Source organism: Drosophila virilis, chromosome X, assembly GCF_030788295.1.
Source record: "Drosophila virilis strain 15010-1051.87 chromosome X, Dvir_AGI_RSII-ME, whole genome shotgun sequence".
In the NCBI taxonomy this organism is placed as follows: Eukaryota; Metazoa; Arthropoda; class Insecta; order Diptera; family Drosophilidae; genus Drosophila; species Drosophila virilis.
Window position 1 is genome coordinate 28,247,567 of NC_091543.1, and position 144,179 is coordinate 28,391,745.

A 144,179-nucleotide genomic window follows, 5' to 3' on the forward strand; every position below is an offset into this window, starting at 1 on the left:
TTGTTGTTGTTGTTGATGTTTGTGCTTGTGTGTTTTATTTACCGTTATCAGCGCGGGCGTAATGACGCCATAAGAAGGCCGAAATACAACAACAAAAATAGGGGCAGCCCACAATATTAGGCAACAACACTTGAGCTGTACGTGTGCGCCCGCATAATTAATAGGCATTTAATTTGCATTTAAGCGCTGCTTATGAAAATCAATGGCAGCAACCCGCAGGAAACGCTCGTGCCGTTGTCCTTGCCAGAGACTTTACTTTTGTCTGAGCTGTCCAAGTCATAAACACGCGCCCAAATATATACATATGTTTATAGCGATGCGCAAAACAATTTGCATTTACATTCATAATTTGCATTTTCGCAACTTTTTTTTCTTCTCATTTCCTTGGGAGTATGTAAGCTTTTTCAGTTGATATCGTTGATATGTATATTTGGTTAACTGTACTTTTAAATCAATCGATCTATCGAAATTTTAGTCGAACTCTGATCAATTTTCTCTACATTTTATTGAAAATAATTGCTTCCAACATATAATTGAAGCCTTGATGCGTACATAAAAATGCACGTGTGAACGTGGCATATGATAAAACTGTGCCACAAAATGCCCTTCAATTAATGTTATTAACCCATTTCTGCCCACTTAAATTGCTACATTTCCTTGAAAAATTTGTGTCAATTTGCTGAATATTGGCAACATGCGGATAAGTGCAAATCGTTTATCAGCAAAGTAGTACGTGGCTTTTGCCGAATGGCATGTGCTGCATTGTGCGAGAAATTTCAAGAAAATGCAACACAAGCCAATGCTGCAGCTCTGCTTCTTGTTCCCTTGGCCCCCTACCAAGACGAGCTTTGTGAAATGTTCAGCGCTTAAATTTGATGTGTATATACTATATAGGACCATAGCTATAGTTATTAAAATCAGTTATTTGGAAACTTGGCGTGTGGAATGCCTAAAGTTGAACATTCTGGATAAGTGTATAAGATACGAGCGATGTTTGTAGCTCTTATTAACTGCGAGATGTGCTCTGAAGCCCTTATTTAAACTTTGATTCCTATCGATTTCATAGAAACAGATTGAGTTATCGATGATTCGATATAATGTTGATCAAAATTCACTGTCTCTAGCTCTTATCGGTGTGCTTGTGCGAACGGTTAGAGCTGCGTACATGGCTCGACTGTTAATGCTGACCAAGCGCATACATATGTATGTATATGTATGTATATGTATGTACATATGTATATGTATATGCCTTGCGGCGCATTTGACAAAAACTTATAATGCCCTTTTTACACATAAAAAATGAAATGTTATCACAAATCCTTTTTAAGGGACCCCAGGCGAAAGACATATGTATGTACATATATTTCTCGTGGATACCATGTGGATCGTAAGTGGCAATATGCCTATGCAAGAAATGCAGCGAGAGCCCAGGCGGCCGCCGTTCATCGCCCGCAGCGCATTGCAGTTAACCCCGAAAAGAAAGAACAAAAAAAAAAAAACAATGAAGCAAATGGCATCAGCAGTTACAGCAGTCACACAGGCAACACACACACACACACAGACACAGGCGCACACACACTTTGCATGTTGGGTGCTCCATTTAGAGGCTGTTTGGCTGAGTGCCTGCCAAAAAATCAGTCAACTGCATGCAGCAGTTGAGCAAATCGCGTGCCGTACATTTTGGTCCCCTCCCACACAGCGCCCCTGCGGCCCACTGACAGATCTTTTGCTCTGGTGCAGCTGCACTGGCACATGTTGCTTGATGGTTGGGGGGGGGAGGGGAAAGGGCGTGCACGAATGTCTGCCCCACAAATTGACTGTGGCTGAGAGTTGAGCGCTTGGCTTTGTGGCATTTGGATGATTTCTGCCTATTCGCAATTCCCCTACCCCCTTCCCCAACCATTTTGTCGGCCTTAATCGCGTGTTTGCTGCACATTTTAACGCTCGTTGTCGGCTTCGTCGTCGTCGTCGTTGCCGTTCTTCTTCTTGTTGTTGTCGTCGTCGCCGCTGTCGCTGGTTTCCAAAGCAACGCAACACGAAATGAAATGCAAAGCAAACAAAAAAAAAAAAAATATTAAAAAAAATGACTGTGGTAATTGGTTGAGGCTGTGGAGGGGCGAGTGCAGATTACACGGCGGGCGGCGGGCGGCTGTCGCCGTGTCGAGGTTAGGGTGAACGTGCGTTCGCAAATTGCGTTGATTTTGACTGCGCTGCTGCTGCTGCTGCTGCTGTTGCTGCTGCTGCAATGGATGTGACCAATGAGTGGGCGCTAGCATTGCATATTAAGCATGAGTATGTGTGTGTGTGTGTGCGTGTGCGTGTGCACGCAAAATGGCACCATTTTGACATTGAGCGCATTTCAATAAGAAAACAGGCTCATTTTGTGTATTTTATGTTATTATTATTATATTCATTTATTTTATATATATATTTTGAACATACTTTAAATTTTAATTTAAATATTGGCATAACCGCATTGCCTGAATTTAAAATATGTATAAATGTTTTTAATTTTAATTCCTATATTGCAAACTATTTTGTCTTATCCATCTTATCTGATCAGCTCAATTAATGTTTTAGTCCTATACTTAACCCACACTATCTTAAATCATATATTCCCATTTTTCTTTTATTTGTTTACCAACGTATCGAATTCTTACATCCCAATTTTATTTCACAAAGTGACTTTGAAGTCGATCCTTGGAAAGGCTGTAATCAAAGCTCTCCGCCCGCTTTATGCTACTCATGCATTTTTCTGAAATGAAGAACCTTTAAAATAAGCCTGAAGCCGAAGATAAAACTTCTCGTATTCATTTGGAAATTAATTTTCACAAAAATCATTGAAAAGGTTTTGAAATAACAAGAGTTGCAAGCAATTGTTATCCGCGCTTATTCCACACTTGCTGGCGGAACTTGCCAAAAGTCAGTCTTACACATAAAGTAAATATTTCCGCTTGGTGAGGAATCAGTCAGTCATTCAGTCAGTTAGTCAATCAGTTAGTTATTCAGTCATTCAGTCGTTCAGTCAGTCAGCTAGTCAGTTAGTGAGTCAGTCAGTCAATTAGTCAGTCAGTCAGTCAGTTAGTCAGTCAGTCAGTTAGTCAGTCAGTTAGTCAGTCAGTTTGTCAGTCAGTTAATCAGTCAGTTGGCAGCCTTTCAGTCAGTCAGTCAGTTAGGCAGTCAATCAGTTAGTTATTCAGTCATTCGGTCTTTCAGTCAATCAGCTAGTCAGTTAGTGAGTCAGTCAGTTAGTCAGTCAATTAGTCAGTCAGTCAGTCAGTTAATCAGTCAGTTGGCAGCCTTTCAGTCAGTCAGTCAGTTAGTCAGTCAATCAGTTAGTTATTCAGTCATTCGGTCTTTCAGTCAATCAGCTAGTCAGTTAGTGAGTCAGTCAGTTAGTCAGTCAATTAGTCAGTCAGTCAGTTAGTGAGTCAGTCAGTTAATCATTCAGCCTCTTAGTTAGTCTGTCAGTCAGTCAACCAATCAGTCAGTCAGCCAGTCAGTCATTCAGGCAATCAATCAGTGAGGAAAAACAGTTATATATAGATCGATGATGTACTGTAAATATGTAACATTAATTCATGGCCATTGCCAAAAGCCGGCTACAATTTAAAATAAACAACGCAGTTTTAACGCATGAATGGATTTCAATTTGTACACACAAATACACACGCCCACACGCGCAGACACGCCCACACACCGACACAGTCACAGACACGGACACAGACACAGACACGGACACAGACACACGCAAATGTCGGCATAGAAATAAGCGATCTCATATACACAAGTACTTGAATATTATGCGTAATTACAATGACGCTGGCAATGGCATAATTAGCCTTGTTATATTTACTATGGACTTGATTGTTGTTGCTGTTGTTGTTGTTGTTGTTGTTGTCGATGGTTCGCCCAACTGTCAACACGTAAGCGACAGCCGCAGCAAGGATATCAGGAGAGCGCAGGCGGCGGCAACACGCGCAGCTCATAAACCAAATTTATGTACATTTACACCCCGACCAATCCCCTCGCCCTAACTGAACCGGCCTGCGCCTGCCTTAACAACAACAGCAACAACAACAAAGCGAGAAAACGGAAAAGTTGAATAATGTAAGGTTATGTTAATACGTGTATACGATAAGAGCGCGGCATGTACAGTTTGCTTGGGTAGGTAAGGGGGCGGGGGGGTGTTGCGGGGCGACATTTCAGGTGTACATTACACACTCACCCGCCATTGGCTGCCAGTTAGAGGTCAACCTGTGCTCGCAACCTGCAATCGCCCACCTGCCCGCACGCACGCACTCAGTGGGGGGGTGAGGGAGGGGGGGGGGGTGTGAAATGGAAAGTGCAACCGCCCAAAGGTAAAAGTAACTTGACAAAAAAAGATATATCGGTTAGTTTGCAGCCATAAATTGACATAAATGAGATGAAATAAATTTAAATTTAAGGTTAGGACTTTAGCTGGAATATAAATATTTGGAAAAGTTTGAGAATAATCTCTTAACAATATGGGAAAAGCTGTTTTTCAATACTTGCTGATTGACTAAGTAATTGGCTAATTAAATGGATTGATGATTGACAGACTGAATGGCTGATTGATCAGCGTGTCAGAAAAATTGCTGGCAAAGGCTTTTTAACATTTTTAATAATACTAAATATTTAAGTATATCGAACTGGTAGCTCGGATAGAATTCGAGCTGTTTTAAGTTATTTAAATGGATTCCCGACAGATTCCAATAGGTTTCCAGCTGATTTCAATTAGTTTCAAATGCGTATAAGAATGCACGTGGACTTCAAATAGGATTCCAACTGAATTTCATAGTTTTCAATGGACTCCAATTAGATTCAATAGCTGACAGGAATTTACACGGGCTCCGATTAATGTGTTTCGAATAAGTTCTCATTCGTTTCAATTGCATACAGAGATTTAGATAGGGTCCTTTAGGATGACAAGAGATTTCCGATAGCTGTCGATCCCAATGGATTCTAATAGGATTCCAATTCGTTTGCATAGTTTCAAATAAGTATTTATTAATTCCCATCGCTTACTTTGGAATGGGAATTAGGATGGTGACCCAAAGGATTCAAAGTGGACTGCAATGAGCTTTAAATAGTTTTAATTATGTACCCATAGAAATTTAGACAGAAAGCCGATCTATTCCAATAGGTTTTCAGTTGAGTTGCCAAATTTCTAATGGGTTTTAATTAGTTTCAGTTAATCAAATGAATTTAAAGTTCCATACAATAGAATTTCCATGGATTCCACTTGATTTGAATGGCTTCCATTGCGCTCGACTAATCCAGAGCTCAACTGGTGTCCAATAAGTTTCCAATGGGATTAAATTGGTTTCAATAGATTCGACAGTGCTGCCAGTCGCATCGGTTGCCTCTGGTTGTCAGTCAATCTAATATGATTCCAATTGGTTTCAAACGGTTTCAATCGGTTGCGCAGCACTTCACATTTTCCAATGTGCTTCAAAGTGTTCCAATTGAATTAATCCCATATTCGGTTGCAAGTCCAGCTCTTGATAGGTTATTGTCCCAAAAAATGTTAGTGAGTTCTTTGTGGTAAAATATTTGTGCCTTAAACATTTAACATTTGCGTATATTTAGTTTTCTGGGCCGCCTTTTAATACAAAATCTCTTTTGCTTGGCAACAACACTTGAAGAAATAAGACTTTGGCCAAAATGTGGTTTATGTCAGCTTGACTAAACTCGATATATGGTGCTATGTGTGTGTCAGTGTGTGTGAGTGTGTGTGTGTGTGTGTGTTTGTATAGGAGTGTGAGTATGTTATTGTGTCTGTGCGAACAAAGGTGCGGAAATTTAGTCGTACTTGACAATGTGATGGACGACAGATAGCGCTGCATTCTGCATCCCCCCGCTGGGCCATTGGCAGACCAACAGCTACCCCCCACCCCCCCCGCGCCTACCCGCACTCTGTCAGAATGTCGTCATTGTTCATTCATGAAATGAGCGCCTTTTTACTTTTGCGCAACATCAGAAAAACAACAACAACCACAATGGCTACAAAATGAAATGGGTAAAACGAGAAAAAAAAAGGATGTGCTATCTTTGGCCCGCCGAAGACTGAATACCCTTGCCTAGTAGCAATAGGAGACCTTGCAGATATTCAAGGAGTATATCGAAGCTGGTAGCTGCAGAGTTTTGTGAAGATATCTTGAAAATTGAAAAACGAGAGACTAGTCTGCATAGAGAGAGAGAGAGAGAGAGAGAGGGAGAGAGAGTGAGTGAGAGCGAGAGTGTAAGAGAGAGAGAGAGAGAGCGTGAATCAGGAATATATATATTTTAACCTATGCGTTACAAATGGCATGACCACATTCGAATACCCTGTACGAGGGTATGAAAAGAGGAACAAAATGTAAAAAAAAGCGCTCAGAACGAAAGACGCGCGTGGCAAAGGAGTGCTGGATAAGTGTGTGTGTGTGTGTGTGTGTGTGTGTGCATGTGTGTGTACATATTGAAATGGGTGTGTGTGTGTGTGTGTGCGCGCGAGGACACCACGAGGACGTACGTGCGACTTTGTTGGCCCACTGAAGTTTTTGTTGTTTTGTTTGCTGCTGCTGTTGCGGCAGTGTTGCATGCTATACAGATACACAAAGACACAGACACACACAAAGACACACACATACGCAAGCACAGCAACTCTCACACATGTAAATCGACAGCACACACACACATATACAGAAGCAGACACAAGCGACACACAAGCGATTTGTGCGAGTGTTTGCCTCGTTCGCTGACATCATCCGCAGTTCCCTTTTGCTAGTCTACACACACAGACACACACACAGGCACACATACAGTGCGACAGCTCGCATTGCTCATACGCCGTGTTGCCCAGCACGCAGTGTAAGCTAATATTGTGGGTGGGGCGACAGCTGCCACAGCTACTGCTGCTGCTACTGCTGCTGCTGCTGGAGGTGGAGCTAATATAATAGTTGGTATTGTTGTTCGTCTTGCTGTTGTTGCCTCAATTGCACACTATGTGCTGCATTTAGGGATTGCTTTGTCACCTGATTTTCGATCATTTTATACAAAAAGCAAATAAATAATGCACATTGCCAGCAATTTTTTTCCAACAATACGCCTTGCCGTAACTCTATAGCCCTGTGTCCAGCTAAAAATGTGAGCTAAAAGTATATAATATATAATAGGGTAGCATTTATTTTCGTTATTGCACAGTGCGTACGCCTGACTCGATCTCACATAGACAGCTTGCACACCCAAAGTTTCTTTTACATTTTTGACGACTTGCATAGCTCGCATATGAGAAAGCTTGATACTTGAGAAGCTGCTGTACTTGCCTGTTGGCTTATCGCCCTTCTATGCGATTTTCAGGGCCATGAGTAGTATTTGTTACTTATTTGTAACACATTGCTTGGCTAACATGCTTCCGACACTCATTTTAGATTTCTCATTTTGCCCTCTACTCAATATTTCATTCCCTTTGGCTTTCTGTTTCCCTCTCTATCTATCTCTCCTTTTCTCTATATTTCTTTCACTATATCTCTTTCTCTTTAACTTTTGTTCTTACTGTGTCTCTCTCTTTCTCTATCTCATTTTATATCTCTTTCTTTCTTTCTCTCCCTTTGTCTATATATTCTGTCTCTATTTCTTTCTCTTTCTCTCGCCTGTTTTCTCCTGTTACGATTCCATTTTCTGTCTAATACCTAATATACGCCATTGCATTTGTCTCGTTTATTTAATCTTTCCCACGCATTCCTGCTTGACCTTTGATTCCCACTTATTTAAATAGCATTAAAACATGTAAACATTGCTTGAATACACAAAGCTCGTGTATTTATAAAACCCCCTCCACCCCCATCCCCCCGCCACCCTCTCTATCTAATTCTTACTCGCTGACTTGTTGGCCTTCCCATGCGATTCTCATAATAGAGTTGTGCTTAATAGCAATATTTATAGAAATGCTTTCCAATGAAAGGTTTTTATTTTTATTTTTATAATAAGCTCTTGCCCCAATCAACTGTTCCTCATAATAACGGAAAAATGAAAAAAAAAAGCAAGCGAAATGTTAAAATGCTCTAATCAATTAAGTAAGATTGCTGTTGAACGTGCCAAACATATATATTATTAAATATATATTATATTTACTCATTTCGTTGAATTCATGTGACAAACACATTTATTTCCAATAGACTTGATCCACATAAAGCTTTTATGACAGTACAGCTTAATGGCGTCTAAAGCGTTGACTTTATGACGGTTCATAGTTAATGTGCCTTATTCCTGGTATCCTAGTTACGGGTAACACGAGAAGTGTGTGTGTGGCGGGGGCAATGGTGGGTTGCTTGGTGGCTGGTGGCACAATTAACAGTTAACTGTGGCGGAGCGCGCACCTGTCTTAATTGTCCTGTGTTCCGTTGCGGTCAATTAGTCAGGAATGCATTCCAGTGGCTATCAAAAATATGTTGGTCCAAGGCTCGCCCTGGACATGAATACAATACGCAAAGAGCTGAGCTATGTGAGTGTTTCGCTGACTGGTTAGGTGGGTGGTTGGGTGGTTGGGTGGTTGGCCACCGGCAAGTGCAGTGGGCAATCGTAGTGCACGCGCACCTGACCGCCAGCCAAAAGGCAAAAGGCAAAAACTCACAAAAGTCTGAAAAGTCAGTGTGTTTGCAAAGGCAGCGAATGCCAGAAATACCTTTGCGCCCTGACGTATGCAGCACATTTGACACCATTTTCCACTTTATTTTCGCCCTTTACTTGTCTTTTATTTTTGTTTTTGCATTTGCTTTTACTTTACATTCTGACGCTCGCTACTCGCTGCCCGTGTGCGCTGGCAGGCGCTCCTTATCCTAGGCCTGTCCCAATGACCGAGTGGCGTGTGCCATGTGCCCCGTGAGCCGCGAGAGAAACTGGCACAAGCCGAAGCCGAAGCCGCCAGCCGAGCCGCCAGCCGAGCCGAGCCGCCAGCCGAACTGGTTGCCACATGCCGAGTGGCAGCAACTGAACGAAAGTCGCACTCGATGAACGCACACGCGCTGCGGCAGCTGACAGTTTCAGTGAACCACGGAGACGAACGGATTACGGGTAACAAAACAGCAGCCACTTTCAACCAAATCCGAGAAGAGAAAAATATCAAAATCAGAAAGAAAACACAAACAAAAATACAAAACAAAAAACAATCAAATCAAATAAAAAACACTAAAGAAAAACCAATTGCAAATTTCAAGTATTTGCCAAAGACAGAAGATGCCCGTTCGAAGACCGAGTCCAGAGTCAGGACCTTGCAAAACAGAGCGAAAAAGTGCCCGAAATTTGAAACAAAAAAAAAAATATGTTGGCTTTATAGGCATGCCTATATATGTTCATATATAAATATATATATATATATATATAAATATATATATATATAAATATAAATATGTATATATCTATATATATATATATATTTATATGCATAGAGCTGTGTGTGTTTTTTTAAATGTTTTTTTTTTTTTTTTTGTCTTCAGTGCGCAGGCAACAAAACGCTTTACATAAGCCCTCAAAGTTTCTTTGTTGTATGTTTTTTGTATGTTTTTTTTTTTGAAGTGTTCCACAAAAAATATAAAAAAGAGGCAGAGTCAAGGCAAGCGGAGAACGTAACGCAATATTTGCATTTTCTATATATATAACAAACATTATATACATATACATATATATGTATATATATATATATATATATTTGATATACATGTGTGCTACATGTACATAACTGAAATATATATTATTTTGTTGTTGTTTGACGCGCGTGTGTTTGTGTCAAAACGTGGCGTATACTTGATGTGGCCACAGAAGAGATTGCGTATACGCCTCGACTGTGTCTGTGCGAGTGTGTGTGTGTGTGTGTGTGTGTGTGTGTGCTAGGCAGGCTAAATGCGAATGCATAACTTGCAATTTGCTTGAAATGGCAGCGAGCAGCGTTTAAGTAGGCAACGAAAATTTTACAAAACACACACACGCATACGCATGCATGCACGCCTCCTGTCATGTGCGCGCGCGTGTGTGTGTGTGTGTGTGTGTGTATGTGTGCTTTTGAAGTGTTTTTAAAGTGTTCCTTTTTGTGTGTGCGTGTGTGTGTGTGTGCGTGCGTGCGTGTGTTTAGACTTTCGATTTTTCTGTGGCCCGTCTTCAACTTATTGTTGTTGCGTGGCTGCCTGTCTCTTTGTCCATCTGTCTGTCTGTCTGTCTGTCTGTCTGTTTGTCTGTATGTTTGTCTGTCTGTTTGTCTGTATGTATGTGTGCGTATGTATGCATATAACTGTTTCTGGCCTGTCCCTTTTTCCAAGCGCGCATATGCCCTGTATATGTAAGGCAATGCCAACAAGCAGGCCGAAGTCTGCGCTGCCTCGAAACTCAACTCAACACGGCAGAGTAGAGCGGAGCAGAACAGAACAGGGCAGAACAGCACAGTGCGGAGCGGAATGCTGGGGTGGGCTGTGGCGCGGCTCGAAGTGGAGTGGAGCGAAGCAGAACACAACACAATTCAACTTAACTCAACTCAACTCGAAAAATAGCAGCGAAAGCCGAACAGTCGCGCACGCTGCAGTATTACGAGGAATGTGCGGTTGGGGTAGGGAGATAGAGGGATAGAAGGGTAGGCAGGCAGGCAGGCAGGCAGGTCGCTGCGAGGCAAAGTCAGTCACTCAGTCAGTCAGTCAGTCAGTCAGTTAGGCTGGCAGCGCTGGCGCCTCGCTAACTGGCTAAGCCAAGGCAGCACACACACACATACACACGGAGAGGAAGAGAAAGAAAGAGAGAGAGAGAGAGTAAGAGAGAGGCAGAAACCCTACACCAGACGGCCCCTACGCCTCTGGCAACCCAACACGCGCGTGTGCCATATCGCGTTTCGTGCTGTGCGCAAAAAAGAGCCGAGCGATAAACGAAAACGACGAAAGGCGAACAGGCGCTGAAAAAGGAAAAGGAAAAGCAAAAGGCAAAGGCGCTGGCACAGGGACAGCTACAGGGACAGTTACAGGGACAGGGACAGGGACAGGGACAGGGACATAGCTGCCAGCTGAGGACGAGGGCGAGGACGTGCCTGGCTGGGCAGGCAAAATTGCCTGACTGCCTAACTGCTTCTGCATCTGCCTCTGCCTCTGCCTCTAGTTTGTCGTCGCTGTTGCCGTTGGTTCGCCTACTTTCTGTTCTCTGACAGCCAACGAATATTGTGCAACGCTTTTGAAGTTGTTTGCTTGTCTAGCGCCACAACAACAATAACAACAACAACAACAACAACCACAAAAAAGGAACCGCAACATGCGCTTGCATTAAGCGCTTTTTTGCCCGCCGCACAAAAGTATGCAACAGCAATTTTATAAATGCGCTCAGAAGCTCAACGGGTTTTGTTGCTGCATTTCAATAAATCCTAGCTCTCAACCCTGTATATGTATGCATGTCAGCTACATTATTGCATGTGCTGTGTGTGTGAGTTTTTTTTTTTTTTTTTTTTATTGGGGCGACACACTGTCGACACGCGCATATATAACATACATATACATGTATGCAGCTAAAGTCAATAAAGTTAATGACAGTTTCTGATGAGTAAATACTCGACTTTTCGCATTTGGCTGGCCCCGCAAAGTATGCGGTTGGCTTTCTTTTAACCTATTTGAAAAAACATGCTCCCTTTATATAACGACAATCGGAGTCAAAGCAATCGGGAAACCAAATGGCCGCAAATGGTTTTTTAATAAAATTGCTGCATACTTGCGGGCGCTGACGAAAAATCAAATTGTGCTTGAGAAAGCTTCAAAGCAAATTAAAGTTGAATAGAAATCAGACTCAACAGAGCCAAATCCAAGTCAGCTCTCCATCTCTCTCTCTCTCTTTCGCACCCAAGCAACAGCACAAATGTCTCTGTCTGTACAAAAGGCACAAGCAGAATTTCCCTTTTCTGTTGGCAAGTCGAACAACGTTTTTGTATATTTGTGTGTGCGTGCGTGTGTGTGTGTGTGTGTGAGTTCATTTATTTGCCAGCGACTTTTGGGCGCTTAAAAATATGTATAACCAACAACAACAACAACAACAAGGGCTCAAAGGTTACCCAGTTCGCCCGCCGCCAGCACAGTGGCTGCCATGTGCGTGTGCCCATTTCCTTCGTCTATTGTCACAAGTTGATTGTTGCTATTCAATTGGTTTTCTTGTTCAGCTGATCTGCTGCTGCTGCTGGTGATTTTGTTGCTGGCTGTGCTTAATTTACATAAGGTAAATGCGGCATAAATAAATTATTAAATACGTGCTGTGACAATGGTTTGAATGCGCACAGAATGCCCAAAAAGGACACGACACGACACAATACACTTGCTCGCACACCGGCCGCACCCGCCCGCACATACACGCAAATAGAAATGTTCGTCCATGTTTGTTGCCCAAACAAATCCCAAAATGTATGCAATAGTTTTCCGTGCCGTGTGCCATAATCACATTTCTCTTTTCCTCTGCCCCGCAAATTTCGATTTTACCAAATCGCGCGCACATTTATTGTGCATAAAATATATACACAATATATAACATATATATGCATGTATAAATGTGTGTATATATATGTATATATAAGTATATATATGTTTCGTTAATTCATTCCCGAAATTAATAAAAGTACAACTGCTTTGGGATTGTTTCACAAAACGCTTTAAGCTTAATCTAAATATTTATGTATAGTACGAAATTGTTGCTTAAGATAATCTTTCCGAACAACTTTGTTTATTACCAATAATCAATAATCAAATAATAACAAAAGGATTAGGAAATGGGAAATGGTTTTATTTAGGTGAAAGCTCTAAAAGATATTCATATTTAAATTCAGGGTACTTTTCACAGCTTAAGACAGGCAAACCGCTTAATTTCGCTATTTAGAGAAGTTCATTCGTTAGTCTAAATCCAAATTGTGTTCCCTCTAGCTCTAGAAATGTGGAATATATCGATTTTACCGATTTGCCACGCTTCCAGTGGGTACAGTCATAAAAGCTTAACACTTAATACGGCTATATATTCCAAGAAAAAATACAGACAGACGAACCACAAGACGGACATTGCACAAAGTATACTGTTTATATGTATATATGGGGGTAAAATACATAAAGTGCAGCTGTTATTTGAAAAGTCTGTTTAATTGGATATAGATTAAATTTCATATAATACATGCACATGTACACATATATGTATGTATGTGTTGTCGCTCTGGAAAACATTGCAGCTGACCAAGTGAAGTGGCCAGTTGATGGCAATGCAATTAAATGCAATGTAGAGCGGATCAGCGGGTCATAATGATTTGTGATAATAGCTGTGCTATTTTTATAGGGCATAACTTATAATGGGCCTTTGGTTGCGGCTGCCAGAATGGTTAAGGCTCAGTCAGACTGGTGCCAAATGTTTCAACTTCGACCAGTGTGGTTGTTGTTGTTGTTGCCGTTCTTCAGCTGCGGCGAGTTGCGGCGAGAGCTGGCCACCAATTTGATGACCTAAAAATAGCATAAGAAGTCAAGTCACTAAGGCATGCGGCGAACGACGTCGACGTCGACAGCGACGGCAACGGCAACGGCAAAGTAGCACAACAAAAGTTGTGTTGACAACGGGCGAATGGGCGAACGGGCTGTACAGGCTGTCTGGGGTGGGCGGTGTGCGGTGTGCGGTGTTTTGGGGGGTTTGTCTTGTGCGCCTATCAAACGAACGGCGCAGGCCACACACGAGAGCGAAGCGAGAGCGTGTATCCTGCTCTACAGCGAATTCGTTGACGCGGCAAAAAAAAAAAAAAAAAGAAATGAAGAGAAAAAAACGGCAGCGAGCAATTGCTGCAGCCTTTTTCGGTTGCGCTTACGGCAGAGCATGGCGTATGGCCGGTGGGTGGAGGGAGGAGAGACTGAGGGGTGTACACTTTGTCGTTGGGTTGACGTCTGCACAGTTAACGGCTTTTGTTAGTTTGTTGTTGGGTGTTTTGCGTTTTCGTTTTGTTGCAGCTGTGCAAAATAGAAAACAACACTTGAAAATACTTATTTGAAAAGCAGAAGTTATAAAATTTTTGCCGAGTTAAATGAATAGTGAAAGCTACTGCTGCCTCACTCTCTCTCGCTCGCTCTCTCTCTCTCTCTCTCCCTCTGTCTCGCTCTCTCTTATTTGCGCTCTGGCTTGCCCTGTAAGCATTGCTCCCTGACTTTGATTCGGTTTTTGGCTGTGGTTTTTCACGTGCGCGCGAAAGTATGCTACAATAATCTGCTTGACGCTCCAAAGTTGCATAAACATAAACAAACAGCGCTGCTCAATAGACAAATATTTTTTTTTCTGTGACTTGAATTATTAGTTTTTTTTTGTTAAAGTGATTTGTGCTATATGTGCCTCATCCATACCCCGCGTTTAACACACAAGAGTTGGTGTAATAAGCGTCGAAATCAATTCCAATAATGTTTAGAAATTAAATGCTAGCTATATATGACTAACTATCACGTCGACCACTAAACATCAACGCGAAAAGAGCAACAGCGAAACGAATTAAAATTTTTCAAAGTAACAAGAAACAACAGCAGCGCCACCGCCGCCGGCAGCAGCAGCAAGAACAACTACAATAACAACAATAAGGACAACAACAATCAATCAATCAATCGATAGCATTCACAAATCATGCAAACAAATAGAACAACAATAAGTTAAATCAACTGAAAACCAAGCCACATTAAACACAAATACCAATGCGCCGGCAATAGCGCACACTCACACGCATACAGACGCATACACTCACACACACATTCGAAGCAGGCACAAGAACGTCTCTTTTATTGTTTTTTTTTTTCTTGTGCTTCTTCTACGGCAACGTCTATGGCTACGGCTCCTGCAACGGCCGCGACTACGACAGTTAGACGCTTTTCTCCTGCCTGCCACATTCACGCACACACACACATACACAAAGCCATTTATCTACATATACATATATATTCATATTCATGTTGCTGTCGCAGGCGACACTGGCTAAAATTTTCAATTTGCAAACAGCGCTGGGAACCAACAAAAAATAAGCAAGAAATTAATATAATAATATATATAAATAAATAAAAATATTTGAAACAAACAGAATAAACAACAAAAAAGCGCGTTCGCATCGCCCAATAGAAAAGAAAACAAAAAATTAAAATAAAAGCATTAAAAACACAAAATTATTTGAAAACGCGCCGCGTCGTCGTCAGCCTGCAAATCCATTAGTGCCGCCATTTGTGTTTGTGGATGCATTTCCATGTGTAGGCTACAACAACAACATCAACAACAACCACAACAACAACAACAACAACTACAACAGCAACTGCAACACCAAAACCAGCAACAACAATAGTTAACAGCATAACTGCAGCAACATTTGTGGCAGCTTATTGCACAACAGCAACAACACAGCAGCAACAGCAGAAGCAACAACACAGCAACAACACAGCAACAACAACAACAACAACAACAATAACAGCAGCAGCAATAGCAACAGCAAAGGCACAACATCGATTGACATCGATTAACGGTAAGTGAGCGTATAAAAATGATATGTAGATTTATATATAAATAAGTATAGAGGAAGAGTTAAGTAAACTGGCGCAGCGAAGTTGCGTCTTGAAGTTGCCGCAATTTGTTGCAAGCGCAGCTAATTGCTAACCCTGATTATGTCACTAATGAGCCAAGCAATTGAAAACGCTAAGACACTTAGAAAACACTTGCTGCCACACACACATACTTCCACTCTCTTTTTGTTTCATTTCTTTTTTGCCAGTGTATGTGTGTGCGTGCGTGTGTTGGCCCACTGCACAACCTTTTGGTGGCTTTTGGAGGGCAAACTTGAGGCACAGCAGGCTGGCAACGAAAACGGGCACCACCGAGCGTCAAGTTTCGTTAAGAAACATACCAAAAAAAAAAAAAGTACACAAAAAAAAAAATAAAACAAGAAAAGTAATTGTATCTTCGAGATACAAGATTGTACAATGGCATGGGCAAGGCGGCGAGCACGGCAAGAGCGCGACATCAAGCAGGATACACAGGCGCAGGCGCTCTCTCAATGTTTCTAACCCACTCGCTCTCGCCTGCCCGCTCTCCCGTTCTTCCGCTCTGCCGTTCTGCCGCTCTCCTGCTCTCTCGCTGCCTTGTCTCAGCCTTGCTCTGACTGTTTTGTGCACATGTATATGTAGAATTCATTGACTAACAACATGCGAAAAGCGTGTGCGTGTATCTGTGTGTGTCGGTGTGTGTGTTTTTCTTTTTTTCGTTCGACTAAAGTTTATTTCTGTGTGTGTGTCTGAATTAGTTAATCAATTTGCGCAATTATTATTGTTGCACATTTGATTAATTGCGTTTAAAAATATGTAAATGCATTTTTATAGCATGCTTTTGTGCGCCGCATGTCCACGTGCATGTGTATGTGTATGTGTATGCGTGTGTGTGTTGCTGCTTGAGCTTTGTCAAGTTGCGTCCGCAGTTCAAACGCAAATTAGCTCGAGCTTTATTTGCTTTGAATTCTAATTTCAGACTATTTAAATTATGTGAATGCCGAGCATGGAATTTGTTTCATTCACACGAATACATATGTATATACATATATGTACACAAGCTCATGTAAGCTCCTGCGTGTGTATGTGTGTGTGTTTTGTATATAAAAACACGTCGAAATATCGAACTGACCTACTTTTCCGCTCAATACACACACACTCGCTTGAATTTATATATGTTTATATATATAGATGTTTATATATAAACATGTGTGTTTGTGTGTGTGTGTCCATGTTTCGCCGCTGCGACTACGCCAAAAAGGTAGCCCACACACACACACACACACACATACATATTGCCAGTGGGCAAGAGTGCTTTGACCTTAGCGCAGGCTTCTTACATAAGCCGAAAGCACAATCGAAACCGAAAACGAAATTCGAGCCCGTTCGAGTGTAATCAAAATTCCACAAGTTTTCGGATTTAGCTATTTACATATAAATATGCAGTTTACGTAATTTACGCTCAATGCTATTGAAAACTTTCTTTGGCATTTTATGCAATTTAAACAATGAGATTAAATTTATAATCCGAATCGATTGAAAGTGAGTAAAAGGCCTTACTGTTTTCGTTTTCGTGCACATGTATAATATGTAATGAGTGCAGGAAATGTCTTGAGCTCCTTCAAGTAAGGAAAATATGTATTATTTTCTTATTTTCTCCGTCTGTCTAGAAACTTGTTCTTCTAAAGCCTACGCAGAGCGAGTCTAGAATTTCCTCGATATATAAACGATAAATATCGATTTTGAGACTTGACTCTTAAGCATATTTCAGTGATTGTAAGAACTAAAGATGCCACACTTGTGTCATAGCATATATACATAGATTAGGTATATTTCACTTTAAGGATAGCTAAAAACTGCATTAAGGTCAAACTATCAACACCGAAGTTAATCAAGAGTGCATTTGCGAAGCAGCTTAGTTGCTTAGAAGGAAGTCAAACCATTTTCTTTTTAACATTTCGATTTTTTCCGTTATATTCGCTACTAAAATAAAAAGAAATAACATTTTCCTGTTGCGTTAAGAGAAAATCGTTAATATCATTAACTAATTTGTTCTATTTCGAATTGAGAATTAATGTAAAGTGCTCGTTGTTTTCGCTCTGCCTTCAAATTCGGTTTTTATTAGCAGGTTTTCCACATTCACGCATCCGAGTTTTGTTCAAAAACTTTCCTTGCCATGTATTTACAACATTTTTATAAAGCAATTCTATTTTTAAATTCCAGTTGCCCGTTTCACCAAAAATATTGGAAACATTAAACATTTTTGCTTTGTGGCTGGGTTAGCTTTAAAGGTTTTTAAATGAGAACTAAACAAGTTTTAAATTACGGTTCAGTTGGGTTGGATTTAGGTTCGGTTCAAAGTAAAAAGTGTGTATTTTATGTTCACACCGGTCCAGTTCAGAACAGGTTTGCTGCATTGGTTTGAACCACCGCCTGGTTCAATGAATTCGAAAAGCCAGGCTCGAGCTCTGAGCCGCACCGCCAGCTATTTTGTTTGGGTATACTTAGGCTTTGATTTGTTTGATTAAATTTGATTTCAACAAATAAAGTATATTTTGTTTAATCAATTTAATATTTTCTTAAATCAAAAATAATCAAAATATATCTGACCAGCAAGAAATATTCAAAAGTAGTATACTACATGTTGCTCAAATAAATGTGTCGAATAAATATACTATAAATATTCAATTTGGAAAATGATCAGCTTGCAATTCATGTTTAATGTTAAAAAGACAAAAATAGTTTTAAAATAGTTTAGGCATTTATTTATAATTTTGGAGCCCAACATTATGCGAGCAATGCACTAAGATTTATTTATTAATACGAATCGATCAGTTTTCTTGTTCACTTTTAACTAGTCATTAGTTTGGCTTCTATTAGCTTCTGTTAGTTGTTTTTTTGACTCCACTTCGGCTAAGTGAAAATAATTAAAAATAAATTCTTGAAGACAGTATTTAAATTCAAGTCAGTACTCAAATACATTTCTATGCAATAAAATGTAAATGAATATAAAAAGCATTAGGCGTGTAATTGAAGCTTGCATGTATACTCTAATTAAAGTATTTTGTGTTATATATACAATAATTACCAATAACAATTAGTTTCAGTGAGCTTTCAGAGCGAGGTCAAAGGTGGCTATGTGTGTCTAAATAATAAAAAGCAACAAACAGCAAGGCACAAATAATGGGAAGTTTTTGTGTATAGCTATGTCAAGAACCTACCAATTATATAATCAGCAGATTTAGCTTGAGAATCCAGTATTGCAAACGCCTTGTTTCGCTATCGAAGCTTTAATTTGTTGGGAATTGCAAGCGTGAAGCAGCGAAACGAAAAGCAAAGCAATCAAACTACAGTATATTTACTATGTGCATCACTCTCAATTTTAAAGTCCAGGACAATGCAAAGATAATTAACAAATATTAAAGTACACGCTTAATTGCTTGAACGGTTACGGATAAAATATCATAAGTAGAAAGGGACAACAACATATTTCTCTCTGTGTACGTCATTCAGCTGGCCAATTAGGAGCAGCGATTGTATTTATTGATTGAGAATGGTTCTTGTTGTTGTTGTAGTTTATTTTTATTTGTATTTTTGCCATTTGATTGGAATGCACTTAATGCGAATTGTCACCTTCACTAATCCAATTAGCCAACTGATTCATTGGCTTTATTCATGCGAATGGGTTCAATGTGCTCACATTGGCACGAACATTTTTATCGTATATGTGTATGTTATACACATTAAATATAAATGAATCTACTAATAATTTGTGTAATTTGCTTTTATTATATAATTACAGCATCGTGCTAAGCGGCGGGCGCTACTCGAACATGGCGCCTCGGATATAGTTGTAGCTTTAATGTAGCAGGCGACATCCATGTGCCTCATGTGAGTACTGAGCATGCATTGGCCCCAAAAGGGCAACTGAATGTGATCATAATTGTTGTATTTCTATGTGTATGCGTGTGTGCGTGTGTGCGTGTTTGACTTGAACATTTACAGGCCTTGGAAATCTAAGGCTCTCATCGTTGGCCGCATAGACAATGACAGAAGATTCCGACTCGATATCTGAGGAAGAACGCAGTTTGTTCCGTCCCTTTACCCGCGAATCATTGGTGCAAATTGAACAACGCATTGCCGCTGAGCATGAAAAGCAAAAGGAGCTGGAAAGAAAGAGAGCCGAGGGAGAGGTGGTAATTATTTCTAGCTGAATGTTGTGCTAACTAATGCTAATATATATAATGCATACGATATACGTATTATGTGGCTATTCTGTGTATCTTCTATCTGCTATCCGTATCTAATATATATATATATATATAACTATAACTGTAAACTATGACTATAACTATTGCGATCAAATGTTTCCATTTTCGATTTACGATCTTCAATTTAACATTTTACATTTTACATTTTACATTTAACATTTACAAATTAACGACAATCGACACCTGTCGATTACCGTTAAACGCTACTATGCGCTTTTGTTCGTGCTTCAACGTCTATTAAATATGTATTTTGAATAACTATCCCAAGCCCCATATATCTGTACCCATACTATAATTAATGCTCCAACTAAGTTCTTATATTACTTGCTACTAACCTACTCGTTAACCCAATGCCAAGTAAACCTCTGTTGAGTTGAGAGTTCCCCGACTTCAAAAACATTATTCCTTCTATATAGGGGTACTTTGCACCCTAAACATATTTCGGTTCTACCTACTATTTCTTCTAACTCCACCTGTGTTCTGTCTTGACAATGTTGAACCATGTTTGGATATGTTCGTACATAAGAAAAATAAACAACTCTTGCTTTCCCAATCTCCCATCAGCGTATCTACATGTGCTTCATTCAATACCCATCGATTCCTGCTGTAAACCGTGTATCATAAATCCCATCAATCTTTAACACGTGTATATATATATATATATATATATATAAATGTGTTTGTATAAATACATTCATCCATAAACTATCTACTCCCTGAAAATTATGTACCTCCATGGACCCAACCCAAATATTTGTAACTCTCTCTCTCTCTCTGTCTCTCTGTCTCTGCACACTCTTGTATCTTCTTGTATCGTCTACTTGAATCAAAACGTACAACTTTCCATACCCAGTATAATAATTGTTTTCCCTTGCTGCTTAAGAAACTTTGTATTCATTTTTCTTTTTTTTTCTTTTGTCGGTTTCAAAACTCATTATTGTACTTAGTTTCAAAATAGAAGACACTGTGTGTAACCTTCCACTTTTTTACATCCGTTTGGGTTTGTCTTGAACTTTTTTGTGCTTAGTGTTAACCATTTGATTTTGAAGTCTCTGTCGGTTATTTTCTTAATATGATTTGAACAAAATTCAAAAACAATTCAACAAAATAAATGTATTGTTCTATTATTTTTGTCGTTGTCGTATTATGTATGTATTTTTGTATCTCACAATTTCCCAATTCGTAACTATGCGTACCCAAAACCGTATTATTATCCATACTTAAGAAAAGAGAAAAGCGATTCCTGTCATAATCGTTGTACGTTTGTTTGTTTGTTTCATTGTTTTACGTATATTGAGAGTAAGAAATGTGTATTCCAACTATTGGCCTCGTAATGTGTTTTAATCGTGTATATATACTTATATTGTTATTGACTATATCGATTTGTGTACTATTCGATTATGATTTTAATATGTATGTGTATTTAATTGTGCAAATTTGTTTATTGTGTCTAAGGCAAAAAGTTGTTGAGTTCCATTTTGATTTGTTCTAAGTTTCTTGTCTTTTACGTTCACATTGAGCTCAGTTTTATGATTTCCACTTCGACTAAATAAATCACTGTCCTTGTGCTCCTGTGTGTGCGTCACACATGGTAAACTCACAAAAGCCACGATCCTTTCGTTGTGTAAATACATATACTAAAAGTTCAACCCAAGTTTTACCATTAAACACTACACCAGTTCCTGTGCCAGTACCAGTAGCAGTACCCGACCATATACCACCAGACCCATCAGCCATTGTCAATCACATACTTGTGTATTCTTGTAGCTGCGACTCATATTTAGACTATAATCGTATTTAACAATCAATCAAATTATACAATATTTACAAAAAAGAACTAATAATCAATAATAATAAATATAGCTGGTTTTATAGTGGAAAATACAAGGAAATCTTGATACACAGATAACAATACAGGCGGCCATTCAAAAGCTGCATGCTACAAAATCGACGCACAGTGTTGCATTTTGCCAGTTGTACAGCAATTTCCTTAACTAAACTCAACAGATAGCTTGCGTTGTTTAAGCGCTCTCTCTTTCTCTTTCTTCAACTCTTGCTTTCTCAACTTGTACAAAAGTAGACACTAGGAATTCCATAAGACATTTCATTACACATGTGTTCGTGTATTATTCAACAAAAAATCTCACCAATGTATACAATATCAGTTTTAAACTCAAACTCATCTCGAACTCTCTTCTGTACAACACATATGCTGTCCTCTGCGCTCTCTCTCTTTGTCTCACTTTCGATCTATTTATGTTTGTGTTTAAATGTCTCTCTCTCTCTCATTCTCACTCTGTTCTTCAATCAGTCTCTCAGCTCCAATGCAACTCTGTTGCGCTTACACAAACACACACAAAATATCAGAATATGTATAGAGCATAAATAGGAATCCATAATAAGGATATAAAAACTAAATCGAATTATTTCCAAACTTTACGTATAATATCTTGCAGAATGCTAACCGTTTCACATACATGTATATATATATATTTTTTCTATTTTTTTTTTCGTATACTTTTTCCTTTTTATTTACAACTTTTTCTCTACTTTGAATGCTCCCAACGAAACTTTTACGCGCTGCTGTCTGGAAAACGAAAATAAACCAAAAATAATATCGAATAAAAAATCATAACAATAACAAAACGCAATCAATAATAAAAAAATAAAAACTATAAACTACTTGGCGCTTGCATCTCGCTAAAATCCAACAAACATTTTCCAATTCTTTTTCCCAACTTTTACATTAATGCCCGAAAAAAAAAAAAAAAAAAAAAAACAAAATGCGAATGTCCTAAACCAAAAACCAAATCCAAATCTTCTTTCAGCCGCAATATGGTCGCAAGAAAAAACAAAAAGAAGTAAGATTTCCACAGAACTTTTAGTCTAAACACACTAAAAAAAAAAAAAACCAAAACCGAATATCGTACCTCCCTTAACTGCCAAGCACACACACTAAATGAAAAACTCCAAAAAAAATTTTCCAAAAATACAAAAGAAAAAACATGTCACAAAATAATAAAGCTTTTGATTTGTTTTGCGTTTTATTTGGAACTTTATTGCCAACATTTTGTTAGTTCTTAGCAGCATATTTTTGTGTTCTTATGTAATTGCTTCAAACTTTATTCGTATATGTATTTGTATTCGTATTCGTATTCGTATCCGTATTCGCATTCGTATTCGTATATATTGGTATGCATACTCTCTTAAATTGTATAAATCCCTGTAAAAATTAGTTAAATTTGGTGTCACACTTGCCAAGCTTCAATTATTTGTCTTATCTATACATATGTAACTATTATGTATGTATCTACTTTTGCTTTTCCAATAACTCACCTAATTGTCTACTCGTAAATATGTACTGTGTGTATATATATACTATATATATGTTTATATATAACTATATAGCCCAAAGTGCAGCTCCTTTTTGACAATGCAACTATGAATATATATATACAATTTTTCTTATCCCGCTCATATGATTTACTAAAGCTTACTTTATTTGCCATCTTACTGAAGCTATGCTAAATGCAACTCTACTCTCAATTTTGCCAAAGACAGTCTGGCAATATTTGTATATAGATCAGGTACCGCTGAGTGCGGCCAGTTTCAATTACACTATGCAACAGAGTTTTTCGTCGGTTGTGCACCCAATTTTCTGATGCTCATTTTTTTCTCATTTTTAACTATATTTCTTGCATCTTTTCTAAAAGTTGCTTTTCTTCATGCTGAAATAAATTGTAATATTTTCAGAGTCCTAAAAATTATTAAATTACAAAAGAGGCTAATAATCGCCCAAATAGTGCAATAAAAAAACATCTATTTAGGTTAACTGATCCATTGATTTATATTTATTTAAGCAATTTATTAAATTTTTGCCCAAAGTTCCACAAAGGAAATACGAATTTTTATTGCAATTTGTTACTTTGTAGCCAGAAAATTGTTGTTGCCCACACTTTGTTGCACAGTGTTGAAACTAATCAGAGCCTCAAAGCTGTGCCTAGCTGGCACTTTTATGGTTTCTTGGCAGCAGTTTACAGGCTACAGGCTCCGAGCTCCAGGCTGCGGCTTGTGCCCATTTGCTTGAGTGCTGTTAATGCGCTTATAAGCAAAAGGACTCAAAGGACTCAAGGGATTTTCAGCCAAGTGGCATCAATAGACGCATATGTCCTGGCCACATCTGTACGAGTGAGGGCTCACAATCAGTTGCAAACTTTTCGATTGTGTGAGAAAGTTCTTATGCAGCTCTAACTAAAATGTACATACTAAAGATGTGTGTGGGTGTGTCTGTTCATTTAGCCTTGTAGATTGTATTGTATTTATGTCAAGAAACATGTAAAGGAGGCTTCTACGAACCAATTAAGTATATATGTAGATGCAGAAGTGTAGCCGGGTCTGTCTGTTTCGTGAAACTTAACAACTTTTGTTGTAGGCAGTACATAATATATATAATCGGTCGAAATTTGTGTTCTAATTGAAAACATTTTATTGTTCTTCATATATATGTATATGAATTGGATCAATATCGCACTAGTATATTATGTAGGAAGAGGAACAATCGATCGATTTTCTAGTTTTCAAGAAATCTTCAACAAACTATGCCTTTATGATCATCAATATTGTTACCAGAAGGGTATTTAATTGTCGGCGTGCCGAAGAATCTTCTTGCTCCACAATTTTGTGATTTAGTCGCAGTTTTTGGTGTGTTAATTGTTGTTGTGCCAGGTGAAATATGTGTGTGCGAGTGTGTGAGCGTGTGAGCCTTAGCTTAGCTTTTTAGGGCTTAATAGTGAGTACCCTTAACACTAGCCCAGGTTCAGTTTCTTTTGACCATACTATGCAGATGTCTGAGGATTTACACGCGCGCGCAATTGCAAAATTTGTACGAAAAGAAAGAGTATACAAAATTTAGCATTGCCGCCCAGCCAAGCCAAACAACTCATTAACGGTATAATGCTCGTATTATACCATATACTATATATACCATATATAAAAATAAAAAAAAAAAGAAAAACAAAAAAAATACAAATCAAACTGCCATGACTTGTGACTCATCGTGCCAGTGCCGTGGCCGTAATGCCTGTAAGTGGGTAAATGGAACTGAGAAGTAAGTGCTCAAGTCAGCGACTATGACAACAACAACACCAACAACAACAACATTAACAACAAAAACGAGAACAACAACATTAGCCACAGCCACAGCAACAATCATAATAATTATAATATACACAAACTTCGGCATTTGAAACGAAGTTAATGCGCAGCTTTTGACCAGGTTTAATTTATATGTGTCCATACTTTTGGTATACCCTGTAAATAGGCAAGAACGAGTATGCTACTTGAGCTCAGGGAAGCTAGGAAGCAGAATCGCTGGCTCAGCACGATATTCAAAACAGTTACCTGCCTTGAAGCTTAATTTAATAAAAGAATTCGATTTTCACTTTTATATTTTCACGTTTATATTTTCATACATTTGTGAAAGTAGATATAATTAGCTGCGGGTTTTGAGTTTCTTTTCAATTCAATTTATGGTCTACAATAAGTTTGAGGTCCATTCACGAACCAGTTCGCTTCAAAATCTGTTTGCAGTCTTGATCCCAATGAATCTATTCGTCTGATCCTTATGAAAGCTGTATGGATATAGATATCTGACTATCTGCTCTATCTGCTCTGGTATATAAAATGTGTCAAATATTTATTTTGATCAACTGAAAGTATCAATGTTAATAAAGATGCAAATAAGGGGTTTGCATATGTATATTGTAATTTGTGCTCGCTAGCTATAGAGCATTAGGTAGTCGAGTAAGATAGCTTCAGGTTGATGAGTTTTTTTCTTTCCTTAAGTGCTTTAGCTGCGCATTAAGAGCAGCAATTAATCGCGTAGCATTCGAGACAGAAAGTATTTAACAGGCAATTTGATTTAAGTAGTTTTTTTTTTTAATTTGTAGCTGCTTGTTGTTATGACTACTCTGTATAAGTACACATACTTAGATCGATGCTAACATATACATACATATCTATCAAATAGACAAGTCGCCTCAATTCTGTGAGTGTATGTGTGTGCTTGTGTGTGTGTGTGAGTGTGTGTGTGTGCAGCATCTTTGGCTCTGCATGTTGCATCGTATCGTGTTTCAATATATGTACATACATATACTTAATAAAGTTAAAGCGGTTCAATAAAAGACTATGTTACGTAATTTAAATTCTTAAGCGGTTTAATTAGGAGGCTAGGTTACCTAATTAATATATAAACTGTGCTCTAATATTGCAAATTAATAGTTTCTCATTAAATGAACGGTTTTTGCCATTATGTGGCAACGCCTAATAGCTTTCATAAATATGTACGAACAAAGCTGCCAGCCTGTTTATAACTTGTGTCTATAATTTCAAAGTTAATTCAAAAAAACTGGGCTTGCCTCGACGCTCGCGGTTATTCCACATATTCAAAGGTTAATTAGCTCTACATTTCGCATATATCAGAATAAATTGTTAGCTTTTAGTTCAAATAAAAGTGTTTAGATTTAGGTAGATGTTCTCTTGGTTCTCTTGGCCAGTGCTGCCACTCACATTAAATTTGTGAATATTGAGCCAGTGTTAAGTTGGCTGCGCCTACAGCGCTATAATACCATAAATGAAGTAAAATAGTTATAGTTTCAGTCAGCATTTCAATTCCTGATTCATTTATTTTGTTTGTGCTCTAGTTTCTGGCATTGCATGCGTCATAAATTGTGTATGTTAGTCGGCAGGAACAGACGTGTCCGGTTGAAACCGCCTTATTGTCTGTCTGTCCATCTGTCAGTCTGTTTACATACATATGTATATATATATATATATATATATATATATATATATATATATATATATATATATATGTGTGTGTGTGCGTGTGTGAGGCCTGCCATGCGGCTTGCCTTTTATTAGTTTAAATATAGACTTGACTTGGCCTGTTTAAAAGGCAGCTGGCAGCAGTTCTTCCGCAGTCCCCTTAGCCATAGTCATGACTGCGACACTCGGGCTATATGGTCATGGCTCAAGCTCCTGCTTCATTCCTGGGCCCCATTCGTTGGCGCAATTGCGTCAACACACAAATACACTAACATACACTCACACACACACACACACACAATCTAATTGTCACGCCAAGCAAACAAGCAAGCAAACCAACTATTATGGAATTTTTTAAGCGCCGCTCTACTCATTGTGTTTGTGTGTGTCTATATGGCAACTCGAACAATTTCATGACGGTGACGTTCGGCTTTTTGCTTTACTTTTGCTTTTGGCATTGCATGTCCATGTCCATGTCCATGGAAAGTAAAAACTAACTACAATGCTAGTTATTTTATACATCGATACAAACTCACACACACACACACACACTCACACAAACAATGTGTGTGCGTGTATTTGTGTGTGTTTTTCCTTGAAATCGATAGACGTACGTACCATGGCCCCAGCAATAGGACACAAATATTGTCCCCCATACAATATGCATGACAGGGCAATTAAAGTTGCCCAAAGCATACAAAAATAATCATCGTCATAATAAATATGAGAAAAATCGAAAACAAAAAAGCACACGATACCGGTTTTATTATCCAAGTAATCCAAGATTTTTGTCTAAACGTTGCCATGACGTGTCCTCTGCTGAGCGTGTGTGTGTGTGTGTGTGTGTGTGTGTGTGCTTGTGTGTCTACATGTAGTTAAATGTAAAAATTCCTATAGTTAAGGCTTAGCACGTGCTTCTTTTTGATTACAGCTAACTTGCCTTGTAAATACTTACACAACACTGGTTAACCATATCAGTATTGGAACTTCTCAAGAAATCTGTCTAATTGTTGTTATGTTTGTGTGAGTGTGAATGTGTGTGTGAGTCTGTATATCAAGTAATGCATATATAAAGATTCCTAGACCCAAGCCTTAGCACGTGCACCTTTTTAATTACTATTTACCAGCTTTGTATATACCTACACAACACTAGTTAAGCCACACAGTTAAGCATGTTATTTTTAAACTTTCGCCTTCTGTTTAAATATGCTTTCAATTGTTTTCCAATATAGTTCACAATTATTTTACTATTCATTTCTGATTTCTGAATTGTATAAATAGAAGAGCTCATTTGAGATCTGTTGGAGATATTGGTTCAAGTTGATTTTGGTTTTATCTTTTGCATAACAGCCCAGCCCAAATGAGATGTATTTGCTCTGTCAAAACAATCTCTTGAAATGCCTTCACTTTTGTCAAAAATAAAATTGCATATTTAACTCTATTTTTGTACCAATTGTCACTAAATGTGCTATGCAAACTTTAAACCATTAACAAAACATTCAAAAATTTCCAAAAATTTTCAAATCGAAAATAATAATATTTCCGTTATTGTTGATGCCTTTTGATTTGTAATAGCCCACTAATTTGCCTACCTACTACTTCTTACCACTTACAACTGGTTAACATAAATGGACAAACTGTAAATTTATATGCGTATATATATATTTCTATGTATATATGTGCGATATATGTTGAATCGTGTATAACGGTTATGCTAATATTTGTGTACGCAATTCTTTGTTCTCTGTATTTGTGGAAAACGCCAAACGTCCTGAACGTACCGGGAACAACAGATCCGATATGATGACGAGGACGAGGATGAAGGTCCACAACCGGATCCTACACTTGAACAGGGTGTGCCAATACCTGTTCGATTGCAGGGCAGCTTCCCGCCGGAATTGGCCTCCACTCCTCTCGAGGATATCGATCCATACTACAGCAATATACTGGTGAGTGTGTATGCCCTCTGAAAGCCCCTTCAAATTATCGCACAAAGTTAATTAATTTTGATCTAATTGGATCTATTTACTAATCTAAACCGGTTATATTCAATCCCAATTCCTTGTGTGTATCTCGTTTTGCAGACATTCGTAGTTGTAAGCAAGGGAAAAGATATTTTTCGCTTTTCTGCATCAAAAGCAATGTGGCTGCTCGATCCATTCAATCCGATACGTCGTGTGGCCATTTACATTTTAGTGCATCCATTATTTTCGTTATTTATCATTACCACCATTCTCGTGAACTGCATATTGATGATAATGCCGACAACGCCCACGGTCGAGTCCACTGAGTAAGTACTGTCGATTAGCTAAGTAGACTAGAACTAGCGAGATGGCCCAGCATCTACAGTATGTCCGAGTATATAGTATAAACAACCAGTACATACATACTATACTATATATATCATGTATATTCGTATTACTGGGTCTTACAGTTATTTACTTGCGATATACAAAACATATTTGGGCAACCCTTAGCTACAAATCGATTTGATTTACAATTATTTATTTATATCCATTTTTTGTTGTTTATCTTTTAACTAAGTTGATACCTTAAATAATTTACATATATCTATGTATATGTAATTATATATATATTTGCTATATAATCGATATATTTATATTAAATGTAACTTTTTCGATATTGATGCAGACGTGTATTTAGGTCAAACATAAATTTCTTTCAACTATAATTTACAACCAGACAACGACCAAAAAAAAAAAAAAAAAAAAAAAAAAAAATTAATCGAACAAACAACAACAAACCAAACTAATGATAACTATAACGATAACGTTTACAATAAAAATATTAATCACATTTTGAAGCGCCTGCAAGGTTAAGAATATTTCAAGAACTGCCTAAGCAAGGAATTTGTACAAAATATAAAATTAGCAAGTTAAATGATATCGAATGCTATTCGATTAAATCAACATTGTGTAGTAGTTGAAAGCTCATTGCTATAAGCTCATTTGGCCAGCAGATCGTGCATTCGCTGCGTGTCGTGCTCAACAGCTTTTGTAAGCCGCTCAAAACCTGTTGAACGCTGGCCACCCTGTATTATATTCGATTGTACGTACATCACATCTGTTACAACAAAAAAAAAACATTTGATTTTTCGATTAATCGAATTAAAAAAAAAACAGCAGCTAAAAAAATACAAAGTTTAGACACATTTCGATGCCTCTCATTTTGTAAATTGCCGTACTCAAAACCAAAAAAAAAAAATGCATTTAGTACCTGGGCGCTCTCAACTATCGGATCGTAGTAAACTTAATCAAATACCTGTTGCCAAATATGTAAATACCAAGCATATTGTAACTAGCTATTCAACGGGCCAGCCCTCTGGTTTTGGTTTGTTCACGTTTTCGTATAACAAAATAATTAAAATTCATCAAATTCAATTCGATCACATTTTGAATACAGTAAACAATTGAATTTTTTGGTAATATCCTTGATGTAGCCTTAGTATCATAAGTAGTGCAGCAAAACTAGCAACAATATACATTAACTTTTAAGTAGCTTAAGTATGTAAGTAACGATAACAGCCCTTATACCCGTATACGCAATATATATCCCTTTGAATCGAAACCCTGAACCTTTTTTACGCATATATTTATCAGTATTATTAATAGATATGTAGCATAAAAGTCTAGTTCCATTTAATTGCGCCATATCATGCTGTTGAAGTAAATGCCTACTATGTATCGATATATTTACCGATATACTTATATGTATTCTAAACGTTCAATACTAGACCATATATATTTCGTATAATCTTATATAATTAGCGTTTAATCGAAATTCTGTATATTTTCGTTAACTATATAGTAAGAAATTGGGGTTTCTAAACGTCGTTACAGCTACAATTGATCAAATCTGCAGGCACTGCAATAAGCAACGAATTTTTAGAATTCAATAGTTTCTAGTTAAAAATAGATTTGTAATTATTAGCAAAGTACACCAAAATCTCTCGTACATATACATAGTATAAATATATATATATCGCTCTATAATATCTACGTAGTTCAAAACAAACCCGCCCCCTTAAACTCGCTCTCTCTCATTTATGTAAAGTGCTCAAACTTCAATTTAAAATTGTGTTTAGATTTTCATGGTTGTGTATAAAAGTACAATAAATACCTAGAACAGCAGTTAGATACAAATCCATATAAGAAATGTACACTCAAAAAAATTTGTCGTTCCCAATTTTAGAAAATCGTCAAAAAAAAAAAATTGTTGTAATATCCAAAAATGTTCTTGGTTTAAAAAACTTTAAATATAAATTTTTAGAAAATATTTTCTAAAATTTCGAAAACATTGGAAATCTGGAAACAAAATTTTGTTGAGTGTATGCTTCACTGTACGAAGTACATGTATTGTTAGCGGTAATTGTAAATAGCTCATGTACTCTCGTAATATCGTAAGTAGCGCAAAAAAAAAAAAAAAAAAAATGAAAAAAGAAGAAAACGAGCAAAATGCTTAAAAGCGCAAGAAGCGATTAAAGAAGCAATCAAAAGTGAAAAGAGTTACGTCATTTTTTTAGCTGATATCAAAAGTTTTGTCGCAGATTTGGTATCAGAATTGAGTACCCTAACAAATAGCCGTGCGTGCACTTACAAATATGTACGTGTGTGTGTGAGGGTGTGGGTGTGGGTGTGGATGTGTGCGTGTGTGGGTGAGTGGAAGTGCCACTTGAACTTGGAACGTATAAGAGACGCTGCTGCAATTGCAACTCAGCTCCGACTCGGCTCGGCTCCATCTTCATCTCCGGCTGCGTCTCCGTCTTCATTTCCGTTTCCGTTTCGGGCCAAGTTTTCTGGTTGTTCGTGGACAACGGCGGCTGCGCTTAGCCCAAAACGGAATAGTTGCTGCCGCATAGTTTGAGTCACGCACCCACACACATTTACACAAAAGAGAGATTGAGTGTGAGTAAGAGAATAGAAAGAGCGAGGAAGAGATAGAAAGAGCGAGAGAGAGAGAGAGAGAGAGCGCGTGTAAGCCTTGTCTCTGTGCCTATCTAAGCAGTTGGCAGCCGCATCTATGTGGGTCGCCTGCTGAGCTGTGGCTGCACTTGTGGGCGCCCAGAAAGACATAATACCTGCAATTAAAACGCAACTCAAGTGTCCTTCGCAGGCATTGGGGCCTAGGTCAAACGCATGCTCAGCCCACAGACCAGAGACTTTGAACTAGTTGCAGCTGTAGGCGGGTCAGACGGGGGCAGGCTGGGCGGACTGTCAGGGCAGTCAGGGCAGTCAGGGCAGCTGGACGCCTGACTGTCTGTCCGCCAGTCACTTGCAAGCCGATTTAAATCTGTCAAATGACTAACCAAGACATAGAGAGACCCACACAGCTGCCTCAGCTGGAATTCAGGCCGAAGGTCGGCATATTGATCTGAACGCCCACATCACAGCAGCTGTAGCAAATGCAGCAGCAGCAGCAGCCGCATTAGCATCTGCAACTGCATCTAGCACTTATTAACAATTATTGACATTGACAATTGTCGTCTGTCTATCTGCATCTCAACTGCTTGTTATTCACAATTGCGGCCGCCCTTTGATCTGCCAAATAGATTTCCAGACAATTTGTCTGCCTTTAATGCACACTTATTATAGTTCAAAATGTGGGGAGTCGCAACGGGTTCTATTTAATTAAGCACAAGCTCAATGCAAAGCAGGGTTAAGCTAAAATTAAGTTATAATTATAAGCATAAATAAGTCAGGGCTATTAACCTAATAATGTTCAGAGCTCAGCGATACTCTCAATTAATATAGCGCAGCAGAAATCTATTTTTATTTTTATAAATAGTATACTTGTATTTTACTTTATTAACTACAATACCCCTGCAGCGAAATTTGCACCCAGAGAGGGCATCGATTAATTTGAATTTGTCTGCTTTAATGTATAGTTTGCGTAAGATTACCGTAAGCACCAATCGATTGTGCTTTAAATATTCTTTTCAACGCGGTTTATAAATTAACAATAGCAATTTTAATAAACAACTGTTTCAAAGATCCCATACAGATTCTTGCATTAATTAAAGAAAAAAAAAAAAACAGTTGGCAAAATTAATCGATAAATAATCGAAAGCTTTTCAGCTCAAATAACTGCCAGGGTATTTGATATTCGGCATGCCGTTTATAGATTACGTTTCTTGATTCTTAAAATAATAAATTGTAAAGCTGTGAGGACCCAAAAGCAGACCGCAAGTGTACTTAAGATACTCGTACTTTACGATATACATTTTATTTGACTAGCCATGATAAAAAATAAAAAAAAAAATTAAAAAAAAAAGGAGATGAAGAAACGAAAAACAAATTGCATTCGAAATTCAATTCGTTTTTAGGGTGATATTCACCGGAATCTACACATTTGAATCAGCTGTTAAAGTGATGGCACGAGGTTTCATTTTATGCCCGTTTACGTATCTTAGAGATGCATGGAATTGGCTGGACTTCGTAGTAATAGCTTTAGCGTGAGTTATATTATTAACTATTTATCAATTTACTAATTTATCAATGTCAATCAAAATGCTCACATAACATAACTCTCACACATATATATCATAATGCCATACTATATCCATCTATGTCCGTATATGTACCATATCTTTTCTCGTTTCTCGTTTCTCGATTATCGATTATCGATTATCGCTTATCGTTTTTGGTTTTCACTTCTGAGTTCGTATCGTATCGTATTGTATCGTAATCGCCTTTTATTCTATGCTAAATTAACTGTTATACACGCCAGTTAATTATCATCCAGCCAGTCATTAAAGTTTTTCTACATTTTGATTTTGATTTTGCCTTTTTGTTAGCCATTTACTAAATACAAATGTAGTTAATACATATTGTATGTTAATTAACTAGCAGCCCACAAAAAAAAATATATATATATGTATATGTATTAAAAAACAAACAACAAATTCACTGAATACGGTTAATATTCAAATTTTCTGTTTAATTATGCAAATTAGACATTTTTATTGCGAACTATTTACAAATTTCTTCGGAAATGGAAATGAAAATTGGATGTGTATCTGTGTGGGTGTGTGCGTGTGTGCGTAATTGCTATGCATTAGCCACGGCTGGTTGGGCATTTAATTTAATAAATATATTTATTTTCTATTTAATCAACGAATATCGTGGCACAAAAACGGGCGCTAAATTGCACTTTTAATTTAAATTGCCCGCAAACACACACACACACGCACAAACGCACACACACACATGCACACACACACGCACACAAGTAACATGACATGTCACGACAACAACAACAACAAGAGCAACAAAAACAATATCAGCAACCACAGCATTAACAATAATAACACATATGGCAAAGGTAGCTGCTAAAATTACACATACGCCATGTGAGCCGTGGCGCAGCAGTTAAGAGCGAGCGTTTTTTTTTTATTGATTTCTTTTGTGCTGTTACTAATGCCGTGCCCTACACAAACACACACACACACACACACACACACAGAGTTGGCTTTGCTATGATTATTTGCCATACCAGTTAACACACACACATACACACACACTCGCACACTTACACAGAACGAGCGAGTCATAAACTAATTTTTGGCTTTTTTATTTGCTCCTGCAAGATATTATTATTTCTTTTTCTGTTTATTTTTTCTCCTCTCTTTTGTTTTCGTTTCGTGACAGTTTCGTTTCATTGCTTTTTGCTCCAATTTAACCATTTATTGGGCGCCCTCTGTCCGTGCTCTGGGTTGAGCTGCAGAGGGCCTCGAGGGCTTCGAGGTTGCCGTAACGCGTGGCCGGGCTATTCGTGCAGCGCATTTCGCTGGCGCCGCACAGACGCGCAGCCTTGGACACCCCTCCCCACCTGCTCTGCTCGCCCTCGTCAGCCCGCCTAACCGCACATGTGGCGCACACGACTTACTCCTCGCCAAGTTTAAAGCGCGCTTTTAGGCGCCGCCACACTCCGCAACAAAATTTAAGGCAAAAGAGAAGGCAAATCATTTAGCTGGTGAAAAGCAACGGCCAGAATTTTCGTTCTCGACTCGTTTTTAAACAATTCTTTAGGTTTTGCGTCCGAATCGAACTAAAAACTCCTGAATTAAGTTGAGCTAATACTTAATTTCAGAAAAGCTTTAAATGCCCGCGGCATAGGAATAAAAACTCTTGAAAAAGTCATTTCAAATAATTGTACTTAAATCAAGCCTTTAAAGGTCCACGTAAAATTTACAAATTCTTCAAACTTGGCTTGATTGGGGGGGATTGCAAAAGGGAAAGGGAAATATAGATAAATTTAATCTTGTTTCCAGCTCAAACTGAGATTAAATTGGGTCCACTTTTATAGCTAGGCTGATTTAATTTAGTTAGTTTTAAATTTATTTTATTTCGTTCTTAGGATGAGTTCGATTGGGCTTAAAAACGAAAGAAACCAGTTGCATAAGAGTTGTTTTCTGCTTAAAAATTAGAATTGAAACATGAATCTACGGCTTGAGTCAAGTATAATCGGTATTACTTGATTTTATTTGATTTAAGCTGAAAGTTCTTGACTTTTTCTGGCACTTGGATAATATAAGTATGGCATACAAACATATTTTTGCCGGGTAAACAGTTTAGAGGCCGGGCCAATTAGTAGCCAATTTACACGCCATGTGCTTGCTTATGTAAAGGCGGGAGAGTGTGTGTGCAACCTGTATTTATATGCGTTCAAATCGATAAATATTCATGAAAAATAAATGAAAGGTTGCTCTGGCTGCAGAAGTAACATGAAATTCCCAAAGGATGACAGCATACAGCACGACAAGGCAAACAACTCAAGCAAATGGACATTACCAGGCCACACCGATACGTGGGCGTGTGTGTGTGTGGGTGTGGGTGTGTGTGTGTGTGACAGCTATTTTCATGGTACGCTTGTGTGCATGCATAAATATTTTTATAGCAACACAGACACATTGAAACACAACAGCAGGAGCTGCACCTGCCCCAGGTGTAACCTGAACTTAGCTCTCCACAGCTTGTGGCACATTCCCGTAATGAATCATTAACTTGAGGGGCTGTGCTAGAGTAGTGGGGAGGTGTGTGGGGGGTGTGCGGGGCGGTTTGGCGGGTGTTCACTAACTGGCCAAACCCATTTGTAACATACACTTTCATTCGCATACTAAATTTCAGCTTTCTCTCTAATGCATACACATTCCAATTCATTTTCACTGACATATCTTTTCCTATTTTTCTTCTTTGAGTTTTTCCTTTGGCTCAAATTACAAACCTAATCGCGCTGTTTAAGACAAATATGAGAACATACACGCACACACACACGCACACACACACATGAAACACGCTAATTATACATCTGTAATTATTAACGACTGCAAACATAATCGTACCAATCTATTTTTACATAATTAGATCGATAGTATTAAATTTGTAATTACCAATACTTAATGACATTTCATGTGTATGTATATTTGCTTCTGTCATCGTTAATATTAACAACAACAACATCAAAAACAACTATTACAACATTTGCCGACTGCAACAACAACAACAACAACAACAACTACAACAACAACAACAACAATGACCTTTACTTGGATCCGACACAGTTATGTGACCATGGGTATAGATTTAGGTAATCTTGCTGCCCTGAGAACGTTTAGGGTGCTACGTGCGCTAAAAACCGTAGCCATTGTTCCAGGTATGAACATAGCTTTGAATTAAAAAAAAAAAAACAATAACTTTTATAGTGTTATAATGTTATACAAAACCATTTAGCCAAGAACTGTTATATATAAAAAAAAAATAATATTAATACTCAAAAATTGATAATTGATCTTCATAAATAATAAAACCCATTTATAGGCCTGAAAACCATTGTCGGCGCTGTCATTGAGTCGGTGAAAAATCTGCGCGATGTGATAATTTTAACAATGTTCTCGCTGTCAGTGTTCGCCCTGATGGGCCTCCAGATCTACATGGGCGTACTGACACAGAAATGCATTAAGAAATTCCCGCTTGATGGTTCCTGGGGCAATTTGACCGATGAGAACTGGGACTATCATAATCGGAATAGCTCCAATTGGTATTCCGAGGATGATGGTATATCGTTTCCATTATGTGGCAACATCTCCGGCGCTGGGTGAGTAGATAGCTTCGCGATGCGACTTATCGACTTATCGATTTTCACCTATCGATTGCATATCGATTGCAGTCAATGCGATGACGACTATGTGTGTCTGCAGGGGTTTGGACCGAATCCCAATTATGGTTACACCAGTTTCGATTCATTCGGTTGGGCATTTCTGTCCGCTTTCCGACTGATGACCCAGGACTTTTGGGAGGACCTATATCAGCTGGTTCTCCGTGCCGCTGGACCCTGGCACATGCTGTTCTTTATAGTCATCATCTTCCTAGGTTCATTCTATCTTGTGAATTTGATTTTGGCCATTGTTGCCATGTCATATGACGAATTGCAAAAGAAGGCCGAAGAAGAAGAGGCTGCCGAAGAGGAGGCGATACGTGTAAGTAGAAGCCCAGTAGAGCACAGTAATCGCCCAATGGACAAACAACCACATTAAAGCCACCTCAAACGAAATGGTAGATAATTTCAATCTCAATTACCAGTGAGCTGAATTGATCATTGAAAATATCTATTATACAACAAGAGTTGCTTTTTTCTTTTGTATATGTATGTATAAAGTCAAACTGTCTCTCGCTCTCTCTCTCTCTCGCTCTCTATATATGTTATATATATATGTATATCAACAATTTCAATCAATCAATCGTACATCATAATGTATGACCACACTTTAGTGCATCTCTCGAATGTACATACAGAGTGTACAATTGTGTAGCTGTAAAAAGAACACCTATCCACCAATGCATATATATATCTGTAATGCTCAGCTAAATATTTATCTATCAACACATACATATGTATTGCTTTCCGAATTCCAGTAATATATATAAATATATATAATCGTAACGTACTTATTTACCAACTACTTGCATAGTTATATACATATATATGGTTTTAATTATTATTTGATTTTTTTCTGGTTTGTGTTTGAATATCTTTGATCTCTCTCGTGTAAAGCAAGTAAAATACTTCAACTTATTGATATGTCATGCCACAGATCTATGCCAAACTGGCAATATAACTATTCTCTGTTCAACCGTGTACATCTCTTTTATATATGTATCAATATATATATATATATATATATATCAATATAACTCAATATCAAATTCTTATTGTTTGTCAGTATTTTATTAAAAACGCACTCTTTTTGTTTTAAAATAATGCAAAATTGCAAACACTTGAAAGTAAAAAGCAATAAACAAAAGAAAAAATCAAGTGCAATTACTTAGAAGTAACATATAAACATAAACAACAACATTTATAAAAAAAAAAAAAACGAAAAAAAGAAAACTAAAATTCCCCACCAAAGTCCAATCCCAACCAAAAGTAATGTTCCAAACCACAGCACAGCACTTAATATTATTATACTTTTAATTTTATATATGTAATATATATATGCTAACATATATATGTAGAACTTGTCTTCTGTTTGTCAACCACACAAATCCCAATTAAACTCAAATCCCAAATAACCCAATCGCATGTACCATATACCATATAGCATATGGCATATAGCATATGTATAGCATATAGCATATACGATGTGCCGATGCCAATTCGCGCCCCTTTCCAGATCAGCAAACAAAATTCTTTGTGCATATATCATTATAGGAGGCAGAGGAGGCGGCCGCTGCGAAGGCGGCTAAGCTGGAGGAGCGCGCCAATGCGCATGCACAGGCCGCCGCCGATGCCGCTGCCGCCGAAGAGGCGGCACTGCATCCCGAAATGGCCAAGAGTCCAACGTATTCGTGTATCAGTTACGAGCTATTCGTTGGCGGTGAAAAGGGCAACGATGACAACAACAAGGAGAAGATGTCCATTCGTAGCGTCGAAGTGGAGTCGGAGTCGGTGAGCGTTATACAAAGACAACCAGCACCTACCACAGCACACCAAGCTACCAAAGTTCGTAAAGTGAGCACGGTAAGTATTCCGAGCGCAATAATTTTCTTTGACTTATCCTTTTTGACTTATCTCTTTGGTTTTTCGTTGTCTGTTGTTGTCTTTTATTCGTTCTCGTTATTTATTGTACTTGTTTTTGGGAAATATACTTATATATGCTCTTCTCTATATTAAAATATATTCTTAACGAACTTCTGTTTGGTTTATCGATTTCGATTTCCATTTCGATTACTATTTCAAATTCGATTTCGGTTTCGGTTTCGATTACTATTTCGATTTCGATTTTCTCATAAGCAGCTATACGGCCGGTCTACGTACATCGTTTATCGTTTTAGTATTAGTTGCAATCAGTTTGGTATGCGTGATTTTCTATGATTTCTGTTGTGTTCATAATATTTTCAAAATTAGCGATTATCGATTTTGATTGCCTTGATTACCATCTATCATTGTCCTCTGATGCCAGAAGCTGTGCAAATATATTGCCAGCTTTTTTTCTTCTCTACTCGTTCTACGTTCAACTCGTTAATCATGACGCCTTGCACTCGTCCTGAGATTCGAGCGAGTAAATGTTTCGACTGCGTCGTCGAGTATAGCGTTCGCTGCTTTTCTGCTCTTGCAGCTACGAGTTACGTTTTGTGCCGAGCTCAAAGATTGCCACTCATTATACTCGCTCAAGGCTGCTGCCGCTACTCGCTGCGCGAGTAACGAGTACTTATTTTGCAGTTACTGTAACGATTACATTACATTCACCTTTGTTGTTTGTGCGTTTTGGTTTACAAATTGTCACTGTTCAGTTTTGTTGTTGGAACGATCCTCTATATCGTGCTTAAGTATATATACATATATATAATAACCATCATAACTAGCGAAAATTCCTTTGCCTTCCATAAAATGAGTAGTGCTAGTACGTGTATGCGTGTATGTAGAATTATAAATTAATTAGCTGTAGTTTCTTGACCAAAAACAATATCATAACATAATAATAGCCAAATAGTTGAAGTCTCGCTCTCGCTAACAACTACTCGCTATGCCTCCCCCCAACTCTCTCTCTCTCTCTCTCTCTCTCTCTCTCTCTCCGTCTATCTTTCTTATTCTCATCTTTGAGCCGTACCTCCCTCTCTCTCTCTCTCTCTCTCTCTCTCTCTCTTTCAAACTCCATTACATTGTATTAACAACAATTTGATTGTATTAGTGCATGCATTTTGTCATTGTGTATGTGGATGTGTATAAGCGAGTGTGTGTGTGTGTGTGCGTAGTTGTGCGTGTGTGTGTGAGTTTCAGGCAGCCTTTTGTTAAATGTTAACTCCATCATGATTTCAATGTGCTCGTAGTTAGCTGGCTCTTTTTATTGGCATTTCGCATAATAATTTTGATTTTGATTTTTGATTAATTAATTTTCTGATTTAACGGATATCTGTTTGGATTTGTCAAGTTTTTTGGTTTTCAGTTGACTCATTGCTCGGAATGCTTTAGGTGACGACTTGATTGGAGCTCAAATACAAATACAAAAACACAAATTCAACGATGCTTACCTTTCATTACAATGCAAGCAATGTAAAACTGAGGACGACTACAATGCTAAAAAAAAAATAAAATATCTAGCTTCACATGAGGCTAACGATTGAAGTGCATTAGCATAAAATATTTACAACACTTCAAACACTTCTCTGCTCACAATCAGTCGAAATTCTTAACTAACGATCGTGCTTGATCTCTGCGTACATAAGGCATACATATATTTATATCTAACAAATTTGCGTAGGACAGCTTGGGCTTTCCATAATTCTGCAAACTGCAAACCACCATCCGTTTATGTTCTGTTCTTAATCATATAATTGATTTTACTTTATAAATAATCTTAATAATGGCTACATTATTATTTGCATGTGAACGTTGCTTTAATTTCCGTTAACTATTTACAATTATTATTAATATATTATATTATACCATAAAGGTATATTCTTACATAGCTGAAAAATAAAACTCAAAAATATGCGAAATACTTAAGTTTTACTTCAAAACAAAAGAAAGATAAGCGCAGTTCGAATACAAAACGAAAAGTTTAAGTACAGTACGGCACAATGGTTACACCAGCACCGATTTCTAAGCATTGCCCTCGATAAATTCGATAACGATAACGATAACAATAAGCGCAGTGTTACGTTTTGCGATACCACCAACAACATGCTGCAGCATGTCGATAGCTCTGGCATTTTTACTCCCTCACATTTCTACAAATATAAATAAAAATTCTCAATAGTTATTTTGGCTTTGGCAAGCATATGCTTAGCGCACAGCGGCTGGGACACATTGAAACCCTAACTTCTGGCACCTACAACATTGGGAGCTCTATTAGGCATACACACACACACACACACACTAGAAGCTGCAGCTGAGTGGCTAAGCAAGAACATTTGGTCAATATTAATTTTTATTTGTTTTCATTTGATTGAAATGGAATTTGATGGCCTATACAAATACTTTTTTAGCAATATACATACATATGCTATATGTGTATGATTTTAATCGAACGCAATTCAATTGAAAACAATTTCTTTGAAATATAACTCGAATTTGTACTCTCACTAAATGCTATTGCTGTTTCGCATTTGCTGTCTCGCTCTTGCATTCTCGCTAGCTCGTTCTTACTGCCAAATTTAATTGCTCAGAGTTGCATTCCAAAAATATACTACTTACTAATATCATAATCGTAATCGCTCGCTCAGTTTTATACTGTCTGAGCACCTCGAACTCAAGGTAGGCCTTGGGCCTCAGGTAGGTTTCTCTCTAATACTCTCACACTCAATCTAGCTCTCGAATAAGAGAACTCTTGAAACACTCGAATCAGATAAGGAACAGAGCAAATTCAGCTGTTAGTGAAAATACTTAACTGTACTAACTACTGTTCTATAGTTGGGTGAACAAAAAACTTAACATAAACCAATACACAAACAAGTTTATATTTTGTTTATTTTTTGATAGACGAGTTTGAAATTTCGTGTCTTTGGGTAGGATGGCGGTTAGAAACCTTATGTAAAACCTATATTTGATATTGTGGAATTTCGATAAAGAATATTTTCAATGCATCCCCCTAAGAGTTTTGACATAGACAGTAGACATATTTAAGTAAATATTAAAAGCAGTAGAAATAACTTTTAATTTGTTAACATCTTATTAGAATAGCTTGGTAATTCTTAGTCTGAAACTATGAGTTTTATGTTGAAATTAATTGAATGTTGTGGTTCGAGCTCTAAAAGGCTCGAATCAGCTAAATTCCGAGCAGCCGATTCTTGTTTAAATTTCAAAAGTGCTGCCAATAATATGAAGAATGAAGGAAAATTCCTTATTTTTTGTTTATTTATTTACACTTATTTTGATGTTATCAAACGCTGCGCTATAGTAGATAAAATGCTCTAATCGCCGACTCACCACTCACACCTTATATAGTTAATTAAAAGTAATTATATTGTGCAGCTAAATTAAATATTGTGCTGAGAATTGATTATTTTTTGAGGGGCACACTACCAAAAACCAACAACATCAATTCAATTTATTTCGTAGAAATTAGCAATGAATTGTATTCACATGAATACATTCACATTCATACACATATTTGTATACACAATGACAAATACTTCGAGTATATACCATATTTTGCTTTCAAACTCTTTCAAACAAGGACAGCAAAAATTGTATAAATTTAGCAGGAATAACTATATTTACATACATATATAAATTTTATTTGATTCAATTTTTCTTTTTTCTCTATTTATATTTTATTTGTAAAAAAAAAAAACTTAGACATCCTTATCCTTACCTGGTTCACCGTTTAACATACGCAGGGGATCACGTAGTTCTCACAAGGTAAGCGCCCAATACACACACACCACACCCACACACCCACACACACACACATATCAACATACACGAAGCGTATTGTTTTCCTTGAATCAATGACAGCCAGTACAAACCAGAACAATACCAACAATAACAAAAGCATCAAGAACTACAATCGCTTTAACCATTTCATATCATCTAGATGGAGGCTCAACACTACTGAGATATTTACTTTGCAATTACGAAATTCACTCTCTACCACACACATGCACACACACACAGACACAGTTTTTGGGCTCAGAGACTTGTAGTTAAATGTACCTGTGCATATGTGTATATGCGTGTGTGGCAACTCTGCGGCTGTGTATGTGTGTGCGCGTGCTTGTACTAAAGCACTGAGATCTCCTGCACTCAACACACATGCTTACCGCAGTTGCTACCAATTGATGCCTGGATATTCTCAGTCGCATATTTGTACATAAACAAATGCACACACACACACACACATACACACACACACACAAACACATATCTCACACACATACATATATTGTACTTTGTGCGTCAACGAATCGTAGGGTAACTCATGCGAAACTCATGGTATTCACATATTGAAGTTAAGAGAACCATAACTCATGCATCAGGTATACATATGTTAGAATAGTATTTGAAATAAATCAACTTAGCTTTCACAGAGGCGCAAACCATTTGTAACTAAATGATTATTATTGTTAAATTCTTGATACTGTTTTCGGTTGAATTATTAATGTTTTTAGGTACTTAACATATTTAAAAGCTACAACTTATCTCTTGTCGTACATTAACATATCTCACCATTTTTGAATATCATACCCCTTACATATATTCGTATTTTTGTCTATAACTATATACATACTTATTTTGTTTGTAAGATATATATGAGTATACAAAATTATATTTTGTGATTTTGTCTTGTTTGATGTTTCTTGATCTACATATACCTCTACGTACGAGTACTATATACTGTACAAGCACTCTCGCTCTCTCTCTCTTTCTCTTTCTGTGTGTCTCTCTCTCTCTCTCTCTCTCTCTCTCTCAGACTCTACCTCTCTCCCTCTTACACTCTGTCTCTGTTTTCGTCTGTCTCCTTCTCTCAAGATCTTTCACTTGGAATGCATTAACACAAACCAATCAGTATTTGGTCTATCGGCCCGTTTGTGTGTATGCGTATGTGTGCGTGCGTGCGTGTGTATGTGCGTGCGATGTGCTTGTATTGGCTATTCCATGTTTCATGAGAACTTATATACTATTTATGTCTGTCATGCTCGAACTATGTATATGTATGTATGTGTATGTATGTGCCCCTAATGTGTGCAATGTGCGAGCTAAGAACTGTTCATTTGGTCCATTTAAGTCAAGTTGAGGCGCAGCCAACTTAACAATCACATACGATAATTTCGTGCTGCCAGATCGTTGCGAAGCAGAGATGAACAGTTCTTGCCAGCAGAGGGCGCTGCACACGTATTCACAAAATACGCACATATTGTAACCTCACAGTCACAGTCACAGTTACAGTTACAGTCACTGTCACTGTTTCAGGAATACAGTCACCATCACCGTTACTGTCACTGTCTCTCGGTCACCGTTTCAGTCACTGTAACGTTTCAATGAAAAACTCTTTTAAACGAATTGGTATTGTTTGATTTTTAATTTTATTTCAAGTACTATGTAATAATGTCGCTTCCGTACGATTATGTATGAATATCTACCTGTATACCTGTTTAACTTATTACATATATCTATAACTGTCGATATGCAAACAATTGAAAATATATGTACTATACAATGCTGTGGCTATATAGTTTATTTCTATTATATTTGTACTTATAGAATAGAGCATTTACTTTTTGTTTGTTCTTGTCACCGAACTGCAATTCAAATCGATTTCTTGTTAAGCTCTCTTTGTCTATATTTGTCTGTCTGTTGTCCATTATCAAATAATCAAAGCAAATCGTTTGCCCGCTCTACGGCGCTAGGGACCATATCAAGTGTGTATGTATATGTGCCGGTTATATCAATTACTGTTTGAGTTATATATACTTTAGTTAATTTCTTTTCAATTTTCAATTTTCAATCATTAACAATTGATATCCCTCATACAAATCATGCCAGTCTCTGGCTTATGTTTTTCAAATAATTATCGTATATCATGATATTTGCTACTACTCACCACTTTGACAACTACCTACTACCTAGTACTATTACTAAATACTACCTAATACTACTACTACTACTACTACTACTACCACTACTACTACTACTATTACTGCTACCGCTACTTTTAAACAGTTTGTGTTTTGTGTTAAGCCAATATACTAATCTTAAGCTCAATTGTATTGGAAAAAACCAATCGTATCGATATCAGTACACGATACGTAATGGACGTGGCCGTTTCGGGATACCTGGCAGCGATCGCAAGCCTTTGGTATTGTCAACATATCAGGATGCACAACAACACTTGCCATACGCCGATGACTCGAATGCCGTGACGCCAATGTCTGAGGAGAATGGAGCCATTATAGTGCCGGTTTATTATGGCAATCTAGGTGGGTTCAACAGCAGGCAACTGCTATGTAAATAACGCTATATCAATTGGTGTATCGATATATATTTTATCGACGATAATTGCATTGATGCTTCCTAGTATCAAACACTGTTCAATACCTTTAGTAATGATAAACATAATCGTTATACGATTATTGCTGTTATAATACAAATTTTGCGATCTTTGTTTTAATTTTTTTGAAAATATATAGTTTTTTTTTAAGAAAAAATATAAATTTACTTATCGCGATATTCTGTAATCGGGTGACATTCATTCGGTTCGTTATTGAAAAAAATCGATTTATTATCGATTAATAAATGCTTATGCATCGATATTTTTGACATCGCCATTTGTAAAATGCTCAATCATCGAACTGCATTCGTTCTGCTACAGGCTCTAGACACTCGTCGTATACCTCGCACCAGTCCCGTATATCGTATACCTCACATGGCGATCTGCTTGGCGGCATGGCCGTCATGGGCGTCAGCACAATGACCAAGGAGAGCAAGTTGCGCAATCGCAATACACGCAATCAATCAGTGGGCGCCACAAATGGCGGCACCACCTGCCTGGACACCAATCATAAGGTCGAGCATCGGGACTACGTAAGTCATACTCTCTTTAATGCATTTATCGTGTAACTTGAAAGTGAAAACTCTCGCAGGAAATCGGCCTGGAGTGCACGGACGAAGCGGGCAAGATCAAACATCACGACAATCCTTTTATTGAGCCCGTCCAGACACAAACGGTGGTCGACATGAAAGGTAGGTTCTAGGGTGAAAGCAAACCAATCGATTATTTATCGGTCTCTCTCTCTCTCTCTCTCTATCTATTCTTAATTCTATTCTTGATTTTGTTTTTTCTATTCCTCTAGATGTTATGGTCCTGAATGATATTATTGAGCAAGCCGCTGGTCGGCATAGTCGAGCAAGTGATCGCGGTGGTAAGTAACGAGTTATCGACCTATCGATTGTTCCACTTATGTATTATCGCATTGCGTTCACGTTGTACATTTGACATGCCCATTGAATAAATATCTATTTATATATATATACCATATACATTTATATTGAAATCGATCGTCTTGTACATTTTCGTTTGTTTTGTGTTCGATTTCATGTGCATTGTTTTTATTGATTTCTGTTTTTGTTTCAAGAACTAAAAAATGACCAAAACCAAGTTCATGTAAATAAGTACAAAGCAAATTATTCTTTTTAAACTAATATTTTCCTTTCTTTTCTGGCTATTTAAATTCAATGAACTTAAAATAGACTTTAAGTGCCGTAACGTTTGTTTCTGTGACAACCGTTTTTTGCCCACAGTCGTTTTATTTATGCTCTATGCTGCAAACTATCTATCGAATAACTTTCATTTTGTGCTCTCCGATTCAATTGTCAACGATTTTTAACAATGCGATACGCATTTTTCATATTTCATAACCAACGCTCCTATATAGATCAAGAACAATTTAAATTTTGATCAGACAATGCGCTGAGTGTTATATTTTTGTCTAGAAATTCAAGACCGCATTTTAATACATATATATAATCATGTTTATTGGTTTTATTGTTGCTTAAGAGTTTTGAAATAAACGAACACGCATGAGTTATGTGCGTTTTCGAGGGTCTCGCAGTTTTGAAGGCCGCCTGATTGATGATTGATGGATTGATGGATTGATGAATTGATGGCTTGAACAATACCATATATATTTCTAGTCTGCTGCATGTGGAACATAGGCCTGTGCATCAGTTGATTAACAATATAAACTACTTATTCTTCATTTATTAAAAAAAATATATATATATATAAAACAACTCGAAACCATTTGCTAGCAAATATTTAATTCACATGCATACACTTAAAGATTATATATGTATACTATATAATATAATTATGTATGTATGCATATGTACTCACATTTTTATTTATTTTTTGTGTTCTCATTTTATAGATTTTGTTTTTTTTTTTTTTTTTTTTTACCTATTAACAAAGAATTCAAACAAAAACATTCCTAAATATTTTTAATAATTCTACCTATATAAATATAATTACATATGTTTATACCCAAATGAATGACTTCTTTGACTCGTCCATTTTATTTAATGCCGTTGATGCTAACAGAAGAAAGCAAAAAAGAACAAATAAAAAAGAAAATTACAAAAAAAAAAGAAAAAGAAATGATTAATACAAATATGAATTTACAATAAAAGCAGCAAGCAAGCCAAACACATTCACCCTATTAGCTAATCAATTTGAAAATAGTGTATGCCAAAATAAACACACACCAAATCGAATACACGACAGTCCAATGACTACACACACACACACCGTACGCACACATTTTGTTGCAGCGTACTCGCTTTGCTGCTGCCCAAAAAAGTAGGCAACACTTTCATACTGTGCCCTCCATTGAGGCTTTGTTAGCTTGCTGCACCGTCGCCTTCACCCTTAGCGCCGCTTCATTGCACAGCACAACACAGTTGGTGGGAGCATACAATACATATGTATAACAGCAAACAGTAATGTTCCCAATTTCACATTCGACGCAATAACGCCTAAATAAGTATAGCATATATTTTGGAGCGTGCAATTAGCAAATGTGCTGCAAATCGACTGCTTTAATAATTAAAATAATTAATTACCTGGCATAAGCGACTTAAAGGGAAATTCACTGGAACTCGTATTCCTAAATTTCTTTCGCTACCTAAAAAATATACAATACTAAGTATGAAAAGTGAAATTCAGAACATGTCTGTATTAAAGTAGAAAAAGAAAAAGAAAAAAAAAAAACAAAAAAAACAGAGAGGCTGCCAGCACAAAACCAAATACGTTTAGAATTATTTAAACAGCTTGCATTTAATTTAAAATTTAATTATTTTGTCACTAATTACAAAAGTCGTTAGTTTCGCCAAAATTGTTTTTTGAAATTTAAACTTTAACGCATGTTCAATTTAAACTATGCATATGAATTTAACAAACATTTACTTGGCCATATATATTACAGTAGAATGTTTTGATTTTGATTTGTAGTTGCTTCTATTTATCAATTCAATTACCACTTAAATTTTGAGTAGCTTTCAGACGAATATACTTACAATCGTAGTGTACGCATTCAAATTTAGTACTTAACGCATGCTTCTTCAGTAGCCTGTAGTCAGTCACGATTCACCCTCAAAGTAATTACTTGCAATTACTTGTTATTTAATCTAAAAACTTGATTAACATATTTCAACGCTGAGAGACTGAATGCTTAACATTTGTATTGGAATATGATTCGCGCTTATATCAAAGTACAGACTTACGAATTATATGAAACATTTTCCCGCCATGTTCATCATAAAAGTAGTCAGCTGTAGGGCTGCAAAATTTTCATGAGTTTTAAGAGTCGATAGACAGAACTATCGAACCTATAGATAGCTAGCTATATCCTGAACTCATTGATATGGGGTATGAGAGTTTTGTTTAAAATAGATAACAGGCAGTAAAAAGCGTCTACGACCCCTTGATATATAAATATATATACTTATATATTTAAATATTCTTGTACATGGGTCGATCTAGCCATGTCTGTCGATGTGAAAACATTGTTGCTTGACATTTAAAATATATGTTCATGTTTTTCATTTTGTATTCGATATCATTTCCCATTTCCACTATATCGATAACTATCGATGTTAAGACATAGTTTTTGAAGCCTATCTCGAAGATTATTATAGCTATATACTCCAAACTTGGAATCTGGATTTCCCTGTAGTATATATAGGAACTTCTTGTATACCAATTCCTTACAAATAATATAAAAAACATAGCACAGGATGAGGAAATAAAAGAGAAGCAGCAGGTGGAGAGCGTGCTTCTGTGTTAGAGTATAAATACTTTTAACAGCAGCTTGACTCTGGGTTCAGGATATCCCTCGGTCGGCCACTCCCGACTAGCATACTATTTCCTGTTTTTTTTTTTAGTGCGTAGAGATAATAACAAAATGCTTTGCAGCACTCGTAAGCAGTCCGAGTCAGTTAGTACAGTAAAACCAGCAAATGAAGAACAATATTAATTATATTTATTACAATTCAACTAGTTTTGAGTTTTAGGTCAGTTGAGACTTAAGCGGCTTAGTTCCTATGCCAGTTGCATTAGAGCTTTGCTTTAGTAGTCCATTCGAGCGCGCACTGAGTAGCTTACATGCATATTTGCAGTAATGGAAGAGCTTAACTGATGAGAGAGTACAAGTAGGGTATTCATAGTTTCGAATTGATATAATTTATTCTATAGAGAGAAATAAACGTACGTTTGTGTTTTATTATAATATGAAAAAAGCGCTCCATTAACAAAAGCCTCTCTATTTTTCGATAGCACACCTAAACACCTACACAAACACACATATAAACACACACGTGCTCACACACGTACTCACACACATATTCACACACACTCACACACACTTACACACACACACACAGCGCGTGAGTGTTTGTTTTCTCATTATGTTTCTGTTTAACCTGAAAAGCTAACGAATAATTTCCAATGCAATGAAGCTTCACAAACAAACAAAAAAAAAATGCCCGAATATTAAAAACTTTCATACAAAACTACGAAACTCAATCGTATGAAAATCTGCTAAAAAAAAAAAAAATCTGCTAATCTGGCTGAGTCAAAGTTGGTCAAATCACAACTAATAACAAACTTTTGTATGGTTCAGTCTCCGTTTACTATTTCCCAACAGAGGACGACGACGAGGACGGGCCCACATTGAAAGACAGGGCGCTCGAAGTGATACTCAAAGGCATCGATGTGTTTTGTGTGTGGGACTGCTGCTGGGTTTGGTTGAAATTTCAGGAATGGGTATCATTGATCGTCTTCGATCCGTTTGTTGAGCTCTTCATCACGCTGTGCATCGTTGTGAACACCATGTTCATGGCCATGGATCATCACGACATGAACAAGGAAATGGAACGTGTGCTCAAGGCTGGCAACTATGTATGTACTTTCTATTGAAATGAATCATTTGGGTATATTTGAATACAAAAACATATTATACATATGCAGTTCTTCACCGCCACATTTGCAATTGAGGCCACGATGAAACTGATGGCCATGAGTCCCAAATACTATTTCCAGGAGGGATGGAACATCTTTGATTTCATAATTGTCGCCCTCTCACTGCTCGAGCTGGGCCTCGAGGGCGTCCAGGGTCTATCCGTATTGCGTTCGTTTCGTTTGGTAAGCACTAGCTGTATCTTGAATATGGACAACTGAATAATTCTAGTTAGCTGAGGAACTAAGGTAGCCTTATGAAGCGTACATATCCATATATATATAACAGAGTTTGATTTTAATTGAATTATATTCAAGTTTGTATATCTTTCAACTTATATTTATTTATACAAAACTGTACTCAAAGCAACGCGTACTTACTCAAATCCGATAGCCCGTTACCAGTTAACAGTTACCAGTTACCAGTTACCAGTTACCTCTTATCCGTTACCCAACACTGAAACACTCAACACCACACACCCAAGCTAATGTTACCCATGTCCTGCCAATTTGCAGCTGCGTGTATTCAAATTGGCCAAATCATGGCCAACGTTAAATTTACTCATATCGATAATGGGTCGCACTGTCGGCGCTCTGGGCAATCTGACCTTCGTCTTATGCATTATAATCTTCATATTTGCTGTAATGGGCATGCAGCTGTTTGGCAAAAACTACACAGGTATTATTGTATATGCCTAAACGAATCAAAAAAATAAATCAATAACAAAAAAGAAAAAAAAAAAGACTCCCAAAAAAACACAGCAAAAATTGCAAGTTTTTAGCGTGCAACTAAACATAATTTTTTAATCAAAGCATTTTCCTACTCAACTTTTTACTCCAAGTTAACTAATTTTATGATATACATTAAGGATTTTTGTTTCGTTTTGTTTTTGAACTTTAGCCAAGCAAACCATATGCATATATATATATAAGTATATATATAAGTATATACATATATTTTACAAATAGCAAAATAGCTGAAAATCCACTTGATACTAAAAATTCGATATTTGACAAGCCGAACCAACAAAACAAAATCAATAGAAAGCAATGCTTTGGGCACGGTTTTTGCATTTCGAATTTCATATTTTGATTGTGCTTCGCAATTTCGAATGAGAAAAACTGAAAACCAATTGACCGATTGATATACGGATCCATATATGTTTGTATGTTAGAACTGGCCGATATCGAATGAGTTACTGAGGCGCTAGCCCAGATGGGCCCTAATTATGTTCAACAGCGTCCAAGAATGGCATAGAAAAATTAATGACTTTACTATTAATCAATATCTTAAGTGTAACAGCTGTGCAGTAGGTATTGTAAATACATGCCATTTTGAATGAATGAATGAATGAATCATGCACAGCATTCGAGTGGATGATGTAACATAGACTCAATGGCAACTGCTGTGCATGATCATCAACTACGGTCGCATTCGTAGCTTTTTACTCATAGTTTATCGTTATTTGCATTTCAAAACATATTGCTACATAAATATATATAACTATCTTTTGTATTCCTAATGCTTTGCCCGGCTTTCAAATCAAAAATAACAAATACTACTGCTAATAATATAATTCTAATAATAATGATAATGACAACAACTGTGACAAAACCAAACAATCAACAATTCCCATTTATCAATTGCAATCAAATCAAATTGAACCAACGACAAATATAAACCCCATAAATTCCCAACAAAATCGACACCAAACCCTTAACCTAAACCAAAATCAATACCAAATGCAATTGTAAATTCAAAATCATAACCGCAATCCGTAATCCGTAATTCGTAATCCGTAATCCGTTATTCGTAATTCGTGAATGCAGCTGCGTGTATTCAAATTGGCCAAATCTTGGCCAACACTTAATTTACTCATTTCGATTATGGGCCGCACCATGGGCGCTTTGGGTAATCTGACATTTGTACTTTGCATTATCATCTTCATCTTTGCGGTGATGGGAATGCAACTGTTCGGAAAGAACTATCATGGTAAGTCCTTCACACGCTGCATTGCAACAGCTTTAATCGATGTGCATTTTTTTAGTTTTTGTTATCGGGACAATTTTTCATTTCAATTCTTCTATGTGTGTGTCCTATACAATACTTTAACCAAATGGGTTTACATTGTTATGTGTTAAGTGCTTAAGTTGTTTATTTATTTCGTTGTTGTCTTGTTTATCGATAACTGTGATATCGATATCCTCCCGATTACTTTATATTTATTAGAATATCTACTCGTTAGCTCGAATGTTATGACTGCCAATTTTTACAACAATTACAATTACTTCAGTAATTTAATCTCCGAACACCCAATCACTTTATTTCATATTCAATTCCACATTAAATTGGTTTCAACTTTAACTTTGACTTAAAAAAACTTAAGCAGAGCAGCTGCTCTATCCGCCTGATATAGGGTTGAGTGTTATATAAATAGGCCGACAGCTAACTGTATAACACTATCTATTCTTCTTATGTATCTATCTTTGAAAGCTCATTACTGAAGCAATTGTAGTGAGAATTGATTATTGAATTGATATCAAACGAATCTGCGTGTGTCTTGTGGGTCACAACTCTTACTACAAAATTTTCAAAATACTTTTTAGTTTATTCAAAAAATGCATAGAAAACAGTCCGTTTGTAAGTTACTAAGTTGCGTCCGTTTTAATTCAGTTCAGTTAAAATGATCTAATATGGTCAAGTCCTTTGTTTGCGCTGAGTAATTTTAAGTTGAGTTTTGGATTGAGTTTTGGGTCCAATTGCCAGGCTGGTGCCTTTGGCTTCAGTAAGTACACTAGCGTGCAAAACATTTCCTTTCGCTTGTTTACTCTTAGCTCTCTCTCGCTTTCGCTATCTCTGTCTCTCTCTCTCTGTAATTTTTTTTGCTACCGTACAATATAGTTTAATTTATGTTAAAACTGCTAATCGGCAACTCGGCTACGCAATTTTGTAGCGTAAGACGCAGCCGCGATTAGTTTTTGTTTTAAGTTTTTCTCTTAGTCTTTTTGCTGTATTATTTTGATTGTGGTTCTTAGTGTGAATTTTTCTCGCATTTTTCAACACTGTTTCCGAGTGCTGCTGCCACTTTGCACACGCTTTCTGTATGTGGCTTTAGTAATTGAATAAACCCGGAAAAAAACAAAAAAAAAAAAACAAATGAATAATAACAAAAAGAAACCTATCCTTAAATTTGTGTGAATTGCCCTTCCTTATATACCATATTTAACGTATACTGTGTGTTAACTTCCCCGTTGCGTCTATAGATCACAAAGATCGTTTTCCGGATGGTGACCTGCCGCGCTGGAACTTTACAGATTTCATGCACAGCTTTATGATCGTGTTCCGGGTGCTATGCGGCGAATGGATCGAGTCCATGTGGGACTGCATGTACGTGGGCGACGTCTCCTGCATTCCATTCTTCTTGGCCACCGTTGTCATCGGCAATCTTGTGGTAAGTATATCGCCGTGCGATCATTTGTAATCGTGTACAATGTAAATTAATGACGATGTCTTTGTCAGGTTCTTAACCTTTTCTTAGCCTTGCTTTTGTCAAATTTTGGCTCATCTAGTTTATCAGCACCGACTGCCGACAATGATACCAACAAAATAGCCGAGGCCTTTAATCGTATTGGTCGTTTTAAAAGTTGGGTTAAGCGTAATGTTGCTGATTGTTTCAAGTTAATACGTAACAAATTGACAAATCAAATAAGTGATCAACCTTCAGGTGAGAGGATCAACCAGATCAGTTGGATTTGGAGCGAAGGTTTTTATCCACTTGTTTTTTCAATTTACTAAACTAATTTTAATAATAATATTATCAATGATATATAATTGCGTTAACGTTAACGTTCAACTCACAATTGGCAAACTTACATGTTCAACTAGTTAGACCAAAACGAAAAACAACAAAAAAAAAAAAAAGCAAAAACCCAATTCGTCTAAAACTATAAACACAAATATTCAAAATGCTCCTAAATAACAATTTGCAAATCAGTAAAAAAAAAGAAAATCTCGTTAGTTAGCTTTCCACTTGTACCCAGCATCCCACTGAAAATCTTCATATTATGTTGCCAAGCTATGCAACAATACTCAAAAAATCGATAAATCAAATATATATATGTATATATACAAAATCGAAATCGAATACAATCGAATTGAAGTTCATCTCGTTGCGCCATTTTGAATTTAACTGATTTATTTTTGGTTCCCGTTCGATTTGAACATAATTGTTGTTGTTCAAACCTCAAATGAGACTTTGCATATGTACATATGTATATATGTATGTATGTATGTATGTATATATGTATGTATATATGTATGTATGTATCTGTATTTATATATGTACTCGCTGCCACGTACTAGTATGTATGCATCTGGGGCATCAAGAATTGCGCCGAGTGTGACATTTCCGCTCACTTCATACTTAATTAATCTACCCAATAACTATACATATATACAAAATAGATCCGTAGACACCGTCATATACTTAGCGTTAGTATTGTGAATTAGTGAGTATTTAGCAAAAGTCATGTACACATATTTTTCATAGATAGATTTCGACTTTCAACTAGTACCTCGTTTACTCGTTACCTTCTACTCGTTGATATTTTCTTTCTCTTTTGTTCTTCCTGTAATTCTCCTTTTTCAACACTCCATTCGTACTCGTTCTCGTACTTACCTTTTGTATCTACATACGTATGTACATATGTATAGCTCTATATGTATGTATATATACTATGTATATATATATTGTATAGCTGAAAGTTAAATTCTAATTAGAATTCGTCGTATTCGTATTTTGGGCAACACCCACTCACATCGTACCCACATGGAACGAATTGCGTCAAGTTTTGGTTTTCAATCGGTTTCATAATTCCCCACATTTTACCATAAATTTGCACCAGTTAAAACAAATAACAACAGAAAAAATCAAAAAACAAGAGTGTCGATTCGCATTATCCACATTAGCGAATTGCCAACGGTTAACATGAAATTTCAATAAATATATATATATGAATTTTTGCTAGCTGCCATTAATTGACGATGCGAAAGTAATTATAGATACCCATTGTAACTAAAAATTATATAAATTGAAACTGAAAACAGTGGATTTGATCCTTCATAGTGGTACAAAACTTTTCTTTTTCGATATTATTGTTGTCTGTGTATATTGTATATTGTATATTGTATATTGTATATGTATGGAATTTCATTTTTGATTCTCCTCTTTTCGTTTATCAAAATGAAAAAAAAAAACAACCCGCTAGCACTTTAATTTGTATCATTAAGTTGTATTTCAATTTTGTAAAATGTAATGTTAGTGCTTATGTAAAACTCATGTCTATCCAAAAGCCAGTTCAAAACAAAAAAAAAGAAAACATCTTCAAGTATAACTTGTGTACATGTAATATTCCCGAATTCCAGCTGGCTTCTAGATATATGACAGTACAGCATTGAGCCCAAATTCATATTGTTTTCGACAATTAAATCACCCCATCTAGCGATCAGCTCATCTCACTCTGCAGCTCTTCTTTGTTGGGAGCCCGGTCAGATTATTTTGCGATATTCGTTGTTCGCTGTTGTGTTGTTTGAGCGTTTTCTCAACTGTACTTTGCCGCTCTGTTATCGGTTATCGATCAGTTTAGAAAACGCGACCGTGCATACGATACGTGTGCGATTTGTTTTTGTGTTCCATTATGTGTCGTAAAGAAAAACTTGATCCCAATATGATATTAACCGCATAACTATCTTTATTCTTTTCATTTATGTATTGTGGCTTGTCATGATTTCAATAAAAATCTAAAAATCTGAACGTATTGCATTGGTCAACGTATCAAACGCCTCAAAAACAAATATATCATTACTGAACCTGAACAAAATCAATTCAAATATCCAAACATCAATATATGAAATACATATATATGTATATCTATGTATATCGACCATATAATTAACCAACAACGACAACAACAACAATGATAATTTATAAAAAAAAAATTTTAAAAAAATAATAACAACAACAACAATAACAACAACTCTTTAATGCGAACGGCAACTGCTTCTCTTAAATTCGTGTGAATTCGCTTTATGATTTCCATCATCACCCATACATGTACAACCATATATACGTATATATGCCATAAAAACACATATATATGCTATATATGCTATATATATGCCATACCTATATTATGTACATATATATCGAAAATTAAATGTCTATAACGAAATGCAAAAAAAAAAAAAAAAAAAAAATCGGATACGAAAGGCAAGGGCGTTTGTCGTTGTATATCTGCAGAGCATGGTGACAACGAGTTGGAACTGGGACACGACGAGATTCTCGCCGACGGCTTGATCAAGAAAGGGATTAAGGAGCAGACACAGCTGGAGGTAGCCATTGGTGATGGCATGGAGTTTACAATACACGGCGACATGAAGAACAATAAGCCGAAGAAATCCAAATATCTAAATAATGCAACGGTAAATAAGACAACTCGAATTTGATTTTCATTCAATTGCATACCTCAATATATATATATATATATATATATATATATATATATATATATATACATACATATATGCATACATATATATTTGATAAATACGTTTATATACGTCTATATATGAAAGTGCCATGCAATCATTTTCAATTGAAGAAAGTGAGTATAACACAATGGAATCCAAACCGTAATCTCCCCCCGCCCATCTAAAACTATCGAAAATGTATCGAGCCAGCGATATCGATTATCGTTAAATCGTTAAATCGGTGCCAGCAGGAACAGCTGGAAGTATCGCATTCTTATTTTCCATTCGATACAAACATGATCGGAAAGGATTGCAGTGTATTTGCCTACATACGTATATGTACATATATTCAAATATTTATGTATGCATGTGTGTATGCATGTTATATATACATTTTACAACAACTATTGCCTATGTATTTTATTATTATATACATATTTAGACTAATTTCTTAACGACAACAAATTGATTTATATTATTTATTCGTTTCCTTTTCGTTCATTTATTTGTTTTCTTTTACATATAACTGTCTATATATGTACTGTTATGTGTGTGTGTGTGTATTCCACAATCCAATCAACTAACAAAAAAAAAAAAACAAAAAATACAAAAAAAAAAAATCCAAAAAAAAAAATGATAAAAACTCAACCAACCAATCCAACCAACTGAACCCGACACTTGAACTGAAATCGTTCCAAAATAAAAAAACAAAATATTATATATAAATAATTATACAGATGATTGGCAACTCAATTAACCACCAAGACAATAGACTGGAACACGAGCTAAACCATAGAGGTTTGTCCTTACAGGACGACGACACTGCCAGCATTAACTCATATGGTAGCCATAAGAATCGACCATTCAAGGACGAAAGCCACAAGGGTAGCGCCGAAACGATGGAGGGCGAGGAGAAGCGCGACGCCAGTAAAGAGGATTTAGGTCTCGACGAGGAGCTAGACGAGGAGGGCGAATGCGAGGAGGGCCCACTCGACGGTGATATCATAATACATGCAAATGACGAGGATATACTTGACGAGTATCCAGCTGATTGCTGCCCCGATTCGTACTATAAGAAATTTCCGATCTTAGCCGGTGACGAAGATTCGCCGTTCTGGCAAGGATGGGGCAATTTACGACTGAAAACTTTTCAATTAATTGAAAATAAATATTTTGAAACAGCTGTTATCACTATGATTTTAATGAGTAGCTTAGCTTTGGTAAGTCGACTACAACTACAACTACTTAAAAACAAAAAAAAAAAAAGCAAAAAAAAAAAAAACAGTAAAAAACACAACATTTGCTAAAATATTTTTGCTATTTCGAATTCTTGCAATTCCCGAAAGAGAACTTGCAACAGTTTGGAATGCCACAAAAATAATTTACAACTAATTAAAACAATTAAAAAAAAATATATATAAGTAGTTAATCAAGCCTCGCTTAAACTTTACCAAAGTTGATTGCTTCATTGTTTTTATTTGTTTTTATCATTTGATTCTAGTGACATTTAGAGTTTGCTAGTTGAGCATAGTTTAGCTTAGAGTTTAACATTTCAAGTAATTATGAAAATATATACATTTTTTATTTTCTCCTGATTTCATTCTTAACTGCTACTGGTGGCAACAGACATATAGAACACTGCTTTATTGCCAAATTGCTTATGATCCCAAGACATAAATTTCTTTGATCCGTTTATGATCTTTAAAGAACCTACTCTCATACGCAGCCAGCCAGCATGTTGCTATCAGTAGCGCTTAAAATTGATTTAACTTGTGTTTGATTTATTTATCGAAATGTACTAGATCAATGAGCCACAAAAAGCCGACTTTTGAACTAAGCTTGGGCACACTCCAGTCAAACGGTTTGTGTCCTTGCTTATGGCAAAAGGGCACTCCCTGTATTGTGTATAAGAGTCCAACAATTGGCATTGGCACATTGAATTTGAGGGCTTTTTTGTGTAGCTTTAGCCGTTAGTTTATTGTGAGAGACGCTTATGCGTATTATTTCAAGAATTTTGTCTTCAATTTCTTTGAAAATTTTTCTTTAATTGCGTTTGACTTTGATTTGTCCGTAAACGAAGAAAAAGACACAAACAAAATTCAACAAAGTTGCCTTTTTACTTGCGTAAAATATAAAAAAAGAAAAAAAAACCAGTAACAACAAGTATGATATTAATAACAATAATAATAAATGAAGTATAGACACTCCAATATGAGTAAGGCCAGTTAAGCGGCTCCACTTACTTAATTACCATATTGCTTATGATTATCTAGCTTCTTATACTGCTTCTAGATAACAATATGTATGTACTTTTGTAATGCAAAACTTCTTTTACAAATAACTTAAATACCCCACTCCAACCCCTTACCCACAACCAAACGCAAACAGGCTTTAGAAGATGTACATCTGCCACAAAGGCCCATACTGCAGGATATTTTATACTATATGGACAGAATATTTACGGTTATATTCTTCTTGGAGATGTTAATCAAGTGGTTGGCCCTCGGCTTCAAAGTGTACTTCACGAACGCGTGGTGCTGGCTTGATTTCGTTATTGTCATGGTAAGTCCTCATGTTGGCCGTGTAGAAATGCTTTCGACTCTCTTTTTAATTTACTTATCACGAACCGAATCCGAATCACATGTATTTTTGCAAACTTGAACAAAACGTAAATGATCGTAAAAGAATTAAAAAAAAAAAAAAAAAAAACAAAAAAAAAATGCGAACCAATTAATGATAGTAACATACTTACATATACTCGTTTAGGTATCAAAAATAATATATATATATATTTTTATATGAAAAATATTACCAAACCAAACCAACACCTGTACAAAAAGTAAAAATAAATACACTGACTGACAGTTGGACTATATATCTTTGAAAATATTTAGTGATAATATATAGATTTTGATTTATTTTCATTTGTTTGGCTATAAATTTCAATAATTTTTGGTTCAATGCTGCTAACAACAATTTATAAAACGCTCAACAGTTAGGAGAAATATATAATACTTAAATGTAAATGTAGCATAGCAGAGAACCCGTACTACTTATAAAGCCCAGTTGAAATCTAAGACTATATCAGTTTTAACCCAACTTAGTTAGTGATTTATTTAGTTTAGACTAAGCCTAACTACAAACTGCACATACTCGTTAAAATATCTAGATAAACAGATCATATTTGAATATAACTTGAATTTGAGTTAATCTTTTGTGTTTGCAGTTTGATTTTGATTTCGACTTCGATTTCGATTTTGATTTCGATTTTCCCTTTTGATTTTGAGTGGTATCTAAAGCTGTTTATGCTTAAATACATACTATGTACTTATGTAATGGTCGTTTAGCTGTCGCTAATCAATTTGGCTGCGGTCTGGTCCGGAGCCGACGATGTGCCCGCCTTCCGCTCGATGCGGACCCTACGCGCTTTGAGGCCATTGCGCGCCGTTTCGCGATGGGAGGGCATGAAAGTAAGTAATGTCCGCTGGGACTCTCTCTCTCTCTCTCTGTTTCTCTCTGTCTCACTCTCTCTCTCTCTCTATTTCTCTTAAAAGTACTTGTGTATCTGTGTCTTGCGCTCGCTCTCTTTCTCTCTGTCGCTGTGTGTGTGTGTGTGTGCGAGTGTGTGTGTGTACGACTGAGCTAACATATAAGAGCGTTAGCTACGCCCAAGCATAAAAATATAATATACATATATATATATATATCATGTATATATATATATATTATAGCCTTTTCTATATATATATGTATATATACTACTAAATGTTGTCATACTAACTATCAATTTCTCATACAATACTAACTGTTATACCATGGCGACAGTCAGATGTGCGCTTGATCTTGCTTGGCCTACTTTGAAGCCAGAGCTGCGACTCTCAGCTGAGTAGTCACAACAATATCAAGTACACGCCTTTCTCTTGTGCGCTCTCTGCCTCTCTCTCTCTCTCTCTCTCTTACACACTTTCTCTCTTTCTTTTGTGTGCTAACTTCTAACTTTCTCTTATACGTGCGTGCCGTCAGCTGCACCAAACACATTGTTATACAGCTACAGTTCGATCTGTTATAACTGTAATTGCGCCCTTCTATTTACTCGCGTGCAATGGCGAGAATTTTTACTCCATATGCATATATATACTTATATATATATATATCTGTATAAATGTATGTATGTTTGTGTGTTTGTGTGAGTGTGTGTGTGTGTATGTTTGTATGTGTGTTCGTTGTTGTTATTTTATTTTGTTTATCAGCGTTGTATCTTATCTGTGTTGAATACCAAAAAATATTTCACACTGCGCTTTGAGTGGCGCTATGCTAACTGTTATACCAGCCAGTATGTAGATTATATTTTATTTTGTGTTCTTTAACCATTGTACCTAATCATCCAAGAAACTACGTTTATATGTATTACATATACCTACATATGTATGTAACAATTGTATTATATTATCGTATCAACATTTAAATACTATTTACATAATTTTGCATAAGAGTTCAATCATTTTGCAATTGTATAACAAATATACCATATGTATATGTATGTATTATCAATGCTTCATTTTATCTTTTCGTTTACGTGATACCCAAAGTAGGTGGTAAAAAAAGGGCTTTTCTTTTGTTAACATACTTACATACATTCAATGTATCTAGCTATTATATGCATATACATTTACATATATATATATATATATATATATATATATACATATGTATGTATAAATTATAAACGTTGCTGCTGTGACGCTTTAGCTTTGTATATTATGTATTTATACATACCATATACATTCCTCCATACTGTTATAATCGATAAGTCCAATAGTGTAGCTCCAGTTTTAGACTGTAAACTAGGTTAGTTAAGCCTGTACGTATAACAGTTGTATTATCTGTATATTAAGCACTAAGCCGTTACGTACTTGCTAAACCATTAAACACATATGTTTGCATACTCTTCAGTATGTGAATAGATGCGTATGTAAGTAGTTTGGTTCAATCGCAATCAGATATAATCTACCATATTGTGCCCATTGTAAACAACGTAACAATTGAGTGAATAGCGCCCTTAGTACCCTTACTCTTATACCCGTATATATGTAATTCCCGTATAACAGTTATCTACCAGCCGATCCCAACTCTTAGCTTGAGTAGTAGCATTTACAATCTGTGTATATTTATCTATCTATATCCATATCAATTCACATGAAAGGACATCAAATCCCGCTCCAGACCCAAGACCTAGTACTCCAACGGCACCTAAGATATATATGTTATGTGCATATGTATATATGTTTATATTATATGCATATACTATTATGCGCATAAGCCCAACCACTGTACAAAGACTCGAGCTGCAAAGCCTTCTCGGCACTCAAGTGTTGCTTAGTGTAAAAAAAAACTAGAGCCCAGTGAATTATATTTTTGTTCAGCTGTAGGTAAAACGAAACGTTTGTATATATTCTTTGTACTGTAAATAAGTATTTGTTATATATGAACACACTACCACCCCCTAAAATAGAAGCGACAACGTCGAATACAAGTGCAATTGCCAGCATTTGACAAATTGCGTATACGCAGTGGTGGCAGTGTTTTACTTAAATACAAGCCGCATCCAAGAAACTTAACAAATTTGACAGCATTTGACTAAAGTTGCCGCTTGGTCTGGGCTCTATATACATACGATCAGATTGCGTGCATGCCACGCCCATACAATTCAGCTCAAGCCCCATCCAGGCTAACCAACATAAAGAAGAACTTTTGTACCTACCAACCAGCCAATGAATTCCACGAACCAATCGAGTCCGGCAGCAAAGTTTGAGCAAAAATGTGTCAATATAAAGACAAAAGCCAAAAGTGAAAAAACCACTCAACAATTTCGAAAAGTTATGCAACCCCACAAATGAATGAAAACCTAGTGCAAAAGCTGCGCGGCTGCACAATAGACCAAAAGGCAATGCAAACGCCACAGTTCTGTCCTACACACACACACACACACACTCACACACACACGTGACAACCAAAAAAAAAAAATTGGGCCATGTATAGAGGGCAGCACCTAGTATTCGAATACAACAGTACTCGTAACTGTATTTGTAACTGTAACCGTAACTGTAACTGTAATTGTAACACTAGCCCATAAGAAAATGCAATCATTTGGTCCACATTTCTTTGCCATTTGGTGTTTGCATGCCGCATTCGTCCATTGTGAAGCTTCGTGCGGCTGTTAAGGGTGCAACATGATATTTTGTTTATTAATCTTTAAACGTTAAGTTCAGTTAGCATTCTCTGTGCATGCTCTGCGGGAGCAGCAGCTACAACAATCAATAACACAAATATTCTCCCTAATCATCACAGATATCTCCTCTTAATTCCCATACTCCTATACTAAATTTGATATATATCTGATGTGGCCTTGTGCTAATCTCCTACATCTCTTAGATATAGATTGTTTTCTCTTTCTCTCTCTTTTAATCTATCTACTCACTTAATAACTCACTGTGATTCTTACTCAATTTGTTAACTACCCCAAACAAGAGGCGTGTCCTTCCAGTGTGCTAGTCGCCTATATCTCTTATATATAAATAAGCGCTCGATCTTTTCCAATCTTACTTACTCAGTTCTCTCTTTTCTATTCATTAAGCTTACTCTTATACTTACTCAATTTGATAATTACCCAAAGTCTCCTATGGACCAAAGGGGCTCTCAAGCTCTTCTATTTTTGAGCAAAACCCACTCTTATACTACTTCACTTTAATTACCAACCCTGAATCTCCTATAACAAGTTAGGCTCTCGATCTTTTCTATTCATTAAGCAACCCACTCTTATACTTACTCAATTTTATAACCAACCCCCTTCCCCCTCCCCCTTCGATACAAAACAGATCTCAGTCTCTTATAAACAGTTAAACTATCGATCTTTTCCACTCATTAAGCAATCCACTCTTATACTTACTCAATTGTTAACTATCCAGAAACAGCCCTGTGTTATGAGTGTTGTAATCTTCTGCAAGTTGTGTTTTTGTCGAATGCTCACATACCCTTGAGCAATACTTAACTGTGTACTTGTCCAATTGTAGCGTATACTTGAACCACAACTACATGCATAATGGCTAAACAATAATTTTGTACTTCCAATAATTGACCTTTATACCACATACATATGTATCTATATCTATATGTGTTAATACGTTTTGTATGTGTGCGTATTTTGTGTGTGCTCGTGAGTCGAATTGCCTATACTCTTATATTTATTTATTCAACTAAATACTTACATTTGTTGTATGTGTTTTGCAAGTACTTACAATTTACCTTTAAAATTTATATCGTTTAAACAAACTAGGCTACCAAATAAGTAATGTTATTTAAGTACTAGCTATTCAAGCTAAATATCTGAGGCTTATGCGAAATGCAAATAAGTTCCGTTAGGCTCGGTCCGCCATTTTGTACCCGAGTACAGCAAGCAGCAGTTGACAAATAAGTGCTTATCTCAGTTATGTATGTATTTTAAAAGATTTGAGTTTGGAACAGGAACAAGTACGACAGGACAAACACTTACCCAACTTATAACCAACCATCTGAAACTAAACAGTACCCAATAAACATACAGAAAAACTAAACAGAAAGGAAGTTCGTAAACCCCAAAATTACCAAACACTTATATTTAACGTATCTATTTATCAAACAAAATCAAACTCCAAAATGAATCTAAATAAATTTTGTTAAACTTGGCACTATTCGAACTATATCGAAACTAGGTATCGCTTATCAACTTCGTTGCTTCACTTGTTGGAGCTGGTGGTATTCAAGCCTTCAAGACTATGCGAACGTTAAGAGCACTGAGACCACTACGTGCCATGTCCCGTATGCAGGGCATGCGGGTACGTACTTTCATACATTAAACCAAATACAAAAACAAATAAACATATCAAATTAAAAAAAAAAAAAAAAGAAATACCAGTACACAAACAGCAAAATTTTGAAAAATACATTTCAATTTTCATCATTCAGTATCAAATTCAAATAAATTCCACAGCGTAATTCATTTTCGAAACTAAACAACAACAACAACAAAATGGCTGCAGTTGCAGTTGTGTACACTCTTATACGCGCGCTGTATTACTCTTATACATACTCATGCCACACAACTAACCAGCGTATAACCACCACACATTCACACGAACACTCACACACACACACACACACACACACACACTCGCGCGCAACCAACAACCCAACCAAAACTCAATCTCTTAACTAGTTAAATATAATCATAAAATGTATTTAATCGAATTATTAGCAAAACGTTAAATTTAAACAACAACAAAAAAGCAAAAACAAAACCAAATTTAACATCAACAAAAATTATTCAACGTGCAGCAGATGATTTTGTATCTTTTTTTGTCTTAGATATACTCGTACATTACTCAAATCTAGATTGCATCCATACTTTGTCGACTGATTAGATTCAATTTATTTATCTCGTTATCTCGTTATATCGAACACCCGTTTTTTACAATCTTATGTTCTTAAGTACCGTTTACTGTAGTCGTTATCGTACATACTGCAACTGCATAAGTAAATAAATGCTCCTCAATTGGAATTGCCTTTAACTAATCAAATTGTTCACGCCCACACAAATTTTGTGCTTCAGCAACAAGTCTGCGCGATTCTCTCGCTAGTTCTCTCTTTTTCTCCTCTCACTCTCTATCTCTCTCTCTCTCTCTCTCTCTATTACTTTCTCTCTCTCTCTCTCTGTCGCTCTGCTCGTTCTTAGTGCTAATTGAATCGATCATTTTGTATTTCCGTAGCTTGTTCTCAAAAGTTTACCACCATTCCAAAGTCTGTTTGGCTTCACAACTCGTAGATTTTTATGCTTAGAATTTTCAACCTACTCGTAACATACTCATTTCTTGCCTGCTCAAGACAGCCACGAATCAATTTACGTATCATCGAGCTCTAAAGTTACAATACCTACATATATGTAAATATGTATGTACCCGTACTTATTTATAATTAAAACATTATCGTACACAAATTAAATTTAGTTGACAATCTGTCGAATTTGTATTCAATTATGGAATTTTTAGAATGAACATAAAGTTTAAACTATTTGCTATGAAGACATCTCGAGCCAAACGCTTTAAGGCTTATTGTATTTCGATATTCCAATTTAAATAAAATTAGTCTGACTTTCTGTAATTAAGGTACCAGGAGCTATGTCTGTTTTTGATTTCACTAGCTTGAAGTTCTTAACAATAATAATGATTTTAATAGTGATATTTATATTTCTAGCAATAAAAATAAATTAAATATAATAAAAATAAAATTATAATAAAAATAGCAATGAATTGATAATGATAACATTAATCGTTATAATAATAACAATAATAATAACAATAATAATAATAATAATAATAATAGTAATAATAAGAATAATAATAATAATAATAATAATATTAATAATAATAAAAATAATATAAATAATAATAATAATAATAATAATAATAATAATAATAATAATAATAATAATAATCATAATAATAATAATAATAATAATAATAACAGTAAAGCTAATTATAATAATAAAGCTAATAATAATAAGAAAAATAATAATAATAATAATAGTAATAGTAATAATAGTAATAGTAATAAATAATAATGAAAATACACTAATAACAATAATAATAATGAAATAATGACAATGAAATAATACTATTGAAATGATAATATTACTGATAATAATAAAAACAATAATAATAATAATAATAGCAATAATAATAATAAAAAATCATAGTGAATTAATACTACTAATATTATTAACAATAACAATAAAATGCATAATAAAAATAATAATTTTACATTTATTGATAGTATTATAAGACAGATAAAGTTAACCAAGAACGACTGTCATTGGCTCCGGTAAATGTACTTAGATATTTCTAACTCGAGTGTCTTCATTCCCATCAGCGACTTTTAAATGATTCTCTTCGGCATTCCAGCAGTTAATCATCTATAACAAAAGCCTATGTTTAGTTAAGTTATCTTATATCATACGATTACGAGCACTAATTGTAAATCTCTTTAACTTAGAGTTAGTGCACCTTAATGAATACTATTTGCTACCACCTATTCTGAGTGCCTTCTTAATGGAGCCGTTCTGTTCTGTTCTTTCACATCGATGTAAATGCTGTGTTGTTTAGTGTATGCCAATTGCACTGCTTTTGCTGCTGCATTAACTAAATCTTGTTCTGGCTTAACATTTGAACAATAGTTCAACGCTTGCTGCATGCTGTAAATATTTTAATTCTTGGTACAACGCACACCGTTAGACACTGCCATAAGACACGATCAAGTACAAAGATCACTTTATCATATCAATGAACTAACACCTAATCATGCATCACAACTCGTAAAAAATGATCTATATATATATATATATATATAGTGAAATGAATATCTATCACAACATCAAAATGTACTATATCATGCTTACCACCCACACATATTTATATATATAATTATAAATTGATTAATATTACTACGAAATTGACTAAATAACTCTTTGCATTTATTGTATTATATTCTATATACTTCCCCCACCCAAAAAAAAAAAAATCAAAATAAAAAAAAAACAATAACAAACAACCACCATCATTCACCACCAACAACTGTTCCTGTAATCCACAACTTCCACATCAACCCGAAAAAAAACCTTGAAAAATTCCCCGCATCGAACATCGTCAACGACGACCCGCCAAATGTGAAATTCGTATACCAAAATATGAAAATGATATCGAAACCAAAATTATCATATAACCAGGTCGTCGTTAATGCGCTGGTACAAGCTATACCGTCCATCTTCAATGTGCTATTGGTGTGTCTAATATTTTGGCTAATTTTTGCCATAATGGGTGTACAGCTTTTTGCTGGAAAATATTTTAAGGTACGTTCAAATGTTTTTTTCAAAAACAACTCAAATTCAAAACCAAAACCAAATACCGTAAACAAAAATAAAATAACAAAAAAATGAAAACAAAAGAAAACGTTACAAAACGGTCAAAAAGTGGTGCAAAAATCTCATCCAGAATTTGTGCTATTTTTCGACCTGAAATCCAAGCAGCATTTAATTAGCAAGCAATCTAATGTATTTAAAAAGAAAGTCTTCAACTTGACTGAAATGCGTATCTTTGCATCTATTTTTCGTAAATAGTTGATAAAAATCAGAAACGAAATCGAAATACAAATAAAAATACTCGTACTATGCATACTACTTACTTATTAGTACTCGCTCGTACTATGCATATTACTCATTTATAAGCACGAGTATAAGAATTTGTCGCCTGTATTCGTACTTGTCTAGGTGTTAACTCTTCTTAATGCATATGCTGCTATACATGCTTCGGTAATTATTGTTTACCCAACTGTGAATGTGAGTACTCGATGTACTAATGCCCAATTGAATCGCCGCAAAGAGCAATCCAGTTGGGCAGGGAGCATGCATAGTTGCATATATTAAAAAAATAAACTAAGATGCGACAAGGCTGCTGCACCAAATACCATTAAATAGTACACTCTTTAGTACTAGAATTTAGTTTTTGCCTTTTGCACCAAATACTCGTTAATAATTAACAAATATCAGTTCTAGCCAAGTGGCAGCAATCAAATGCTAAATATATAATGCTAATTAGCTGCTGAACCTATACACCTACACACACACACACACACACACACACACACACACAAATACTCTTGCTACATGCCTCCCAAAACAGTTACTCGTAATGTGCCTTAACAGCAAGAATTTATTTTCAATTAGCCGTAGCTTAGCTAACTTTATATTTAATTCAAGTGCTGCTTTTACACTGCCAAACAAAAAGTTGAAAGAAAAAGTTTCCTTACGGATTTAATACAGTCCAGCTACCCTGTAACTTTTTGTGTTTGTTTAAACATAAAAATAATTATAAAAAATTAATGAATTAATTAATTAATTAAAAATTTAAGATGTTTTTTGTCTAGATTTTGGTTATAGGAATTTCGCATTTCAACCTATTATTTGACTTAAATATTCTTTGTAAAGATTAATAACGTATGAAGATTTTGCATAGACTGTCTAAGATCTTAAATATATAGATATTCGATTCATGCCTCAAGTAGAATTTTATTTGTTTAAATCTTTTCGAGAGCTGATTCGTAATTTTACTAACCTTTTTTTCGTATGTTAAATAAATTTGAAATTTGTCTTTATATTTGATTCAAATACCTATTTTTGCTGGTAAAGGCAGTGTAAAGGCAGACTTATACCATTTGCCTTATATTACTTCGCATAACTGAAATACATTTTTATTAAATTAAACTTTAAACAAACAAAAACAAAAAAAAAAATACCAATCGAAAACGAAAACGAACTTCACACCAACCCAAAATATATGACGCTGATGTTGATGATGATGTCCCTATTGATGATGATGATGCCCCTGATGATGATGCTGATGTTGATGTTGATGTTGATGTTGATGAACACAGTGCGAAGATTTAAACGGAACGAAGCTCAGCCACGAGATTATACCAAATCGCAATGCATGCGAGAGCGAGAACTACACGTGGGTGAATTCAGCAATGAATTTCGATCATGTAGGTAACGCGTATCTGTGCCTTTTCCAAGTGGCCACCTTCAAAGGCTGGATACAAATAATGAATGATGCAATCGATTCACGAGAGGTAATGTTCTCCAGTTTGCCTATTTGCCTAACAATTTATATATAGAGCTAATACAATATTATGACACACTTGACGCTCATACAAAGTATATTTCTTTTCTTTTTGGTTATGCGCTTTAAGAAAAACAAAAAAAAAATAAGAAAATCTAAACGCAATCTATAGTTAGATAAGTCTGTATATTGTAATTTTTGATTAATCAACGTTTCTATCTATACATTTTTTTCTTCTTTTTTATATGAACGACTACAACAATAACTACAACACAACACAACAACAACTACAAACTATGGCCACCACAACAACTAATACATAAAACCAACACCACCACCAACAACAACAACAACAACAACAACAACAACAACACTGCCGAATAACACTAAAAATGATCCATTCACAATTCAAACTCAACCGCTGCAAATTGCAACAAAAACAAAAAAAAATTCAAAATGATATCGATATCGTTATCGCTATCGTTATCGATACAGGTGGACAAGCAGCCGATTCGTGAAACGAACATCTACATGTATTTATATTTCGTGTTCTTCATCATATTTGGATCATTTTTCACACTCAATCTGTTCATTGGTGTTATCATTGATAATTTTAATGAGCAAAAGAAAAAAGCAGGTGGATCATTAGAAATGTTCATGACAGAAGATCAGAAAAAGTACTATAATGCTATGAAAAAGATGGGCTCTAAAAAACCATTAAAAGCCATTCCAAGACCAAGGGTAAGACAACAATAAAAAACCAAAAATTAAAAAAAAAAAAAAAACTAAGTATGAAACTAAGCCAACTAACCAACTAACAAAAAAAAAAAAAACAATTAACACAACAATGCTTAACCAGATGTCAGAAAGAAAACAAAAACTAAATCTGAAAAAAAAAACAATTTCACATCAAATAACAAATATACTTTTAAAAATGAAAAAAAAATACATGAGAATTTTGCGATGTGGACTTAAAATCTTCAATTTCTGTCCCTCAAGATACAAACAATTGCAATAATTTGCATACCTTTCGAATGAATCTATTTCAAAGTATTTCAAATGAACTTCAGTTCCATCGCGCGCCTTATAAGCAATATTACCATGATATCAATTGAGAACTAAAACAAATAATCAAATAACACTTGAAAGCCTTCGTAATCGCGTAATCTGTGCCAATCGTATTCAATTTGTATATATACGTTCAATTATTGTATATATAAAATTTTAAAAGAAACAACTTTTTTCTATGCGTTATCAAAAGCTGCTAAACGGACCGTTCCACAAAACGTATTCGCCAAACTGTTTTCAATTGAGAACGAGACTAGACCGACGCCGACACGACAAATACCCTTGCAATCTGTTTACATTCTTATTAAACAAAAAAAAAAAAAAACCTATATTAACCACAATTCAAATTCAAAGGCCCTGTTCTCTAGCAATATTTTGTTCAAGTTGTATAATGGATCTTAAAACAAGCGCAAAGTCGAGTCGCTGGAATAGCTGCCGTAGTGTGTGGCATGCACATCCGTCTATATCTATATATTATATATATATAAATATATATGCATATACATATGTATATATATTTGTGCCATAGATTGTGCATCGTTTGTTGTTAATTTAAAGAAAAAAGCACCCTACTGTTGCCATTGCGCGAACTCCTAAAAGCATACTATGTTCTCGACATACTATTGTTTTTCTTAAATAACTATACTTAATTTCAATATCAATATTTAAGTATTGTGTCCGTTTGGTTGTCTGTACTTAAACATTTTTATGTCTGCCATTTATAAACTAGACGACCATGAAATTTATGCCAAAATTCCAAAAAGAAAAAAAAAACTAAAGCAACCAAAATTGTATATGTATAATAAAACCACTATTTATGTAAATACTCGTAACTACTCTTTCTCTCTCTCGATCTCTCTTCACACTCTCTTGTTCTCTTTTTATATAAGTATAAAGGCAACCTAACTGCATGTTTCTTTTAACTAAATACCAAAACAAACAAAAAATAAATAAATAAATGGCACGTGACTGACATCATGTTTTGGGCATGTTTAGAATTAGTCACCTCTCCAATTAGACACTACCCAACGAGGCATGTTCGATCCAAAATTGCAGACATCCAAATCAACTGACTTGAGATACGTATAAGACCACGACCACGACCGTAGCGGCACGTTTTCCTATATATACTCTATACAACAGTATCTGTACTCAATATGTACTCAAATATGTACGCAAATACTCAATTAAACAATTACTCAACTAATTAATCAATTACTCAGTAATCGTGAATGCTGGCTGTCCTTAAGATGTAGTTTGTTAGAATTGTCTGCTCTCAATTTTTTAATAACAAAATCTAATCAATTAACGCACCGACTCACTGTTACACTATTGCCCTATATGTATTAATATATACATGTGTTCCAATTTACGCATACTCTACTGTACCATACAGGTTGCGCGCCGATCATGGAAAAAAGATTGCTATTGGCACAGATCTACAACGCAAAATGTTAAAGCATTGATAAACTGAACAATATATGCTCAATATAATTAATTAATTACTATATACATATACCCGTTTAACATTTAACGAAATACTTACGAAACAAACTAACCAAAAATAATCGATTAACTAAGTTTGCGAGTTGGTAACCTCTTATAGATACCTAAGTACCTGTCTATGTCTATGTACATAGCGTCCTGCACGCACCCATGCATACATGTCTGCGTGCGTGTGTGTGCGTGTGCGTATGCGTGTGCTAGTGTATGTACATAGACATATATACATAAGTAATTGCGATCGTGGTTAAACTAAATGTACTTATACCAAACTCTTCTATTTTCTTTTTTTCTTATCTCTTTTCTCTTCCTTGTGTTTGGTGTTCCGGATACATTTCTTTTTTTTTTTTTGTTTTCATTTCTGAATACCCATAACCTAATTTGAAACGTGATTTAATCGATATTTGTGTGTGTGTGTGTTTTTTTTATAATTTACTCTATCAATTTTGAATCCTTTTCGGTTTCGTCCTATTTGTTTGTTCTCCTTCTCCATTTACAGTGGCGTCCACAAGCAATAGTCTTTGAAATAGTAACCGATAAGAAATTCGATATAATCATTATGTTATTCATTGGTCTAAACATGTTCACCATGACACTCGATCGTTACGATGCGTCGGACACGTACAACGCGGTCCTTGACTATCTCAATGCGATATTCGTAGTTATTTTCAGTTCCGAATGTCTATTAAAAATATTCGCTTTACGATATCACTATTTTATTGAGCCATGGAATTTATTTGATGTAGTAGTTGTCATTTTATCCATCTTAGGTAAGTAAAAATGCCAAAATTATCTACATTAAAAATAAAAACAAAAAACAAAAGCAAAACAAATATAAAGCCAAGAAGCTTAAACAAATTAGCCGAAAATAGGCAAAAATCCAAGTTCCAAACCAAAATGTACGAATATCCCTCTCTCTCCACATAACCGTACGCTCTTGCTGTATGTGTGTATGTTTCTCTCTCTCTCTCTTACACTCACCCCAACTATCTATATACTTCTCTCTCTCTCTCTCACTCTCTGTGTTCGTATTATATTTCTGTCTTAATGCTCTTTAATAAAGACTCAGTACGCTCCTTTTCCTATATAAATTAACTAAACTAAACTTTCTATTAATTGATTAATTACTTTGCTGTCGTACTTATACGTATATTAAACTGTCCAAATTTGTTAAATGTTGATTCGTAATTCGTTAATTATTAATGTTGTTAATCTGTTTCCAACAAAAACAAAAAAGTAAACAAAATATACCTAAGAAACGTAATCTAATTTGTTGTTATACAATTTGTGTTAAATGGTTGTGCATATAATGATTGCGGCTTTTTGACAATTCCTACATATACATGTACACATACATAGAAAAAACATTAAAAATAATAATAATAATAATTATATTAATATTGTGTATATGTAGATTGTGAAAATATGCCAAACTTTATATGAAACAATCAAATGTCGTTGTGCTTAACGTATTCCAAATGATTTGTTAGCTTTGTTCGGGTTGAGTTTGCATAGAATGTATTACAGATAATTGTTATACTAACTGTTATACACGCATATGTGAAGTCAGCTCCTGTTTTTATTTCCGTTGCTTTTTTGAAATGTTGCCCAATTTACAATTAATTGTAAAATTTAGTAAATATTGCTGTTGTTTTCTTTCATTTTGTTCGAAAATTTAAGTGTACAAATTGTTGATCTATTTGTGTATTGGTGTCCATTTGTATTTCAATTGTTGTTGTTGTAATTCGTAATTGTCGTTAAACCTATTGATGAAAAAATATTGAGATAATTCTATACATACAAGCATAAATAATGTCATTATTGTTTTACAATTGTAATTATCTCATCATAACCAAAAACATTCAAGTTAAGAATGTTATTTATTTCCTTTGCCCTTTTTTCTGTTTAACTTCTTCTGCCAGTTTCGATCAAAGTTATTTGTGAATACCAACCGAGTTATTTATTATTTAGCAGTCGTTTGCTACAGCTTAACAAACGCGCATACGTAAGCACACAATCAAAAAATAAAAAAAAAAATAAAAGAGGAAAATAAACTAGTCCGTGCCAAGTACTCAGGAGTATCTAAAACAAGAGAAACAAGGAACGTCAAAAGCGCCGCCCTTTTTTTAACTTGGCTACATATGTTTTACTACTTCTTCTTCTTTTCAATAAATTTTGGTTCGTTTTGGATAAGCAACAAAAATAAATATTAATAATAATATGGCTATGTGAGTGCGGAAGAACGTAAAGAAACTGTACAAAAGATGGCTTAAAATATGCTTTACTACATTAATTTTTGCAACAGAGAGCTTCCATTTTATACTACTCCTTGTACATAAAAGGGATGCTGCTATCATTTCTGCTGCCGCCTTAGTTGAATCTGACCAACATGAATTCCGCGCCCGAAGTCCCATTGTGTGAGCCCCCAACCAGAAACATTAACCCAATTCACCCGATTTACCCGATTTACCAACCCGACCCCAAAAGAAACTCGTACAAATCCTTGTACTTGCCGTCTCTTTCTACAACTTTTATTTTCAAACTTTTTATTTTTATTACAAACAAAAAAAAAAAAAAACAAAAACGCAAAAACAAATGTCCAAAACTGCTTCTACTTCAAGTTCCCTACTTTTTAAGTACCTACTCCTAAGTAACCGGGCCTTGAGAAGGGCTCTGGTATTTTATTATTGCTTTGCTTCTATATGTGACACACGCGCCAAACGTTTCCAAGCGCACTTTCAATAACTAAAACAGAAAACAAACAAATATACAATTTTAATGCCAAACTCAAAAGCAAATGCTTAACATTTTTTTCGAGCGCCTTAAAGTATGCTTCATTCTTTGGCTTCGATTTTCGACCCAGCAAAGTGATATCCTTATAGACGAATATATTAATACACGCTTTTAAAAAACAAACAAAACAACAACAGAAAAAATATTAAAACAAAAACAAACAAATACTAGGAAAAAAAGAGAAAAAAACTACGCTTTGTAAATGCAAAAAGAGAAACTTTTTATATAAAGATAAAACAAATAAGCGACTAGCAATAAAGTCGACTTGCATAAATAAATAATGATAATAAACTGCCAATTTACACTCTTACACACACACACACAGACACACACACATTGTTAAAAAAATGGCTTGCACAGAACGCATAAAAAATGCTATTGATAAAAAGCACAACACGAAAAGATTCAATCAGAGTTAGGTGTCAATGGGCATTCCACAAACTCTATATGTGCGATTGTCGGTTGCATAACTCTGTCAGCTACTGCCCGGTATACAAATTTTGACCATTGTCATAAGGAATAAAAGAAAAAGAAAAGAAAAATAAAAAATATAAAAGAATTCCCGTCGGCCAGCCAATGCAATGGCCGTGCGGAATGTTTAGCACACATTTGTGTACGACAGTTGCATTGGCCCAAACACCTTTGGCCAAACATCCCAATTTATAGTGTGTAGCATAGCTGGAAGGATAAAATATGAAACGTGACCCGTTTATGATTTGCATACCCCTCCGCCTTATATGTTATGCGCATTGGCCAATTTGATATTATTATATTATGAAAAAGTCCCCAAACGTTATATACAAATACCGTGGCACTAGCCTGAATCTTCTTAATGGTTTTGGTCCAATCTGTAATGGAGATTATGTACTTTACTATGAACGTAGTAAAACGCATATTAATAGGTTTAGATATGCCTCCAAACGAGTACTCCCGCCCCTAAACAAATATCGAACCCAAATCGGGCCACAGCTTAACATACATAACTAGCAAAAATAACAAAAGGAAAAAAACACACTCTCATTTCTATTAAGCAAGTTATAGTGCTCATCATTTTATATATAGATAGATATATATATATCTAACTATGATTTTTCCGTTTCTGGTTTACCATATTCACCTCTTTCGCTCTCTCTCTCTCTCTCTCTCTCTCTTTCTCTCTACTTACTGCGCCTTGTAACTAACCTCTCGTGAGCTCAAGCTCAAATCATAGGCATTCGATATTGTTCGCTATGCTCTGTTCCCTCTCCAACCCCCTTTTACAGTTTTTATCACTCGCAATAGTTCGTTTGTTTGCCCAGCTTCCGTTTCCGGTGTTGTGTAGTGCCCACCACCCACCGCCCACATCATTTCCGCCATAGCTCACTTTAGTGCGCATTTCGTTTTATCTAGAGAAATGAGAAGCCAATGAACACATTGTTTCAAAATTAACAAGCTCTGACAGTTGAGCTGATCTCTCTCGCCCACTCATTCTCTCGCACTCTCTCTCTCTCTGTCTCTCTCTGTACTCTCTTTGAGCAAACGAACTTTTTGCTGATATTTGGCACTCTTAAAATATGCTGCGGATTATCGCTAAAAGTAAATGACGCCTGCGTACAGTTCACACATACCTCTATATACCCGAACCAAAAACAAATCGAATTAAAAACTCCAAGTTCTTAAGTCAGCCGTATAAAGACATCTCTAAAGACCACGAGATGATTTCCGATGCCAACGCCTGCGCCTACGCCTACGCCCCACCTTCGCATTTGCCGCTGCTGCTTACAACGCCTGCGCTCGCCGCTAGCAAAAATAAAAAAATAAAATAAAAACTAAAAAAAATGAAAACAGGATATTTACCACTGAGTGTTGCTGCTTAACGTTGCTGTTAAAGTTATCGTTACCTTTCAACTTAACCTTACTTCTACCGCTACGTTAAATTTTAACTTAACCTTACTTTTACCGCTAGCGTTAACTTTCAACTTAACCTTACTTTTTAATTTCCTTTTACTCAACCTATTCATGTACTATGTATGTATTTACTGTAACGCGTACTTAACAAATATGTATGTGTTTGTATTATTATTTTTTTATTTGATGTGTTGCTTACAATTGTGTTCAACGATATCAAAGTTTGTCTGAACTAAGCCGTATACTGCTAATATATGTATATTTTATTGTCAAATTTATGTTATATATAATATATCATTAACTTAAGCATTGTAGAGTATACACACTATACATAGCGATCGAACTATTTTGATAACCCTGGATTATTCTTCAAGCTATTCCCAGCTCATGTTCTCCATTCAAGTTAGATGCATTTCGAAATTGTGATCTAATAAATTCACTTTTCTCAAACGTTAAGATCGATATGTATAGTATACAGAATCTTATATGCTTAACTTTTGCCAAACATTTCAATTAATCTGCCATCAGATCAAATTCCTCTTATGATTCACAACTAGTTCCACTTCTGTCAAGCATAAGGCCTGAATGACAGCACTCTCTCGCTCTCTCTCTCTCTTTCTGTGAGAGCAAATCTACCCACTTTCTTTTCGGGCAGCGTTGCAATTAATCTTAAATACTTTGCGCTGAGTGTGACTTAGCTCAGCTCTTTTAATCGTTATCTTTGTTGCAGATTAATTGAAGTGTTATTATTTGTTGATCATTTTTTTGCGACACTGTACATATGTATATGAATTTATGTATCGTTTTGTATGGTATTGTATTTGTTTAATATTTACTAAATACGACTCGAATTTCTTGTTTATTTGTTGTTGTGTAAGAAAACTTGTGTTAAGCAAGTAGTATGAAGAAATTGTCTGTACCTAATGCTTTGAATATTTCAGCTATGTAAATTGTTAATATTGTGCTGCCGCCCTTTTAGTGTCTTGATTGTGCAATTCTGATTGCGCTGATTCGAGAGTCAGACCCCATACCGTAAACCGTCTCCCATATTCCGAAATCCAAATCCCGATTCGTATCCGTATCCCAAAAAGCAAAATTCTTTTAAGATGAGCCCTAGTTAGACATGTTAATGGCCAAAAATAATTCTCACAACACAATTTCTCACAATCAATCTCTTCACACGTCTGTCAACGATGCCGTCGCCGATTGTTATTGATCATCGTTATCGCCGCAGGTCTTGTACTTAGCGATATTATTGAGAAATACTTCGTGTCGCCGACGCTGCTCCGTGTGGTGCGCGTGGCGAAAGTGGGTCGAGTCCTGCGCTTGGTCAAGGGCGCCAAGGGCATACGAACGCTTCTGTTCGCGCTGGCGATGTCGCTGCCGGCGCTGTTCAACATCTGCCTGCTGCTCTTCCTGGTGATGTTCATCTTTGCGATCTTCGGCATGTCGTTCTTTATGCACGTGAAGGAGAAGAGCGGCATCAACGATGTCTACAACTTCAAGACGTTTGGCCAGAGCATGATTCTGCTCTTTCAGGTAAGCGTATCAGCCACAATTCCGTTAACGGTTTATGTTGTCTATTGTTGTTGTCGTTGGGTGATGTTGCCACGCCCCACACTAAAAAAAACACCGCCAACGCCACCACCACCACCACCACCACCAGCTAATCCAGCTCAAAACGGTTCAATTCAGTTCCGAGCGGTCTGGCAGGTCTGGCACGGCGCCACATAGCGGCTGGCAACGCTCTGTACATACACTAACACACTCACACATACAGCTATTGGCGATCACTTATCGATCGAACGTGATCGATAAACTGTGATCGTTCAATATTGTTGCCACCTGCCATGTGCGCCAATTTTTTTTTTTTTTTTTTGATTTAGTGGCAACATCACAATGTTGATTCAAGCTGCGGTAGTTGTTGGTAAAAGCTAAATTAGAGCGATTTTTTTGATTCAGCATTTTGTGTTTTGTTTCTCGAGCCATTGTAAAAACCCACAATTTACCCGCGCTTAGCTCTTTTATTCCGCATCGAGATGGTATCAGCATTTAAGGCATTTCCCTTGCAACTATTTTTGGGCTCTTAACGACTTTTCAAACAAGGCCTCGAGCTAAAATTTGCCAACTCCATTAATTCGGTGATCGAACACGATCGCGAACGCCATTTAAAAGCTGATCCATCGAGAGTTTTGCCCATTTGTTTTTTGTTTTATTGAACTCATGACCTGTTTTCATTTAGCATACCATAATTTTGATTTGATTTAGCATAACCTTAGTTGATTATACAAAAAAACAAATCTAATTCAGCTCTTTCAACAAAAACCAAATGAAATGTTGGAATTTCCTCATGACACAATGCAAATAAATACTTTCGCGCGTTTTTCAAACGCCAAGGAACACAAAACTACGCTACTCTCTCTCTCTCTCTCTCTCTCTCCTATCTCTTACCCTCTCTCTATCTATCTATCTGTCTGTCTATGTCCTTCAAGCACTCTTTCTCACTGTCTCTGTCTTTGTTATTGTCTCTGTTCTTAAATGTTTTCAACTCAGTAAACTTTTAACTGGCTTTGTTCACACCCAAACTCAAACAAACGAACAAAGCTTTTCACAAGTTATTAAAATGCTTGCATTTACAGCTAATTGGTTGGGCCATGAAACCGTTATGCGACTATAACTGGCCGCCATTTTGTTGGGCCTACACCCACATGCCCTTTAATGCATATTCATACAGAGGTGATATTTTCGGTCCTCTGCCAAAGCCACTGCAAGCAGTTGTCCAATTAGCCACAACCAGTCCACACTCCAAAATAAAAGAGCCATATACGTATTTACCCATAGTACAACTAGCTAAATAACTACTACAACTACCTACTACTACTAACTACTACTAACTACTACTACTACTACTACTACTACTACTATATGCCAATACCTACTACTTAGTTTGCTTAACCAAGTGATCCATTAACCTAACGTTTTGACTAATGACTCTTCTTGTTATTGTATCTTCTGTCTTAAACTTCTCTTTCACTGCCCACACACACACACACACACACACACGCAAACACAAACACAAACACACACATACGACACGTACGACACGTAACTTAAATCTTGACATGCACGATCTATATACGATCGACCCAACAAAATAATACGATATGAACGATCCACCAAAACAAAACCAAACAAAACAAAACAAAACCAAACAAAAAAAAAAACACCATCCAACCGCACAACTGCCGTCCACACATGCGTTTCGTGCTGCTTTTTGAATGCAATTCAATTGAAATGAAATGAAATCGTTTATCGATGATCGATATATGCATATCGATCGATTTCCATTGCATTTTGCGCATACGCTAACTGGCAGATGTCCACCTCAGCCGGTTGGGATGGTGTACTCGACGCCATTATCAATGAGGAAGCATGCGATCCACCCGACAACGACAAAGGCTATCCGGGCAATTGTGGTTCAGCGACCGTTGGAATAACGTTTCTCCTCTCATATCTAGTTATAAGCTTTTTGATAGTTATTAATATGTACATTGCTGTCATTCTTGAGAACTATAGTCAGGCCACCGAAGATGTGCAGGAGGGTCTCACCGACGACGATTACGATATGTACTATGAGATCTGGCAGCAGTTTGATCCCGAGGGCACACAATATATACGCTACGATCAGCTGTCCGAGTTTCTGGACGTGCTAGAGCCGCCGCTCCAGATACACAAACCGAATAAGTACAAAATCATATCGATGGATATACCCATCTGTCGCGGTGATCTCATGTACTGTGTGGACATACTCGACGCACTCACCAAAGACTTTTTCGCGCGCAAAGGCAATCCAATCGAGGAGACCGGCGAAATTGGCGAAATCGCCGCCCGACCCGACACCGAGGGATACGAGCCCGTCTCCTCCACTCTCTGGCGCCAGCGGGAGGAGTACTGCGCCCGCCTCATACAGCATGCATGGCGCAAGCATAAAACGCGCGCCGAAGCCGGCGGCGGTGATCCAGATGCGGATGCCGCCAACGATATGGATCCCGATCCGGCTGCGGGCGATGATGCGCCCGATGACAACGCAGCTGCAGATGATGATCCTGATGCCGCCGGCGCTAATGGTGGCCATGATCCAGCTGCAGACGGGGCAGCTGTTGATCCAGCCAACGATCCCAAAAGCATTGTAAATAGTCCAATGGATGGCGGCGGCGGCAGTCCCGGTGGCCAAAGCGCCGGCAGTGGCGGCAGCGCCGGCCGCCAGACGGCCGTTCTCGTTGAGAGCGACGGTTTTGTGACAAAAAACGGCCACAAGGTTGTAATACACTCGCGATCGCCGAGCATAACATCGCGCACGGCAGATGTCTGAGCCAGGCCTCGCCCCCCCCTCCAAGACGCACGCGAGTATTAGGAGCAGCAGCAGCAGGCACAACAGCAGCAGCTACCATTTGTGTGTGTGTGTGTGTCTCAGCTGCAGCTGCAGCCGCAACAGCAACAACAACAGCACCACCACCAGCAGCAGCAGCAGCGGCAGCAGCAACAACAACAACAACAGTGAGCAAACAGGTACAGCGAACAACAAACAGCAACAGCAACAACAACAGCGAACAAGCATAATTTTCTGCTAAAAACAAAAAAAAAAACAAAACAAAACAAAAAACAAAACAAACAACAACAAAAACAAAATATGAATAATTAAAGTACAACAGCAACAACAACAACAACAACAAGCAACAAGCAACACCAACAACAACTTCCTAACAACAACGACAGCAGCAAGTGTCTAAAATTTAAGTTAATTCAGTTCGAACAACAACAACAAAAACAATCATACTTAAGCATACTTAAGAAATAATAAACATTTTAATTAAATTAATTAAGCAGCCTCGTAGATTACCTTTTAAATCACACCGAAAACCAAAACAGTTTACAATTGGTCTACACTTAAGTATAACGAATTAACATAAAGTTCTATGTAGCATTCACACACACACACACATATACATACCCACACATCCACACACACACCGACACATACACACTAAGCCATTACAAATACCGTACGAGTACAATCTAGCAATCAACCAATACAAAAGCTAAGATTCTGAATTCGATTATCAATCATAAAATCTACATTCTAAAATGAAGCCTTAAATATTATAATTTGCATACTCAGAGAAAATCAAATCATAATGTATTAATTGAATTAAAGACAGTGCGAATACTTATTACAATTACAATTAAAAAATAAATAAATCAACAAAAACAAAAACAAAAAGCAACAACATAATCTACATTCTAACATATAACGCGCAAGAAAAACAAAAAACGAAGTAAAAACAACAAAAAAAAAACGAGAAACAAATAAGGATATTTAATTAATTAATAAACATATTCGAAAGCAACAAATTGAAATGAAACACCAATTACATGATTACATAGTATTTTGTATTTGTATATTACATTTTAAAGAAGTTATTAAAAAACAAAAAAAAAACCGTCTGAACTGCCATAAAAAGCAATACAAATTAATAATGAAAACCAAATACGATATCAAGAACATTTCTAAACGCACCAACACTAACACACATTACACACATACATATGTACTGGTATATATTTTCATATTCCGCAAAAGCGAATTCCAATCCAAACTTCAATTGAGTCATTTCAAACGTAATGCATTGTGTTGAAGCGAATCCTATTTTAGACACACACACATACACCCATACATACACCAATACCTACAGTTTATAGGAGAATTCTCCGTCTATGCTATGGATCGAACATAGTATCTATAGCGCGTTATCCAATATTTAACAGGCATAAATGTAGACAGATTGAACTAAAGAACAACAACAATTTATAGTGTTAAGCAGCGTGCGGCAATTAGCAACAAGTTAAAAGCATACATTACACACTCACACACACACACACGCTCGTGTGAGTTCATGTTCATGGAAACCAGTGCTGGGCAATTGCACGGACAACAGCTATTTCTGCTGTGTAGGCCCATGCGGCAACTGTACCGCACTCTAAAACCCAAACACATACACACACACACACACACTCAGATATTTTCATTGGAGTTGGGGCGCATTGAACTAAACAAATACGGAACAAGCAATCCAAACAAGTTTAAACGACAACAACTAACTAAACGAAACGGTTAAGGAAATGGATAAAGCAAAAGCATGAGAAAACGTTACGAGACATTGACGAATTTGAAATGAAACATTAGTAACACAAATTGTAAAAACTGTGCCGCCCGCAAATGTGAATAAGTGAAGAAGCGAAGGACAAAAACCAAATGGAATGAAACAAAACTGTGCAAAACACATACAAATGAAAAGTGATTAGGGCAAAAGCAAAACAATGTTATGTGCATAAAAGAAAAAACGTATAAAAACAATATGAAAAGAAAAGAAACAACATAGAAAGAAATTAACTAAAATACAAACTAAAGTACATATGTGTGCGCAAAAAGGAGCACAAAGAGTGTACAATATCGAAAGATTTTATTTAATGAACGTGTTCTCTCTTTCTCCTTCTCTCTCTATCTCTCTCTCTCTCTCTCTATCCCTATCTCTTTTAAAGTCATCTGTCTTTTTTAATAATAAACATAAAAAAAAAAAAAAAACAGTCTGATTTGACTAAAAAGCAAACATAAACTTAATAATTGACAAAGGCAAAAACAAAAGAAATTTAACATATGTATGTATATGTAAATGCACATAGTACATACAGGTACATATATAATAAGTATAACTAGTATTCGATTTAAAAACAAACAAGCTAACAAACAAATGCAAAAGTAACAACCAAAAAGAAGATTTTAGCTTAATTGCTTTTGAAGAAAAGCGTTGCCTACTTGCCAGCGCATTCGCTTATTGCGTTTTGTTTCGTTTCATTTCACTTCGTTTCGCTTCACTCCGTTTCGTTTCGCTTCGTATTTGCCGGTGCTTCGAGAGTGTACCGTTAATTTGCTTAGAGCTTACTCTGCTCGAAGCGGTATTTGTTATATGTATGTATGCTTCTTCCAGTAATATTATCCTTTATTCAGTTCATTTGTACTTCTAACTTTCAACTTTTGACTAGCGATGCGATTGGAATATTTCTTCTGTTTTGATTGACAGCAACTAAAAAATAAAAGAATTAACTTACCAAATTCTAACTACAGTATGAACATCTTGATATAGACATATGTGAGGTTCCATTGCGCACTAACACGTTTCTCAATTTCACACACACACACACACACTCACAGACAATAACACACATATGCTTTGCTATTGCTTCAAATTAGCCAAATTCGTTGGACATTGATGAAATTGGGATAAAGATGCGCCTTATTTTTGCTTTGGTTCAACAAGAATGGAAACATTTATACAGAAACGTTATACACATACGTATATGCCTGTCACTCTCTACACACAGATCTCACAGATGAACAATAGTCAGAAATAAAACACGTGCTTTAAACACACTGCCTTTCCTCAACTAAACTGTAATGTTTGACAAATGTAAAAGTAAAAGTTGCTTACGTGCAACAACAATACATACATAAGTACATATGTATGTACATCGAAACCAACAACAAGTTACATACTCGTACACACATGCATACACATCATATATCCACAAAATTGTACAAATTTTTAGAACCTACTTAGCTACACTTTTGAATTGACCGAACCAACCCGAAGCAAATTATACAAAAAAAAAAAAAAAAACGAACTAAAAAAAAATACACGAAAAAAAATATATAAAGAAAAATAACATTAGCGCTGAGCTACAAAATAGTCGATTAAACTTACTGCAAAAGACTATGATTTGCATATTTTTGTGTATTTTCAATTGTTTTTCATTTGTTTTTTTATTTTTTTTTTCTTGGTAGTTTTCATTGTAATTCACGTATTTTTCACTGTGACTCGTTTTCGTCACATTCGACCAGTTCGAATTGTGCTTGCAACGGCGTATAACAGTTTTTGCTATAGCTACTGTTAGCATTAACGGTCACACCACATCTACCGTTAACTGTGCGCTGTCGTATAACAAATCATATTACGAAAGCAACCTAACCTACAAGAACAAAAACAACAAAAAAAGCACAGATATAATATATGCAAACATGTGTATGAGCCAATTATACATATATATAGTTATATTTTAGGGACCAGTTAAAGCGTTGCCTTTTTAATGAACACATCAAGTCCAAGTTCCAAATACCTTGTTTATATGCTTTTATAGAAAGGGTTTTTTACGGGCACCAAAGCCAATTCTTCATAATGTTCTCGCTTGTGTGCAATTCGGTTTCTGATCATAATTATTATTCGCGATTATTCCAATTTGTATCCAATGTTAGCGCCTTTTGATTTAAACGCTTTCAGCATTTCTATATTATTGCGAAAGGCCATTTTGCTAATTTCTCCCCCCACTTAACAACCGCTTGCCAATTGCCAATTGCCAATTGCCAATTGTTTGACAACTTGAATATAGCTTCATTATTATACATTTTGTTGGCTGTTTGACAAATAATACAAAACCACAAAAAAATAATTAATAATAAAGAACACATGCTAAACAAAAATTAACCGACATGCTAACTAATAACAGAAAATTAAGTTTGAAATTCCGTACAAAATGCATAAGTTAAAAAACAAAAAACCAAAAATATATATATATTAAATATATATACTGAGTGCACTGTTATAAATGAGGGGCGGGGCGAGATTAAATAAAAAAACAAAAAGAAATACAAACAAAACCAAAACAAAAGAAAACAAAAAACAAACTAACAGAATAAAAACAATTATTATTCAATACAATATAAACGACGTTCTCAAGAGCGTACACAAATTAAGCTTACGCGATTTAAGAACAACAAATGCGACTTAAAAATAATAAAAGCGAATTGTAAAATTATAATAACAAAAATGATAATTGAGTAATAATCATTAATAATATACTTAAGTACTTTATGAATAATAAAACTAACAAACCATGACATAAAAGTATAAATAATAATCGAATAAAATGCAGAAAGGAACTATTTCATATTTTAGCATAAATATTTTTTGTGCCGAGGTTACGTTTGAAGCAACACGCGCATCATTGCCATTAGACAGAATATAATTAAATATATATACATATATATTATATATATATATATATATATATATATATATATCTATATATATATATATAGATACATATGTATATATATAAATATATATATATATATATATATACAACTACATACATGCATATATAATGAATATGAATATGCCTAAAACTGAATATAAAGTATAACTATTTATAACAAAATACTTATTGCATATTTTGTGCTGCTGAATAAGGTCACAACGCAACAAAACAAATTATAAATAAAACGTAATGAACTTGATAACAATAATGCAAATAAAATTCTAATTAATCTTAGAGCAATAAACGTCAGATGCATGCATACTTATCGTATAAGAATAGTAGTCTAAATGTTGGTATGACTAATATTTTGAACCAGCACTGTGCGTCTGATCTGTGCCCCCCGCGCACACACAGGCTCACGTGTATAACAGTTCATAGGACACACAGGTACAGTCGCAGAACAGTGCGCACAGTGCCGGCACAAAGTGTGCGAACGGGCTTGTGGAATTCTACAGCAGAAGCGAAACTCTTAAATGCTAAACAAAATAAAATATAACAAAAAAAATACACCAAAAAATTGAAAAACGAAAAAAAAAAACATAACAAAAAGAACCCTCAAAAACAAACCAAGAATCTTTTTTTAGGTACACTTAAATCAAAGCGTGAAATATTATATTAGTTAATAAATATATAAATGCTTTTTTGTCGAATCACTATAGAAAAATTAAATGAACAACAACTTTAGCTTTATACTCGTACATTTACATTTGTAATATATTACATAAGTCTAGTTAATTACATTAAATACAAATAATAATAATAAAATACAAAATAAAACAAAAACAATATAAGAATGAAAATCAAACGAAGCATAGCAAATTAATTCGAAGAAAATATAAATAATACAACAAAAAAAGAAAATAAACAAAGAAAAAAAAGTGTAAAAACAAAAAGAAACATTTATATGTAATGCAGCCAGTTAATATGCATAGCTAAAAATAATAATAAAACAAAAACAAAAAAAAAAAAAACTAGCAAAAAAAATTGCAATTAGATATTCGATATATAAAAATTTTACATTTCTTCATATTTTTGTTATATTTGTGTAATTATAATTATTGTTGTAATTTAGTTAATAATGTTTTGTGTTGCACACGTACACACACACACACACACATACACACACATACTCCGGACACACTCACATGCATACTCACACACACACGCACACTGATTGCCAGCATCCGAATGCCCATGCCAAGCAGCCGAGAAATAATTTTAAGTACAGTTGAGTACATAAACTAATGAAAGCCAAGTCTTAAGAGCAAGAAGCTTAACAACCACACCAACAAGAAATACACAATTATGAAAGTTGCCATCCAGCGAAGTATTTGCAATTTACATACTACATTGATACAAACATACATATGTACATGATACATATGTATGTATATTAAGCGAAAGCAGGAAGCATTCAATTTGAATAATACAGTTTTAATAATTGACAAGCCGAACGAAAAGCAACCACTTTCATTAATAAGAATAAAAAAAAAAACAGACTGAAAAAGATACTAAATAAAATGATACAAAATTTTATATGATAGTAAACGTAAAATGCATCAAGCGAGTATTAAACAAGCTGCTTAACAAGTCCCTTTACATACATAGCCACACGCCTACACACATACACGCGCACACAGCACACGCACACACACACACACACACATACACACACACGCACACATACGCCCACAGTTACCTAGCAGCAGCAGCAGCAACGGACAGTTTATTAAACCTTAATAAAATATTAAAGAATAATAATAACAATTAGCGCCAGAAAATAAGCTTGTAAGAAAATAACAACAAAAAACGAAGAAAAAAAAGAATATATATACATATATATACATATATGAAATAAACGACAAACAATAAGAAAAATGTATTTATATTTATACACAAAGCAAGCAAAGAATAATTTGAATATACATATAAAATAACTTCTAAACACCAAATAAAAAGCAAGAGAGTCACAGGCACCGTTAGCATATTTTTTTTATATACAAAATACAATTTAAGCAAAGTACATGAAGTAAATTATTAGTGAGAAACAACTGATGTCTTTGTAAAGACTTTATATATGCCTGCCATATGCCTACATCTGCCTAGCTGTCTGACTCTATTTAACACTAATTATTTCCTCTCGCTTGTGCACAAAAACACTCACACTCCTCCACTTGAACACACACTTACACACCATTTACAAGCAGACAAACAAACACACATACTGACGCATATTGAAATACACAGTCCGCGGTTTAATGCGTGCGGCTAAGGTAAATGTTCTGAGAAGCGCATAGAAAGGTCGCGCATTCATTTCGATGCGCATAATTTTGTGCATGTACGTCAGCATTGCTCTAGAGCTTTTTCTTTTATAGTTTAACTATTCACACACTTATGAACTTAACGTCGTTTGGGGCGACTTACTCTTTTCACATTTCCACACACTTGCCCCAACTCTCCGCGATGGAGCGCAGTTTTTGAGCACTCTATTTGGTAGCAACTTCCCCGGCTACAAATGAATAGTGGTTCAGATGACTGTACAAGCCCTCCTCAAAAAAACAAAAAAAAAAAACGAAAAAAAAAAATACAAAGAAAAAAAAAAACGAAAAACAAAAACAGAACAAAACCCAAAACTAAACAAAATTGTTATACTGTGTAATATATACATATTTGTTATATACATATGTATTTGTGCAAGCAAGTAAGCAGCTAAAATGTATGACACCCGCCACTTTTCTACTAAACAAATCGACTGTATATATAAGATAATATGTATGAGTATATTTATATAGCAGTATAACAGTATGTGTTGTGCATTTGCTTACATACACATGGACACTCACACAAGCGCACCCACACACACACACACACACACACACACACACCCATACTTTCACGCAAGCCCAAACGGACAGACAGACACAGACACACACACACACATCTACACACGACTTGTACATAAATGGGTCGATGCATTTTCTAGTAGATATTTTACTTTTTTATTTCAATTGTCATTGACATTTCTTATATTAGCAATATTCTTATAAAATATAAATAAAAGAAAGAAAAAAACACAAAGAGCTGTCATACATCTAAATGTTTTCGCAATACCGAAAATGTTATGCATAATTATAAAAAACTTAAATAAAAAAACCAAAAAAAACTATTGTTATCGATTTTTTTAAATACTCGTAACTACGAAATCATTAAGTTTGAGCGCCATTTTTGATAATACAACTACAAAGCGAATGCGAAATATATATATATGTATATATACATATACGATGTATATATATTTACATATATATTAATGTATATACATATATCAAATATAATGTAAAAGCAGTGCGACAACAATTTTGTATGTATTAATTTTTATTACACACACACACACAAGACAACAAACAGAACACAAACATAAATTGTTTTTATAAAAGTATATATATATATATATATTAGATATATTATATAAAAATACAGAAGAGAAAAAAAAAACAACTTTAATAAATGTATTTAAAAATACGACAAAAAAAAAATAAGATACAAAAAACGCCTGAATTAGTTTGTTACGCAAACATAAAATTATAATTAACTAACTTCAATGTAAAACAAAAAAACATACCCAATAAACAAAACAAAAAAAGAAGAAAAAAAAAGAAAGAGCAACAAACTGCACAATAACATCTTAATGTAAAAAATATTAATTAATTATAACTCGCAAAGCAAAAACTGAACATACAAATTTAATATTAAATCCGAAAAGCGCTAAAACCCCAAGTGAATCATTTTTATTTTCATTATATATAAATAATTAATGCTTTTTTAGTTCTCAACAAGTTGCATAATTTACATTAATGTATAATTTTTAAATGAAAACAGAAAACAAATATATGATAATAGTAAAATCCAACTTTATTAAAAACAGCATACAACAAATATTGTAATGTAATAAAAAACAGAACAAAAAACAAAAAAAAAAAAAAAACAAAAACAAAAACCAAAAACCAAATAATATATTAAATTAAAAGCGAAATTTTTTCACACTTTAGCTTAATAAATTGTAAAAAAAAAAAATACAAAAAAAGAACAAAAACTGAAATAAAATGAGATTTAATTGAATTTGTTATGCAAATGAAAAAAAAAATCGATTGTTTTCTAATAGACCAGTCTTATCGATAGATGGATTTATAGAGTAACAAGTGCGAGGCACTAGTCGGGTGCTTCCGACTGGGGGATACCCTAAGCCTTCTTCTACCGACACCAAATGCAGCTCGCGCTTCGCGACCGTTTGCTTTAGCAGTAATAAAAATATATTACATATACATTTAAAAAAAAAAAATAGTTTTGATTAACAACTTTTAACGTTTTTAACCCATATATCTTAAGTTCGTTTGAATCCAATTGATAGTAGGGATCCGTACGAATTCATAAAGGTATAACATTTCAACTTCAGACGATATTTACCCGAGATATGCCAAAAAAAATAACATCAGAAAAAAATTTTAGAACCGAGAACGATTTTGAGAAAAAGCGTACTTTTGTCGAATTGGGACAAAATTTAGATATTCATTTTTTTGAATGACAATTGATCGTTACGAGTCTAAAATGGTATATCATTCCAAAATCGGACTTTATTTGGCCGAGATATTAAAAAAAAATCACTAAAAGGATGTTGGTTTTCTGTCAAAAACATTTATGTAAGCCTCCGATATTAGATCCAATTGATTGTCACTCGATCCGTAGGCATACAAAAAAGGTATAAGATTCCAAAATCAGTCGTTATTAACCCAAGATATTAAAAAAAAGAAGAATCATCATACAAGTTTTGGTTTTCGAACCGACCCTGAATTTGAATTTTTTACCGCCAATCGATAGATAGATAGATTGTGGTGGGCAGATGGCGAAGGCTATAAAATGAATGATAATTGAGGTATGTATTCGTGACTCTGATAAATGTTGCTAACATAGAGTAACTGGATACCACATCTGGAGATAAACAAAATTTATAATAAAAAAAAATAATAAGTATGTATACTACTTAGATATCGATTTTTATCGATTACTTGGAAACGAGGCAAGTTATCGATTATCGAAAATAAACTTCTACTACGCGGCCACTAAGAGGATCTACATTCAAAATTTTAAGTCTCCAGCTGCTCAGGGTTTTGAGATCATTACGTTCATACATACTTTGAGAAGCGCATAGAGAGCTCTCGCATTCATAGCGATGCGCATTCTTATGTCAGATATGCACTCGAAAACACATTTGAACTTTGTGCCATTGTTTAAAGTCTAAAGTAGAAAAATTAATTAAATCGATTTTAGTTTATTGATTTTTAAATATTTATTTCCGGCTTTTGTTTATATAATTCTATGTGCTGCTGTTTGGCGAGCTGCTATTAAGGCGCATCAATGACAGGCGACAGGATACCCTATTGGTGTCCGCTTCGTTGGCATTTTGTATAAATAGCATATTACATATTTACAGGTGCGCTTGCTGCACGTACAAGGTGTGTTTATAAAATTGGGAAAGGGCATATATATAGTTAGAGTATACAATCATAGATGTGTATTTGGAGTAGTAAATACGAGTACATGGGTTAAACGATATAGATAGTGCTACCGAATGGTACTTTAATTGCACGTTTCAATATACAACTAATCAATTTTATCAGAACTTATTTTAATCAAAAAACAAAAAAATAGTAAAATAATTAAAGGCAATCATCACACGCAGAAGACACAGTTCCAAGGTATTCTATAACAATCAAGTATCACTGAGAATATCCTTCAATATCGAGCTGGAGTTCCGCGTCGGCGCAAATTCGTTGCCGCTCATGTGCAGCGATTGCATTGGTGGCATTGCCGGCGAAGGGGGCGTGGCATGCATCGACTGCTCGCCACTGGTTGCTGTTGTTGCTGCCGCTGAAGTTGCTGCTGCTGTTGATGGTGCTGCTGCTGATGCGGCCACTGTTGTTGCATCTCCTCCTGCTCCTGTTGCTGAGGACGCTGCAGACGTTGCCTCCGTTTGTTTGGCCAAGCTCAGCAGATTGGGTCGTGACTGCGCCGTCGATTGCGGCTGTGATTCCTGTTCCAGAAACTGGACAAAAGCCTGCAGCAGATTCTCATTGCCTGTAGCAGGGGGATATGCAAGTTAGTTGGGGTATGCAAGACGTAGTTCAATAGAAATAACTTTACCTGCGCTGGTCGAGGAGGAGCCCCCGCCGCCACCGCCGAGTATACTGCCCAGCCAGCTGCTCTGCGGCTTGTTGAGGCCCACCTTGTTAGCCTCCTGATCGTTAAAGTCCAGCAGGGTGGATATCATGCGCAGCACCTGCTGCTTATCACCCGCATGCCCGCTAACCACATAGCCGATGAGCAGGCTCTTGATGAGACTCTTGTCAATCTTGTCCGTCTGGCTGGACTCGCTGCTGCTGAGGCTCTGCTCCAGCTTGAGATTGGCTTCCTTAAGGCTGTCCACTGTGCGGAAAGTACCAAAGAAAACAAATTGCATTCAGAACGTCTCGAATAATAAGCGCACAACTCTTAGCCTAAGAAGTATGCCAAGATCATAATTTAAAGCGTAACACATTGACACGGGGAGACGAGGAGGGCGCGCGCGTGTGCGAACATAAACATTTTTGAAAGGCGTGGCATGCGGTTAGTGCGCCCACTGCACGGCGTAGTATGACATAAGTACTGGTTGTTAGTTAAATGGCACACCAGTACCTGATGTAATACTCAACCGTACAGACGCTGATGCGGATGCTGATGCGGCTGTTGATGCGGCTGCTATTAATGTTGATGCGGCTGGCATTTGGCTAAGAGGCAGCTTCTCTGTTGGCTGAGTGGCTGGTTGGCTGGTTGGCTGGGTGGCAGGGTGTCTGGGTCCGTCGGGTCTAGCTAATGGGGGCTGACTGTGTTGGCTGTGTGAGCCAAGCACACACGCAGTGCAAAAGAAAATTCAAGCTGGCAAAACTCAAAAATCGAATGCAAACAATAACAAACAAATTCAGTTAAATCAAATCAATTATTTAGCTGGCGGGCAAAACAACAACAACAACAATAGAGCTAAAAAGAGTATATGCAAGTGTACGTAGTACGTATGTATATATGTACGTGGCATAAATATAAATATATATGCACATATATGTATATATTTATAGGGTATATTTATGTATGTGGTGTCTGTGTATGCATTCAAGAATTAAGTTTTTACATTATGTGGCATAAGCTGCAATCTCGAGCAATCTCCAATTGCAAAGTGAGTGCGTCAAATACTTTAAAATCGCTCACATTTACAAATTGAGATTAATCAATGCTGCAGATAAGTTTAACAACAATATAGAGGAGGCTGTATATTTTTTGTTTCTCTCTCTCTCTCTCTCTCTCTGATTTTTGACGTATTACGGATATACGGATATACGGGTTACGATAGCGGTCTAAAAAAAAACGCATTACAAACTCAGAACATATATAAATAATAAGAAAATAAATCATAAAATACAAAATTAAAACTAACAACAAATTGAAATAATTTAGCATACATATGTTAAGAGTAAATATTGGCTTACAATATATGTATATATAAAACATAGTTAAATAATGAAAGAAATAACAAGCAGGCAACAGCAAAGTACAATATCAAAATAAATCATATATATAACACATAACTCGGGTATAACTTGGAACCAGTGTGCAGAAAATTAGCTAAAAATAAAAATACAAGGAAACATACTGCAATATACTAGCAAATAATACCACAAATATAGCCTACTATTTTCCACATTTTTTAACAAATTTTTAAAGTAATTTTCAATTTTATTTTTATTCTCTCTTTTTTTTGCCTCTGCACAGTGGTTCCAGTACACGATATCTATACACTAAAAATCGAAGCTACAAATCAAAACTGAAAATTACAATTAATCAAATAATAAAAATAAATAAATAAACAGTTTAGTTTACAACATAAAAGGCAGATATATAGAAGAAGTTTTGTGTTTGTGTGTACCAGCAACAGGAAGTGAGAAGTGTTTTAGGGATCGGGCGATCGGGGGATCGAGCCGAACGGACGGACGTGTTTTTAGTAGTGAGGTTTAGCTGATTGGAATATGTGTTCCGGATTGGGTTTACCTGCTCTATGGACCAACTTAGGGTTACAGCCAATATAGCCACATGCCGTAGGTGCGATTGAATTTGTGTGTACTTTTTTTTTTTTTTTTTTAATTTTATTTTGTTTTTGGTTTTTCTTTTTTTTTCAGATTCGATTTTATTTGTATTATTCTTCTGTTATTTTTTTTTGCGCTTGGTGATAAAATGCAATTCAAAAAAGTCGATACCAACTGAAATTCCGAGTGTTTCATATTTAGGCATTGCTCCCAGAATTACCAGCTGATATTTACCTTTGAGAATCGGGTGAGGTGACATCTTGTACTTTCTCTCTCACGCTCACAGCCATACTCATGCACACACACACACACACACACACACTCACACACACACGTTCACACACACTCAAACACATACGCTCTCTAAACATTTAACATTCAAATAGAACTTGGTGCGAGTTTATGCGTGAGATCAAGTAAATAGTTAACAGGTTTAATATATATAGTATTCAGGCCAGTGTAAGCCATGATGTGAATCGTGGGTTAAGTACATGCCGATAACTGAGTGGTAATTGAAGGGATTTGCTTAGTCAATAAATTGGTATTTGTATTTTTTTTTTCTCTTTTTCTTTTTATCTTTTTGTTTAATTATAACTTGAAAATTGAATATGCAGGGTAGTGCGATTTTAGATACACGAACGGTAGCCGACTTTTTTGGGTTAGTCAAAATCCATTGGCCTGCTTGCTCGGAGTGCATAGACTCACCTTCGTCACGGAGCACGGCTATGGTTTGCTGTCCAGCCTCCAGCTGATCGGAGAGCCGGGACGCGGCACGCAGTCCCTGATTGGCATCGGCCAATTGCTGTTGCAATCCATTGATCTCCGACTGCAGCTGGGCCTGCTGCTCCAGCTGTGCCTGCATCTCGCGGCGCATCCGCTGCGTAGCCGTTGCAATGTCATGCTCCTTGTCTGGAATATATTTGAATACAGCTGTTGGACTTGAGAACTTGTCATTTGTAAGACTCTTACCATTCTGGAACTGTTCCAGTGCGCACTGCAGATTGGTTAGGGCCGCCTGTTGTCGTTGTTCGCGGTCTTCATGTTGGCCCAGCTTGGCAAGTAGTTCGTCGCGCTGTTGCAAGAGCAGCACGTGCTGTGCCTGCAAGGTCTCCGCCTGTTGGTTAGCTCTTATGCTGTTTTGAGAGTAAAAATAGTTAAACACAAGATTAGCTCACAGTTGGCGATTTGAATTGAGCCAGAGGAAATTAGTTGAGCAATTAATATATTAAATGCACGTCATATAAAAGCCAAACTCTAATATTTCATTGCCTTTAATGTAAATAACTAAAGCTGTTAGCTTAAGTTGGAAAGCTGCTCTTAAAATTGTAGCCTTTCACTTCCAAAGTACATTTGATTCAATCAAATTAAAAGTGGACTCATGTGGTGTAATTAACAAGAATATTGTTTTCTTAAATAAATAAAATAAATGTCGATCAGCCTCAGCCCCTCAAAGCGGTAAGAATTTAAATTTGATGCACAGCTGCAGCAGAGTATTTCGTTTGAGACTTCCAATTAAGTACAGTTGTGCTTCCCCAGCTGCTGCTATCGATAACAATCGAAATGGCAATTCAGTGGAAAGTATGGCGCATGACATTCCGTATGCTGATTGCAATTAGAATAATCACACAACGCTGCTGGCAGCAGGTGAATTCGCCTCGCCTCGCCGCGCCACATGAGCGTGACTCGCGGTGAATACAGGCTTTCAAAATGGCGACCCCCGCAAGTGAGTCATGTTCTGGCGCACGCTTATCAGAACTATATAATTAAGCACACACACACACACAAACACGACCAGACGCACACACACACACACACACATGCATAGACGCTAATTAACGCACACGAGCGGTAACTCACCTGGCCGAAGTGTAGGCATTGCTGGATTTAGATACCTCATGCTGTAGGGCCGCCTGCTTGTCCCTGGCCTCATCGAGTTCACGCTGCAGCTGAACGCTCTCCTGCGTGTGCAGCTCCTCGATCTCGACGAGATGGGCCCGCAGACGCTCCAAATCCCGTTGAACACTCGCCTGTTGCTCCTGGGCATCGGCCTGTTGCTGTTGCAGCAGGCGCTGATTGGTTTGCTCGGTGAGCAGATTTGTGGTTAATATGTCGGACTTCTCCTTCAAGAAGCTGATCTGATCGCAAAGTTTCTCGCGCTCCTTGATTAGCTCAAGCAGCTTCTGCTCCTGCGGCTGCAGTCGCTGTATTTCCGCATAGTATTGTGTATTCTCCATATGCTTCTGCTGCAAGCCCCTTATCAGTTCCTGTTTCTCGCCGTTCAACGTATCGAGGCTCTGCTGTAGTTGGGCGCTATTCTCCTTCAGCTGCGCCAGCTCTTGCTCCTTCGCCTGAAGCTGCGCAGTCAGCTGCTCTATGTCTGTGCTGCTGCCTGCGGATGTGTCCTGCAGTTCCTTGATTGTCGAATGAAGCTCGGCCAGCTGCTGCCTGAGCTGTTCGCACTCCTGTGCATTTGCCAGCAGCCGGTCGCGCTCCTCGCTCAATTGCTTTAGCTGCTGCTCCATGGACGCCAACTCATCACGCATTTGACTCTCCTTGTCGCCTGCCTTTTCATGGGCGTAGAGTGCCTGCAGCTTGTCCAGCTGTGTCTGCAACTGCTCGGTAGCTTCTCCGCTGCTCAGCAGCAGCGCCGTCTTCTTCTCGAGCTCTGCTCGCAGCCATGTCGAGTCCGTTAGCTGCCGCTGCAGATCCTCCATCTCCAATTTAAGCTGCTTGCCACAATTTTTGCTCTCGAACAATTCCAGCCGACTGCATTGCAATTGGTCGCGCAGCTCCTCCAAATCCTGTTCCCTGGCCTCCAGCTTCTTTTTGAGTAGCTCGCTTTCGCTGCACTGTTCGGTCATTTGTTTCAGCTCCCGCAGCTGCGCCTCGACCAGCTTCAGCTGTGCCTCCAGCTGCTCACATTTCTCGGTGCTCTCGTGCAGTTGCTGCTGCTTGGCATTCAGCTGGGCCTGGAGCGCCGCTTCTTTCTCTTCGAACTGCAAATTGAGCTGCTGTTCCTTGGCCCGCAATTCCTGTTCGAGCTGCTCCAGTTGTGCACTCATTTCCGCCTCTCGCTCCAATTGAGAGCCGTCTTGCGGAATGGATTTAATTTGATCCAGACGAGCTGAGAGCTGCTCTATTTCCTGCTGCTTGTCCGCCAGCTCTTTGGATTGCTGTGCTACGTGCGCTTTCAATTCCGCCAGCTGGTCCTGATTGCCGCCTTCGAGCTGTGCGATCTCTAGTTTGTGCTCCTCCTGGAGCTGCAGCAGCGATTGCAGTTCTTCTAGCTGCGATTCGAGCTGCGCAATTGTCTCCTCGTGATGCTCCTCGATGGTCTCCAGCTTGTTGCGCTTTAGCTTGTCCAGCTCGTTGAGCAGCGTCTCATTGTTTTTCATTAGCTCGTCGCACTGGAGCACGTACTGCGAGATGTCCGCCTCGAGCGTCTTCTTGTCGTGCTCAACCATTAGCAGCTGCTTGCGCAGATCCGACAGCTGCCTCTCGGTGCCAGTCACACTCTTCAAGCGCTCGTTAATTATCTGATATGTGCGAGTCAGGGCCTGGTCCGATTTGTCAGCCACCAGGGATTCGAGGATTGAGAATAGGTGCCGCGAGCTGTCAACTTCATCCGGTTCCATGTCTAGATCGGTAATCTCCTCCTTTTCCTCGGCAATGGCCTGACGGAACTTGGCCTGGGCAATGTTCGCGTCTAGCTCCTGGCGCAGCCGACGATTCTCGGCACGCAACGAGCCCAGCTGCTGCTCGAGATCATTGGCGTGTGTCTCCTGATCAGCCTCAGCGTTCAGTTTGAGCTCCTGATTTTGGAGCATCAGCTGTTGCAGCTTGCGCTGCAGTTCCAGCTGCAGCTGCTCCTTCTCGCTCTCGCTTATGCGCAGACGCGTCTCCAGCTCCGACACCTGCTCGAGTCGCACACTGTCCGCCAGCTGACGCTCCAGGTCGGCATCCTGAAGCTTGGCATTGGCAGCACTTAGCTCGCCGATGCGAGACTCCAGGGCGACGAGCTTGTTGCGCAGCTGCTCCTTGGTTGGCGGCATGGTGGCAGCCGCATCCGCATCGGCATCCGCATCGGCATCCGCATCTGGATCTGGATCCGAGCTGGAACCGGTTGCATCAGTATTGCGCACGACTATAAACTCATCCTCGCTGTGCTTTCCGCCCGTCGATGAGCTGTTCGAAGACTCCGAAGTTTTCTTTTCCTTCGCCTGTTTGACAACCTCATCCAACTCAAGTTGCAGCTTCTCGCGCTCGGCATCAACCTGACGCACACGCTCGATCAGTTCGCCATTGTCATTGGCCCGCTTGTCCAGCAGCTGCTGCATCTCGCCCAGCTCGAGCTGGCAGCGCTTCAGCTCCTCAGACTGTTGCTCGACGCGCTGCTGCAGCTGCTCCTGGGCAATCGTCACGGCCTGATGCCGCTGCTGCTCATCGGCCAGCTGTGCCTTCAGGCGCGCCATTTCCAGCTCGTGGGCCACGAGGCGTTCGGCCTGTAGCTCCTTCAGCTCCGTCAGCTGTGACTGCAGCTCTGCCTTCTGGCTCAGCACATTCTGCATCGCCACCTCATGCTGCGCGTCAAGCATTTCCAGCGAGTTGCGCAGCTCACCATTATATTGCTCCAGATCCGCAATAATCTTGTTCAGCCCAGACACATCTGGTGTGTCGACCAGCGCCACGTCCACCATTCCAGTTTGCGATGAGCCTTTGCTATCCGCCGCTGTTGCGGCTGTAGCAGCTGTGGCGGGCTCCCAGCACCAGCTGTCTTCCACATTTCGAGCTTCGCCTGAGTTCTGCGAGAGCACATAGATAAATACACAGGAAACTGATTAGTTTACCAAATATTTAATATACTCTCAGGCCACCAAGAAATACTTATTTACCATATTCAATATACGTTTAGTTGAAAGACAAGAAAAATTTGCAATTCGAGCGGATTCGCTTGAAATCGGAACCAATCGATTGCTCTTTTTCTTTTCTGACACTATTTTTACAAAGCCCGACAAACAGAATATCTAACATAAAACTCAAAGCAACTTGGTTTTGGTAACTTAATAAATAAATACAATTTTTTTTTTGAGTGTATTTAAAATAAAAAGCCACAAATTACCTTTAAAATATAATTAACTAAGCACAAATGGAACTAATGTTCATTTTGCAATAAAACAATTCTAATTCCTTTCGAATAACTTACATTTTAAATGGACGAGAAGGACAAGTAGCCTTTCTATGCGAGTCTCACTTATATACTAAATTTCTAAATTTTCGAAATTAGTACCAAGCTGATAAGTTTCTGACTTGCTTTCATTTTCACTTACTTTCTCCCTCTTAAACGATTAATCCTCATTTCTGTCGATCTCTCTGTCTCTCTCTCTCTCTCTATCGTTTAGTTCCGTCATCCCTTTCTCTCTCTCTCTCCATCTCTCTGATACTCTTGTTTATTTTCGCCTTTTCCTCTTTTCCCTTATATATCTCAATATATTATATTTTCTTCCTTCCTCTGTACTTCAAATTCCTATAGCACTCTCTTACTCACACTTACTCTCACTCACCAACTAAAAATGGCATAAAAAACCTTGCTTGAATTCATGAGAATCGCCTAGAGAGGTGCTGTGTCAGTCAACGTGTAACTGATCTGCACATAAAACCGTTCAGGACGACAAGCTGTGTATACCGTATACATATATGTACATATAGTTAGCCCTGTCTGTTTCTACGGCATCTGGACTTGTCTGAAAGATATTAGTCTATCAAATATTAACCGATCTCTGTGTAACTCATAACCCTACCCATAGATACCCATTGGAGCACTTGGCGCCACGCATGCGCCTCGCCCCCTCCCCCCACACCACGCCGCGCCGAGCACATTGTGTCAGGTGCTGCGGGCGGAGCGCGTGAGACATGCGAGCGTTAATGAGTTTATGAAAGAGTCTGAGAATCGTGAGTCGCGAGCAGAGCCAAGCCAAAAAAGATGGCTGCCACACAGCGATAAGCAATGGGGGGTGGGGGGGTGTTGTGTTCTGACGATAAAAGCCCATGACGATGATGACTGGTTGGTTGGGCGCCCCGGCAAAATGGCTGCTCGTAAACGGGGAAAACTTAATTAAAATTAGCACAAAATGTGCCACGAAACATGCTTGCGAAATGCTCAAATGTGACAGACAGGGCGCATGAGGCGTGGCACACGATAATCAGCATGGCATATGTGGCTTGAATGTCTCTAGTTATATTTGCATCATAGTACATACAGTGAAGGAATTAGGTTGGGAGTGCACGACTGGAAGATACTTTAAGCCCAGCATACGATGTGCTTGTTCCCCTTGTTCAAGGGAAATGCATTCTTGATCAACTTCGGTGTTCATAGTCCGATCTTTATCGGATCTGAAATATGGCGCGCAAAAAGGGTGTATACTAAAGTGCGTTTGCATTTAATTTTGAGGCAATGTGGAGGAAATATTCAACGTAAAATTACCACATTTCAAATTTGTAAAAAAACCTTACTACTCTCTTTGTCCGTTTTTAATAGGCTCAGCGTAAAAATAAGACACTTGTGCAAACTTCAAACTGGGTTATCCACAGGCAGAGCTCGCATGGCTGTCATGTAACCAAATGTGTGTGTGTGTGTGTGTGTGTGTGTGTGTGTGTGTGTGTGTGTGCGTGTGTGTGTCTGGGTGTGAAAACACTTGTGTTTCATAAACAAATATTAGTCAAATTATTCATTTGGTTGAGTGTCTCACTGTCTGGCTGACTAGCGTTATCTCGTTCACTCTCACACACCCTCTTGCTCTTGCTCTATCTCTTTCTCTTTCTGTCTCTGTCTCCCTCCATAGAGCAGATTATGGGCAACAGACAATCGATCAGTTTGTGCGTCAGTTGGTTGGACATACCCAAAACTATGTGATATGATAAACCATAGATACATATACATATGTATCTATGCGGAGCCGGTCAGGCCATAAACCCATAGATAACCATACTTATACATAGATATGACACATAGGTACACACATATATATATATATATGGTTGTTATATGGCACACACAGCCGAAATGCAAACACAGCAATACCCTCTAATAACAACAATAAACGAGAGCAACAACGACAAGAGCAAACAAATAAAGAAGAAGCAGACCGAATACCATTGCGACAGATAAGATAAATGAAAGAAAAAAGGAAGAGAGATACAGCAAAATATGTATGGTAACTGCTAGAAGCTACCAAATTCAATGGGTTGGAGCACAGTTAGGGGCGTGTAGGGAGCTCCCTGGGAGTGGGCAAGGCTGATCGCACCCTGGAGAACCGGAAGTGAACCGAAAATCTAGAGAACAAAAGCAGCCGCTGCTTAGCCCGAAAAGCACCCAAACACAAGCCACAAAATATTTGCCAACAACGTGTAATCCAAGCAATACAAGAAGAAGAACACGACAAATAAAACGAAACCTCTTGAAAAAGTGCAGAAACAGCTAAAATTAAAGAGTGACAATATGCTTCGGTGAGGGAAAACTGACCGAAAACTTTAGAGAAGAAATTTAATATAATATACATACATCATATAATAAATAAATATATATATATAAAAGAAGACCCTGCTCAAGACTCTAGATACAATCCTAAATGTGCATGAACCAGATCTGAAAAGATCCCATGAAATATTTTTCGTATGTTCACACAAGGACATAAAAGTTGTTGTACAATAATCCATTTGATAACCATGTATATAAAACTGGCTAGCATTTGATACCCAGTAAAAATAATATTTAATAAAACTAAACACAATTTATCCAAAGCATTCGGAGGCACAGGAGGCATTAAAAGGCACATCAGAATGCACTACAAAAGTATAGGGAATGCCCCTAATTATAAGTTTAGCAAATATCCTCATTCCAAAATAGTGAAGAATTTGTAAAATAAATAAATAATAAATAAATAGAAAATAATTAAATTTGTTGTTGCTGTAAAATTAAAAGTAAAATTACTTGAAAATAATTAGAAATTTGTCAGAGCTTTGGGGAGGTGTCCGACCGATCGCGTTGCTTCCAAATGAACATTTTTATCAAGTATAAGCACTTCCAATTTTAGATATGAGTTCAACAACGTTCATACAAATTCAATAGAAATAAAAATAAAACACAAAATTCTTATCAATATTGTTGGTAAAAAAACAATACGAAAGACATAAAATAAAAGCACATGGAATTTTTCAGAGCCAACCATGAGTCAAAACTGGGTGAGACAATTGCACAAAAACGATCAACTAAGTGAATCAACCAAAAAAATACACTCAAGAATTCCAAATCATAATGCAATAATAAATAGCTTTAAGAATAATTAAGTTTGTGTGAAACCAACTGAGTTAGACCAATTCTGATTGGATTAGCTGGGTTAACGTCTTCACGTGGCCACTGCCCATTGCCATTGCCATTGCTGTGGCTTATCTTATCGCCGAGCCATAACCGTGCCCATATAGTATGTTACATGCTTATACACTCACAGCCGGGGTGTGTACGACGTGCCCGACAGGTCCGTGGCATACCGAAGGGTTTCCAATTGGGGCAAACGCCATATCCAATTTGATTGTTTATAAATAACATAACTCCAGATGCCGACGCACTCAATTATTTGCATCCATTGGGTGGGGACAGCAGGCGAGAGGGAGGCCAGGGGCTGGCTGGCTGGCATAAACAGCAACGAGACCCCGGGGAGTCACAAACTTTACGCGGAAACCGAGTGTCTGAGCGATTTCTAGTTTGGCTTCGATTCGCATTCGACTTTGGGTTTCTGGTTGCGGCAGCGTCTGCGTTTTGTTGGTATTTGGTTCCATTCGCCCGAAACAAAACCCAAATTCGATTGCATATTGCAAACAATACGAGAAATTTGCACATGCAACAAGTGGCAACAACAATATTCATCGAATATCCTTCATTCGAATCGTACTAGTTTAGTTTATTCGATTGAAATTATTGGATCTTATCTCAAGGCTCCAGACACCATAATGGCTAAATAACTATATTCTATATTAGTTAAGTATTGTCTTTAGCATTATGGGAACAAAGCTCTGGATAGTTTCTGCCTGTTGCAAGACCTTGGGGTATCTGGAAATCTGCTGATTTGTATAAAATATTTAAAAATGGGGCCCTTCTACAGACAGGAGAGGTTTATGTATTTTGCCTCTGCAAAATGGCAAGAAAAGGGCATTTGTAGTTCAGCATGTCAGTTGAAAAAGTTTACTAAGATTCCGAAATGCCGAAAAATTATAAAAATTACTTAAATATATATATGTAGTCTTTCGAGCTCGGAGGCAATGCAAATATAATTTATGAGCATGAATTTGATTTCTTTTCCAGCTGTGCCAACTTTTACAAGCACACATCGTATGTACACAGACATATACAAAATTTATATCTGTATACTTAGAGATATAGATACAGCGGGATTAGATATAGGAACATGCAAAAATATATGCACTTTGGCTCTCTCTCGGCTCGCCGAACTTGCCACAACAACTAAATAAAATGACTTATCATAAAGTATAATAATTTAGTGCATGCAGTTCAATATCCAACTAGAAAAGGCCGGGAATTACTTGCACAAAACGGAGCTAATAAGCTAATATGAGAAGATGTCAAGAGACAAAAGTCGAAAGTCAAGGCGAAAATGACGATGAAATCTTGTTGCTGGCCAGACAGACACAGCTTCAGCTTCATAATTAAGTACACGTACTTACACACATGTAAATATAATGAGCATTTGCAAAAAAGAAAAAAAAAAACAAGAGAAAAAACAACAACAATATACGGAATACAAAAAACAGCACAGTCAGATACAACAAACAAAAAAAAACTTACATTTTTGTCGCCTGTCAGCAAAAAATTTCAATTTTTAATTTGGCAGCTCTGAGAATTTATGACTCTCGGTTTCAGTTTAAGGTTTTCAGTTTTAGTTTTTAGTTCGAAAAAAAAAAATTAAAAATACAAAAAAAAATGGAAACGTAACTAAATTATTGTAAAGTACATAGAACGGAAAAAAACCCGGTTAATTTTCACTTGGCAGGCACTTGACGCTTGCAAACCGCGACGTCAACGACAACAACGGCGTCGTGTAATATTCGCGTTTTTTTTTTTTTTTACAACTTTAAACGTTTTGAGCAGGCATCAACAACAATAAAAAACACAAAAAAAAATGAGCCAAACAAACGTTAATGAAATGTACTTAAATGTCGAATAGTTGGCAACGCATGTCGTTTGCCGGCGCACAGCGTACTGGGCCCAAGTCACGTCTTGCCCGCAGCGCGACCGATCGACGAGTGAACGCAACGTGCAATGCGCCATGGGGGAAAATAGCGGAGCGCTGAGAGCCACAGCCAGAGACACGAGCTAACAACGAATCGGAGCCGAAGCCGAAGCCGAAGCCAACGTTGTCGTCGTCGTTGTTGTCATTGCAGCGCGTCGGCAGCGACGGCAGCGCAACGATCAACAAGCCAACTGTAGACTTGCACAAACTACAAACCCATACAGTGATACAAATGGTTAAATGCGGCTACACATGTGTGCGTATTTGTTTCTATTTCTGTATGTCAGTGTATATGTGCGCGCTCGGCCAGCAGCTAAGTGGCAACTCCTGTCGGCCAAGCGCCGCCATGTCAGCACATTGCAACGTAAACTTGAGCGTTGCCACTGCCTATGCATGTATGCATATATGAGTGTTTATGCTGCGTGGAATTCTATGGGAACGATATACACCAAAATGGGGTGTAAAACCAAGTGGAGATAATCCTAGTTGATCAAATTACGTGCAGAAGACAAACAAAATAAGCTAAGAATGATATAATTGCTGGATTCTTTTTTCTATTATACTAATATTTTAATATAAACCAAAAAATGCAAAATAAAATAAAAAACAAAAATATATCTAACATTTGAAAAATGGTTAAGAAAGGGCACAAATGTGCACAAAGAATGAGCGATATTATATGCTACGGCATTTGAAGTTCGATCCCCAATTCCGTTATTTAGCGATAGTGAATAAATCGATAGCTCGGAGAGTTCAACTGCGAGCATATCTTTTAAAACTAGTATATAACTATATATTTTTAAGAAACAGAAATACTCTTACAAAATAGATCACAGAAATAATAAATATTTTCATTTCTCATAACGACATTTAAATTACATCCTCAAAGATTCTCTTTACTCCTCAAATAAATATCAATAATTATTATTTAAGAAATTTGTAGCTTGTATCTATTCGATCCTGTTGTTTACTGTTGATCTCTCAAATTACCCGAATTTAAGTAAATATTAAATATTATTGATTGATGAGTGTCTCAGTTTGAGCATTTCCGCTGGCTTCGGTGCGTGGGATTAACAATTTTGTGCTTTACATGCACATCTATCTATCTAATCATATTCAAACAGAGGTGCACAAGACGCCGTCCAGTTGTGCATACACCACATTTTCCCAATGTCCATTGCATATGCATATATACATATGTACCACTAAGTGTGTGGCTCTCCCTATATGCTTATATGAATATAATGCATGTAAACTTATGCATATGTATGGGTGCATATGGTATACCGATCCGACTGCGACTTGTGCTCTCCATTTCAAAACTCAAATAATGCGCGTCGGCTATTTAACTTGAAATTAAGTGACGTTTCTTGTTGTTGCTTTTCGGTAAAAAGAAAAAAGTTTTAAAAAAAAAATAGCTGCCCTTTTTATACCCATTGACAATGAAGGAAAAAAGGGATCATTTGGTTTGGTGCAAATTTAGGGAACTGGCAATAAAACAGCTCGAGCCAGAACTCTCCAACCGATCTATAAGACTATACGAGCCAAAGGGCGTCAAATCAAATTCAGAACGTAGGATCCGATCCTCTAATTAAAATCATCGATAACTCACTTTTGCTACAAAATCGATTTACAGACTTTTACAGGCAACACACCTGTAGTCTAATAAGAGATAGACGCCAAATTTTGCAGGTATGCACTCAAATAGTATACGCAGATCTAATATATTTCAACAAACCATTCCGTCGAAACTATTGGAGGTTTATGATGATGAGAGAAGAAGCAACACAGCCGTGCATGACATGCGTGGACATATGAATGTATGCAGGGCAACTGAAAGGTTTGAAACGGCAGTTCCGCACTTAGTGTAGGGTATATTTTAGTCAGACATTCCCGTGTTTTGTTTTGTTTTTTTTTTTTTGTTGTGTACTTATTCTTGCCTTTGTTGTTGTTAGCAATGACGACGACGAAGACGGAGACGTCGACGCATCGCTTCTATTTGCTTTGTTTCTGTTTGTTCTCAACGCCGACGACGCCGCTGCTGCTGCCGCTGCCGCTGCCGCCGCAGTTGCTGCTAGCGTCACGTCGCTGTGCTGCGCTTTTGTATCTTCAGCGACAAACGATCTCAAAATTTAGTTTCAGTTTTAGATATACATAGCAACAACTTGTTGAAAATGGGCAAACAAATATTCACATAGGTGTGCTGCGCCCAGGTGTGCGTGTGTAAGATCCTCCCTAGATGGACAACCTGACCCGTGGGTCCATATAGTACGGAGTATAGGGCACAGATACACACACACACACACACACACATATATAAAGAGAGACCCATGCATAGGAAATAGTAAGAAAGTGCAAGGTATTTGTACACTGAGAGAAAACAAAAGTGCCATGTTTATTCATTTAGATTCTAAATTTGAGCAGAATAATTTGTGGCTTAGTGGCATTTTTGGAATTGTAGATAAAACTTGGTATTAGCATGGGGGAAAACAAGTTTTCAAGAGCGAAAATATGCGATAAACCAGCAGAAAGAATATAAAGAAAAAGATTATTCTTTGAAAGATTGGCTTTGAAAGCCAATATATTTTTATGAATGAATGTTGGAAAGAGTTTCGAAATTATGTTACATAAATATAAATTGTTTTTTAATGCTATTAAACGTATTTTATAATTTTTTGAAATTCATTTTCTGACTTTTTTTTTAAAAGTCTTTTATTTATTTATTACTTTTTTATTGGTATTTTTATTTATCAACATTTACCATCAACTTTCTAGCCTCCATTCGAGCTTAATATTGCACTCATTAATAAAACAAAATAATCAACAGAATGAAAATGTTTCGATTGCCACAGCTTAGCACTAAGTACTAGAATATTTTGCGCTGTGTAGACACAGTTACTTGTTGGCATTTAGCAGATGCGAATGGCGGGCTCGGCCCGTTGAATAATATATATGTATGTATATAGATATATATAGAAATATCCATATAAACATTTGGATATATGTTTGGCATATATGTGAATTCATGTATTTGTATCTTTTAGCACATTTGTAATGTGGTTTGCAGTGGTTTTGTGTGTCTTCTTCTTGCCTTTGTTCTGGTGTTGCAAGCGTCAGCAAAATTGTGGTAATTGTCGGGCATATGGTGGACTCCTAGCGCCACGGCTTGAAATTTGCATAGATACTGTATAACATAAATGTTTATACAGATATATGTATGTATATAATACATATGCGTTCTATATGGCCACGTCGTTGACGTTTTAAACGGGGCTGTTAATGTAGCTGTTTTTTGTTTTGTTTTGTATTTTTTTTTTCTGCTATTGCGATCGAGCGTCTGTGTTTAATTAGCAGATAAAAATACAGTCAAGCCATGAAGTGTAGTATACCTGTGCCTGCATCTCTTTCCAGCAACTGGATACGCCTGCATTGGCGCTCTCTTTCGCACAGCTGTTGCCGCCAGCGATATCAGCAACGGCAACGGCAACGGCAACGGCAACACATAGGCCACATTTGTCGTTTCCACGGCCCAAAAGTCAAACTATTGCCGGAGAGCGAGCCGCGAGCCGCGACCCGCACACCAAAGCACACTACACACGTTGCAGGCGTTAATTAGTTTTGGGGAGGGCTTTTCTTTTATCAGCAACAGCAGCAACAACAACAACAACAACAACAACAACGACAACGACAACAACAGCAACAACATTTTTCTAACGCATTTCGTTCTGTTACAAATGCAAATCGAATTGTTGTTATATATTTCCCCCGTATACATATATAGCTTCCATATAGCAGAAGAAATTCAGCAACCCCCCCACCACCCAAGCCCGCCCTGCTGCCTTTTAAAAGACGGACGTCTTGGCGGCGCCAATTGTCGACCCAATTGTATAAATTTTCATATTGTTGATATTTGTTTTGTTCCGGGAACTGTAGTTATGGAACACACGCACACATACAAGCCATGGATCTGGCTTAATACATATATGTATATAGACGCGATCTATGCGTATATATCAATAGCTCCAAAATTGAGGCCAAGTCGCAGTGTGCTTAAACAGATACAAGATGCTAACGAACTGCAAAGATAATAAATATTTAAATTGTATTTTATTTGCACACGTTCGATCAATATGTGGAAAACGAGCATCGAAAACACGCGCATAAGTTAAAGCTAGCCAGAGAGGGACAGAAAGAGGGAGAGGGAGAGGGAGAGCCACAGAGTCAGAGTAAGAGTAACAGATAGAGAGATCGACTTAATACTACCAGATACACGGAATAGTATCCAACCAATCCCCACGTCAAACTATGTAAAGATGCGGCACACGGATGCGGATGCATAATGATCAATGACAAGACTTTGTCGCAGCTCTTATACCCTCAACCTATTGCAAACGGGTAAAAGGGTATAATGGCTACATGCACATCTATCTAACAGACAGAGGAGAGCATAGATATTCGAGCTACAAAACTCTTTATACAGATTTAAATATTGCACTTTTTGGATACCTCAAAAGGATCGGACTATAAGCACCGAAGTTATTGAAAAATATTGAACAAATGGGAGAAAAGGGAAAGGCAGGGTATCTTCTAGTCAGGCACTGCCGACTAGAAGGAGGCTCTTGTTGTCGTTAGTAACGTAAATGTTTAAAGTTTATCTAGAGCAACGCAGCCCGAGCTATAGATATACAAAGATACGGCAGTACATAGCTGCATATACACACACACACAGTGATACTTAGGGTATACATGAGTGTGTGTGCGTGTGTGTGTGTGTGTATATAGCACTTGGTACGTACGTTGTTACCTGGTGTCACGTCACGGAGCACAGCAACAGACGGAGCAGCAGCAGCAGCAGCAGCAACAAGAAGAAGAAGAGGAACCGGGCAAACGGCAAGCCGCTTTGTATTGGCATCCATTTAACACATTGCTGTTAAAATTCAGGCAAGAAATCAAATTCAAATAACGCGCTTCAATTCCGCCATCCGAGACTCAGTTGACCCAGCTCCAAGCGGCTGAACACTAGAGATTTTCTTGTCTGGGCGACTCCAAATAAAAGCATTAAAAAAAAACTAGAACCTTTCTTTTATTCTACAAAGTAGAGCTCAGTTTCTTTAAAAATATTATGTATTTCACATTAATTTTGAAAATAAGCTACTGTAAATTTAATATTTTCTTAAAGAAATTTAACAGAATATGATTTATATTATATAATATAAAATGAAGCCTATCAAGACCAAAAAGTTTGAACCTGAAACTCCATTTTATTCTTTTACCCTCTACCGAATTTATGCTTATAATGTTTGTCAGACAATCAAACTTGATAGCTTTCGATAACTCCACAAATCGATAAATAATCGATGAATAGAAAGAAGTGCAATTCTTCATTAGAACTTGTAATTAAGAACCAAATGATGTTAGATAAATATTCCTGAAAGCCAAAACCAAGTACACAAGCCGAATCTTAAAGCATTGTTTTGATAACTTCACAAATCGATAAGTAAAATATCGATTTATAGGCAAGGAAAATTTGTGTAAGACTTCAATTAGAGCACAATTTATATTCTATTCTATTCTATTTTTTTTTTTTATTAAAATTTTCGCTTGCGCTTTCGCGTAACCTTTCACTGGCCATTTGCTACTTCTCAGTGAACATGAACCTTAACTCTCTAGAAAATATTGCTCTCGCCAGCCATTCCCACTGCATCCACGACTGAGAGAGGGGAGGGGGGAGGGGAGGGTGAGGGGGAGGAGAGAAGTTGGCTCCCCGTTCCAAGCGCTGCGCGCGCTATTGGTGTTTCTTTCCAGCCAAATGCTAATAAGCATTAAATTATGAAAAGATTTTCGTTTGCAGGCCAGTCGGGCCATAAATGACGAAATTTAAGCGCCCATATTTATAGCCCAGACTTTTTGCACTGGAAAAACTAAGTGCGCGCTTTTCTCAGCGGGTAAGGCCGAGGGGCGGGACAGGGAATATGCAGTTGCATAGCGTGTGTGTGTGTGTGTGTGTGTGTGTGTGTGTGTGCGAGTGTGTGTTGAAGGTGTGCGAACGTTGCGTTAAGGTTTTTATTGGCAAGTCGCGCAGTTGCATAAACACCACAAACAAAAGCAACAAACAAGCAAGAATTAGCAGCTATTTACAATATGCCGACGATTAAATACCCTATCAGAAATATGGCCTAAGATCTGGCAGAGAACATAAATGTGAGGAGCATTGGGTAGCTTGTGGTAAAGATAACATATCTTAAAAAACAAGCTACTATATGATAAAGTAATCCAATCTGAGCCGACTTCGACTTAAATGCTGCCATTGAAAGACGAACCCAAGCAAAGTTTCATGACGAACGGCTTAAGAACGAGAGACAAGCCTCGTGTCCAAATTGTAAGGCCCCCTTTGGAAGAGTATTAAAAAAAGGCAGCAAAAATGAAAATATGTTTTGTTACTTTAACATTTGTTGTTGCTGTTGTTGCTGCAGCTTAAATCGAAAATCTGAGAAACTAGAACGCCCAAATAGCCCACGGCCCATAAAATAGCTAAACAAATTGTGCAAAGCGACGCGTCGAAGTCATCGCTCAACAGACAACAAAAATGCTCAAAACGCATCTCTTACCATTTTCCAATTAGCCACTGCTGGTGCGACGGTGCGACTGATGGGGGGCTGGCGGGGCTGGTGGGGGTGGTGCGTTCTAAGAACGTGGCCACATATCAAGTACGGGGTGCAAGTGGGTCAGCAGAAGCAAGGCAAGGATCGCAGCACAGTTAGCGGCGTATTTGGATGAAAGAGAAAACTGACAAGCCCTCAACATATAATGAGCCATATTATTAAATTGAATTAAGTTGTATTATATATTTAGTGTTAGTTTTTACCATTCAATTGAATTTTAACTCATGCTCGAATATCTTGCGTTATTTAATTCAACTCTTGCGAAAAATTCACGCCGCTGGGTGGAAACTGTTGCAGAGCTCAGAATGAATACGTTCGGCTTGACAGACTTCTTTTCAAAGCGTTACCTCGCGATTATTGAAAACACAGGATGCAACGAGCACCGATAGTTCACAGCGCTGTGTGAAAGTGCTGGTTCGAAGTAAAGCGGAAAGACTTTCAAATTGCCACATACGGAAAATGAGTGGAAAAGTGAAGTTGGAAAATTTGAAGAGAAAACATAGATTGCGCAATGCCAGGTGGCTTCTAATAAATAGAAAGAATTCTTCTATGGCAAAAAATGGGAAAAAAAGTGAGAGATCCGGATGCGAACCAATAGCTGGAGACAACTTTTCCATGTGGAAAACCAGGCTCGCGAACAGATACAAATTCATCAGTGAATTCGATACAGGGTATTCAAAATGATAAAATATTATTACAAATAGTTGTAACATGGCTAAAGCTTTGTCCTTGCCAGTGTCAAATGGACAAGAAGTTATTGATACTTCGTACTAGTGAAAACCTAGCGGGTTAATTAGTTTTTGATTGGCAGATGCCTGACGGCAAAGCAGCTCCGAACTATGCTATGCACGTGTGACAACAATGAGCTGCACTCACAAGCACAGACTTGAATAGATAATACATAAATATAAGTGCACCCATATAATTACCACGAAGGTTAAGCTACTGAGAAACGACCAACTTTCCGAATTGAGTACAAATTTCAATTGCAGTCAAGTTGCGTCGAATGTTGCGGGTATTGCAGCTGCAAGCTGCAAGGGGTTGCAGGGTTGAGTAAGGTGGGAAGGTGGGAAGGGGGATTCTCGGCTAAAACGTCGTTTAGGCCTCGATCCAAGTCTCGTTACACACACGCAACAACGTGGCACACAACGGAAGTTCCGAGCAGCAAACGTTGCTGCAGCAGCGCCATCTGTGTGTGAATTATGACAAACACACGACTGCATAATGTGCGGGCGTATGTTTGTGTGTGTGTGTGTGTGTGTGTGTGTATGTGTTCGCAGGCCCCAAATTGATTTGGAGTCTGATTGGGACACTGTGCAATGGCATTGTTAGCTTCTCAGTTGGGCAGTTAGTGAAAATTGCCGCTCGCTTCGTTGATTGTTTATAGAAACCAACAGAAAACGACAACAACAATAAACAATGTCAACTATCAAATCTAAAAAAAAAAAAAAAAACAAAAAAAATTGTAATAAAATAATTGCAGTTCTCTGCGACAACAGCAACAACAACAACAACAACAACAACAACTGCACTTAGCGTCATGCAACGTTTTGGCTCTCGGCGGACGCGGGTTAGCTCGAAGGGGTTGGCGGGGGCTTGTGTTTGCAACTTTGGATAATTTCACAAATGCAACTTGATTTTCATTGCTTGACCATTTGGGTATTAGGTTAGGCTCTGAATGGCAGCTGGCACAGTGGGTGGGCAGCCGATACGAGCACGTTGAGCAACTTGATTGACAAGTGGCCACAAAGAGCCGCTCGACAGACATGCAAATTATAGCAAACATATGTTTAAATATAACATATATATGTTATATGCTAAATGTGCTCTAGTCGGGACTCGAAGAAGCCGTCAACTTTGCCCTTGCAAGCATTCCAGCTTGGCTCAATTCACATAAAAATCGATTGGTTTCCGAATAACTTCGGAGTTTATTGTCCGATCTTGATGCGAATTTATGCTGAAAATAAATATGGCATTAAATTGTACATATGATACATATAAAAGACCAATATGGTGGGCAAGTGGTTGCATCCAAAAAGTGAAATATTCCCCATCTATTGCAAAATAGGATGCCCCCAAAAATGTATATATTTCGATATCGATTCTTATCGATTCCGTAGACAAGGGGAATCACAAAAGTTTATCGACTGCATTCTTGAGAATAATCAAGAATAAGTTTGTATGTATAATAAAACTATACGATAGTGCTATACGAAAACGCAAAGCTATGCCTTTGTTTTCTTCTCACTTTTAGGGGAATCGGGAAGTGAAATATTTAGAACCTGTATACGAACCAATCTAGCATATTTGGCGCTTGTAGTTTCGGGTTATGCTAAACATCGAAGAGTCGATCAACTATCGATTATCAATCGATTAAAGTCGATCAATTTATCGATATTATGTTAATAGGGGGAAATATTGTAAACCAAGCGGTAACTCGTTTTTGTAAATAGAGGGAAATATTGTAAAACAAAAGAAAACTCGTTTTGCTTATATTATTCGATAATAGAACATACATATATCTAGTTTTTTACAGTTCGAATAATCTATCGAATATCTTCCTTCTGCTTGCTTTTGTCTTAGGCCCTTCAAATTACATTTGCTAGAGAAAATATTAAATGCAGTCAAATAAAAAATTTATAAAACACAAACATGAAAAACCAGTGCAAAAGCGATGTTCAGCGATTGACACGCAAATTGGACAAGCCGGCGACGATCGGTCCATGGCTAACAGGCAGAGCCAATGCCATAGACCACCTTCCCCCCCTCCCCTCTGAACAGCTCCCCCGACGAGCCACCTGTGTGTTGCACTAATTATGAGCAAGAAGAAGAAGTGTTGCAGCTGAAAGCCATTTGACACAGTTTGACCGAGCGTAACAAATCAACATTTCGAAATGGAACACACGCTGCGGCTGCGGCTCGGGCTGGAGCTGACGTGGCCGCAAAAATGGAGGCCGGCGAGCAGAAACAGGCATACAACAACCTGACAGCCCCTCTATCCGGCCTGCCTCTCTTCGGCTCCAAATTTCGCATTGATTCGCGTCGCTTGAGAGAGAATTTTTATTTTTACTTTTTTGATGATCTAACCCAATCGTTGGGCCCTGATAGCAGTAAATAAATCCCGCCAACAGCCTCCCCCACTATTACCACTCTCCACCCCTCCTCTGCCCTGCCCTGCCCTGCCCTGCCCTGCCCGTCCACGTGCGTTTTGTAGCTGACATGTTACATTAGTTGCTAATGCCAAATAGTTTATATTTGTTGTTGGAACGCGACGCTGCCAACATGGCGTGCTTCCGGCGGGCCAGTGCACGCCACAATGCCAGGCCCCCACCCCCTCCCTCCCGCCCGTAGCCAACCCCAAACCGCTCGCAGCCCGTCCTCAGCCCAGTTTGGCTTCTTGCGATGCGCGCTTCATTACCCGACCACATGTCAACCAGCTCTCAATTTGCTGACGCGATCCGATCCCGCCGCCCCCTCTCCAATAGCCTGCCTGCCGCCCACTCCCTCTGGATTACCGCCCCCTCCCGCCGAGCGCTGAGCCCATTATCAACGCCAGGTGCGTGCTCGTCGCTCGTGTCGACAGAGATTTGCCTGTGCCCGTCTAATCATTGCATTTAAATTGAACAATTAAACTAATTTCGCTTTGCGCTGGCGCATGGAAAACACATTTTTATTCTCCTTTTTTTTTTTTTTTTGTTATCAAATTTATAAATTTTTAACATATTGTGAAGAGAGAGTATATTGTTGTACAGTGTATGCTCCAATTTTGAAGAGCCAAATATGCTACAGAAAGGCCACAAATCAATTTTGAGCCGAACCGGTTCAAGTTGAAAATTCCAACTCTATTTGGCCCAGTACGCAGCTCATAGTATATTTTGCTTAAGCTCGAAATGGAAATTATGAAAATCGCTTGAGAAGCAATTAGGTCCACAGCATAAATGTCTAAATATATTTGGTAGATGCCAAGGTTTGGCTGAAAATCAAATATAGCCCGCAATTCCCATATGAAAGCACATAGTATGCAATATTTTCAGTAGAACGGGCAGCCAAAAATCAAAAAGTTTAACTGTTTTATTAAAATTGTGCAAATTTACAGCAAAGCAAGATTAGCAGGTTCACGAACCGATTCCAACGACAGGGAGCTGGTTCGCAATATGAACCAAAACATTTTCTTAGCTTGCAGCCCTACTTTAAAGAGTTCACAAACTGAACCAGTGATTATTTATATTTGGGTTTGCAGCGCTGTTTTTAAAGTCTGTTTTGACCTTTAGTGAAAACTGTTATCCTAAATATTACTCGCTTATTTAGCTGGGTGGAGGGTATGACATAGTCGGGCAGCCCGCACCGACTGCAATTATTTCTATCAATTTTTACAAATTGTATTTTATTTTTGTCTTCTTTTCTGTTTTTTATTTTTTGTTGTAACTCACCTCAACTGAAAAACTGCAGTCGCAACTTCCGGCACGTTAAAAAAAATATAGATAAATAGAAAAAAAGAAGAAAAAAAAAGAAACAAATAGAAACGCGAAACGAAAAGAAAAACTCTTTGAAAAATACTTATTTGCTGTTGGCCTGCTTTTTTTTGGAAAATGTTCACACGATTTTCAAATGCAAATTGCGTTTTTGTCTTTCTAGGCCAGCAACAATAGAGCACAGCCAAAAACCGAGTGTGTACAAAAAAAAAAAATAAAATAAAAAATAAACGGCAAACAACAAAAACAAAAAAAGAAACGTTAAGAAAATTAACACTTTATGCGGGTGCAAGACGGGCCAACGAATTGTTGAGTTGAGTTAGTCGAAAACCGGGCGACGATCGCACGTAACGAGAAATGAATGACAATGAGCAGGTGGGTCAGCTTTTATAGGCGGATGTCAACCCCCGGGCATGGGCACAGGCGCTCGTTTCCAACCCCCAACACCCAACCCCTATCCCCACTCCCCACTCCCACTATGAGCCTCGCCCTGATAACGGACGAACAGTTGCCACCCATCGAATCCTGGCCAGCTCGACCCGGATAAGATAACAATCCAGCTATTTGTGGCCACATGGTTAACAGTTAATGGGGTCGACCAGTCGACCAATCCCGCTTATCGCCACCCGTCCGTCCGCCCGCCGGCCAGTCGCTATTATTATGCAAAACAATATGGCGTCCGCTATCGATCCAGTCCAGAGATAAAGATAACATCAGCCGATATCTGACAACTCAACAGCCCAACTCCAACTCCAACCCCGCGTCAGGCAGACCCATCTGGTGGGTTTTGGGCTTCCAAAATACAAATATATTTTTGCATGCCTATAATCCAGTTAATCCCATGATTATATATATATATATATATATATATTACCAACTATTATTCATTTAAATATATATTATCATGCTATTTCAAGATATATTTACGAATGTTAAAGAGAACGTGTTTTGTTTACAAGAATTTACATGTGAAGATCGGAAAAATCTCTTTCACATTTGCTTGCATTCGCATCTGAAATCCCTGCAAATACTTGAATTGCACAAATGCAGACAAGAAATTAGTCTGTGATTGTTGCAATGATAAAGCCGTATCTGCTTCTAGGTCCTTAATTTTGTTGCGGATCGGATCAAACGCCTATATTACACGAATTCCATGAACAATTGGAATAAGTTTCGCGTAGTTACATGAAAAGCTATGTGGTTGTTTAAGATTTTCTAGTTAAAACCAGCAATGGAAAGCTTTAAAAAACCAAAATCTGATCAGCATCGGGCGTCTATATGCCATATAGTAGATGAGCACAGACAACAATTGTTGCTTGTTTCAACTGTACCCATGGAAATGGATTAAAAGCGAGCAAGACTCTTAACCAAACGCATTTCAAATCTTCGAGTTTGTCGTATGTTTCATAGACTTTTATAGGTGTTATCTGAGACGATATACGAAACCTATTATCATTCGCCCAAGGCCAATAGCATTCGAGAGAGCAAAGCATTAGATTATTCCTTTATTGTGCTCTTGTATATGCCAACATTATATTCAGGATCGCTTTCAGCAATTCGAAATATGTAAGTCCTTGAATCGCAAGGCTCTCAGTTTTCGGACTTCGATTGAATTCTTCGAAAACTGAACGGCAGTAAGTTTAAATGTCTATCGATAACACATGCTCGATAAACTGAGCACCTGGTACAGTTATGCACGAGTTGGTTAAGCAGTCGATTAAAAAAAAAAAGAAATCAAATCAAATGAAAGAGTCAAACCCCAAACAATTGAAAGAGCATATCAGTTAGTTCGCAGGTCGCTTGGGGGAAGGGTTCTGCTTTTGGCATGGTTGGCAGGGGGACACGGGGGCACGGGGACACGGGGGCACGGGTCGATAGGCGGCCCAATCAAAAATAATTCGGTAAATTAAACAAACGGGTCGGGCAGATGATGAGGATTCAGTTAATGTACACGTATATAGCTATACATTTGGGTAGATATGACAGCCGAGTGCAGCATATGGGCGAAAAGCACATCCGATTTATGACCGACCAAGTAAATAGAACGTAATGTTAAATCAAATAGAAATTTCCCAAACTATGTTATATTCTTTCTTTTTTTTTTTTTCCATAGAAGAGCGGCCATCAAATGATACATGGTATGGACTGGCTTTGGGGCGGGGAGGACGAGCGGCCGGGCAGGTAGGACAAGCTGGCTGCGGCTTATCGCTGCGCGCAACATAATGTGGCAGCAGGTAAACGTTGATAAGGCCACGTTGCAAAGACTGCGAGGCAGGAGCAGGAGCAGGAGCAGGGGCAGGGGCAACAGATAAGCCAGCCCAGGCAGTTGCTATTGGTATTGCTGGTGCCATTGCCATTGCTGGTGCCGCTCCTGAGCGCTGCCATCGCCTTATCACAATTTAAATATTAATTTAGGGATATGAGCGAGAGAACAATTTAACGTGCAACCGACGACGCCAAAGCCGATGGCTCTGTGCTCGGTTTGCTTATCGCGCTGCATGCAAACAGCGCGCGAGCAAACATCAGACGATATGCCAGATATCGTACATATATATAAATACGTATGTACGTCTATGTACGTATACAGCATATATGGCTGAGCGTATGGTTCACATGGTCCATGGCACCGGAAATATTCGTGGCGGTGGCGGTGGCGGTGGCAGCAGCTGCAGTTTGGGTTTCGATTTTAGCTGCTGCCGATTCATGTAACTACTGTTGCCACGCCCATTGGGCATCGCGCCCACCATAGATGCTAATCAAAGTGTTTTGTTTTTGCAGAAGTTTGGTCAACTCACCAACGATTTGGTGTCGCCATCAGCGTCGCCGCCGCCTTCGCTTAACTTTTGGGTCTTTAGTGTGGCAACCTGTTTGCGCAGTGCGGCAATCTGTGGAGAGAAGATGAGGCAAGTTACAAATCTGTCTGTGTGTGTGCGTGTGTGTGTGTGTCTGCTTATGCATCATATAGCAAGGTTGACGGTTGTTGTGGCGCGCAGAAGCCTTCGGCAGAAAGTCCTACAAGTGCAGCGTACAGCGGAACCTGAGGCCATTGGCACAACAACAACGTGGTCAACTAGGGGAATCCCCCATGGCGCCCACTTACCTCCTGATCCTTGAGTTCGCATGCATTTTCCAGTTGCTCCTTAAGAGTTTGCGTCTCCGTTAGCAGCTCAACAGCCGTTTTGGTGTCTAGCTCGGGTCCGCGGTACTCATCATCACCGGGTCCGGCTGTGTCGGCCAGCACCTCCTGGGCCAAGTTCGTCAGTTGTCCTTTGATGGTGTTCAGGCTGTTGTTTAGCCACGACATGCTGCCTACTGTCTGCGTCCTGTGGATCTAGGCACCCTCGGTCAATGCCCTATATTTCAATTGTTTATAGATGCCTTAAATTAAAAAATAACTAATTTATAATTTTGCGTGGCACAAGAGCTGCTTCAGCTGATTATTGTTATTGTCATCGTATGTATCGATAGTCGCTTTTACGATATATCGTCGCGTGCATGATGAAATGCTGGATGCTGCGAGCCACAGCTGTCAGCTTTCAGCCATTTATTCGCCAGATTTAGCTATATTTAACAGCTCTGCATTTAAAACTTAATAAAAGGCAAAAAATTATATTTTATTGGCATGACAAGGTGGTAAACATTAGTGGAAGACAAGATTTCAACATAAATTCTGTGGTCAATTCTTGCAGTTTCTAAATCCAAAGTATTGACCCTGCTTTGTGGTAACAAACGCGGAATACCCCAATTTTTTTTATTTTTAAATATATTAATATTAATATAATTTTCATTGGCATAATTGAAGAACACAGTTATTATGCAGAGTAATTGAAAGCAAGAAAAACCTCAATATATAAAATTTGTTGTATGCTTTTAAATAACGATTTGGCGGCAAACCTAGTACGCCTACTCTTATCAATCGAACAATCGTAACGTAATCTTAATTATGCCGATAGTTTTGGTTCATCACTAGTCGCGGCAGTATTTACTTATGCATAAACACACATGACAAACTAACTAATAGAAATGAATAAAACCCTACGCCCTCGGATATTGATAAACTGTTTAAAAGTGAGTAATTCATAATTAAATGCCAGTGTGCCCTCATTCATGTCAGCGCATTGTTATTTAGCACTGGTCACGCTGCTATGGAACAGAACAAACACAAGCAAAGGCAACGGCACAGGCACAGGCACGGCCCAAAAAACGTTCTGTGTACGTTGGTCTTACACAACCGCCAGATGCGCAGTCGGTGAAAACGGATTATATTGGTCCGCCAGATCCGAAATCCAATCTGCGGCCGTATGTGCGGCATTACGATGAGAATGAAACTGAATTGGCCAATAAATTGCGACTCTTACGCATTGAAGTTGAGAAATGGAATATGGATTTCTGGACAAAGCACAACCAACGGTTCTATGAGGTTTGTAGCTGCGTTCATTTTATAACACTATCATAATATCGTTTAAATCAAAAACCTACATGCCCCTCTCTTTTGCTCCGTCCCTCTCCATCTCTCTCGCGCGCACTCACTCACCCCTCATCTCTCTCTCTCTCTATCTCTCTTTCTCTCTCTGGCCCTCTCTGCCTCAGCTTCCCTTTCGTTTGTATCCATGTTGAATGAAATTTCGAAATGTTTATACACATACATTTTTGTTTATTATGTTCTTTTGCAGGAAAAAGCGGATTTCATACGATTGCACAAATTAAGCGGAAACGATGAGCTAAGCGCCGATCAAATGAGTGTTTTCTATAAATCCTTTCTTGACAAGAACAGACGCATCCATATGATGTACAATATATCATGGTATATTAAAAATTTTGACATGCTCACATTAGCGTTTGCCGTCGAAGTGCAACAATTATTTAACCGGATTAGGAAAAGGACGTAGCCAACATCAATAAATGTACATATATAATGTTCAAATTGTTGAAGAAATTTAGTTAAATTGTTTCACTACAAGAACAAAAAAGTTTTATGTAAATATAATATATATAAATAAACGAAAAATCATATATATATATATACATATATATATATATATATATATATATATATATATATATATATATATATATATGAGCATATATATATATATATATATATATATATATATATATATATATATATATATATATATATGCATATATATATATGTAAAAATTGTTATATGGTTTTAAAGTGTTTACATTTACTTAACAACTAAAGATAGATACACATTGATTGATATTTGTATGTTAAAAATTAGAAAAGAAATTAAGTAAAAAAAAAAAATACATTCAATTTTGGATGTACATAAAATAAATTACTACACCACCTGGGAAGAGATTGTTTCATTTGTTTTCTTCCTATACAGTCTCGTAACAGCTAAAAAAAATGAATAATAATAATAATAATAAAAAAAAAACGAACGAAGGCACACCCAGGTCTGCTATTGATGTTTACAGATATTGGGTAGAAGGATGTACAGATACATATATATATAGTATTATATATGTACGCACGTAATACATACGAATAATCATCAAGTAACATAAAATACATGCTTAAAAGTTGTAACTACAAATATTTTATGCGTGAAATTTTCTTATTTGTTTTTCTTTTCTTGTTGTTGTTTTTTTTTTGTTTGTTTGTTTGTTTGTTTTTTCTTTTTAATTATACTACAAAACACGTTTGGCTTATGAGCAATAGGATACAAATTAGCTACAATATACACGAGTGGCGCATTCGTGGGCACACACAGATAACTTAGAAGATTTTTATGCCATTTATACTCGTGCATAAATACATATATATTTATATATATATATATATTTGTGTGTGTGTGTGTGTGTGTGTGTAGATACATGCATATATATCTAATAAATATATGTACACATATACTGCTTAAAGAATATATACTATTTTGATGATGTGGTTGTATACAACATGTGAATAACAACAATTCAAATCGTGTTCACTGGGAAGGAGCACCCGAACTCTTTTTGTAGCTGCTGGTGTTTGTTGCATGAGCGTAGGAGCTGGTGTTTGTTGTGGTGGTGATGATGGTGGTGGTGGTGTTGGAGGTGCTGCTGCTGGGCTCTAATTCATCCACTTTCGACAATTGGGCGCACCACAAGCGCAGGGTATCTTGTGCGCATCATCCTCAATATCAAACTTATAGTCGTACGAGAGCTGTTGGAGTAAACGAATTAAATGTCAGTGTTTGTGTCTTGGCGTATATCTAAGAGTATAAGATATGACCTCTTCGCCTCGATAGATTTTACGCTTGGCAAATATTATGATGCGCACATCGCGATCAACTTCAACGATCTCTGTGACACAGTTTGGATTGCAGGAGTGATTGATATAGCGCGCCAGACCGCCGCTCAGTGTTGCATCGACAACGCGATCCTCATCCAAGCGGAACATATAGATACCACGGTTCTGTGGAGGCAGATTGGCAATTGCATTGCATTTATAATATACATATGAGTGAATATAGCATATGGCACGCTCACCTTTGATTCGTATTGTTTCTCACGTATCTCCGATACTTCCGTGCGTATTACCTCGCCAATATACTCAATGATCATCGTATGCTTCTCGATGTCGCGTGCTGCGTACAAGCCGAGGCCCTGAATCTTTGATCTGTTTGTTGTTGGGTAGAATGTTTTATAAAATGATTGCAATTTGTGCTCATTTAAAGCTTACCGCGCCAAGTAGACATTGTTGCGCCATTCCTGTTTCATCTTTTTGTACTGCGAACTCTTGGAGTGGACAAACTGTTTGCTATACGGACACGCCACCTCACCGGCAATTGCCGCCGAATTGGCCATGCGCTGGGTGCTGCAGCTGCCGGCGGTGCGCTGTGTGTGCGGTTTCCGCCAGACAAGCAGCTGACGCTGTTTGGGCTCGGTGCGTGCCGCACCGGACGGATTGATGGCCAGCGGGAACTCCAGCAATGGATTGCGTCCATATTTGAAACGATAATCGGTGAGCGTCTCAATGCCCGGCAAACTCTCCAATATCCGTACAATAGCCGGCTCCGTTAAACCAAACAAATCCTCGCCGCTAATGTGCTGTGGAAAGAGCTGCAGCCATTTGTGCACCTTGCGCATACGCTGTATGGGCTGCAGGATCTGTTGCCAAACGGCCGTCGGTGTACTGTCGCGGTATTCACGATCCGGTTCCTTGTCACTGGCATCGTGCACCTGTATACGGAACTCCGGCCGGCAGCCGACCTCGGCAATGCTGCAGATATAGCGACATCGCCGATTCGGTCGGCGCACGCACCAATAGTAGCGGCTCTAGAGATTCGAAATGAAACGGCCATGTGAATCGATGTGAATCTTTTGCTGAGTCTGTGCATACTTACCACCTTGTAGCCAATGGGGTAAATGTAGTTGGGCGTGTGGAAAGCCTCCAGCTGATGCGGCAGCAATTGGCCCACATTGAGAAATGTCATATTGCCCACGCGCAGCAAGTTGCTCAGCTCCGAATAGTGCATGACCGTGGCCACCTGACGGTTCTCATCGCGATCGACAAACACCCGTCGATGGACCACAAACGAGCTGAGCTCATTTTCGGTGACACCCGCCGAACTGCTGGCCGCATGTGCGCTGCAATGCACCGATTTGTTCTTGTAGAAGATGCATTCCTCCTTGATGGCGCAGGGCAGATGGTAGAGATTGCTGCAGCGCGACTTGAAGCACTTGATGGTGGCGCCCAGCTGATGGCAGGCGCTGCATGCCTGATTCAGTCCGGACTGCAGGGCCATCTGGAAATTCATCAGCGCACCCGACACCGTCTCGTAGACATCGTTCGACCACAAGGCACAATTCAGATGAACCTGTAACAATACGATAATAAATAAATATTGCGCCGATTTCTGGACTAAACTGTAAGCCGAAACGTTCACGAATGCGACACACAAAGCGGAATAAAGTAACAAAAAGACCAAGAAGGCTCAAAGAAGCGTATTTTGTTTTGATTAAGCCCGCTTTGGAGATATTGGCTAAACGAATATGGTTTCAATGGGAATGCTATGTGTGTGTGCGGCCACCATCTCATCAACATTTGAAGTCCTGTCGTCGGCACTTACCCATTTGTCCACATCAAAATTAAGCAGACGTGAGGGTCCATCGGCTTGGCCATCGCCGCGCTGATTGCAGAAGACGCATTGACGGCTATCCTCCAAGGCTTCCATCTTGCAGTCTGTCTCCCAGACGGTATTATTGGCTGTTGTTGTTTCATTCTCCTGCTTGATGGACGCACCTTCTGTGTTGTGTGCTGCAAAGCAATCGGCGCTGTAGTACTTGACGATGCACTTGCGCTTCACAGGTGGCGTTGTTGGCGTCTGTTCGACCTGCTGCTGTTGTTGTTGCTCTTGTTGTTGTTGTTGCTGCTGTTGTTCTTGTTGTTGCTGCTGCTGCTGCTGCAACTGTTGATGTTGCTGTTGCTGTTGCTCCATTTCAAGGTCGTCGGGCTCAACCTTATCAATGGGCAGCATGGCCATGGTGCTGCTCGCAGGCACATCGCCAGCTATTGGCAAAGTTGTGGCCGAGGCCGCCGCTGCCGCCGCTGCCACCTCCTCGTCGGCGGGCTCCTCCTTGCCGCGCCATTTGTACTGTGCAAAGCAGCTGCGGTTGCAAAAGTATATATACGGGAGCGGCGGGGATTTGCGCGGCAGCAGCGAACGCAGCATTGCCAGCATGGGCGGTGGCTGCTCCTCCGGCAAATTCTGATGGGGCACGCGCAGGCCGAAGGCGGCAATGACGCTGCCACAGCAACGGCACAGCTTCCGCTGTCCGGTGAGTATTTTGCGCAGGTTGCCGTGACTAGTGACAGCTGTTGCTGTTGCCGTTGCCGGTGCCGTTGCCGAGTTGCTCTGGCCAGGACCCAGCTCTGCTTCGCTTGGCTCCTTGGCCTTGTCCGCCGTTGAGGCATCGATCAGTTTGCAGGTTAGCGCGGGTGTCAGGTGCAACAGATTCGCCAAATCTCGCAGCACGCCGGCAATGTTGTCTGTTGCCGAACTGTGCAGCGAGAGTATCACATTTTGGTTCTTCTGCTGATAATTGTTGTTGTTGTTGTTGTTATTGTTGGTACTGTTGGTGGTGTTGTTGCTGCTGCTGCTGCTGCTGCTGCTGCTGCTGGTGACGCTGCTGCTGCTAGTGGGGTTGTGGCCCAAGCCAATGCCCAGATCGAGCTGCTGCGCCTTGCGCAACTCCTCGCCACAGCTGCGCAAAAGGGGCGAGATAGGCGGACGCATCGTATTCGCATCCATGGCCAGCGCCACGGGAGACATGCGTCCCGGTGCACAGCGCTGATTGCTGTTGGTATTAAGCAGCACCAGGCCCGGATAACGACTCAGCCGCGACCAGGAAACGGGCCCATCCAAACGCATGCCAGTTGCCTGCTGCTGCTGCTGTTGCTGCTGCTGCTGCAGCTCGACCAGCTCTGTGGTCTCCAAGTTGCAGTCGCGCACGGCGCTTATCAGGCGCTGCAGACGCTCGCGCGGATTGCGCTGGATGTGCGTGGAGAACTCCTGATCGTAAAAGTCATTCTGTATGCTCGAGAGTGAGCCACTGCTAGACTGGATGTTGTTGCCGTTGCTGGCAAGATTATTGGCGGTGGTGTCGCCGCTGCCGCCGAAGCGTTCGCTATCGTACAACGACTTGATGCTGGGATGACGCAGCTGCCCAATGCGGCCGAGCAGCTGATCGCAGTCAATGCTGCCGCTGCTGCCGCCCTCGCCATCGTCCAGCTGTCGCTGCAGCTGTAGAGCACGCGATATGGCCTTCAGTTTGCCGCCGCCGCCGCCGCCGCCGTTGGCATTGCTGCCATTGCTGCCAAAGCATGGGCCACTGCCAATGAGAAAATTGCGATTGAGCAACGGCTCGAGCACCTGTAGCGGCTGCATTTGGCGTATGTGCGTCATTAGCTTCTCGGTAAATGCATCGTGATCCTCCTCGACCTTGGAGAACTTGCGCACACGCTTCTTCAGCATGGGCGAGCCCATGCCACCGGCGCCACCGCTGCCCGCCAGCGAATGGCTGCCTGTGGCCAGCGGACCGCTTAGCTGCGTGTTCCCAGACATGTTGACCAACGGGACCGCAGCGCCGGCGGACAATGTGCCTGGCGGCATATCCCTTAGGCTACTATTGGCAGCGGCAGCAGCCGCCGCGGCCGCAGCAGCAGCAGCTGCAGCGCCGGCAGCAGCATTGGCATTGTTGCGTCTTGGTTTTTGTGCCTCGCGCTTGCGTCGCTTGCGCTGCTCCACAGCCTTTGGCTCAGCCAATGTGGTTGCTCCTGCTGCTGTTGCTGACGTTGGTTGTTGGTGTAGCTGATGTTGTTGCTGCTGCTGCTGCTGCTGCTGTTGCTGTTGTATTTGCTGCTGCTGCTGCTGTAGTTGCTGCTGTTGTATCTGCTGTTGTTGTAGTTGCTGCTGCTGTTGTATATGTTGCTGCTGCTGTATATGTTGCTGCTGTTGCAGTTGCTGCTGCTGCTGCTGCTGCTGCTGCTGTACCTGCTGCTGTTGCTGCGGATGATGCTGTTGCTGTTGTTGCAGTAGCTGTTGTTGCTGTTGCTGTTGTAGCTGCTGTTGTTGCTGCAGCAGCTGCTGTTGCTGTAGCTGCAATTGAATCTGTTGTTGCGGCTGATGTTGCTGCTGCTGAAGTTGCTGTTGCAAGTGTTGCTGCGGCTGTTGCTGATGCTGTTGCTGTTGCTGATGCTGATGCTGTTGCGGATGCTGTTGCTGATGTTGTTGCTGATGATGCTGCTGCTGCTGCAACTTTTCAAAAGTGGTAGGTTGCGCGGCAAGGCGCGCCTTCATCATATCAGTATCCACATTGTTACTGTGCACCAAAGCAATTTCGCTCTTAATCTCCAACGTTGGCTTCTCCTCAATCTGCTGTTGTTGCTGCTGCAGTTGTTGTTGTTGCAGTTGTTGTTGTTGCTGCTGCTGCAGCGGCAACTTTCTTTTCAGGGCCTCGCTATTCAACAGATTCACATTTGCCGATTTCTCCTGCAGCTTCCAGTTGTCGCTGTGCAAGGGCGCCATTGAGTGCGGCTTCTCGGTATCCGCCTGCGCTTGCACCTCATCATGTGCTTCCAGTTTGTTGAGCTTGAGCAGCTGCTCCTTGCTGGGCTTGGTCGTTATGGAAATGGTCACATTCGATACGTGGCCGGCGCTCAGCTCGTACGGTGGCGGGGGCGGCAGCGGATCTGTCTTAATGCTCGGCTCGACAATCAAAGTGGACGGCAGCTTATTTGTCACAGCGGGCATTGCAGCAGCTGCAGCTGCAGCAGCAGCAGCAGCGGCGGCGGCGGCAGCTGCAGCAGCAGCAGCAGCAGGATTAGGTGCCACGGGTGTGGATATAAAGGAGGTCTCCTTGGACACAATTTGCACCGACTGCTTCAGCTGCGGCGCTGGCGGAGGTGCAACAGTTGCTGCTGCTGCTGCTGTTGCTGTTGTTGCTGTAGCTGGTGCAGTTGTGACTGTTGTCGATGTTGCTGCTGCAGCGGCTGCCTCCTGCTGATGCTGCTGTTGCTGCTGTTGCTGCTGCTGCTGCTGCAACTCTAGCAACTTTTGTGGCTCGGCTGGTGTGGATGGCGTGGACGTCAGACTAATGGCCACCATGGTGGCCGTTGTGGTGGTTATCGTGTTGCAGCTGCTGCTAGTGTTGCTGTTGCTGCTGCTGACGGCCGCTGGGACGGGCGGTATGACGGGCCGTGCCAGTTGCGCCTCCAGCGAGCTGACTAGACCCATGCTGGGCGCACGCACATTGATTACCTTGCGCGCGGACAGAGGCGCCGATGTTATAGAAATCTGTTGCAGATTGTGGTTGTTGTTGCTGGCGCTGCTGTTGCTGCTGCTGCTGCTGCTGTTTTGCAACAATTGCTTCAGCAGCGCATTGTTTGAGTCTTCCACTCGACTGGGCTGCTGCAGACGCTTCTCTGTGGCATTGCCCAGCTCCTGCTCCTGCTGCTGTTGCTGCTCAGCTGGCGCATCCTTATGACTGTCCGGCGGAGCCGTTGCCTGCTTGACCAGCAGTAGCTTCGGCTTGGCTGCCTCGCTGTCGCTGGCATCGGCTGGCTTGACCGACAGCGTTTCGTTCAACTTGATTGGCTGCACTTTTAGCTGCAGCTTGGCCACAGTCTCGGCAGCCTCGTGTGGATTGAACGGCTGCATTTGCAGCGTTGTGGTGTTCGCTGATGTCGTAATCATTTTGGGCTTTTGCTGCGCCAGCCCCGTCTTGGACACCACCAGCGAGATATTCTTCTGTATGGATATAATGTTTCGCGTGCAGAGCGTGGCGCCAGCTGTTGACTTCACCAGCGTGTCCTCGCCGTGTCCAGCAACGCCTGCTACAGCTGATGCTACCTGCTGCTGCTGCTGTTGCTGCTGCTGCTGCTGCTGAACCTGCTGCTTGAATATATTAAGGCTGGGCGTACAGTGCAATTGGGTCTTGTCCAGGGGCTTGATGACAACGCTATTGATCTTGCCAAACTCGGTGCTGGCATCGCCTCCATCCAACGATTTACTTTTGTTTAGCAAAATCTTTTGTATATTCTCGCTGTAGCTGATGGTCTTCGGCTGTTGCTGCTGCTGATCTAGCTGCTCGGCATCGTGCTGTTTATCCTGGGCCTGCTGCTGCTGCTGCTGTTGCTGCTGTGGCTGTTGCTGCAGCATGGTAAATGTTTGATTTGGATTTGTTGGTGTTATGGTAACAATGCTGCCGCCGCTGGGCTGTTGCTGCTGCTGTTGTATCTGCAGCTGCAGTTGCTGTTGTTGCTGAAATTGCAGCGACATCTTCTTGCTAACCACCTTGGCGGTGACAATTTTGGTATTGGCCGGCTTGATTTGCACGTTGGCAAATGAGACAATTGTAGTCGGAGTTTTGCGTGGGCCCTTCAGCAGCTTGGCTATGTGCAAATGCTGCTGCTGCTGTTGTTGTTGTTGTTGTTGCTGCTGCTGCTGCTGTTGTTGTTGTTGTGAGGCTACCGTTGCCGTTGTTGTTGTCGCCAGCTGCTGTTTGCTTTCAACAATTGTTGCACCACCTGCCGTGGTTGCACCGCTGGCACTCATCAATTGGCCGCCCTGAAGTATTTGCGTGCTGCCCAGCGGTTTCAAGAGCGGCACCGATATCGTCTTATTACCAATGGACACCTTGGCCGTTGTCTGCGTGACCTCGCCCAGCTTCTTGGCGTTCACCATCAGCTGCTGGCCCTTCAACTTGGCATGCAAATTAACGCGATTCACCAGCGCTGCGGCCGCTGTTGCTGTGCCAGTAGCTGTTGTGGTGCCGCTATTGAACATGTTATAGCTGCCCGCTTGTAGCTGTGTCGGTGGCGTTGCCTTTTGCGTCATGTTGCCAGAGGCATTGCTGTTGCTGCTGCTGCTGCTGCTGCTGCTAGCCACATTGTTGCTGCTATTGCTGCTGCTGCTGCTGTTTGCACTGCTGTTGTTATTATTATTATTTGTAACTGTTGCCTCGTTTGTTGCCGGCTTTAGCTCAGCCGTCGTTGTGGCAGGTATCAGCACATAGTCGAGCTCCTCAACGGTCACAGCTTTGACCAGCTGCTGCTCGTTATTGTTGCTTGACGGCTGTTCAGCGCTTGGCTCAATCGATATAATGGAGGCTGTGGAGGAGGATGATGAGACCGATGCTGTTGTGACATCTTTTTTGGTAAAGCTGGCAAAAGCTGAAACACGAATGTGTTGTATTAAACAATAGCTGAAACTAAACAACAACAAATTTGGCAGCTAAACTTACTTTGCTTTGGATTGTTGCTGTTGCTGTTGCTACTGGTGATGTTTTTTGTAGCGGACGACTCCTCTGGCTTAATGGCGCTCATTTCACAAACAATTATTTGGTCATCACGCTGCTCCCAGCAGATATCAACCGGAGCTGGAGCAGCTTCTGGCTTTGCATTCGAATGACTGACAAAGTTACCGCCAATACTGGAGGCGGCCAAAATGTTTGTTGTCTGTGGCTCGCCCGGAGTTGTTTTACTGGCCAGCCCAGCGCTGATTGTGGCTGTTGTTGAAGCTGTGGCTGGTTGTGTTGTTGTTGCTGCTGGTGAGGCTGCTGCTACTGCTGCTGATGTTGTTGTTGCTGTTACTGTTGCTGTAGCTGTAGCTGTAGCTGTAGCTGTAGCTGCACGCTGTTTGGCGGGTAAACTGGTCGTGGGCGTACATATAACAATGTCGCGTTTTAGTTTCTTGCGATTTGGATCATCATTGTCGTCCACACTGCTGCGCTTTTGTATGGAGATTGTATTAAAATTGAGCGCTGCCGTTGCAGATGTTACACGTTCGGGTTTCGCTTTTTCGGCGGCAGCAGCCGCAGCAGCAAGCGATGTTGTCACTTTCGATATATTCATAACAACAAACTAAGCGGCCAAACACATTTAAACGCTAGCAATTGTTGCTCAATGCACTCGGATCTACAGTTCTATTTGTTTGTATGTACATATAGAGAATGTTTCAAAACATACACTATTTAGACAAAAAATGATTTTTCGTGTATGCGCAGGGTATCCTAAACTTTAACCAGTGATAATATATGAAGAAAAATACCACACTTTGACAGCGTTGCATTTTTCGATAGCAATAAGTACACACACCCACACGCATATACCGAGTTTCCACTATAGCAATCAAATATATGTTCGAACCTGCATATGCAACCTGTACAGTTATGTCGAATATGGACGTATCTGTTGCTGTATTATATTGTTCATTGTTAATTGTCGAGCAATGTTCGATTTTTATGACAATATATATAAACGGTAACTTCTTGTTCTTATACATTTATATATGTGTTAAACATACATTTTGTATTCATATATCGTATATTTTCGATGAATCGTGAATGCGATAACGAAATGCCTATGGTAACCCTACATCTAAAACAGTGTTACTTAACTTTACAAAAAAAATAAAATAAATTAATATTATTTGTATGGATATGTATACATAAATTAACCTGCTCATAATCAGTAAGTTGTACATTTAATATAAGTATCTGATGGCTTATACTAACCCTAATCTGCCAATTAAGAACAATCCTTAATCGGAAGGTCGACAGTCTGGCAACGCTCCGCTGATGCAACCAGCAACAGACCAAACTCCTGAATTCTTGAATTTAATAAATATTTAAAAGAGACATGTGGTGCTTAAAAACGGTCACACAAGTGTTCAAAAGCAGCATAACATGTAAGTACAATACTATTCAGAAACAGCACAAGTATATTATCATTCAAAATCGTATACATTTTCAGCTGCCAATGTGAATTACAATTGCGTAGCCGGCCTCAAATATTTTCCACCGCCAATCAAATATGAAAGTAAAATACCCAAAATGATATATATATATTTCTAATATTATACTGTATTACAATGTGCATCAAATTGCAGACATCGAGAAAGTGGAGCGACCCAAGCTGCGTATTATGGAGCGCATGCCCCAGCATCCACCCAACCTGCGCCCACCCAAAATGCAAAAGCGTTTGCGTTATATGCGCGGACCCGAGCTCGTCCACAATCAACTGCTCCACAAACAGTACGCGATAATTGCGACAGGTGGCGGCCGTTTGCGTTGGGGGCATTACGAAATGATGCGTCTGACAATTGGCCGCAAAATGAATGTAAACACAATGTTTGCCACTTGGCGTGTGCCCGCGCCTTGGCAGCCAATCACCAAAAAGGGTCAGGGCCAACGCATGGGCGGCGGCAAGGGTGCCATCGATCATTACGTGACACCAGTCAAGGCCGGACGTGTGATTGTTGAAATTGCTGGCAAATGCGAGTTCGTCGAATGCAAGGGCTTCCTCCAGCAGGTGGCCAATCAGTTGCCATTCCAGGCGACTGTTGTCTCCCAGCAAATGCTGGACGAACTGCAGGCATCGGAGGAGCAACGAGCTCGCGAGAACCAGAACCCGTTCACCTTGAAATATGTTATACAAAACAATTTAAATGGTTGCCATCGATGGCTCTCGCCTGTGGACCACAAGTGGTTCGGCAAGCATTTATAGTTTATAGCGAACCAATAATTAACGTAGTAAATGTTTTAATAAATCAGCCAATTGTTATTCAATTTTTGTGCCTGTTTATTCGAATTTTAAGTACCAGAAGTCCATATCGCAATTTGCAATCCATCCAAAAAAAAAGTTCAATTATGTAGATTTCCCTCTGTTATCGATTCCATTCGAGTTGTTTTTTTTTTCAAAATATTTGCTATCAGTTTCCAAAAAAGAAAACTCAAATACTGGGAATACTTCTGGGTTTCAAGTTGAAAAACGTTTTTAATTTATGATTCTATTGCAAACATTCGTTTAATTTCCATTTCTGTGTATATGGGTAATATGTAAGATTATGTTTATGTTTAATATATAATGTAATGTGTGTATTTTAATTGCACGACATTGGCATCAACCAAAGACAATATAAACACCAAGATGCGTTATGCCCATACACATTTCAATACTGCGCACATTTTCTGGCATGTCTTTTCAGATGGCTTTTCGCTCTCCAAAAGCCACACACAAAAAAAAAACTTGCTGATCTGTCGTCGTTTCGTGTTCGAGTGTTGTATGTACGAAAGGGGCTAAGTATTTTCGCTGATTCATTATATGAATGTGTGTGTGTGTTTACCTTAGATACAATTGCTAAATTGTAAAGGCAAAGTGACAAAAAAAAATACACATTTTATACGACATAGCCCGCCTTATGCAATAACTACCTTTATGCACATGCATAACGCTATATTCGGTATGTATACACACAAACACATGCAAACATCATTTGATGTTTACATACACACATACATAGAAGGACATACATAATGAGAGCACATTCTATTTTTGGCATTTTACGCTCTTTCCAGTTGCGAGAGCGCAAAGGTATCGTTTTCGAATTTGTATTTATTCTTAATTATGTTAATAAATGTTGAGCTGCCTAGCCTAGTAGCATATGGTTGATGTGGGGGCGATAGTTATCTTAGTATTTATATTGTGTTTGAATGAACAACCAAAGTTGTTATCGTCGTCGTAGTCATCTCGTCTTCTTAATCATAATCATGATCATCCTTGTGATCTGTGCTTAACAGTCGGTATCGTACCAGGCAGCCAAGTTATTGTTGTCATTGGGTGGCGTCGGCATGGCATCCAAATCAAAATTCAAAGCGCCCGCATCAATCTCGCCGACATCCATGTCCATGGAGTAGGGCGATGTGGGTGCCCCGCCGGGTGGTGCAGCGCCACCGGCGCCAGCACCACCGCCTACTGTATTACCAGCAGCGCCAGCACCACCACCTACTGGACTGCTGATTTCGAGACCTTGCATTGAATCTATTGGTAGAGTATCATATCCTGCGGAATGAGAAATTTGATAGAGTTTAATCGCAGGCACAGCCAAAATCTGTCATGTTATCAATTATGTTATTGCGATATATAAATACAATAGAGTACATCAAATTATATAATATATATGTAATATATACGAGCTAAAGCACTCGGATCTAATAGTTTAACTCATATATCCACATGCATATGTACAAGGACACTTTCCAGTGAATGCAGCATTCAATTCTATTAAGCAAAAGTCTATCGAACATTTAAACAGCATGCCAAATCAATGCTTAATTCAACTTAAAACATAATTGTAATTGATAATATATCAAAGTGAAAATAGCCTTTTAATATTTGAAAATAAACAATTAATCAAAGAAAATCAAGAGAACGCTGTTTTTGAGGGCGCCTCAAACTGTATCAAGTTCGATATTTCTCTCTCTGTGTGTGTGTGTGTGTGCGTGTGTTTGTGGGTGTTGTGGATGTACTTGAATTTATATGTGTATAATATACCAGAGTGGGGGTGGGGGTTGCACGCAGCTCTACGAACCGTTACCTCAAACTCTCTATTTGTGTTCTCTAATTAACTGCTTGCTGGCAAGGCAAAAAGGCGAATGGAATGATACATTATAATCCGACTCCAACTTAACATTCGAGTAAAATGTTTTGTTGTGGACTTAACATGCATGTTAAATGGTCTCAGCACTTCGCTGCAGCTCTGTCGAGCTTTCTTTTTTTTTGGCTCAACCACTTATTTTTCCTGTTTGTTGATAATGATTTCAAGTTGATTTACACTGTGGATTTTATTCGATGGCAATTGAAACATTGAACAGACACTTTGAAGTTGGGCTTTTAAATAATGGGCGGGAAGGGGATGTAACTAACTAAACAGACGCAAAGAGAAATGAAGTAAAGTTATACTTGTGGTTTATTATTATTTTTTTTTTATATATATATATTCATATATTTTTACGTAGCACACTTGGCATGCAGAACTGGGTCAATGGGTGGTGCTGATTGGCTTCGGGTGGGTGTGGCGCTGTCCATGGTTGTGGCTATGGCCGGGGCTCGGGTCAGGGAACAGAAATACATACACATGTTATCGAGCATGAGCATAAGAAAAAGAGATTCAAGCCAAGTTCACACGATCGCATTTGAGGGTGTGTATGTGAAATCTATTCAAACTGGTTCATCTGAGCTTGACTTTTGAATCAGTGAAGTGGTAATCGATAGTTGTGTAATTGATGACACTTAACGTAGCTATCGATTATTCAGGACACTTGTTAGGTAATCGATTAGTGACTGATGTGATAATTGTTAAGCTACTAATGATTAACGAAAGTTCACAGAAGGCTCCTGGGGTTGTGTTGGACCGGGGGGGGACTCAATTAACTACGGTGTTAGGTGAGAGGGGGGGGTCTCAGTTTTAGTCATCTGTTGATTTCAGCTTATAGCAAATAATTAGTTTACACACACACACATTCAGACATTGATTATTTGCAACGATATGTGGGGCGGGTTCGGGCCATATTAAAGGTATCTTATTTAAATGGGGTAAGATCTGTGATTGATTAGTGTTGATTGATTGTAGATCCTTAGTGCCGTAGTAGGTGAAAGCAAGCCATACATACCTTGCTGATGGAATGCGCGACCTCCGTGCGAACTGTGCACACTGGGCGGACCTTGTCCGTAAAGGCCCTCATATGCTTCTTCGGGTCCAAGCATATCCTGTGATCGTGAACGTGGTCGTGATCGTGACATGTGTACGTGTTCGTGTTGTCAATTCGATTGTATAGTGTGTGTGTGCGTGTGTGTGTGTGTGTGTGTGTGAGCAAAAAGTGGGTTGATTGGTGTGTGTTTGTGGGTTTTTTTTCGATAGTTTTTTTTTATTTTTTTGGATGGATGGATCAGAAGTGAAAAGTTGTTAGGAAAGAGAAGAGACACACAGACACAGAACACGAGTTTTTGTGTTGCGTATACGTGAGAGAGAGAGAGAGAGAGAAAGGATGATGCACAGTTGCAAGTGTTTGTTGTAGTTGTTGTTGTGCGTGTTGCAAGTGACATCGATTATTGTGTGTGTGCGTGTATGTGTTGTGTATGTTGTGTATGTTGTGTGTGTTGTGTGTGTATGTGTTTGTGTGATAGTCGGTTTGTTCGAATTCGATTTTTTGTTTTTGTTTTTTTTTTTTTTTGCACACAAACAAAACATAATGTAAGAAAAAAAAAGAAACGAAATAAATCAAAATTCAAATTAATTACAAAATCAAAAATTGAACGGTAATTAGTTAACATGTTTAAATAAATAACTAAATAGATAGATATATGTATATAAAGATTATATATGTATGTATATGGGTTGGCAAATCAAGTGGGGCGGGTGGTAATTTACTTTGCTCCTAATGTGATAAAAAGTATGTTTTTTTTTTTTTTTTGTAATTCGAATGTTTCAATTAATTCGAATTTAAATCGTCCATTAGCTACGGCCAAATGCTTGCAATCAAACTCTACTTAAAACTAACATTAAACCAAATGATATTTTTTCGATTTTCGTAATGGAAAACAATCGACAATTCGTTATCGTTGATAATAATAATAATGATGATAATAATATGTGAATAATTTTGTAATATATACATAATTAATATGCTTAGAAAATAGTTTCAGTTATAAATGTATTTGCTACAAATGTTTATGTACAGATTCGTGGATTGTGACTCGAAACAAAACGGGGTTTTTTTTTTTTTAATAGATATGTCATATATACATAGAGGCAAAACATAATGTATATCCTAGTGGCTATTACGCACCTGTAAGTCTGGACCCATGCCCAGGTCAGCGTTGGCCCAGATGTTGTTCTCCTCGCGCAGCAGCGAGTTGGTCAACTCGATGGACAGACGCTTCTTGTAGTCCTGCGGCTTGTCCTCGCTCATGCGGAACAGCACGGCTGCTGCGTAAGTGGCCACGCCCTCGTTGCGAGAATGCAATAAATCGGTGAGTGGCCCGGTGGCGCCCTCCTGTTCAATTATCTCGGCGCCCTCCTTATCGGCGGCCAGCTCACAAAGTACGCCGGCGGCAACTCGCTGCAATACGAATTATTTATTATATATATTAAATCAATTTAATTAAGAAGCAGAAGATGAAGACAATCAACTCACCTGAATGTTCTCGATTTCGTTGAAGAGCAAACGCACAAAGATCGGTATTACCGACTGCTGGCGTATGAGAGCCCGATTGTGCGATTCACGCGCAAGGATATGCAAGGCGCCGACAGTGCCCTCCACAATCTCCTCCATTCGCACGCCGTCGGCATACGCAGACGGCTGCTGCGACCCGGTGGTGGCAATTGACGAACGTTGCTGTAAATCAAGTGGATTACATTTATATATATATACACATATAAACATCACTAATATTTGGCTAGTCTGAGATGACATTGTTGGTTATCATTTATTTATGAATAACCAGCTAATCGAGACGAACCTTCGGCTTAGAATTGAGTCTACTTACGCGTTCTGTATCCTGGAATGCACGCATCAGGAGACGCACCAGATGGTGTATGGCGCCGTGCTCACGCAGCGGCGCATGATTGGCCGGACAGAGGGCCAGATTGCGAATGAGTCCAATGACGGCCTTGATTAGAGGCCAACGCGATGGTGGATGCAATAGCTTGACAATTACGGATAGGCCGTAATTGAGGCGCACCGCATTCTGGGCGAGCTCAGAGTCAACGTGACGCGAGGTTAGGTGACGAAGGGCGCAAACGGCCGGCTCGGTGATCTCCTCGCGATCGCCGGCATTGATGATGGTGCGTACGAGAGCATCGACGCCGCCCACTTGGCAAACGGTCGCCTTGTTGCGCTGATTGTTGCAAGTCAAATTCGAGAGTATGCCGGCGGCACAGGTGACCACATTGACATCCGTTGATCCCAAGACCTGAACGAGCGATTGCAGCAGCGCCTCAAGACCCTCCACCTTGGTGGCCGCATCAGACAGATTGCGCAATGTCCATAGGCAATTCTGGACGAGACGCGGCGACATATTGCCCAAATGCATGGCCAATGCCTGCATGCCGCCGGCATCAACAATTGCTGGCTTATTGCTGGAGCATACCGAGAGCACCTTGAGGACACGCGATGTAGTCCACAAGAGCTTCTCGTAGTCGTATGAGCGCATGATGCGCACCAGCTCATTGGGTCCGCCGGAAGCGAGAATGATAAGCTTGCTCTCCTGATTGCCATAGGCCAGGATCTGCAGGCAATCGGTTACGATGGCCAAAAACTTGACATTGTTGCGTTGAAGCAGCGTCACCATCTTCTGCAGGCCGCCGGCCAGACGCACGGCCATCTTGGAGCCATCCTGGTGCAGCAGTAGATTGTGCAGCGTGGTAATCGCATAGAAGAGCACACTCTCAACGGGCGAGGAGAGAAGCTTCACGAGAGCCGGTATGCCGCCGCTCTTGAATATGGCCAACAGGCCCTGGCGATGATGCGACAAATTGTGAAGCGTGCCGACAGCTGCCTTGGTGCTCTCCAGATCGTTGCTATTGGAGATGGCACGCACGAGAGCGGCCACCATCTGGGGACTGTTCATGATGGCATGGCGCGAGGCCTCCTTTTTGGACAGCTGGTGAACCATCATGGCTGCCTGAGAGACGACCACCTGATCCTCATCGTTCAACAGCTTAATCAGCTCCGGTATGGCGCGTGTGGCCAGTTCGGCATCGTCCTGGTAGTTGATCAAATTGACCACCGCATGCTTTAACATCTGTGATGGCTCCGATAGGCGCTGCACAGCGGTTGGCTGCTGTGGATCAAATTGTGTTGACGGTATCTCGATGCCCTCCTCGAGTGTCTCTGGGAACATGGCGGCACGAACGCGTTGCGAGCGCGTCTGGCTCAGCTGTTGATTCATATCGTCCACCTGATCCTGTGTAAAATTTTGCGGAAACCCGGTGTCCAAATCAAACATTAGCGGATCACCCTCCATCTCCTCATCCTCCTTGCCAGACAGCGACGGCACCTGGGTGACGGCGCCCGAGTGTATGCCGGAATCACCCAAATACGAGTTCTGCTGCCACATCAGTGTCTGCTCCTTGGCTGACACCATTGGCGGCAAATCCGGCGGATTATATTGATTGTTATGGGACACTACGAACAATAAAAACTCCATTGTAATTGCATAATATCTAAATTCTAAATTCTAATATGAAATCTCCAGTCGAGAGTGTCCGACTTGAAGATAATCTCATCTCTGCCCAGACTTAGAACATAAATTAATCCTATTAAGTTTATGAGAATCACATAGAAAGGCGAAATGATAACAAATTTGTAATCGAGCGATTTCCCACCTGGCTACTGATGCCGATGACCAAGAATATGCTTCTGCATGGTTACATCATTTGGATAGATACACGGTACTTATATATACATATACATTTACCAGGAATCGCAAGTTTATTTGTAACATTATACATGCTGGCCTTTCAACAGGGCTGGTCTTGTCCACACACTCTCTCCCCACCCATTCATTCAGTTCGGTTTATAGCGTCCTCTTGCATGTGCCACTTCTTGTCAGCTCAATTTACTTTATGTACACTTAAAAATACTCATCTAAAGACATTTTAGTGGATTTGTATTTCCGTTGTGCAAAATGACAAGTGTACTTCGTAGCTAGGATTAAAGACATGAACTCTAATGGGTTAAAGAGGAAATGGCCCAAAGCCAACGTCTGGCTTCTACTCGTATTTGAAATGCGACACGACACGGCACGACAGAGAAATGACAGCAAAAACAAAAAACATAAGTTGAAACAGCAACTGAAATAGGAACGTGACAGATTGAGCGCTGCAGGACATTTTTTGCATATTATAAAAGCGACGGTTCCTTTACAGAACACATACATATCTATATACTATATTATATACTATATACATATATATATATATATGTATGTATATATCATATGCGAGTATGAGTGTGAAGATGGAACCCATCAGAGTCGTTTGTGTCTCAACGAGCAATCAAAGCTCAAAAACGCACGCTGAAGCGCTGCCAGGGGATGGTCCGCAGCTGCCTCAGTGTGTGGGTCGCAGGGCTGGTAATCGAGCTCCAAATGCGTTGGGCGCTTTGTTAGCCACTTTGCCTTAATTATGCCTGCTCAGCAATTCGCTTTGTTTTTGAATTTGCGCTATTAATGCAACGCAGCAACTGCAACTGCCGACGACGCCGGAGTCCTTGAAGGCGAGCCCTCTATTCATGTTTATTTCCCAGATCGATTAAACGCACTTTGTGCCATATTCTCAGGCGGGAACGAAACGCCCTTAAGCCGATGTTGACGTCGCCTGCCACTGCGGCGCTCGCTCTAATTAAATTTTTGCGCAAAAATCCCAAACGTGTGCCGCCAGTTGAAATAGCAGAACGAGAAAAAAATTTGGATAAGAGCAGCTTACAACGAGCAAGTGTGTGCGAGGGAGACAGCATGTTAAAGAGCAGCAGAGTGAGTGCATGTACGCATACATCAACACGCCCCAAATCAAACAGATTGCAAATGAAGTGGCAGCAGCAGCAGCAGCAACAACAAGAACAAGAACAAGAACAAGAACAAGAACAAGCAGAGCAGCAGTGGGAGAAGCTGTGTTTCAAGCAGAAGCAACAACTGCCGTTACAAAGCGCAATTTGCAGAGGCAGCATAATATGTTGAAGGCACAAAGAACCAAATGAACAAGTTGGCAGGGATGGCCGCACTCAAGCAGAAGGAGATGCATTACAGCTATAAAACAAAAAGTAAAAGAAAGCAGACAAAAGAACATAAACAACAATGGCGACCGATAGATTCCGTTCTTCTGCTTGTTGTTCTTGTTGCTGTTGTTTTTTTTTTTTTTTTTTTTATTTCTGGATAAGTATTGGAGGCAGCCCACAATTTTTTTGAAATCGATTACTTACACTGCGCCTTTGCTCTGCAAATAATCGTTTGTCAATGAGCATTGAAGCGAATTTGTGCTGCAGCTGTAAAACAATAACAGTGATTGGGGCCCCGCCCTGCCCGCGCCCATCACGCTTTGAATCATTTGCACGGACAAAACAGAGCGCAAATGCGAAGGGCCTTCACTTTAATAGTTAAACAAACAGTTTGACCACTTCCGTATAGCTACATCCATATGTAAAAAGTAGAGTATTCACAGCAGAGAATTTAAATGTATAGTTGTGTGTGCTTTTCGAATTATGCGAACTAGTTAAATTGAACCTATTCAATGAGTTGCAAACGAAACTGTTCAGGTTCATGAACGATACGAACTGTTATACATGCATAGATTACGAACATACAGTATGTCAATAAAGTGTTTTTACTAACAAAAAAAAACTAATTTTTTGGGTTTAGTTGAAAATAAATGTACCTAAAAGTGAGAATTTTTTTTCAATTATAATTTATTTCGATTCTATATTTCTCCTAGAACTTAATGGCAAAAAGAATTGTTAAATAACATTACCCAAACATTTTATAAAATTAAAAAACTAAAAACATTCACATTTTATGCTGTCAATAAAGTGTTTTTACAGCTACGGTAAATTGTTTTGCCGTTCTCTTTTGGGTGATCCCGTTAGATTTGGGCCCATGCGTTTTGGCTTCTCTTGTGTCTTCGACTTTTCTTGTCATTTTCTATTGCAATTTATAACGTTTTGCTTTAATTTTATGAAAAATAAAATGCCAGGAAAAAGAACAACTTTTGAAGTCGCTCAGCTGGTGTATTATAACCATCAGATGGGACGTCAAGTCTCGGAACTGGCTGATATGTTTAATTTATCAAAAGCAACGATATACAACATATTAAACAGAGCCAATAAGGAAGATAGGCTAGAGGCAAAGCCAGTATGTGGTCGACCCTGCAAAATTTCTGACAGAGATAAGCGAAAAATTCTGAGAAAAATTGAGAAAAATCCACAAATTTCGCTTAGGGATATTGCTCAGGAGTTCAAGGAAGAAAGTGGTGTTGATGTGTCACATGAAACTGTCCGAAAATTACTGAATTCCAATGACTACACATCACGAGTTGCCAGGAAAAAACCTCTACTATCGGCGGCGAATATTTTGAAGCGGCTATCGTTCGCTCAAGTCCATGTAAATAGTTCGAACGATTTTTGGAGTAACGTCATATTCTGTGACGAAAGCAAGATGATGCTATTCTACAACGATGGGCCATCCAGAGTCTGGAGAAAGCCACTAACAGCGTTGGAAAACCGCAATATTATTCCAACCGTTAAATTCGGAAAACTATCAGTGATGGTGTGGGGGTGTATTTCGAGCAAGGGTGTAGGAGATTTGACCTTCATTGAGAATACCATGGATGCTAGACAATATCTGAGCATTTTACAGACACATCTCGTCAGTAGTGCACAGAAATTTGGATTCTATGAGGACAATAAGCCAATTTTTAAATTTTACCAGGACAATGACCCGAAGCATAAAGCTCATATGGTAAGAGTTTGGCTGTTGTACAACTGTGGAAAGGTGTTAGACACTCCACCACAAAGTCCAGATATGAATCCAATAGAAAATGTGTGGTCATATTTGAAAAAAAAAGTCGCAAAGCGGAGTCCAAAATCAAAAACTGATTTAAAAGCTGCTGTACTGGAAGAATGGCAGAAGATTCCAGAAACATACATACAAAACCTTATTGTTTCAATGAAACGGCGATTGCAGGCTGTATGTGACGCTAATGGCAGCCACACAAAGTATTAAAAAAAAATATTCCTGTTTTTTTAACATTGTTATTTAGTAATAAAGTTTCGTGTAAAAACACTTTATTGACAGCATAAAATTTGAATGTTTTTAGTTTTTTAATTTTATAAAATGTTTGGGTAATGTTATTTAACAATTCTTTTTGCCATTAAGTTCTAGGAAAAATATAGAATCGAAATAAATTAGAATTGAAAAAAAATTCTCACTTTTAGGTACATTTATTTTCAACTAAACCCAAAAAATTAGTTTTTTTTCGTTAGTCAAAACACTTTATTGACATACTGTATTTTAATGTATTTAAATTAATGACTAAATTGATTTATTATTTTGAACAACTCTACCAACATATTGAGGACTTACTTGTACGGTTCTGGGCTGGCATGTAACTCATCTTGGTGATTTAGGCGATTTACACCACACCTAAAAAGACAAAAAATGTACATATTATATTATTAGATATACTTAACGATGCATTAACAAATAAAAAACTTTAATACAAAACACCCAAATGTCTGTAACAGTACGCGGTTTCAGTTTTGTATGTTTTCAAGCGTTTAAAAACTTTAGAAAAGTATAGAAACCGCGTGTAGAAGATATAAATTGTTTGCAATAAATACGATTCTGTACTTTTCTGTTTCGGCCCGTAAATCTCCAGTCTGACCGGCTTGCTACCTGCTGATGATCATCATCATTTGTGTACATATGTGTGTAAGCTATGCTACATACATATTAATATGCTTAATCGTCTCTGTGGCAGAGCTTTCATTCACAGTTCCAGAAAACATAACTAGTTGTTTATGTAGACATAGGTATGTATGTGTTTGTCAATGTACACTAACACTGCCACACTATTCAGTTAAAAACTTAACGTAAGAGCTGCTGAGTCAAATTTGAGAAGAAAACGTGAGATGAGACACTAACTCCCTCAACTCACTTATACTCTCTCACAAAAGCAGGTAACACGAGTATCGTTGCTCACCCGTATTGTATCAACTATATGTGTGTATACATATACACACGCATGCAGACACACACACACACACTCATACATATGTATGTATTTACGAACAAACATGTATTTCCGTTTCGAGACGTTGCGGTGCAAACAAAATATGCTAAGGTGCATACTTAAGATGGTATGTATGTACGTATGTATGCATGCATGTACGCACGTATGTATGCGTGTATGCATGTAGGGCAACCAAAGTAGTTTTTGATAGATTACCTGCAAAGCGAAGAGCAAAGCTAAAAACCTGACGTAATTTAAATCACGCAAGTAACTTGAACAGACTTTAATTAACTTCAACTTCTTATTTTCTTTTAATCATGCACAGAGAAAAAAATATTAAAAAAAAAAATTATTCGTAGTTTTCTTTTCACTGTTTTGCTTTTTCTTTTTGCTTGTGGCAAGCCTTGTACTGGTTCTTGGCAACGCAGCGAACGACCAGCACCGAACGAAACAGACAAGTGACTGGAAAACGGTGAGAACGACGCCGTAGCGGCCGCGGTGCACGAACATACATACACACATTGTGCAGCGAGAGTGAGCGAGAAGTATCGGGAAAGAGAGAGAGAGAGAGCATGTGTGTAAATAAGTACACAAGAGACAAACTCCAATGCAGCTTAACAGTGTTGCCATATGCTGCGATACTAAATGGTAATAAAGTGATCATTTTTCATGGAAATGGATTCCCGCTTTGGGTTTTTCTATTACTTTCAGCAATTTTAATAGACATATGTATGTACATACATACATCTCACTGGGAAAGTGCACTAGCACACCAATTTCTGCATACTTTGCTGTATATATATATATGTACATAAGTATGTTTTATGCTGCGCAGAAAACTGCCAGCTCCCTGCCAGCACACATACATATGTATGTCATACATACAACATAAATATATATAGATTTCTTCATTCAATCGAGTATTTATGAATTAATAATAAATAATGAATGCATAACTCGCTGGCGTTGTTTATGTTTATAACTATTTAAACATAGAGAACGCATACAAACATACATTTGCAACTAACAGTTTTTATGGTTGTATGTGTGAATCTACCACTCCCCCGCTGGTGGCTTGATTCCCATAAACGAAGGCAGCTTTCTTACGTTTCTTTTTACACTAGTTTTTTTTCCAACATAAAGCTTCTTTATTTTCGAAGGAAAATCGAAGTTTTGGATACAAATTATTCAACTTCAATAACTTACCGCGTTAATAAGAATTTAAACTGCTTTAAAGCAGGCTTTATTTATTTTCTAGCACTGAAATACACGAAAATTACAAAATATTTTCCAGCAAAAACTAAGTATGTGTGTATATGGCAAAGACCTGCAATACTTTGAACGATACTATCGGACGATTGATTTAGTTATCGCAAAACTTTTACTCAGAATCGATTATTAAATGAATGTACTCGATAGAAACATATGTATATATTTAAAGTATATTTAAATTTAGTTTTTGTAAATTTTTATTTTGACAACGACCTATTCAGGGCTGTGCAAATACTTAGTTATGTTAGTATATTTATAATTTTTTTTTACTAAGAGGAACACTTGCTAATAGCAAACATTGCAGCCTATATATATGTACGCATATATGTTTGTATGTCATGTGCATGTCAACAAGCAGCATACTTACAAGTGAATAATTTATAGATTACACGTCACACAAATATGTTATAGTTGTATATGGATTACTCACCACG

General features: G+C 38.4%; 6 protein-coding genes across 59 annotated transcripts in view; 3 read left to right on the forward strand and 3 right to left on the reverse strand.

Annotated features, from left to right (window-relative positions):
* The first annotated feature begins 19,582 nt into the window (after nucleotides 1-19,582).
* On the forward strand, nucleotides 19,583-83,226 carry para (sodium voltage-gated channel paralytic). 50 transcript variants are annotated; one of them, XM_032439183.2, is made up of 29 exons: nucleotides 19,583-19,732; nucleotides 22,636-22,668; nucleotides 28,426-28,581; nucleotides 28,717-28,922; nucleotides 32,976-33,104; nucleotides 36,213-36,304; nucleotides 36,469-36,745; nucleotides 36,818-37,127; nucleotides 38,360-38,668; nucleotides 42,449-42,511; nucleotides 44,889-45,069; nucleotides 45,462-45,673; nucleotides 45,733-45,832; nucleotides 45,943-46,011; nucleotides 49,768-50,045; nucleotides 50,115-50,288; nucleotides 50,619-50,781; nucleotides 53,367-53,554; nucleotides 53,623-53,866; nucleotides 56,372-56,583; nucleotides 57,444-57,851; nucleotides 59,020-59,193; nucleotides 64,380-64,502; nucleotides 67,445-67,567; nucleotides 69,148-69,342; nucleotides 69,828-70,073; nucleotides 72,403-72,673; nucleotides 77,818-78,122; nucleotides 79,960-83,226. In XM_032439183.2, the coding sequence occupies exons 1-29, from the start codon at nucleotides 19,583-19,585 to the stop codon at nucleotides 80,953-80,955; spliced, it is 6,387 nt and encodes a 2,128-aa protein (XP_032295074.1). In that variant the 3' UTR covers nucleotides 80,956-83,226. The 50 variants fall into 50 exon arrangements, with proteins under 50 accessions (XP_032295074.1, XP_032295099.1, XP_070063849.1 ...); XM_032439208.2 differs by having other exon boundaries at nucleotides 53,623-53,827; nucleotides 56,402-56,583; XM_070207748.1 differs by lacking the exons at nucleotides 50,619-50,781; nucleotides 64,380-64,502 and adding exons at nucleotides 51,933-52,095; nucleotides 59,979-60,101.
* A 7,886-nt stretch (nucleotides 83,227-91,112) lies between these two features.
* Nucleotides 91,113-118,828, reverse strand: Gmap (Golgi microtubule-associated protein). Of its 2 annotated transcripts, XM_002054975.4 has the most exons (7): nucleotides 118,497-118,828; nucleotides 118,192-118,281; nucleotides 95,819-98,763; nucleotides 94,931-95,094; nucleotides 94,667-94,870; nucleotides 91,992-92,273; nucleotides 91,113-91,925 (listed from the first exon to the last, which is right to left on the reverse strand). In XM_002054975.4, exons 1-7 carry the CDS (start codon nucleotides 118,698-118,700, stop codon nucleotides 91,561-91,563), a joined length of 4,254 nt encoding a protein of 1,417 aa, XP_002055011.2. In that variant the 5' UTR covers nucleotides 118,701-118,828; the 3' UTR covers nucleotides 91,113-91,560. The 2 variants fall into 2 exon arrangements, with proteins under 2 accessions (XP_002055011.2, XP_015026614.1); XM_015171128.3 differs by lacking the exons at nucleotides 118,192-118,281; nucleotides 118,497-118,828 and adding an exon at nucleotides 103,818-104,255.
* A 481-nt stretch (nucleotides 118,829-119,309) lies between these two features.
* On the forward strand, nucleotides 119,310-120,400 carry Coa8 (Cytochrome c oxidase assembly factor 8). The gene is made up of 3 exons (XM_002054974.4): nucleotides 119,310-119,464; nucleotides 119,526-119,816; nucleotides 120,070-120,400. Exons 1-3 carry the CDS (start codon nucleotides 119,420-119,422, stop codon nucleotides 120,283-120,285), a joined length of 552 nt encoding a protein of 183 aa, XP_002055010.2. The 5' UTR covers nucleotides 119,310-119,419; the 3' UTR covers nucleotides 120,286-120,400.
* An 874-nt stretch (nucleotides 120,401-121,274) lies between these two features.
* On the reverse strand, nucleotides 121,275-129,948 carry trr (trithorax-related). The gene is made up of 7 exons (XM_070207293.1): nucleotides 129,152-129,948; nucleotides 123,478-129,080; nucleotides 122,752-123,225; nucleotides 122,088-122,683; nucleotides 121,895-122,024; nucleotides 121,638-121,820; nucleotides 121,275-121,568 (listed from the first exon to the last, which is right to left on the reverse strand). Exons 1-7 carry the CDS (start codon nucleotides 129,759-129,761, stop codon nucleotides 121,476-121,478), a joined length of 7,689 nt encoding a protein of 2,562 aa, XP_070063394.1. The 5' UTR covers nucleotides 129,762-129,948; the 3' UTR covers nucleotides 121,275-121,475.
* A 328-nt stretch (nucleotides 129,949-130,276) lies between these two features.
* mRpL16 (mitochondrial ribosomal protein L16) lies at nucleotides 130,277-132,010 on the forward strand. Its single transcript, XM_002054972.3, has 4 exons — nucleotides 130,277-130,379; nucleotides 130,442-130,596; nucleotides 130,662-130,727; nucleotides 130,798-132,010. Exons 2-4 carry the CDS (start codon nucleotides 130,548-130,550, stop codon nucleotides 131,412-131,414), a joined length of 732 nt encoding a protein of 243 aa, XP_002055008.1. The 5' UTR covers nucleotides 130,277-130,379; nucleotides 130,442-130,547; the 3' UTR covers nucleotides 131,415-132,010.
* Nucleotides 132,011-132,284: 274 nt separating this feature from the next.
* arm (armadillo) overlaps nucleotides 132,285-144,179 on the reverse strand; it is a 12,035-nt gene continuing 140 nt past the window's right edge. The window contains exons 1-7 of one of the 4 annotated variants that reach the window (XM_015171126.3): nucleotides 144,176-144,179; nucleotides 141,825-141,884; nucleotides 136,236-137,875; nucleotides 135,884-136,084; nucleotides 135,536-135,808; nucleotides 134,360-134,456; nucleotides 132,285-132,749 (exon numbers count right to left, since the gene is read on the reverse strand). The exon at nucleotides 144,176-144,179 is cut by the window's right edge and continues 140 nt beyond it. In XM_015171126.3, coding sequence (XP_015026612.1) covers nucleotides 132,481-132,749; nucleotides 134,360-134,456; nucleotides 135,536-135,808; nucleotides 135,884-136,084; nucleotides 136,236-137,875; nucleotides 141,825-141,855 — 2,511 coding nt within the window. In that variant the 5' untranslated portion in view covers nucleotides 141,856-141,884; nucleotides 144,176-144,179 and the 3' untranslated portion in view covers nucleotides 132,285-132,480. Of the gene's footprint in view, nucleotides 132,750-134,359; nucleotides 134,457-135,535; nucleotides 135,809-135,883; nucleotides 136,085-136,235; nucleotides 137,876-141,824; nucleotides 141,885-142,689; nucleotides 142,907-143,679; nucleotides 143,834-144,175 lie in introns of those variants that run through there. The other 3 variants (XM_015171125.3, XM_002054971.4, XM_070211361.1) reach the window with 3 other exon arrangements.

What these genes read in the sequence shown, in the direction of transcription:
- trr (XM_070207293.1), bottom strand. Translation starts at nt 129,761, where the DNA reads ATGAATATATCGAAAGTGACAACATCGCTTGCTGCTGCGGCTGCTGCC. An exon ending in CAGCAACAATCCAAAGCAAA is followed by an intron (nt 129,081 to 129,151) that starts GTAAGTTTAGCT and finishes TTCGTGTTTCAG; the next exon opens with CTTTTGCCAGCTTTACCAAA. An exon ending in AACAATGTCTACTTGGCGCG is followed by an intron (nt 122,025 to 122,087) that starts GTAAGCTTTAAA and finishes AACAACAAACAG; the next exon opens with ATCAAAGATTCAGGGCCTCG.
- para (XM_032439169.2), top strand. Translation starts at nt 19,583, where the DNA reads ATGACAGAAGATTCCGACTCGATATCTGAGGAAGAACGCAGTTTGTTC. An exon ending in GGTTTATTATGGCAATCTAG is followed by an intron (nt 45,070 to 45,461) that starts GTGGGTTCAACA and finishes GTTCTGCTACAG; the next exon opens with GCTCTAGACACTCGTCGTAT. An exon ending in TATTGCGTTCGTTTCGTTTG is followed by an intron (nt 50,289 to 51,932) that starts GTAAGCACTAGC and finishes TCGTGAATGCAG; the next exon opens with CTGCGTGTATTCAAATTGGC.
- mRpL16 (XM_002054972.3), top strand. Translation starts at nt 130,548, where the DNA reads ATGTGGTGCTTAAAAACGGTCACACAAGTGTTCAAAAGCAGCATAACA. An exon ending in GTTCAAAAGCAGCATAACAT is followed by an intron (nt 130,597 to 130,661) that starts GTAAGTACAATA and finishes ATACATTTTCAG; the next exon opens with CTGCCAATGTGAATTACAAT. An exon ending in ACCGCCAATCAAATATGAAA is followed by an intron (nt 130,728 to 130,797) that starts GTAAAATACCCA and finishes ATCAAATTGCAG; the next exon opens with ACATCGAGAAAGTGGAGCGA.
- Gmap (XM_002054975.4), bottom strand. Translation starts at nt 118,700, where the DNA reads ATGTCGTGGCTAAACAACAGCCTGAACACCATCAAAGGACAACTGACG. An exon ending in AGCCGTGCTCCGTGACGAAG is followed by an intron (nt 92,274 to 94,666) that starts GTGAGTCTATGC and finishes CTTTCCGCACAG; the next exon opens with TGGACAGCCTTAAGGAAGCC. An exon ending in CTCCTCCTCGACCAGCGCAG is followed by an intron (nt 91,926 to 91,991) that starts GTAAAGTTATTT and finishes CCCCTGCTACAG; the next exon opens with GCAATGAGAATCTGCTGCAG.
- Coa8 (XM_002054974.4), top strand. Translation starts at nt 119,420, where the DNA reads ATGAATAAAACCCTACGCCCTCGGATATTGATAAACTGTTTAAAA. An exon ending in TATTGATAAACTGTTTAAAA is followed by an intron (nt 119,465 to 119,525) that starts GTGAGTAATTCA and finishes ATTGTTATTTAG; the next exon opens with CACTGGTCACGCTGCTATGG. An exon ending in ACAACCAACGGTTCTATGAG is followed by an intron (nt 119,817 to 120,069) that starts GTTTGTAGCTGC and finishes GTTCTTTTGCAG; the next exon opens with GAAAAAGCGGATTTCATACG.